At 36.3% G+C, this 108,218-nt stretch overlaps 7 protein-coding genes across 7 annotated transcripts; 1 reads left to right on the plus strand and 6 right to left on the minus strand.

Moving 5' to 3' along the window:
• Positions 1-4,528: 4,528 nt before the first annotated feature.
• Positions 4,529-5,563, minus strand: LOC129921948 (uncharacterized protein K02A2.6-like). The gene is made up of 2 exons (XM_056005328.1): positions 4,998-5,563; positions 4,529-4,871 (listed from the first exon to the last, which is right to left on the minus strand). The coding sequence occupies exons 1-2, from the start codon at positions 5,561-5,563 to the stop codon at positions 4,529-4,531; spliced, it is 909 nt and encodes a 302-aa protein (XP_055861303.1).
• A 29,991-nt stretch (positions 5,564-35,554) lies between these two features.
• On the minus strand, positions 35,555-47,922 carry LOC106069036 (serpin B4-like). Its single transcript, XM_056005329.1, has 8 exons — positions 47,764-47,922; positions 46,850-46,979; positions 44,198-44,414; positions 43,004-43,089; positions 40,048-40,119; positions 39,565-39,712; positions 37,484-37,672; positions 35,555-36,021 (listed from the first exon to the last, which is right to left on the minus strand). The coding sequence occupies exons 1-8, from the start codon at positions 47,916-47,918 to the stop codon at positions 35,801-35,803; spliced, it is 1,218 nt and encodes a 405-aa protein (XP_055861304.1). The 5' UTR covers positions 47,919-47,922; the 3' UTR covers positions 35,555-35,800.
• Positions 47,923-51,452: 3,530 nt separating this feature from the next.
• On the minus strand, positions 51,453-67,008 carry LOC106070111 (leukocyte elastase inhibitor-like). Its single transcript, XM_056007207.1, has 8 exons — positions 66,881-67,008; positions 62,575-62,748; positions 61,136-61,265; positions 58,043-58,259; positions 54,759-54,889; positions 53,104-53,248; positions 52,108-52,296; positions 51,453-51,664 (listed from the first exon to the last, which is right to left on the minus strand). Exons 1-8 carry the CDS (start codon positions 66,991-66,993, stop codon positions 51,453-51,455), a joined length of 1,311 nt encoding a protein of 436 aa, XP_055863182.1. The 5' UTR covers positions 66,994-67,008.
• A 317-nt stretch (positions 67,009-67,325) lies between these two features.
• Positions 67,326-69,378, minus strand: LOC129922088 (serpin B10-like). Its single transcript, XM_056006620.1, has 2 exons — positions 69,154-69,378; positions 67,326-68,722 (listed from the first exon to the last, which is right to left on the minus strand). The coding sequence occupies exons 1-2, from the start codon at positions 69,317-69,319 to the stop codon at positions 68,514-68,516; spliced, it is 375 nt and encodes a 124-aa protein (XP_055862595.1). The 5' UTR covers positions 69,320-69,378; the 3' UTR covers positions 67,326-68,513.
• A 2,912-nt stretch (positions 69,379-72,290) lies between these two features.
• Positions 72,291-78,817, minus strand: LOC106075109 (ovalbumin-related protein Y-like). The gene is made up of 5 exons (XM_013236024.2): positions 78,589-78,817; positions 76,824-76,953; positions 75,611-75,827; positions 73,433-73,563; positions 72,291-72,473 (listed from the first exon to the last, which is right to left on the minus strand). Exons 1-5 carry the CDS (start codon positions 78,798-78,800, stop codon positions 72,291-72,293), a joined length of 873 nt encoding a protein of 290 aa, XP_013091478.2. The 5' UTR covers positions 78,801-78,817.
• Positions 78,818-83,808: 4,991 nt separating this feature from the next.
• On the plus strand, positions 83,809-102,006 carry LOC106075108 (leukocyte elastase inhibitor-like). The gene is made up of 8 exons (XM_056006919.1): positions 83,809-83,957; positions 89,359-89,568; positions 90,937-91,063; positions 91,781-91,988; positions 94,313-94,443; positions 95,273-95,420; positions 99,854-100,039; positions 101,513-102,006. Exons 2-8 carry the CDS (start codon positions 89,399-89,401, stop codon positions 101,719-101,721), a joined length of 1,179 nt encoding a protein of 392 aa, XP_055862894.1. The 5' UTR covers positions 83,809-83,957; positions 89,359-89,398; the 3' UTR covers positions 101,722-102,006.
• Positions 102,007-103,049: 1,043 nt separating this feature from the next.
• LOC106075107 (uncharacterized) lies at positions 103,050-107,932 on the minus strand. The gene is made up of 2 exons (XM_013236022.2): positions 106,941-107,932; positions 103,050-103,463 (listed from the first exon to the last, which is right to left on the minus strand). Exons 1-2 carry the CDS (start codon positions 107,728-107,730, stop codon positions 103,111-103,113), a joined length of 1,143 nt encoding a protein of 380 aa, XP_013091476.2. The 5' UTR covers positions 107,731-107,932; the 3' UTR covers positions 103,050-103,110.
• Positions 107,933-108,218: the final 286 nt, after the last annotated feature.

Below are 108,218 nucleotides of genomic sequence, written 5' to 3' on the forward strand. Positions count from 1 at the left end.
AAAACCCTTACTCTGGGAAACCATATCAGTTCTGCTCTTTGGCAGAAGGCCTTTGAAAAAGACAGTTGTGAGAGTTTTCACAAAGGCTGCGGGGCAAGCCATTATTGAAGACAGGCTTAGAAGACAGAAAGAAGTCTTAAATATACTGACAGCAGACATCAGCTTTGTCTGCATAAGATGTGAGAAAATATGCAGGTCACATCTGGGTCTAGATAATCATGTGAAACACTGCAATCATCCTTAATCTTTGGAATCGAAAACATTGCCATTACCTCTCTCTCTCTATATATATTACACTTGACTAAATAGTTGATAGCGCAAGAGTTAATATACTGGTGCCAAAATACACATTTTGACCATAAGTGATACACATTTGGACTTTGTTAGTGTTAAGACACAAGACTCTTCAAAATAATAATACACTCTCAGGTTTTATTCTAGCAATACTTTAATATTATAACAATTTATGTTAATTTCAGCATTTCATCTCTCTCCCTGTCACTTTCTCCCGGCTTCCTCTTTTTTATATCCCTTCCATTCATTACACCAATTAGCACCTTTATTCATGCACACCATGCTGCGCTACGACCGTAACAGGTAGGCAGGCCTGCAATAAGATATTAGTTTTGGATATATAATTTTATAGTTTACATCTTCTATTGAAGAAAACAAATAGTAAAAAAATAAGTTTAAAAACTGTTGAAATTGGTTTTATTCTCTATAGATCAAACAAATATTGATCCCTCGAGTCTCAACTTAGTGAACAGAGACAAGATCTGTAAAAGGCAAACCAGAAATGTCTTTATTTAGAGAAAGAACTTGAAAGAAAAGTAAGTTATTTTATGTGATAATGTTAGATTTCATTCATTGATGATCAAGTGGTGATCTTGGATCAAGTTGAAATTTTTCCCAATTATTTTTTGTAACCTGACAAAACAAGAATCACTAAAAAAAAATTAACCAATTAGTTAATTAACTTGTGGTAATTAGTTTTTTTGTTTGGTATCAAGCAAGGGAAAGAAATTGCACTTGAATTGAATTAGTTCCATTTATACTTTTTGTAGAGAAAAAGGTGGTGCTTAAAAGTTTGAAACTAACATGACACCTTCTATTTTGAACCACTTCATTGGGACAGTGGTTAGTGAAAAGGCTTGAGGCCTTGAGTTCAAATTCAAGTCATACAACTTCTAAAAAAAATATATTTAAAAGCTATCACAATAACCGTCACCCACATACCCCTTCTCCCCACCCCCATTCCCAACTGGTCGAGACAAATGATGGATAGTTGCTTTGAGAAAGCTAAAAGTGTGAAATAGTGCTAAACAAAAAACAATTGGTAAATTTACTTCTAATTGTACGGACTTATCATTGTTAGTCTAGATAAATTATAAATTTAATTAAATGACTGATCCAAACTGATACAATTACTCTTAATACAGAGTTGCCTACATCTTGTGTATTTTATACCCAAATGGACAAGAAATTCAAAGAATAATATCAGTGGCATTCAAGTCTGAGTGTGTTTGCATAAGAATAGCTTTAATTATGCTGACAAAAAATACCAAAGTCTTGATTCCTTGCATCCTCCATCAACACATCTGTTTGTTTAAAAAAAACAGCTTCAAAAACAGAAAACAGAATAAATGGCTTTATCTAATTACAGCTATTCATCAGACTCAATAGCCCAGATTTTATATAATAAACAACTACAATGAGGATTATCTGCCTGAAAAAAAAAAATCTTTAAAATCTTTTTCTGTTGTCGCTATTATGGAATAAAAGCATTGCCAAGTGACAAGAACTACATCATTCTAACATTTTCTATAAAGTCTCTGACAATAATTAAAGGTGTAATGGCAAATATTTTGACAAATGTACAAAATAAATAAGCTTATGCTTTGTTTACTTTAGGTTTGCTGCATTTCATGTATGTTACATACTTGAATTATGTTTTAGTATTTTTTGAGTTTATTTCTTTATATTTAGGAAAATACACATTTGTCCCTCAATGTACACATTTCAAGGTCTGGGAATACACATTTCAATTTCGGCATGTAGGCACCTCTGTTAGTTTTTTTTTTTTAATTTTTGTTTTACAATTTTTCTTTTTAGTAACTGAGTTGCTTTTTTTTTTTTTTCAAAAAATTTAAGTTTTATGTATGAATACTTAACTCTTCATTGGTATGTTTTCGTTGACAGAATTACAAGTTATCCCAAATAAAAAAAAAGAACAAAGAGATACACTTCAGACTCTAGATAAAAAAAAACAGAAATTAAGAAAGAAAGAGCAAGAGTTAAAAGATGTAAGAATCATTTTTTTTATATCCTGTTTAAACAAATTGCTGACATTTTAAAAAATAACTTTTATGAAAACAAAAAAAATGTATGTGTTGTTTTTTATATCCAAATTTTCATTTTTAAACTGCCAATAAAAATGTTTCTTTTGTTAGAAGTATCAGCCATCCGCCGAGATCCTCTGTGGTAGAGATCAGTGTACTCAGGCTATGACATCGAGAATACCTCAATGCAAACCAGACTTCCAAGTAAGCATTTGTAATTTAATGTAGTCTTAAACTATTAGTTTAAAGTTAAGCTAAGCTATAAAGTAATTGATGGTATAAGAGTGTAAAATGTTACTTAACATGAGTACTCAATTTTTTTTTAAGGCCCCTATGACTGTTGACAACAAATTCAAAGCTGCCCAGAAGAGTCATCAATGAAGCTAAAATGATTGACAATAACTAAAGGGAGGCAACTCTCATCATCCTTCCTAGTCTGGTCTCTGCACAGTTTTCTACGGCCGCCAGTGTCTCTTCCTTCATTTGGCCAATCTGCTCTTGAGACGATATCGTGGTCTCTATGGAAATCAGGGCTGCCAGCAAGTTAACACAGTCAAAGACAATGCTCCAATCCCCCAGCGTCTCCGTCACCACTGTTTCTTCAGCTGGAATACCACCAGGTCCAGAAGCTTTATTTGGTTTAGTGTTCGCTAATAGTTTTTGGATCCCCTGTACTTCTATATCTCCTATGTTGTCTACTTGGTTCAAATTAATTAATATGCCTTTGTCTCCTGGGGCTGAGAATGCTGATGCAAAGTATTTAATTAGGATGTTAGCTTTATTTTCATAATCATTATGTGTTATCTTCTCCTTTTAATTATGCTATGCCTGTTGTTTCCATTTCATTAGACTATCTAGTCATGCATCTTATATAATACAGACGTTACTTCAAAAAAGAAGATGATTACGTCCTAGGCGCCATGCATCTAGTCATGCATATTAACCAATGACTTAAATTCAGCCAAGTCACTGGTTTTCCTGGCTAGCTCAGGCAACCCATTCCATACTCTAATAGCACTAGGGAAGAAGGAGCATTTGTACAAATTTGTCCTAGCATATGGGACAAGGAATGTGCCTTTATCTTTGTGTCTTTCAGAGTATTTTAAAAAATATTTAATAAAATTTTGTTTTTGTATTTGAAGATTATGGTTCAGTGTTTTATGTATAATTGCTACTTTACTTTTGAGTCTTCTGTCCTGAAGGCTTTCTAAATTTAGTGATTTTACTAAAGGTGTTACTCTAGTCAAATGTGAATATTTGTTTGTTATGAATCTCAATGCTCTATTTTGTGTCTGTTCCAGTTTCTTAATGTTTTCTTGAGTTGAGGGGTCCCAAACAGAGGATGCATATTCTGTTATTGGCCTAACCAAGGTTAAATAACATTTTAGTTTTATTTTCTTGTTAGGATGGACACTCAAATATAAATACACTTGACATAAGAACAATCTCAGGTAAACACAAACAAGTTTAATCAGCCATCTTGATTACTAGAGTAGTTTCCCCTGTGCATGGGCACAACTCTTCATACAATATCACATTCCATCAACATCCCCTCTCCTCCCAAAAAAAATTAAGAAAAGGAAATTGAAAAAAAAAAATATAACGAAAAAAAAATTATACAATCAAATTGACAAAACTATTTACAACCATAAATATGTTTTAAATTAAATAACTACAATCAGATCAACAAAACTATTTCCAACATTTAATATATACAGTTCTTAAACATAGTCTCCATATCTTGACGGTTTCTGGAGAGTGGCCCTAGGTCGCAGAGAGTACTGGTGAGTGTTTTCGGCGTTGGGCGGATTGTTAATACACTCATTCTCTGCGTCTGGGAAAATGTCAGTACAATTACTTTCTCTGTCTGGAGAAAAGTCTATGTTGTTAGTGGTGTCATGTCGTAGGTGTCTTCTGTTTCTTTGATACTTGAAACCATTTTCACCTTCTATAATGTAGGCACGTTCGTTTACTTTCTGACATACTCTGCCTTGTCTCCAGGTAGTATTGTTTGGCGATTGGTAGAAGACTTTCTGTCCGACGTTTATAAGCTTCATGTCACGAGCTGTTTTGTTGAAGTGTTTTCTGACACTTTTTTTTTGAAGATTCTCACTGTTTTAAGCTCATTCTGTACTTGAAAGAGTTCGTTCTGTATTTCCAAGAAGGCATCTTCTTGGAGCTGGCCTTCCCTAAAGTGGCTTCTTGTTGTGACATTCTTGCAGGATGCTCTCTTCTTGGCAATAGCTTCTTGTTGCCCTTCCAAAGAGCATCTGAGCCGGACTTAAGTTGGTATCTTGCCTGGGTGTATTTCTAAACTCTAATAGGGCTTCATAGGCATCTGATTTACTTTCTTTGGATTTTTTCATCAGATTCTTTAATATTTTCACTGCTGCCTCTGCCTTGTCGTTTGACTGATGGTGTCCTGGTGAAGATTTTAAGTGGTGGACACCCCATGCTTTCATAAATGCGGTGAATTCAGCAGATGAAAACTGAGGTCCAAAATCACTGATGCACACTTTGGGGACCCCATATCTGGCAAACAAATTTTTTAGTTTTCTTATAAAAACTTGACTTGTTGTCGTGTGCAAATGTTCTACTTCAATAAAATTTGAATAGTAGTCAACTATGGCAAGGTATTGTTGGTCAAATATTTAGAACAAATCTATTCCAACTTTGTCCCAGGGATTTGAACCCTCATTATGCTGTATTAAGCTTTCTTTCTGGTTTGCAGGTTTACTTTGCTGACAAGGCTGGCATGCATTAGCTATTTCTTTTATTCTTTCTGCTATTCCCGGCCAGAAAACTGCGTCCCTTGCTCTTCTCATCATGGCATCATACCCTAAATGTGCTGCATGTAGTTTGGTTTCAACTTCTTTTCTTAATGCTCTTGGGATAATTATTCTCTCCCCTTTCATTAGAAGACCATCCTCATAGGTCAGTACATCTGCAAGTGACCAATACTGTTTGAGTTCTGGTACAATATGATGCTTGTCTGGCCAACCGTTCAGTATGTACTGTTTCAACATCTGCATCTCATTGTCTACTTTGACTGCATCTTTAACTTTATCTAACATTATATCTGGGAGGGCCAGTCCTACAGTGTTGATAGAAGTGTCAGGAAAATCTTCCTGTTCTGGCAAAGGGTCTCTGCTTAGCATGTCAGCGATCTGTAATCTGTTTCCTTTGGTATACTGGTACTGAACATCGTATCGGTACAAGCGCATCATTAAGCTTTGAAGCCTTTTAGGTGCACAACTGAGGGGTTTATTGAGTATATTTTCCAATGGTTTATGATCATTCTGTATTATTATTGTTATGCCTTACATGTACTGGTCAAATTTTTCTAGAGCTACTACTACAGCCAAGAGTTCCTTTTCGATTTGAGCCCACTTTTTCTGAGGCTCTGTGAGTGATCTTGATGTGTATGCTATGGGTTTGTCATCTTGTAGTAGTACAGCTCCGAGGCCATTTTGACTGCTGTCCGCCTGAATCGTTACTTTCTTCTCCGGGTTGAAATTACTTAGGGTTCCATGATTGGATATCTTCTGTTTGACACTATTAAATGCTTTCTTGCAGTCATTTGACCACAGGAATAGCTTGTGTTTCTTAGTCAGTTCTGTTATTGGTTGTAGGTCTGCTGAAAGACCTGGTATGAATCTTGATAGATATTGTATCATTCCACAAAATCTACGAACCGATGTAATGTCTTCAGGGTTTTTCAGATTTGTTATGGCTCTCACCTTGTTTGGGTCTGGTTTTATTCCTGACTGGGAAATAATGTGTCCCAAAAACACAATTTCTGACTTTCGGAATGCTGATTTCTTTTCATTTAGTCTGATGTTCTTTTCCTTTGGCCTATTGAGTAATTTTGATAGGTTTTTGCGAGCCTTTTCTACTGTGTCCCCCTTTCCAATTACCATTATATCATCCACCACGTTAAAACATCTTGTTAGTCCCTCCAACGCATCATTCAAATGTCTTTGAAAGACTTCCCAGCTTACTTTGAGACCAAAAGGAAGTCTATTCCATTTGTATCTACCGAATGGGGTCGCCACTGCAGTAAGACCTGATGAGTCCGGGTCTAGTTTGATATGCCAAAAAGCTTCCTGAATGTCGACTTTGCTAAATATCTTGGCGTTACCCATTTCAGCCAAAATGTCTTCTAGTGTTGTTAGGTTGTAGTGCTCCCTCAGTGGTGCCTTGTTCAAGGGTTGAGGATCAATGCAGATTCTGATACTGCCATCTGATTTCTCTACCAATGCCATTTGACTAACCCACTCTGTGGGCTCAGTTATTCTTTCCAGAATTCCTCGTTGAACTTATGAGTTTAGTTCGGCTATGACTTTCTCTTTTAATGCTATCGGAATTCTTCTACATGGTAGGACTTTGGGCTTCACTGTTTTGTCTATTTTCAATGTAGCCACGCCCAAGTCACCGAGTGCGTCAATGTTTTGATGTTGGTTCCCTGTGGCTTCCACTTTGGCAATAAATCGGTCTTCATTTATGTGAATGAGTTCCATCTTCCTCAGTGTTGATAATCCTAGCAGGCATGTTAGATCATTTGGTACTACCACATAATCTACATTGAATTTCTCATTGGTCTTTAGATTGGTGGTTACCAACGTAGCTTTTCCTTTTGGCTCCATTACCATCTTATTCCACATTGTTAATCTCTGGGACGTCGGTACTATCTGGTCTGGACACACATATTTTTCGTTTATGGTATTGACGTCGGCGGCACTGTCCACTTGGAATCTGACTCTTTGGTTGTTGATCATCATGACGGCCGTCATCCTATGCTTTTTGGGGCCATTCATTGCCATGACCCATTCAGTTTGGAGTGTAACTTCATCTTCTTCTGTGTCTGAGTCTATGTTGCTCTGGGTCTTTGCTTGAGTAATGCTATATATTTTCTTTTTGCAGACTGAGGCGAAATGATTCCTGCCTCCACAAATGTGACATGATTTTCCCCAGGCCGGACATTTTTCCTTTATGTATTCATGGTCGCCCTTGCAAAATTTACAAGTTTTACTTTGTCTTGGCACCTTGTCACTCTGTTGATATTCCTTTCTGTATTTTGGACCTGACTTAGATGTTGAGATTCTTTCAATTGTTGGTTTGTCCAAAAGTTCGTTTCTTCCTTCTCTGATATCTTTCATTTGCCTTTGTGATCTTTCATAACACACATCTATGCATTTCTGTAGGGTTAGTTTATCATCTTGCAACAGTTTCATTTTTAAGTGTTCACTTCTAACCCCTAAGATAATTCGGTCCCTAATCAGACTCTCTTCTAGTTTATCAAAATTGCAGCTGCTTGCCAGTTTCTTCAGGGCAGTTATGTACGAGTCAATGTTCTCGTCCTCCTCTTGTCTTCTCGTATTGAAGACATATCTCTCATATGGTTCTCCCAACATAGAACTCTTCAAAACTCTTTAAAATTTCATTTATTTTTGTCTCCTGCCCTTTTCCAAATGAATCAAACACGTCTGCTGCCTCACTTCCAATTATGGTCATTAGTGTTGCTACACGTATATCTTCTGCCTCTGTTGTTGAGTTTCGTGGCCTTTTCATAGTTATCCCAGTCTGTTCTGAATCTTTTCCAATTGGCCGCCACATTGCCTGTTTGCAATAGCGGTTGCGGTACTTGGAAATATCTGTTAGCAGTTGCCATTTTAGCTACTGATTTCTTATATTTTCCTCAAGTTATTCTAGGTTATTGTTTACCTTTATTAGATGTGTAAACTGCTGCCACCATGTTACGATGGACACTCAAATATAAATACACTTGACATAAGAACAATCTCAGGTAAACACAAACAAGTTTAATCAGCCATCTTGATTACTAGAGTAGTTTCCCCTGTGCATGGGCACAACTCTTCATACAATATAACATTCCATCAACAGTTCTTATTTGATTTATAGAAATTTCTTTTAATAAACCCTAATGCTTTGTTTGATTTTTTTTATAGTTTCATCAATATGTGGATTCCATGACAGTTTTCATTTATTATAACACCTAGGTTTTTTGCATTTTTAGTCTGTGTTACTGGTTTGCCATGAATAAGATAAGTGGAATTAATTTTAGTTTTTTTGTTACTCTTAACAACTGACATTTTTCTGGGTGGAAAGACATGCACCAATTGGATTCCCATTTCTGTAATTCATCTAATTCTCTTTGTAAAATATCTGTGTCTTGTGTTGTTTTTATTGTTCTATATATTATGCAATCGTCTGCAAATAATCTGACTTTTGTTCCTGAAGTAATACAATTTGGTAAATCATTTATGTAAATTAAAAATAGTAGTGGACCTAAGACTGTTCCTTGAGGTACACCTGAGTTAACTGTTATCTGTGTTGATTTAGAGCCATTTATTATTACAGATTGTTTTCTCCATATCAGAAAATCTTTAATCCACTGATGCAATGGACCATTAATGCCGAAATATTTTAATTTTTTAAGCAAACTATGGTGGTGAACTTTGTCATAAGCCTTGGAAAAATCTATTAAGATAGCATCTATTTGTTCAATATTGTCTAAACCTTTTGTAAAATTATCAATTAGTCCTATTAGTTGTGTTTCACATGATCTATATTTCCTAAAGCCATGTTGGTATGGGGTGAGGACATTATGTTTGTCTAAGTGGTTTATGATGTTGCTACATATTATGTGTTCTAGGATTTTACATGTGATGCTGGTAAGTGATACTGGTCTGTAGTTTCCTGGGTCAGATTTTTCTCCTTTTTTAAATAGGGGGGTGACATTAGCTTCTTTCCAGTCCTTTGGTACTCTGCCCTGGTTAAGCGATGCCTGAAAGAGTATTTTGAACACTGGGGCTAGCTCATTGCTTAGTTCTTTGAGTAATCTAGCTGGAATACCATCAGGTCCAGAAGCTTTATTTGGTTTGGTGTTGGCTAATAGTTTTTGGATTCCATTTTCTTGTACTACTATATCTTCTATGTTGTCTACTTGGTTCAAATTAAGTAATATGTCTTTGTCTCCTGGGGCTGAGAATGCTGATGCAAAGTATTTGTTTAGGATGTTTGCTTAAGTTTCATTATCATTATGTATTATGTTTTGTTCATCTTTTAATGTTGCTATGCCTGTTGTTTCCATTTTCTTAATGTATGACCATAGGTTTTTGTTGTTATCTTTAGATATTACATTGTTTATGTATTCACTCTGCAGCTGTCTGCTTACTTTTTGGGTTAGGTGTTTAATTTTTATATACTTTTTGTAAACTCTTTCTGCCTTAGTTTCTTTAAATTTTCTATATTGGTTTTCCTTCTGTTTACAAAGCATCTTTAGTCTATTATTAAACCAGCATTTATTTATTTTGTTTGATGTGTATTTAGTTGGTATATGATTTTCTATAATGCTGGTTGGTTAATGTCTTTTTCTAATAAGAATGTTTGTTGAAAGTTTAATGCAGCTTGGTGTAGTTGTGTTAGGTTGCATTTATTCCAGAGTAAGATTTTTCTTTTGGGTTTTGTATTGGCTATTGCTTTTATCTGACTGTGTATTTTTATGATCTCATGGTCTGATAGACCAGGGATAATATCATAATCAACTACTAATCCAGGTCTGTTGGTTAAGAAGAGATCTAATGTGTTGTTTAATCTAGTTGGCTTTTTAATGATTTTATCTAAACTTAGGTTGTGTAAAGTCTCTATCAAAAGCTCATTTATGTCCTTAAGGTTTTGGTGTTTATCTATGGTTAGTGTTTTCCAATTTATATCAGGTAGGTTAAAATCGCCCATAATCCAAAAAACTACATTTTTGTCTCTTTAAGTGTAGTAAACTGATTACATAGTTCCTGCATGTATTCTAAACTAGAATTTGGTGGTCTGTAAATACTGCCTATTATTAGGGATGTTGAGGTGGTATTAATTTTACAAAATGTTGATTCTATATTTTTCAGTTAGGTAAGGTAATTTCTTCTGCTATAAGAGTGTTTTTTATTGCTTAAAGAACTCCTCCATGATTATCAGCCCTATCTTTTCTAAAGATTTCATAATTACTATTGAAAATTTCTGCATTATAAATTTCAGGATGTAGCCAAGTTTCTGTTCCTGCAATTATGTCTAGTTTCTCACATTCTAATAAAATTTCTAAGTCTGCTGTTTTCTTCCTAATGCTTTGAAAATTAATTACTAAGGTTTTAAGGTATTTTGGTATTACTTCTTTAGTAGGTTTGTTTAGTGAGGCTGTTGTATTAATTTTAGTAGATTTAGGTTTAACAGGAGTGGATCTGGCTAGTGGTTGGTGAGTTTGGTTTGGGATGGTGTTTAGGATGTTATATGGGTTAGAAGTGTCCGCATCAAAGGAATCAAACAGTCCTGATGTAAACTGAGGTAACCCACATGGTACACAGTGCCATGATGCGTCTTTGTTGCCTAAGGCATAATACACAGGTGTATTTATATGGAGACATGATGCATGGTACCATTCATTGCAGGTGTCACATTGAATGGCTTTCTGTTTCATGGTGCATACTTTTTTTATCTAGGTCCTGGATTTGATTCTACATCTCCTGCTATTAATATTAACAGTGATAGGTATTTATTTCTGCTGTGTCTTAATGTTATGGATGTGTATGTTAGATTATTTTTGAAGTTGCATTGATCTAAAGTGTGATGACTGATTATGACTGTTGTTTCCTTTTTAAGTTTAGTGTTGATTGAGGTAGATCTAGTTCTGTGTTCAGCTAATGTGTATTTAGTAATTATTAAGATAAATAGCCAGAGCAATTTCATGATGACTGTTGTTGATTTTAGTTTGTGGTGATACCACGTCTGTTCCAGACATTTGTAGACAGTCTGCCATAGGATGCACTGGCTTTGGCGATACGCAGGTCGATTTCACTATAGATTTTCCATTTCTGGAGAGTGTGCTGCCAAGATATGTGAATTAGTCCACTGCGTTTATATCCTGTCCATTTATAGTGATGCTTGGATCCGAGTAGGCTTTACCAGGAGCAGGTAGATATAAGACTTCAGTCTTGTTCGTATTGATGGTAAGGCCAAAGTCTGTGCATGCTCTTGAGAAGTCACTGACGATGCTCTCCAGATCGTTTTCAGAGCAGGCATTTAGGGCACAGTCGTCAGCAAATAGCAAGTCTCTGATTACTGCTGCATGTTTTTGATTTAGCTTTAAGCCGCCTCAGGTTGAATAGACCACCATCAAATCTGTATGATATATTTATCCCATTGTTTTCTCTATTTGTGAATGCATCTGTCAGCATAGCGGAGAACATGATACTGAACAGTGTAGGTGCTAAGACACAGCCTTGTTTTACCCCGTTTGATACTTCGAAGGGCTCTGATGGTTCTCCACTTTCTTGGACACGAGCCTTCATGCCATCATGAAATAGTCTCCCCATGGTTATGAATTTTTGTGGACAGCCATACTTTGACATGATCTTCCAGAGTTCTTCTCTGCTAACAGTGTCGAATGCCTTTGTTAAGTCGACATATATTAAGAACAGGTCAGCATTTTGTTCTTGGCATTTTTCCTGTAGCTGCCTTGCTGCAAAGATCATGTCAATGGTTCCACGCTCTTTTCTGAAGCCGCGCTGGCTTTCTGGTAGTAGACCATATTCTATGTGTTGCATGAGCCTATTTAGTAGGATGTTTGCAAGGATTTTCCCAGCAATTGAGAGAAGAGATATTCCTCTGTGGTTGTCGCAGATCTGGCGGTTTCCTTTTCGCTTGTATAAATGAACAATTGTGGCATCTTTAAAGTCTTGTGGTATTGACTCTTTTTCCCACCTAATTAAGAAGAGCTTATGCAGTCTTTCAATCAGGGCTAATCCACCTTTTTTGTAGACCTCTGCGGGAATGGAGCCAGCTCCTGGGGCTTTTCCGCTTGCGAGCTGTTAAGAGATGTTAACTTGTTATGTCAAATTTATCTATCATAATAGTCGATTCTGCCCTGGACTATTTTGTTATTATTTCATTGAAACTTAACATGGCTTAGTGTTACAAGTAAAAATATAAAATATGTTGTCAAAGAAATGTCTTTTGAGGTCTGAATTTTCTTGAGCTGCATAGAGGAGTCTCTTGCATTGCTAATCATTGCTTTGACATCAGCATTTTTTTCATTTATAATACTACTCAGGTTGTTGACAGTCTTTGTAACAGACATCCATCCAAAGTAGTAATTTTTCTGCTAGTCATTTTGTTATTGTAATCTGGTTTAGTAGCCTACTAGACCAATTATTAACTGAAAGAGAAGTTTGAGTCATCAGCAAAATTCAGATCCTCCAAGTTAAATAAATCTATTGAGAGATATTTTTTTTCAGCAGAATGCCCAAAAAAGCTAAATTTGAAGCAATTTTATAACAAAATGATCACTGTGTCCATCTTACATAAGAGGGATGTACAGTGAAATTTCTAATTTTTTTTTAATATTCTAATTAAAAACATGTACAGGGTGTTGGTTATGTTGGGCTGTAGTGGTAGTAGGGTCGCCAGCTTCTGATTTTTCCTCAGGGTTGACTCCTGAAGCTGTGTGGAGAGGGGGGAACTGATGTGTGGGTGACATCATTCTGACCACAGCTAATGCCCAGGCATTCATCTCACCGAGATGATCCATAGTCGCTCCGCAACTGGAGGAGGTCATAGATAGTGGTAGTAGTGTCTGCCTAATGTGGATTAGGAAGGAGAATTAAAAAAGGATATGGTTTACGGTTTCATAAAGGTGGGCACAGTGTCTACAAAGGGGGAGTTGTGTGGGATTTATTTTATTGAGATGGTAATTTAACAGAGGTGGGTGTCCTGTCCTTAGTTTGAAGATTGTAGAATGCTCTTTGCGGAGGAGGAAATTAAAACTGTCCAGTTTGTTAGGCATGTTCATTTCTTTGTACATGGCTCTGCCTGTGTTTCCTGTTGCCCATTGGTTGAGCCACTCCTCTTTGTGGTTGTTGATTAACATTGACCTTAGGCTGAGGTAGTTTACAGGTCTATCTGGTTGTTCCATAGATGAACCTGCCTTTGAAAGCTTATCTGCCCTTTCATTTCCCATGACGCCAATATGTCCAGGGATCGACTGTAATGTGATGTTGATGTTTAATTTTGTTATCATCTGGTGTATTATCACTATTAGTGTTGTCAACTCTCTTGGGCTTTTTGAGGTGCTGCTGTTACATATATAAATATATAATACTTTTTTCCCTTACCTCCTCTTTTTTCAACATCACTATCATTGCAAACTTGTAAATGTATTATAACTTTTAAATTTGTAAATTGCAAACTTGTAAATGTTATTTTTTTTTTTTGGTTGCAGCAATCATATTTATTTTGGTTTCCAAGATTTGAATATAATAAACTGTAAATTTATATATATGCAAAGATTTATTTGAATACATCAGTTAGTCTTTGAAATAGTGTGTACAAAAAATGTACATATTTTTGTGTTGCTTTCGCCTCCAATTACATGAAAAAAAAAATTTTCTTCACAAATTTGTAGGCAAAGCATTTTTTTTCAAACATTTACAGCACTCTAAATCATTTAGAACAGAAAGAATCAGTTTAAATCATGTGATTTAATTTTGAGGTTTCAAGCTGTCCTCAAGTCAAATCAACCATAAATCAAACTTACATGTAGCAATTTAAATTTGTCTTATGGAAAATTGATGCGGAAGTTTCATAATTTCTGACAATAAATTATTTTGGAACGAATTGTCATTTAGTTATGGAATTTAATATACCCAAGCCATGTGTATACTAATATTCAGTATTAATATGGTATAAAAGATTTCTAAGCTGTCATAGGAAATTAGATTGTGCTAATCTTTCCTTTGACGCCACATCCACACTTATATATATATATTTTATATACATATATATATATATATATATATATATATATATATATATATATATATATATATATATATATATATATATATATATATATATACATATATATATATACATAAATATATATACTTCTTGATGAATATGAGATGAGCATAATATCATTTGTTATGTAATCAAAGAGGGCTATGTTATCATATCTAAACTTTGCCGCACAAAAGGTACAGGAAAGGTTGAGTGTTGCAGAGTTGCAACTTTGATTTTCAGCTCTTTATGTCATCTGCTTTCTAAGTTGTTGTGTAATCTTTTTGATGCACTATCATTTTCTTGTTCCAGACAGTTCCTCTTACATTGATCATGTGATAAAGTGAACCCCCATTTTGTTTCCATTGTTCCATACAGTCTGATTCGTTGATCATGTGGCAAATTGAGCCATATTTTGTTTCTTGTTCCAGACAGTTCCTCTTACATTGATCATGTGATAAAATAAGCCCACTTTATATCTTTCTTGTTTCATAAGAGACCCATCCATTAATAAAGTGAGTCTACATTTTGTTTCTCCTATTACAGCCCCAAACATTGATGATGTGATGAAGTGAACCCCCATTTTGTTTGCCCTTTTTTTCATTTCTTTGGTTCGATTTGTAAGTTGTCAAGTTCTTTAAAGTAATTAACATAGTGTTTCCTTTAAGCACAGATCTCTGGGTTGTTGCTATTTTCAAATAGAGTGATCTCTCTTTAAATTTTCTGGCCTTTTTTCCTGGTCAAATCAGCTTTTTAACCCCGGGAAGTGGGGCTATCTATGAAGATCTGATTTATGAACATGCACTATTTACATTAGATTTTTACCAAATATTTAAATATTTACTACCTTTACTATTTTAACTGTGAATAGACCTTGATTTTAATGATATGACTGTATAGAATCTGGCCCTTGTTGTTTAGAGAGAGAGTAGTCCTTAAGGGACTGCAGGCACGATATGGCCTAAATTGTGCCGATGTGTCTCAAATCAAAAAAAAAAAAATCAAATCAAATCAGCTTTTTAACCATGGCCATCAATATCCTCAAATCTAAAATTTAATGTTCTGTCCTGAAATAGTTTTCAAAATTTCAATACCGTACTTAATTCAATGTGCCAGGAAAGATTCTTTTAGTTCAGTATCTGTAGTGTCCAGACCTAGACATGTTTACCACAAGTTATGTCAACTAGCTTCTGAATATTTCAGTTGGTACTCTGTGTGTGATGCTCACAGCCTGAGTAAAAACTGATGACTTTGGTGTTAGTTATTAGGTCAATTGTAAAAAAAAAATGCTAATAAAGTGGAAAAAATCAACAAAACCACACAATTTAGTCATTGTAACATACCATGTTTATAAAATAAAAAAAAAAAGAGTGAAATATTTGTTGTTTTTTTTAATTTGTAAGAGAAACATTTTTTTTAACAGAATAAGTAAATTATTCATGGCCGTCAGTTGGAATACATCAAATCAACCATCCACAAGGTGTTCTGCAAACTGGTGTCAGGATGTGAGGTCAACATCTTTAAATATCTTTGAACAGTGTCCTAAAATAGAATTAAGAACAAGAATACACAAGAAATATAATAAGAGAAAATTATCAGTAAGAATAGACAAGTGTCTGGACTTGTGACAAAGTTTCAGACATGATCCTAATCTAGCCAAAGCCATTTAAATCAAAGTTAGTATTTGAAAAATTTTGAATATAGACATTATTGGCAGAAATTTTTTGGTGACCTTCTTCTAAGGAAATAGGAACAAGCTCCAAACAAATTGCAAAATCCTATTGAGCAGTATGACAAAATAGGAACAAGTTCCAAACAAATTGCAAAATCCTATTGAGCAGTATGACAAAATAGGAACAAGTTCCAAACAAATTGCAAAATCCTATTGAGCAGTATGACAAAATTTGAACAAGTTGCAAACTCCTAATGAGTTCTGAAAGGAAATATCAACCAGTTAAAACGCCTTGTTGTGTACGGTCGTTGACTTTAAGCCCCAAACTGCTGGTAGACAACTAAACCGCTGAAGCTATATCTTAACTTGAAATAACTGAACACCTTTTGTGAATATTACTAAATAGAACTTTAATAGCAATATAAAGAAAATATAAGCATGTTTTTAAATGAACAAATGTAAAAAGAATCTTTAGTAATAATATAAAAAAATTGTATTCTGAAGAAAATCTAACTGACAGCAAAAAATGTAGGTTCAAATTGGCATTTTGGAGTAGTTTCCCCTAAGAACACTAATGACATGACAGCTTATCTTGCACCATTCATACTGCATAGGTAACCCCTAACCCTATCCATAGAAAAGGCAGATGTCATTGTGGAGGTCACATGACACCCTGCTTGTTAAGCAGTGGTCACAAACACAGATGACCTCAATATCATCTGCTTTATATATTTCAAGGTCAGAAAAGGGAACTTTCATTTTTAAGACTTCTATAAGATAAGCCTAGATTGATTAGAATCTTTCACTAGATTTGTATATGCTAAACAAAGTTTGATTAGAATGTTTCACTAGATTTGTATATATGCTAAACAGAGTTTGATCAGAATGTTTCACTTGACTTCTATGCACATTACAAAGTTTAGTCAGAATTTTTCATTAGATTTATATGCACTAAACAAAGTTTGATCAGAATGTTTAACTGGACTTTTATTCAAAAATCTTAGTTTGATTACAATGTTTCACTAGACATTTAAGATCCATTTTGAAGTTTAGTAAAAATGTGACATTATACTCCTATATTCTATCCTATATTTAGATAGTTTGATGGTTACCTGACTTAAGTTGCAAAAAGGAAAGGCAGTTGGTCATTGTGCTGGCCATATGACTCCCTGCTTGTTAACCATAGCGTGCTGCCAGTTCTACAGGTTTTTCAGGACTTGTCCTGCAAAGAAATGAGCTAATGCATCCAGGAACAAACAAGAGGCTGTTATTAAAATATTCACTTTATAAAAAAAAATGATAGACAATAATAATTCAAGATATTTCTTTTTTATAAACCCATACTTAAATCAACAACTATAAATGAAAGGATTGTGATAAGAAAAATAAAAGCTTTATTTTGTGCAGAAAACTCCACCATAAGACGGTCCCAAACCCGGCTGAGAAAGGAGGGGGAAGTTTGGGCGTAAGGAAAAACCACTTAGCTTCCAGAAATAACCAACAAACAGCAAATCAACAGAAGTCACGGACTTGAGAGAAGACCTCCAGCAGGAAGGCTTATGATAGGCAAGACATGGGAACAGTTGGAGAGACTCGTCCAGAACTGAGACTCCTGGGGGAAGATGGTTGGTGGCCTATGCCCAAGACAGGAAAACAGGCAGAGATGAGATGATGAGACCTAGGCATTTATTTCTTTTCATTGCCTATACCTATAAAAATATTTTAGTATACTTACTGGTCTTCAAGAAACACAACTATTGAACTGAAAGCATGTGGGTCAAAGGACAATGGAAGCAGATCTCAAGGAAATGACAAAGTTGAATATTCCTCCCGATGCGTGCTATGCCAAGAGTTTAACTAACTGGTTCTGCCACCTGACCTGGTGGCATTCTTGTAAGGGTTCCCGGTCACTTCATCCCCGGTCACTTCATACCCCGGTCATCTCATCCCCAATTTAATATTTTATATATACATACAAGGAATACATTAAACATTGCTCATTTAATGCTTTTTAAAATTACAAATTGTTAGATAAAATGATCAGATGATGAAAATATCAGGGGATGAAATGACCGGGGATGAACTGACCAGGGGATGAAATGACCGGGGGATGAAGTGACCGTGGGATGAAGTGACCAAGGGATGAAATGACCGGGGATGAAGTGACCGGGGATGAAATGACCGGGGGATGAAGTGACCAGGGGTTTGAAATGACCAGGGGATGAAGTGACCGGGGATGAAATGACCAGGGGATGAAGTGACCGGTCACCCTTGTAAGTACAATGTGAACAGTCCTGACAAATAAAACACAATGATTGGATAACAAAAGTACACCATAACATTGATGGGCAATTGAACTGCATTTTATATAAAGTGTTGATGAAAGTTACTGCCCCTTAGATAAGTTCAATATTTTGTATTCAATCAAGAATTCAAGGTTGTCATCCAAATTTTAACAAATATTTTTGGTAGCATCACAGAGATAAATCAGAATAGCACTAAATGCCTGGTCAACATGACACATTCTTAGCAGGACATTTTTTATTTTATTGTACAGTGTTTATTTTAAAGGGTGATTTTCTACAATTTGTGCCGGCATTTCGGAGGGCGGATGGAACCACGCCGCGTGCCGATCTGTCCCGCTGGCAGTATTTGGGGCATCACTGACGTATTACATTCACCTATCCCGAAGTCTTTTGAACCACTGGGGAACCACATGTGATCTGTTGACCGACCGTCTTTATCAATTCTTTTCTATCTTTTGCCTAGGGTGAAATCACTTGCTGTGATTATTATTACAGTTTCTATCTATGTGTTTATCATTAAGATTTATTTCATAGAGTTTTATTATATTTCTTTTACTGAATTTGAGACGATTACATTTTAATCAACTTAGAATTGTGTATCAGTGTATTTGTTTGTTTGTTTGTTTGTTTTTTATTTTAGGCACATCGGCACAATTTAGGCCATGTCGTGCCTGCAGTCCCTTAAGGACTACTCTCTCTCTCTACATAACAAGGGCTAAATTATATACAGTTAAATCATTAAAATCAAGGTTTATTCACAGTTAAAATAGTAAAGGTAGTATAATTTAATAATTTGGTATCAGTGTATAATCAAACACTCTTTGCAAAGGTGTAAAAGAAACCTTCCATTTTTTTTTTTACATTTATTAATTATTTAAAAAAAACAAGTAACATTAACGAAACTAATTGAAGTAACAACTGTAGTAACAACTGTAGTAACAACTGAAGTAACAACTTATCTTCTTATCTTACACAAGTGAAGTAACAAGTACACCATCTGAATTGTAAAGGAAAAATATGAAATAAATTAAATTTAAATTGTGTAATAACTGAAGGGAGGCAACTCAACGAGAGATGTGTGTTTATTTACAAGAGGACATGACAAACACATAGGACATCTGCCTTGAACACAGCATCTTCATTTCGGCTTTAGACTTGGGGGGAAATCGTTCTCTCCCTTATGTAAACATCCTTCCTAGTCTGGTTTCTAGAAGTGCGCACCTTCTGCACTAGCCTGGATGGCGGTGCGCATGGCAGAGTAATAACAACATTAAATATCAGACTGTTTCAGAAAGAAAAAAAAATGACAATGGAGCGCCAGTAAAAAAAAAAAAAAAAAAAGACATTTGAACGTTGCGCCCTATTCGCTGACACTGAGCATGATTTCTATCGTGCGGTCAACGACTTGCGTACGCTGCTGCCTCTTTTCATTTTATTGTAAACCTCGGAAAAACACAAGTCATGTTTTAGAGGTCATGCAATAAAATCAACTCAGCCCCAAAGATCACTGTGAATGAATAGCCTCTTAACGTGGTAGACCACTTATCTGGGAAGTATCTTTCTGTACTAGACCACTTATCTGGGAAGCATAGTATCAAATGACTTATCGCTTTTATACGTCTCCAAGCGAGAGTGTTTAGAAATAAATCACCCCGCCTGCCTACAAAAATCAGTTTCTACCTAGCATTCGTTCTCTCAACCTTTCTATATGGATCTGAGATGGGTAGGCTATACATCGGTACTAAACAGAGAGGAAATAAGACTTCTTGAACGCTTTCACCAAAGATGTTTGCGGTTCATCATGGAAATATGTTGGCAGGGTCGCACTACAAACAGCGATATTCTTGCGGACGTTGGTATGGACAGCATAGATGGACTTTTTATAGTCCGACAATTATGCTTGGCAGAGTTCGTCTCCCTAATGGGGGACGACAGTATGCCAAAGGCAGTCTTTTTTGTTGAGCTGAAAGTGGTCAGCGTAACAGAGATGTCCCATAGAAACGCTTTAAAAACTTGCTTAGGCACCAAATTACTTTAACTTCGGAACGAGACAGATGGAGATCACTTACAAAGGCCGCGGGATACACATTTGAAACCAAAAGAAAATCCGCTGCCAAGGACAGACGTAGACTGCAAAAGAAAATCTAAATCGACACGCAGTAGACAATTTTTATGCTAGCGCTGGATGTGGCAAAATATGTAAGTCACAGCTGTGACTTCGTATCCACGGAAAATACTGCACTCCTAATTAATATTCAGACTCAAAGACAAGTTTCATATTTAATGTTAAGTAAATGTAATAAAAAGAAGACAAGAAATAAACCCAACATTTTGCAAATGCATTTTTCATTTTATTTACTAGATTTTATAAACTCCAAATTGTTATAAATACTTTTTTTTTAAAATCAAATTTTTTTTTCATATTGTTTTTTTTTTAATAATTTTTTTTAGTGTTTTATTCAACATGGACATTTTTTGCTTTGGCCGCTAAACGAGTGTCATGTCAGACACTGATATTCGTACGATGTCTTGACGGTGATTAAGGCGCGAGCTCCTATATGTCGCGGGGCCTGGTGTGGCTTCCCCAGTCGCCACACCTTAAAGCCGGCTCTGTTCTGCTTTGGGATCATGTTAGAACGGTGCATTTATTTCTTTTGGTGCCGATAAAAATTTATACACAGAAACATGGATTAAAACATTATATACTTTGTATTTCCTGACTTTTCCGTTGAAAGTCTTACATATTTACTATATAGGTCTACCCCTCCCCCCTTACCCTACTAACCCTGTATTATCTTAGAACTTGAATAGATTCTAGTTCTACTTTTTAGCATAGTTTTTTGTTTTAAATGACCTACCATAGCTTGGCTAAATCTGCACCCGTCACCAAATTACAGTGCATTTCGCCCTCCTTCGCCTCCCGTCCCATATACAGCTTACAATTATTCGGTATTCACGATAGGTTTACATTGTTTGAATAATTAGTTTCTTTTCCTCTTCTACTAGTAATGAATCTCCCCCCTCCCCTCCCAATTTCACACGATTCACAAAAGTGAAATTGTCATCTAGAACCAAATTACAATCTAGGCGAGACATAGCAATACACAATAAGAGAATAATGATGTCAAAAATTTAATAGTTATATTAGTTACATATTAATTAAAATAACAATAGGCCCTATAACATTCTATAGTAGGATTTAGCATCTGAAAAAAAAAGACACAAACAACTTTATGAATACCGGTACACCGATTTTTTTTTTTTTTAGTTTTTTTTTACTGATTAAGATTTTTTTTTTTTACAAATCTTAGTCTGTGTAATTTAAAATGCTCACACACCAGCAGATAATGAAAGCATCGCCTATTTTTGGTGTACAAAATGGACACACAACAAATTATATCTTCACAGAGTTGCCCACAAGTAGGCCTATCTTGCGTATTTTGTACACAAGTGGATACGAAAATACGCGAGTACGGTTTATCATCTGAAAATACCTATTCCCCCCGCGAAAGCAAAAAAAAAAATTAATAAAAAAAAAAAATTCATACAAAAACAAAAAATTAATACAAAAACAAAAAGAACAAAAACAAAAAGTTGTTTCAATCATAAATAACTATATAGTTCAGTGCGGCAATGCCTGGGAATGCACTATTTTAATTACACCTACCACGAGAGTTACCTTATATTTTTTTTTTCTTGCGCTGATGCGCGAAGATTTAAACTAATTAGACTAGAGATCGATATCTAGATCGAGGGTATTAGTATACGACACTAGAAACGCTAAATCAGGTTTCTGTTATATTTTCAGAATATGCAGAAAAAAATACAGATTACAAATATGTAATTTGATTTCCTCGGAGATAAATAGTTTTTAAAATATATATTTTTAAGTTTTATTTCTTATTACCATATATTTTCATTGGAAATACGCCATTTTGGTTTTAAGGCTTAGTACTAGACTATCTCCCTTGAATTACTTGCCAATTTTTTTCTGTTGCTGTTTTGTCATTCTTTCTAGCAGCTATTAGATCTAATATTAAAATTCATTTAAACTGCAAACAATCTTTTGTACTTTTGAAAAATAAATAAAAATCGAAATTAAAATCATGTAGTTAAAGTAATACAACAGACAAAAAAATTAATAGAAAAATAAAAAAATAACTCTAAGCCTAACAAAATATCTTTTATTGACAAAATAAAAGTAATTAAATAAATAGATACCGGTACCCTGACTTTAAATACATGAAAATAATAGACATTAAATGTTATTTAAGATATTAAAAGCATGCAAGAAAAAAATCAAATAGCCAAATAGATCTAATCTGAATAGATTGTAAGATGAAATATTAATCAACACTTAAAAATTTAGGCTAAAGCATCATACTCCAAGCAGTGGATTTGGCAAAAAACAGTTACATGTGGCCTCTTGTGGTACAACCACATCAAAGTGATTACCATTTGTATGCAATAGTGTTATGTTGCAGCATATATGGTTGTCTGTGTGAGATAGTATGTATGTGTTTGCATCATGAAATAAAGGTTTTAATAATAGCCATGAGTATTTTGTTTTGTTGTGGTTTGGTGAGAATGTATAGATGTCTCTTTGCAGTAGTGTAGCAGCTGCAAGCATTTCTGCAGTTGTGGCCCATGTTGTATCTTTTTTCATCAGCTCCATATGCTGCTGTTAAAAAAAAAATATGGTAGCTATAAGTACAAGTTCTTTATCCTTCTCTTATTATGTACGGTAACTTATAATCATATTGAATGAAAAACAATGCACAATATAAGAACAAGCAATATCTACAACAAGGTAGAGAAAGTAATGATAGGACTGAAGAGTGGAAGGGAACTCCTTTTATAACAAATTCGGGAAATGTTACAATGGCATCACAGTTAGTAACCTTGTGATGGCTCCAAATAGGGATGGGGCGATGAAAATCAAAGGCTTTATCAAATCTCTTTAATGAGATGAAAGAGCTTCAAGATAAAAATACTATGTCACTACTTCTGTGGACCAAATAGGGGAGGGGGACTAGAATCTATGACAATCAGAGTGTATTTGTCATACGTAACTACTTCTTGATGTAACTACGTATAGACTGCCGGCCAACACGCTATGATCCAACCACGGGAGTTTTAGTCGTACATAACTATCTGTACAAGCTGGCCGACATTATAGGATACAACCAAGAGAGTTTTGATCGTGACATCGTTATGTTGCGTCACGTTTCAGTCTTAGTCTCATCCGACTAGACCTCAGTTGAACTGCATGTCGGTGAAACGAACCGGCAAAGAAAGCGAAGAAGGATACATTTTGACCAAGTAAAACACCGTACCTTGCCCTTCTCCCTTTATGAGCATACCAGCGATCCTAGCAGTAGATGACCTAATATGACCACGGCGCCGGCGAAGCTCTGAGCAGGGGAAGGTGATGTTACATCGCACCTAGTTCTGCCGTAATGACAAATATCGCGTGTGACGGCCGGCGCAGCGAGGGTTTAAAGGTACGTAAGAATAAACGGAGAAAATCGCCACCTGTACGGTACCGCGGGAGAGAAAACTTGCTTTGGACTCCGTAACGGAATGTAATACATGGGCGCTAGTGGATCCATGTGAAGAGAAGGGTTGGTAGGTGGAGTCGCTAACCCCCCCCCCCCCCCCCCCACAACTACACATCTTAAACAAATTTAGTGTAATAGGTGAGGAGTTTTTTTTTTTAATGAACTCCGAAAGTAAAGATGCATAAATTATCTAAATAGTAGTGTATATGCTTCTTATCTGTTTCTTTATACATTGGCTTTTGTTCCCCACTCTACGCAAAGTAAATTTCATATTGTGAAACATGATAGTTTAACAGGTGCTACGTAACGTTTAACAAAGACGTTCGTGATCTAGTTACACTCGACCTATCCTCCCTCCAAGAGAGGTGGAGCCAGAGGTAGTGGTAAGAGTTATAAACACAGACATTAGTCCTATCTGATCATAAAACACACGCCAAACAATCTCTGGTAGACAGTAGACTCCACTCAGAAGACCTCACGGCGAAAGAGAAAGGGACACTGATATGTGTCAGCTTCATAAAATTCTTTCTCTTCGTGGTGTGATTTTACGAAAATAGAGAGCGCTTAAAATTCGTTAGAAATGTATAGATCTAACTGTAGTCTTAATCATCAACAGATAAACATAAAAGTATTATTTCTTATAGTAATAAGTTTCCCGTACTAGATCTATATCATTTATTGTCATTGCTCTCAAAAGATCACTAAGTCATAATGCATAATTTTGTTCAAAAAATAATAATAATTAAACATAACATGTATATCTAGATGCGTGTTTCATTTCATTTAATTCATGCATATTTGTTTTATATTAATTATAGATCTAATTGTTAACATATATTTTTTTATTAATAATTTCATAAGTAGAAAAAAATAAGAAACAACAAGTTCATCAATTGATTAATAACATTTTATTTAGACCTTCATTTCAGTAAATACACTTAAAAAATCATAAGTTGACAGCATAAGAACAAAAGCTCTCTTTAAAAAAAGTTATAGAAAGTTCAATATAGGTAAGGGAGATAAATATGCTTAACAAACAACATGGTGGTCGGCAAAGGTATCTGCGTATCTGAACTATTACGAAGCTATTTCTAGATTCTAGATCTAACACCAACTACTAACTAGATCTAGATCTAGACTAGTCAAATGATCTTTTTGAAAAGAGACGTCTAAAGAATTATTTTGAAAGGGATCCATCATTCAAAAAAATAAAATTGGGAGGTGTAATTGTTTATGATTTAATTGTTCACGTGAATGACTGCTAATTTCACTGTTGTTTTTTTTTCTATTTGTACATATTAAATACTAAAATTAAGATATATAAATTAGATTATAAGTGCTACCTAGGTATAATTAGGATTATGGTCTCATAAAAAAAAAATTTAATACGAAGAAGATAAAAGAACTGTATGCTAATTATAACAAGGACTTGAATAAAATGAAATCTTAAGTTGGTCCTAGATCTAAATATTTAGCTTAGCTTAGATATATTTAATACATTTTTCAATTATTAAAAGAATGTTTTATTTTTTATAGATGCGTACAGTAGTGCCATTAGAAAATGGAATGGGTTGCCTGAATAAGCAAGAAAACCAATGACTTAGCCGAGTTTAAGTCACAGATTAACACAATGATTAGATTTGCACATTAAACGTGTAGGCCTAGGACTTAGATCTAATTATCTTATTTTTTAAAGTAAGGTATGTAATTTATAAAATAATATAAGACACTAGCTAATTATAAAGGTTTATTTTGAAAGAATCGAATATTCACATTTGACTAGTGTAACACCTTTAGTAAAGTCACTAAATTTAGAAAGCCTTCAGGAGAGAAGACTCAAAAGTAAAGTAGCAATTATACATACAACACTGAACCATTATCTTCGAATAAAAAAAATCTAATCAAATACTCAGAAAGCCACAAAGATAAATGTACAAAAAGGACAAATATGTACAATTACTCCTTCTTCCCTAGTGCTATTAGAACATGGAATGGGTTGCCTGAGCTAGCCAGGAAAACCAGTGACTTGGCAGAATTTAAGTCATTGGATAATATGCATGACTAGATGCTTGACGCGTAGGACGTAATCATCTTCTTTTTTTGAAGAAACGTATAGATTAAATAAGAAAAGAAGATAAGGAATCAGTCATTTTATAAAATCAAATGGGAGTTGTAACAATAGCTATGCACATTTCGTAAGATATCTAGATTAATTTTACATATTTAAATGTAATATCAATATATTGCAACCTTTTCAGACCTTGTAACTATAGGACAAATTATCAAAAAGTCATCTGTTTCTGTGACTGATAGTTAATGAACGAGAATGTCATGTGGTCAGCACAACGACCAACTGCCTTTACTTTACCCATCTACTTCAAGTATCCCATACGGTAGTTCTAAATCATTTTTCATTGAGATTCGAACCCGATACCCCTCGGTCAGAAATCAAGCGCTTTACTACTTGGCCACATCAACCCCTAATATAAATTGAAATCTACTTAGTAGGCCTATTTAAGAATAGTTGTGATTAATTTAAGGTCTTATTTTTAAAAAAAAAGCAATAATTAAAAACCTTTATGCCCATTATGGCAATGAGTTTGTCAGGGATTAATCATTTATTTAAAAAAACGAGAGTTAATCTCTTGCCCGGGAAGCGTGCTACGAAACATCCCAAATATATTCCCATGAATGCTTATAGTACAACGGCTACAATGAGCAATACATATATTATCTTGTATATTACAGAAGTTAACTTTAAAAAAAAAATAAGATAATTATATCCTACGCACTTCATGTGTCAAACTAGTCATGCATGTTAATCAATGAATTAAACTCTGCCAAGTCGTTGGTTTTCCTGGCTGATTCAGGCAACCCATTCTATTCTTTAATGTCACAAGGAAACAAGGAGCACTTGTACAAATTTGTTCTAGCGTACGGAATAAGAAATGTGCCTCTATCTTTGTGTCTTTCTGAGTATTTATATCAGGTTTTCTTTTTCTATGTTTAAGTTCTGGTTTGGTGTTTTAAGTATTATAGATACTTTACGCTTTACTCTTCTGTCCTGAAGTGTCCCTAAGTTTAGTGATTTTACTAATGGTGTTACTCTAATTAAACTAGAAGGGACGCAATACCAACTCATTCTCAAGGATGATCATTCTGTGTAATCCGTTTTTGGTGGTCGGTGTTGATAGGTTGTCTGGTGTACAAGAGAAATTCAGAGTAATACTAGAGGTTGATCTCATAAAGCTCCAGTACGATGATTCATTTAGTAACTGAAGCCAGCTAAAAATGATACCCCAGGACGTGACAGCCAAACCCAATAGAGACTGGTTTGATGAGAACAAGGTGGAAATTCAAGAGCTGCTAAAGAAAGAGCACAACTGCTATCGTTCTGTTCTTGCAAACCCTCCAGATCTCCCTAAAGCTTCTTGTAAAACACTGCAGTTAAAGGTCCGGGAACTATAAAGTAAATAGTGGCTTGAAGTTGAACTCTCTTCAAGCGTGCAGGGTTATGCTAACACTGGTGATACATGCTCTTTCTACGAGTCGCTTCTATGTGCCTATAGCTTCAAGACTACGTCTTGGTTAAAATCTTCCTATGATTCCACTCTTATCTTATACAATCCAGACGTTTTGCTTACTACGCCTCTGATTTCCTCCAACATACTCCCATTGATATCTGTGTTTCTCGTGTCATGTTGCAGACATCTCTGTAGGTTAATCTTGGGTGGCCCTTGGGTCTGACTTCCTCCACATATATATCCATATATATCCCTCTTTTAGACAGCTTGCAATATAATATATATATATATATATATATATATGTACACAGGGCCGCCGCTACCTATTTTGCAATGTGTCCATTGCACGCAGGAGGCCGACTTTAGAGGGCGGCCAAATCATTATTCCAAGGTTCCTTTTTTTTAAATTAGTTAAATGAAAAAAATACTGAAATATTTTATATAAATTCTATAAACGATAGTCGTACATAAGAAATTATTTCGAAAACTAGAACCAAAAAATTCCCACGGGTTTTTCCCATAGGCGCCTACTCATTTCTGGCCTTGAATATCTGCGGATTGTTTGTAACATTTGTTTGAGTCGAATAGCCCGCACTGTAAGTAGATCTATTACCGTAATAAAAAAGTCAATTTTAAAATCATTTTCACTGGAGTGGAGGGGGGCGCTAATTCCTCTCATATGGACTTGGGAGAGCGCAACGTTCTGACCAAAAAGGGTGTTACGGAGTGTGTGTTTCCCAGGCGACGGTAAAAATAGGTTAAGCTATTGATTTGTGGTTATGCAGTGACGATGATAAAATTAGCGTACTTAGTGTAAATGTGAGACGATCTTTAAGACATGAAAGAGTAAAGACTTTGTTTTTGTTGTGAGCTAGATTTCGTTAAACATCAGTTTGTTTCATTACTATTAGATCTTTATCTTATCTCAAATTAAATCATAAATAATAGGCCTAACAGTTATATTGAGTTTTAGTTCACAAAGAACTTGTTCAAGTTATTTAAAGTTTAGTTAATAATAAATGTAAAACGCCTACTTATGTTCAGTTGTACTAGCTGTCTTGAGCTACAAGCCAACACCGATCAACAACGGGGGGGGGGGGGGGGGGGGGGGGGGGCGGCGAAAAAAAATGTTCAAACCCCTCGCCGACTTGAGCGGAAACCTCATCTTCAATTCTACCTCTAGGACCCGGGGTCGGCAACCTGCGGCTCGCGAGCCACATGCGGTTCTTTGGATGTGAAGCTGCGGCTCTTTAGTTCCATACACAAATAGTATTTATTGTATCGAAACATTTTTTAAAATAGTTCTGAATCTTGTAACGAAGATTAGGCACCGATTCTATCTCTCGTCACTTACTCGTCGTACTCGCTTTTCACCACACCCCTTCCCCGTTACACACGTCGTCACTGTTGTCTGTCCGTCGGAAGCTCTCGAATGACGCCGTCGTCGGATGTTTCTATGTAGGTTTTAATTCGATTTGACTCAAGAAAAATTGGCATCTTAACCACGTGCTTTGACTGTGCGTATAGTTTGTTTTTGTAGTACCATGTAGTTTGTTTAGTTTGTAAATGAGTTAGAAGCGAATTATCTTCTCAAAGTTAGAAGCAATCTGACTACAAGTAATGCTATTCTGGCAAGCTTTGAAGCACCACTAGAAATCGCACCAAAAAGAAAACCATTTACGATGATGAGTGTGTCAAAGACTGCTTCCTACATGTATCTGAAGAACTGCTTCATGATTTCAATAAACAAAACAGAAATATTAAAAAAAAAAATCAAAGATTTGCCATTATCCGCTGAAACAGTATAAGACAGTATAGCTAAAATGTCTTCAAATGTAACATATTTGCAGATGGAAGATATTCAACTTTTTTTCTGCCTTATCACTTGCTATAGATTAGTATTGACAAGGCACAAAGTTGCCCATTTTTGTCAGGTATATGTCTTCCCAAGGTCTAAAAGGAACTTCTAGGATTGCTACAGCTTTCGTGACAAACTAGAATGGAACATACCTTGAAATACCTTGAAGACAATACGATTGATTTAAATAAAATCATTTAAATATCAACTGACAGAATATGACAGGGAAAAATAAAAGAGCAACAACAATTTGTGGGAGCTAAATAAACCAAGAAATTCTTACGTTTCACTGAATAATGCACCAAGAAATACTTTGTGCCCAAAACGATTCCAACCTAAATAGATGAGGTCATGAATTTGGTAATCAAGACTGTTAACAGCATCTTGTCAAAAGCACTCTACCACTTCAACGAAATGGAGACTCTTCCCAATAAAAATGCTATGACTTTCCAAAGGTAAGGTCTTGAAACGTTTTGTTTTGTGCTTGAACGAAATAAATACATTGCTAAATGAAAAAAGGCATTTATCACACCAAATTAGAAAACGACAAATATTTGCAAAAATTTTGCTTTATGATTGATACAACAGAGAAATTAAATGAGCTGAAACTAAAAACTGCAATGAAAGGAAAACTCATCCTATGTGTTTTGAAGACAAATTTATTCTTTTTGCATAACATATTCAAAGCGGTCAATTACTTCATTTTGAATGTCTAAAGCAGTATCGCGATAAAATAAGAAGAATTTCTTGACAGATTTGAGCTATTCGAAACCAACAATACTATTCTAGCATTCCTAGTACACCATCTCAACAGTTGGAGATCCAGAAATGTATATATGTAACGCAACAATAGTGGACAACTTTAAGGAATGCCGCTAGTTGATTAAGCGCATGGAATAATCTTCAAGATTGCTACAGTGAGTTGAAGAAGTTAGCATTTGGAGTGCTGACTATATATCGATCGACTTATTCGTGCGAGCAAGCGTTCTCTTGTATGAATATAATTAAAAGTAATGTAAGAAGCCAACTAACAATTGAGCATTTAGAGTCGTGTTTGAAACATAAAAAAAACAACAACAAAAAAAAAAAACAACTAGTTACCGTATGAGCCAAATGTATCCAAAATTCTAAAACCATGCAAAGCTAATGCCCTCATTGAATTTGTTTGCTTAATTGAAGTACAAGTTAATGTAAATAATCGTTTAACTTCTTTAGTTGTTACCGAAATAAAAAATAATAAAATAATAATCTAATAATGCCATATATGTATATATTATATAATTTGTTGTGAAAAACACTAGTTATATATTTTAAAAAATCATTGGTGAGAACTAAAGTTGACAAGAAAAAACTTTGCGGCTCTTTAAAAACTTTGAAATTATGTAAATTGTAATTTTTGGCTCTTCCGACTCAAAAGGTTGCCGACCCCTGCTCTAGGAAGAACTTTTAACTATACTTTTGAGACCCCATAAGCAACATAATTTCTGAAAAAACAACTTTTTAGTAAAAATTTCATGATGTTAATTTGGTTTCTATCATTTCTATACACAGTGTTAAATTAAAGACGGTGAAATGAAAAATAAACCTAAAAAGTGTGACTAAGTTTCTTTTCGCTTTTACTACATTCTAAAAAACAACAACAAAAAAAAAAAAAAAAACCTCACGGACCTCACTGTGTGAGCCTACATCGCTACAGCTTCTAAAAGGGGGCTCGAATGAAAATGTTGTTATCTAGGGAGTCGCCACCAGGGAATGTGAGAAACACTGCCTTACTATGTTTTATTTCAAGTCATTGTTTAAGTGACTTGTACTTTGGATTATATACTTTGTATTAAACTCATGAAAAATATTCAGCTCTGAGTTGCTTCATTTGTTGGATAAATTTGTAGGCAACTCTGAATCAGTGTAAGTCAGAGGATTGTGGATACAATGCACATTTCGCCAAAATACAACCGTGATAATTATTATGGAAATTTACAGAACATTGAAAAAGTTCCACTGTCAATGGCTTTTGTATTTCAAGCTTTTTTTATTACTATCATACCGTAATCTACAATAACAAATAAGTGAACATATCCCCGTTCAGACCATGTAACACTGTTGAGCAAAGTTATCGAGAAATAGTATATAGATCATGATCATTTCCGCTGTTCATTGTAATATACCGCCGCAGCTCATCCATTATAATCTTTGCAAATGCAGGAGCATGAGCTAGTAGTCAGAACGAGATAAGTTTTAATTGTTTATCACAAAGACCCAAGATGTCAGATTTCTGTAGGCACGTATATCCAAAATTGTTCCTAGCGCTTGGTTCATAGTTGTACTTGAAGGAATGGTCTACAAATAAAATGGATTTAAATCAAAGGCCACTTTTGGAACACTGTCCAGCTCAGTCTTAATGGAATTATTTCTTAGAGAAAAAAAAAGGGGGGGGGGGCGGAAATTTTTTATTTCGCACGCAGGCGGCCACAACCCTCGCGACGGCCCTGATATATATATATATATATATATATATATATATATATATATATATATATATGCAAATAATAAAAAGGTCATCTGTTTTCCATGTCTGACGATTATCGAGGATAATGTTGCCAGCGCAACGACCAACCGCTTTTACTTTACCAAACTTATGTAACTTATGTCAAGTACCCTTTAGAGTTGAATGGACTTGGAAGTGACCTAACCTAAAAATCTTGATTTTGAAAATTCCAGTCTTCCCCGAGATTCGAACCCAAGACCATTTGGTATAGACGCAAATCATTTTACCACTCAGCCTTCTCACAGAAAAAAAAAACGGATATAAATTTCTACTTTTAAAGTAATCTGAAATAATCATGCTCGAAATAACAGAACTCGTGGTCAAATACAGATTGATATTAAAGCCAAATAGACTGTATTCAAATGTAAGAGCCAACTAGCCTGTGGTCAAATGCAAGAGCCAACTAGCCTGTGGCGCCAACTAGCCTACGTATTTGAGTATTAAATTTATCTTTGTTAGACTTACTTAGACTTAAATCCTCCCGCTTCGTTCTGCGCATTGGGCGGCAAGCTGCCTTCACAAAGATCTGTCACTGGCAATGTCTGAAGTCTCCTCCCACCTGGTGTCCACTGTTCTGAGGTCCTCCATGAAGGTGTGGCGCCAAGTTATACGAGGACGTCCGTGTTTGCGCTTTCCTCGTATTGGCCTCCATTTCATCGCAACTGTTGGTGTGCGTAATTCATTTTGTCGTAGAACATGTCCCGCAAACCTCATGCGACGCTCTGTCACAACCTCACTAAGTGTGCGACTCCCAGTTCGGCATAGGATTTCCTTGTTTGAGATCCGATCTGTGTAACTGATTCCCAAAATCCGTCTCAGCCATTTTTGTTGAGCCACATTTAGTTTTTTTCTCAATTTTGGAAGAGGACTTCCATGTCTCACATGCATATGTTGCTGTTGGGATGACGATTGTGTTAAGAAGGTGTATTTTTGTCTCAAGTCCAATGACTTGACTTCTCCAAATTTTCTTTCCTTTTTTTATTTTAAGAGTAATATAAAACAGATGTTTCTTATATTCAAAAGTCGTATAGATTTTTAAATACGATGATTACATCTAAGTATACATCAACCGAAATAAATGAACACGTTTTTTAACCCTTTCTCTCCTAATTGACGATACCAGAGTTGACTTGACACCCTGAAATTAAATATTAACTCTATCTCTCCGTAATTATTTTCCATGTTCAGATGGAAGTATTCATTTTTCTTATTTGTATTTCACTAGCCTGTTAGGGTTAAACTTCAATAATGGTTCTCTTTTAATCTGAAAATGTTGTAATTGGAATAGATGATTGCATGCCCTTTTTATATAAAACAAATTAAAGTTTACAAACCCCAAAATTAAGTTAATTAATGGGAGAGAAAGAGTTAATTTTTGGTTTTATAATTAAATCTAAATAAATGTGTGTAAAAAGAGAATGCAAGCCTATTTAATTCTATACCAAATATAACATTTTCTAATGACAATCAGCAAAGTTATTATGAGTTTTATCATAACAGGATAGTGAAATACAAATGAGCAAAATGAATAATTTCATTGACACATGGGAAAATAATTGCGGAGAGAAAGAGTTAAGCCTAGCGGTAGTTGTTTTTTTTTTTTTAAAGTCTCTCTTGCCTAATATGCATGGCTCGAGAGTGTCCTTCCGGTTGACTCTGTTTTGTCTGAAATGTCATTTTCTTTTACATTATTGTATCAGGATTCCCTACTAGCTTATTCCTAGGATCTTTGCATACAATCAGAAGGTCATTAATATTTGCACTAATCAAGACCTGATTTTAAGTAGTAGAAACATCTTTCTAAAAATTTTAATTCCTTTTTGTTAAACCCGGACAAAATCTACATATTTCGTTTCTCGTAATGAATATCTCATTTGGTTTTCTTAAAGTGATAGATTGAATTTCAGATCCGTATAGCTGTAGAGAACTGAGTGGCCTAGAGATTGCAGTCTCATTTATCTTTTATGTTTTCGTTAAAGCGCATTCATGTTCAGTTGGACATCCGGGAAGTCGGTACGTTTGTTGCTGGACTCTACGTTAAACTGTAGCCTACTAAGTGGGATGTTTATAGAGTTAAAAGTCATAGTTTAAAAAAAAAAAAAAAAAAAAAAGTGGACACATTTTAATACGTAAACTTATTGGTTTGCATTGAGTTAACATTTTGTTATTATTGTTGTTGTTTTTAGAAACGCGCATTAGACTACTTGTGAAGAAACAAGTCCTTTTAAGTATAAACTGTCTTTTATTGTGAAGCATTCAAACAAAACATATTTACAAGGCTAACATTATCGACAGATAACCAACTCCACTAGATGACTTTCTTCTGCATATTTTCAACACACTCGTCACTTCACACAAGTCCCGTAACTCTCCGATACCCAAAACTTGACCGTGTGTGACGGTTGACCACACATAGTGACTATTAGTGACCGTGTCGCAACACTACTTCAGATGGTTCATTACTTTGCATTAGAAAACGTTTGAATATGACGTAACGCCAAAAAAATCACCTTTCTTAACCCTTATGCCCCCTTTGTAAGAAATCGTAACAAGACTCAATCCCCCAATCCCACCGGTAGAGTAACATAAGAAAATTTTAATTTTACAAAAGGCATATTTATTATCATTTTTCCAATCAAATTTTTCATCATGGTATCGATAGAAATGATGGAAAAAGTATCGACTTTTGGCACTTTGATGACGTTTTCAGTTGTTTTTTTTTTACTGTACATTTACATCAGGCGTCCGACGGAAAACCCCTGAAGTAGTTTGTCATTAATGTTGTTTTTAAACAAGTGATATTGGCTTTCCACGACAGTCGGACGTATGAAAACTAGGACCCGCGAAAGACAAGGGGCCTGTTATTTCATTTAAATATTTTTTTTGTTTTGTTACGTTACAAATCTTCAAACTCCTCCCTCCCTTGTAGCAAATCTTCAAACTCCTCCTCCCTCCCTTGAAACAAATCTTCAAACTCCTCCTCCCTCCCTTGTAACAAATCTTCAAACTCCTCCTCCCTCCCTTGAAACAAATCTTCAAACTCCTCCTCCCTCCCTTGTAACAAATCTTCAAACTCCTCCTCCCTCCCTTGAAACAAATCTTCAAACTCCTCCTCCCTCCCTTGAAACAAGTCTTCAAACTCCTCCTCCCTCCCTTGTAACAAATCTTCAAACTCCTCCTCCCTCCCTTGAAACAAATCTTCAAACTCCTCCTCCCTCCCTTGTAACAAATCTTCAAACTCCTCCTCCCTCCCTTGTAACAAATCTTCAAACTCCTCCTCCCTCCCTTGTAACAAATCTTCAAACTCCTCCTCCCTCCCTTGTAACAAATCTTCAAACTCCTCCTCTCTCCCTTGTAACAAATCTTCAAGCTCAACTTGAATCAGGATTCCAATGCAAGTCCAACGGATACAACATATTTACCGTCATTGAAACATTCTATTCTTTGCATTTCTTTTTTCTATTAACAATTAATGATTCTTGGTATGACAAAGTAGAAAACACCAAACTGTGGGAGATGAGTGGACAGAAAAATATAGAAGTGCAGATCTTAGAGAGGAAGTGGAGAAGGATTGGTCACACCCTTAGAAAAGATACCAGCACCAGAGCTAGGCAGGCCATAGAGTGGAACCCCCAGGGAACAAGACGCAGAGGAAGACCAAAAAGAACATGGCGACGCAGTGTACTTGAAGAAGCAGAGAAGACCGGGAAGAGCTGGGACACCATCAAAAAGCTAGCAAGAGACCGTGGAGAGTGGCGTGTTTATGTCGAGGCCCTATGTTCCATGAGGAACTCAAAGGAATGATGATGATGATGATGAATTAATGATTCTACTAACACAAAAATTGCAATTAAACTATACTAGAATTGTTATAATTTATTTTTTTTTTGTGTGGTTGTGTGTCAGAAAGTGAATGAATACAGAAATATATGTTTCTATCTCTATACATTTTGTTTATTTAGGTCTAAACTTTGACTTAAATTTTAATATAGAAATAATAAAATATAAAACTTTTCTGGTTCTAGTCATTAATATAAAAAATGAAAAAAAAATGTGTAAAAAAAATTTGTTATCGCATAACTTTTACAAAATATATTTTCTAACAGGTTCAGAAGTTAAATAGATTTTAAAACGTAAATTTTCTGGACAATAGTTCAGCCAGAGAATTTCCCTTGGAAGAGAATCTGTCCAGTTACATTATCTCTCAGGAAGTATACAAAGGGATGGTCAGCGATGAAACTTGCTGTCTTTGGCTTGTAGAGTTGATCTTTACCTTCCCCGACAACAGCAACGAAGCTAGTTGTAGAAGCCATGTTCCCCATTTCCTGTAAGTCTATCACAGCCCTGTGGAGAACTTGGCCAATATGGACTTGAGCTGTTATGAAATAGGAATTTCTTACATTTTCTGACAGAGAGAGAACAAACTGTAATAATAAATGGCTCTGAACCAACACCAATAACAGTAACCTCAGGTGTACCTCAAGGAACAGTCTTGGGTCCACTACTATTTTTAATTTACATAAAAGATTGACCAAAGTGCATTAGTTCAGGAACAAAAGTCAGATTATTTTCAGGCGATTGCATAATATATAGAACAATAAAAACAAGACAAGACACAGAAATTTTACAAAGAGAATTAGATGAATTACAGAAATTGGAGCATGTCTTTTCACCCAGAAAAATGTCAGTTATTAAGAGAAACAAAACAAAAAATAAAACAAATTAATTACCCTTATCTTATACATGGTAAACCAGTAATACAGACTACAAATGTAAAATACCTAGGTGTTACAATAAATGAAAAACTGTCATGGAATCCACATATTGATGAAACTATAAAAAAAAAAACGAAGCATTTGGGTTTATTAAAAGAAATTTCTATAAATCAAATAAGAACATAATAATAAAATGTTATTTAACCTTGGTTAGGCCAATAATAGAATATGCATCCTCCGTTAGGGACCCCTCAACTCAAGAAAACATTAAGAAACTGGAACAGACACAAAATAGAGCAGTGAGATTCATAACAAACAAATATTTACATTTGACTAGAGTAACACCTTTAATAAAATCACTAAATTTAGAAAGCCTTCAGGACAGAAGACTCAAAAGTAAAGTAGCAATTATACATAAAACACTGAACCATAATCTTCAAATACAAAAACAAAATTTAATAAAACACTCAGAAAGACACAAAGATATAGGCACATTCCTTGTCCCATATGCTAGGACAAATTTGTACAAATGCTCCTTCTTCCCTAGCGCTATTAGAGCATGGAATGGGTTGCCTGAGCTAGCCAGGAAAACCAGTGACTTGGCAGAATTAAAGTCATGACTAGATGCATGACGGGTAGGACGTAATCGTCTTCTTTTTTGAAATGACATCAGTGTTATAAGTAATTTTTTCATATTATCTAATGAACTGCCGCGCTGTGCCAATGTCATACAACATTTAACTAAAATAATTTTTTTTTAAGGAAATGTTTTCTTTTTCATAGAGGCTTTGAATAAGAGATTGACCCGCTACAAAACAATAAGATCAATTAGACAATCATTATATGTCATCAGTTAGGCCAGGTTCACATCTAACTTCACCTTAACTTATCCCTTGTTCTGCTGGGGCATCACTCAAGATCAGTCAGCCTTCTTTCTCCATTCTTCTCTGTCATTTGCCTTTAATAGAATTTCATTCGGATATTCTTTCTGAAAATATTGAAATCTACCTTTTTACATGCCTTGGTTGACCACTTCGGGGGCTGGTTTTGAGTTTGTGTTTCGACACAAACTGTCTTTGTAACCTTGTTAAATTTATTTATATTACTTTGTTTTGCACTTACCTATGTGTGAAAGTCCTGTAAAATTCGCCTCCATTCGACTGAACGCTTTGACCATCCCCATTTCTTGGAGTGGAGTTTTCAGGGTCAGTGCGGTTTCTGTTCTGAACTTTGGAATGGCTAAGTCTACTAGGTGAAGGCTTAATCCAGAGAATAGACCTTCGACCTTGCTGGGCTGGGCTAAGAGGTATTCTGTCATACAACAGCACAACTTTCAATATATATATATATATATATATATATATATATATAATAAGGCTTGTCTTCGAGTCCGAAGATTAATGAGGAATACAGTATTTCCCGTGGCTGCGCAGCCCCAGTTGTGACCTGCATATTTTGCCACACCCAGGACAAGCATAACCATTGTCCCAGGTGGTCGATATATATATGTATACTGGAATTACATAAATTATGATAGTCGTACTTGTGACAATTTTTAGTGCATGCTTGTGATGACTTTATGATTATGATTGTGTTTACAATACAATGCGTATTATTCCTTTGTAGATATAAAAAAAAAGTAAAGTTCACCATTCAGACATTACAATCTATGGGGCGTATGTTAAGGACATCCATTTCTTCGGCCAACGGTTAACGAGGGTGTCATGTGGCCAGCACAACGACCAATCGCCTTTGCTTTCCTCAACTATAGTCAGAGTTAGAGTTGGGTGGTCTCAAGGGCGCCCAAAAAAACCCTGAAATTCAAAATCCCAAGTCTTCACCGAGATTCGAACCCAGGACTCCAGGTTTGGAAGCCAAGCTCTTAACCACTCAGCCAGCGCGTCCCCATTTTTGGCGGGGAAATTTAATATGACTATATACACTGAAGAAACTTCGAGACTTTTCTGTCTTTTAATAAACTCTTTTAAAACATTGATTCAATAATTCACAATACAGCACGAATTGACATATTTTCAGACAAAACCACTGAAGTATTAACCCCACAACGTAATAGCAATTAAATATACTGATAGAACTGAACAACTTGAGGTTTCCTTCTTCTGAACTGAAACTTCACTTTCATTAATAATCTTTCATTAATAATCTCAGAGATTATAGAATATACAATACCCTCTAGTTATTATGACTTATGGCCCCGCGACAACTGATGTAGAGTGTTAGTATGTATGTTATATATAGGTTATGCTATTAAGTATATAAGAGTAGTGTCCCTTGTTGGCTGTTGTTACCTTGAATGGCGTCCTGATAAGCAGCTAGAACCTAGCACAAGAGTTATGTGTTTAACCGTTTAATGTTACCAACAAAGAGTTCATAGGTTCCGTGAGGAGCTGAGACCAACCAGTGGTAAACTTTGACTCTAGAGTAAATGTCTAATATATAGAATATCTTATATGTAGAGAATATCTGACACAAACAAATTTGGATATTAAGAACTCTTGAGGTTATAAAGTAAAAAAAAGTAAAGTTCCCCATTCAGACCTTGTGGCCTATAGGTCATCTGTTTCTGTGGCCTACGGTTAACGAGGGTGTCATGTGGCCAGCACAACGACCAAACGCCTTTACTTTTCCACAACTAATATCAGGTACCTATTAGAGCTGGGTGGACTCAGATGCGCCAAATGATCCCGAAATTTAAAAAAAATCCCAGTCTTCACTAGGATTCAAAGCAAAGCGCTTTACCACTTAGCCACCGTTGAGGTTACAAAAGAGATCTTAAAACACTTCTACACTGAATTAGCTCACGAAGAAGGATTTTAAAGTAAACCTTTTTACATAGCTTCATAGAATACATGAACTTGACAAACTCATACGGGTAATTGTAAAGTACTGGGCCGAAAAATCTTATCTAGAAGGCTAAATATTATTTCTTCTATGATCCAACATTTTGTTGCTGGTGCTCTTTTGAAGTATGAACAGGTTATTGAGTCAAGAATAAAATATCAGGCCATCTGTTTCTGTGGCCTACGGTTAACGAGGATGTCATATGGCCAGCACAACGACCAAACGCTTTTAGTTTTCCACAACTAATGCTAGGTACCCTTTTAAAAAAATCCCAGGCTTCGAACCCGAGCGGATTATATAATGACTATACAAATATATGAGCAGTATGATGCTAAACTTACCTAGGTCAGTGATGCCGTCCAACTTGTGTGGTAGCACGATGTACAAACAAAACCTTTTTCCCTGAAAAGGGAGCACAACCACATCCACGCCATGGGCGACGTCTCTCTTGAATCGGATATTCTTTTCAGTGTTATGCATCATGTTCACCTGGCGAATTGACGTGTACGTATGATCTCATGGTTAACAGAATAGAAATTAGATTCCTTGGTGCATAGTAAAGCGTTAGTAAAACAATTAAACATTTAGTACAATAATCCGCTAATCAATAATTCCGTATCTTGTACACCGGATACACCAGAAAGCTAGCTATTTATGAATGAAAATCTCCAATACAATATTTTTTACCTTAAGCATCCGACAGGGGCCGCGTCTGAGTTTGTGTAATAACAAAAACTCTCTTTGTAATCTTGTGTTGTTGTTGTTGTTGTTTTTTTGCCACAAACTAACAATAAACTATTTTTGATAAATATCCTTTTACTAACTTGTATTACAGCTCCACTTGCTTGCTTAAAGTCCTGCTTCTTGGTAGATGATCTAGAGCAGTGGTCTTCAACCTATTTTGGCCTACCGCCCCCTTTTCGATTTTTTTCTTTAAAAAAATCCGCCAGCGCCCCCTCTGAGAAAAACACTTATAAAGAAGCGTGAGAAGGCCAATTTGAACAAAATATCATCTATTTATTAATTTTTATGCTGTCAATAACACTTATCCCTCTTATGAGACGACCGCATGCCAAAGGCGATTTTTGTGAACTCCTCGCCTATGACTGACGAGCTTTAAGAAGAACTGAGTTACAGAGGTGCCCCCTCCCCCGTGAGCGCTATAAAGATTTATTCAGGCGCCATTTCGCTCTCACTGGCATAGAGAAAAGTACCTGGCAGCATAACCTCTGAGAGAAACAGTTCGAGAGCTCTTACAAAAACTGCGGGACAAACATTTGATACTCAAAGAAAAGCCATTATTGAAGACGGAAAGAAAACTTAAATAGAACACCAGCATACAACGGCTTTGTCTGCATAAGTTTCGGGAAAATATGTAGGTCGCAGTTGGGTTTGCGTAGTTATGTGAAACACTGGACTCAGCCGTAATCTTCGGAATTAAAGTCAAAAACAGCCAATATAACCATTATACAAAAAATTATGTCAAATAATTTTCAGTGATTACACACAAAAATTAATTGTAAAGACTTTCTTTCAAATCCTAAGAATAGTCTCCGTTTAAATTTTTAAATATTAGGGCCACTGTTTTTTGGTTTAATTGTAAATTTAGTTTTATTTTTTAACATAAATATTATTATTGCTGAATTCACTACAAAATGAAATTAAGCTAATGGGAACCTTGTGCCTCCTGCAGTCTGACAATATTAGAAATTTCAAGCTTTAAATTAGCCAAAACACGGCGAAGGTCTCCTCTAGTGGCTATATCCAGTCTATTTCTTTGCTTATTCATTAAGTTTGTTAAGCACTGAATCTATGCTAACAATGTATGTTTACCGAAAAGCTAAAACAGAAGCCAATTTCGACCAGTTTTGGAATTTTACTGAAACATTTAAATGCAGCCACATCTCTGTTGTGCCTCCAGGGGCGTAGCTAGGAATATCCATCGTTTGGGGGCCAGGGGGCTTGGCATCTTTGGGAGCCGCTGCATTTTGCGTAATATTTAATTTAATTAATTAAAAAAGCACTAATTTGCCCCCCCCCTTGAATGGGGACCCGGGGGATTTTCAAATCCCCCTCCCCCCACCCTAGCTACGCTACTGTGTGCCGCCTATGTTTACATTCTTTTTACTGAAGACATAGTTTTGTAAATCTATTTTTTCATGCAACTCAATTTAAACATCAGTAACAGATGTTTAATAATTGTCATTTAAATATACATATTTTAAATTTTAGAAGCGAATCTTAATTTCTTCATAGAGCATATTATGTGAATTGCATAGATATCGGTGTCCTTGGGCAGTAATTCATTTGTCAACAAACAAGTTATGTGAGATTCTAAAACTCTGTAAAATAGATTTAATATCTCGATAAAAGAGAAAATGATATTATCAATAAAAGTTAATCTCTTTCCTAGCAGTCGGAGGTTCGCTTCATTCATTTGTGTTAGATGCCTTCCATGAAAAACATTTTTTTTAGCCTTCTTTAAGTCATCGCCAACTGTCGAATCTTCCCGTTTCTCAAAAACAAAAATTATTTAAGAGTTAAAAAAAAAAGAGCCATAACAATTAACAAACCCCTTTCGAAATCCAGCGAATTTCAGTTTACAACAAGAGTCTAACACCTTTTTCATCTTTTGTTTCACAAAACTGTTAAAAGATGAGATTTTAGGCATGGGTTTGTATTTTATTTACAGTTTTATAATTAGATTCAAATAAATAGAAATGAAATTGCGGGCTAAACTTTTCTTGTGTATCATAACTCACAAGGTGAATAGTGAATAGATTTGTTCTTTATTCTATATTACTTATAAAGTCATTGTAGCGTCCAACCACTGATGGTTTCCTATATGTCCTCCTAAGCTACATAACTAGACAATTTTGAAATAATATTTCATCTCTAACAGAAAAAAAGTCTTTTTGTGTTACATATGTTTTAAAATAAATTTAGTTTTAATCAATTTTTCAACAATATCAGAAGTATTTTAAAAAAAGCTATTCATTTTTCTAAGAAGCCATTAAAACATAGGCCTATCCTGCTTTGCCGTTTTTTGTTTTTAATATTGTTTTAATTGTAGATTTTTATAATTGTTCATGGATATTCTTAAATTATTTTTGGAAATCGCTATATGTTCGTGGAGCGGACTTGGTTTCATAACCTCATCTTAAAATGCCATCAAATTAGAACTTACTTTTTTTTTAGTGGCAATTCACTAAATCTCAAGAAAATATTACATGACATACCAGTGAGTTTTCGTAACAACATTTTAGCAATGTTTTTTTGTTTTTGAAAAGTTAAAATATTCTTTGAAATGTTACCTTTAATGTTTTTTTGCAATTAACATTTACATATCAATATATTAACATATGTAGATAAAATAAACTATAATCTAAAAGGCGTATTACCTTGTTTGTTTATCAAATCTTAAACGTTTATACGCGCCAGATCCAAGGACATTAATACTCTCGGATTACAGCAAAAGAGTAAGAATTTAAAAATAGAAAATGGGGTTCCGAACTCAATTTCTAACGCTGTTTCTGTTCTTAAATTAGAAGCAAGTTAACTATAATTTGTCTATATTTAGCTTCCCAGCTTTAATGTTGAAGAATTTTTAAATTTGTTTTGTTTCAGAGCACCTTTAGTTTCTTCTTTCCGCCTTTATGCCCAGCGCCCCCTTACCGCCCCATTTTGTGCCCAGCGCCCCCCTACCGCCCCTTTGGCTCTCAGCGCCCCCCAAAATCTCGAAAACGCCCCCTAGGGGGCGATATCGCCCCCGTTGAAGACCACTGATCTAGAGAAAACGTTCTGCCATGCTCCTCTGAACAAGACGGTGTTCACCAACACGAGGATTGTATCCCTTGACTGAGTTTCTACCAAAAAATAAACTCATTTTGTCAGAATTTAACAAAGCTTACAGAAATGCTCCCTACCTTCACTATAAAGGGTTTCAGCATGTTATTTCTCCCATAGCTAATCTCTGAAATTTAGCACAAACATTTCTTTAACTTGACAACATAAGAATTAATTAAAAAAAATGTGTTCATTAACTGTTGGAAATTATTATTTTTTGTTTGGTATCTTGAACAAGGGAAAGAAATCGTACTTGACAGATGTTTGTAAAATGTTTTATAATTTTCGGATGTTCCTTCAGAGTTGAAGATAATTACTTCCTAGTCCAAGCCTCCCGCAGGACGACGGGGGATGGGAGCGGGCAGGGTTTGAACCCGGGTCCATCGATGAATCTGAACGAGAGTCTAGCGTGCAAACCATACGACCAGGCAGCCATCCAGATGTAGTGGTATTAGCTGAATTAGACAGAGTGAGTTGATTTAAGCTTTTAAAAATATTTCCAATCGCACAGTTATGCTATGTTTAGGTCAATTATAGGTATAATTGCATGGCTGAATCAAACTAATTGATGTAAGTACACTTTCTATAAGCTTTGTTATTGTTGTTTTTTTCGAAAGTATTATTCTACGTTTTTCTTGTTAGATTATTCTACTTCAAAAGTTATGACGGTTAAACCAGAGCCTTTGACGGCTTAGCCAATTAGCTAATTCTTATTTTTCCAAAGTTATAAAAAAGTAAAAAAAAAAGTAAAGAAAAGAAAAAGGTAAACTAAAGTATATTAAAGAAAAAAGTAAAGTTATGTAAAGAAAAGAAAAACAAATAAAGTAAAGAAAGAAAAACAAATAAAGTAAAGAATAAATTAGATAAAGTAAAAAAAAAAGAAAAAAAAGTAAAAGTCTAGTACAGAAAAAAAGTATAGCAAAGTATATAGAGAGGATCATCATTGTTATAGGTCTACCTCACTTTAAATATTATTTTTTTAAATAATTTCCCCGCTATTTTAAGTAAGTAAATTTCCATTTTAATATTTTGGAACATAGTATGCACAATGCACAGAAATAAATATTGAAATAAACAAAAAGGAACTCGTTAAATCTTGACAATTTTTTTTGTCCCCTGATTCTTTACCTGGTTGCAGAAAATGTTGAATCCTGTTCTCTGTCTGAGCAGCGATGTAATCGTTGATTAATGTTTCAGCACCTCCGTTGGCAGAGAAATCAATGCTGGATGTTTTGGCGGAATAATCATTGGTGCTGTCTTCGATAAACTTAGGAGAAATCTGGTAGTCAGAACTCACGTACAGGCTGTTCCCAATATGGATCTTAATCCTATTTACATACGTGAGCTAAAACATGAAAAATAAAATAACATTAACTTCACAATATATTATATTAATCTCGTTTATATCGGAATTTATTTTGTTTTTTAAAATCTTATATTAACTCTGTCTGTCTGTATGTCTGTCCAGTCAAAAGTGTGTTCTCGTTATTTTCCCCACGCCCGGATCAAGCTGAAATTTCGCACAATTATTCATTGACATAGACAAGACTTAACTATTAGCACGAAGAAAACAAATGTTATGGGACCACCTGCTACCCTCAATCCTCATAGACGATAACAAGCTTGATGCCTTAGATGAATTCTGCTATCTGGGGTCCACAATTCAAGATGACCTGTCTCTAGAAGAGGAGATAAAAAAAAACGTATAGAGAAGGCTGCCTCGACCTTCGCTAGACTCAGGTCAAGAGCTTGGGAAAACCAGAAGCTCACTACAGTGAACAAAATGGAAGTTTACAAGGCATGCGTTATGAGTACACTGCTGTATGGAAGTGAATCATGGACCACCTACGCAAAGCAAGAGAGAAAACTGAACTCATTCCATTTGCGATGTCCCCGTAGGATCTTGAAAATCACATGGAAAAAAAAGTGTGCAAAACTGAGATCCTTGCGCGATCAGGTATTCCCAGCATCTTTACAGCCCTCAGACAACGCCGCTTGCGCTGGCTTGGATATGTTCGCCAGATGGAGGACAATCGCATCCCGAAAGTCATCCTCTACGGACAACTCGCGACTGGCACAAGAAAAACTGGTCGCCCCCACCTCCGTTACATAGATGTAATAAAACGTGACCTCAAATCAGTGAACATCAATACTGACCATTGGGAAGACTTAGCTCTAGATCGCACCAGATGGAGAGAGACAGTGACCAAGGGAGTTATGGTCAGCGAAAGAACATGGGCCTTGGCTCTGGAAGAGAAAAGTACAACGAGAAAAATGTCCAGCTCTTCTACCACTGAGGCGAAAGCCACCTTAACCTGCGATATTTGTGGACGGGAGTGTCTCTCCAAAATAGGGCTACACAGCCACATGAGGAAGTGTGCGAGATGAACCATAGTCGTTCTACGACTGTAGGAGGCCAACATAGACAAGACATGAATACATAAAAAAAAAAAGTAATAAACTTAACCTCAAATTGGTGTTTCAAAGCATTTTTACATAAATGCGTTCCTTATATATGCGAATTTAGACGTCCTGACGTAGGCCTACTTAATATCCCATTCATCGCGCGATTCTTTCATTTTAATAGCTAAATCTATCTCTATTAAAGAAACTTTTAACAAATCGAGTAAACCCTTTTCCATAGTATTTTATATTTGATATGAATGTATCGGCTTAACGGGTAAACCCATTTTCGCAAAACTACTTTTATTTTCGTGGCGAAAGAGAAACATTTTAAAGGAATATTAGCTAAGTTTGACACAGCACTTGGGACCAGGGCACGAACCAGTGGCCTCCGATACGGCAACACCACCTAGCAGTAACGCAGTACTAAGCAAGCCAACCTCTAGACCAGTTTCCCCCAACGGAACACTTCGCACATTCAGAGTACTTAGCGACACACAGTTCACGTAGTGGCTTATTAGTTCATCATTCCAGTAGTTCGAGGAACACCTGTTCAGGCATAACAGGAAGGTTCCGCGGAACACAGTTTGGGAAACACTGCTCTAAGCCATAGAAATGTCCAGAAAAAAAAATATTTCATCTAGCATTCATGTCATAACCATCCCGGTGATCAATGGTCACATGACCCGCCTAGCCCCACCCCACATCGTCACACCCGACTTCACCAACAATTGTAATCGACACAGAGCCGTTAAGCTTCGGTATTAGACAAACAATGACTGTTTATTAGTGCGTGTCTCTCTCAATGTCTCTCTCAATACAAACAAGTGGACAACATAAATACATTACACATAGAAGCTTGTACCAGGTCCGGTCTTAGATAAGTGGAGGCCCTAGGCGAAGTTAATTTGGTGGCTCCAAAATATATATTTTAAGCGAAAAGAAATTACGTAATTTTATTGTAAGCCTAGTGTACACTATCAATAGCATAGGGCACAGATTTTGATATTTCTTCTATAAAAAAATTGTTATGAATCCTGTGCTAGGCCCCCACCAATCGTAGCTCCTAGTTTGCCTATACCTAAGGCCGGCCCTGCTTGTACACACACACACACACACACACACACCCAGCATGGCTGCCTGGTCGTGCGGTTTGCGCGCTGGACTGTCGTTCAGATTTATCGACGGTCCCGGGTTCAAACCCTGCCCGCTCCCATCCCCCGTCATCCTGCGGGAGGCTAGGACTAGGAAGTAATTATCTTCAACTCTGAAGGAACATCCGAAACATGTAAAACATTTTACATTTTTACAGCAGCAGATATAGAGGCGATTGGAGACAGCTGATAGAGCGCTGTTTGGTAAGGTACGAGCTCAAACCTGCTGGATGAGTTCTCTATAAACTGTGTGCACTGAGTCGCCAAGAGATGAGATACCCAGAGTGGTCTCCATTTCAGTAGCAGTGTCTTCCCTTGCTCCGAGTAACATCATAGTTAGAGCCAAATGAATGCTGGTCACAGAGAAAAAAAAGCATTAATTTAATAACTAAGTTAGCTTTCTATAATTAGATTTGTTTGTAATTAGTTGATGTGTTGTTGTTTATTCTTGCTGGCTCTGAAAGCTTCTAACAAATTTTTAACTTGAATGTAAAACTGTTAGTGACTTTTAAGTTTCTCACATTTTTATTCACTTTTTAATTGTGTGAATTTTAAAATTGTTTCACTTTTAGGTCTCACGTTTTTTTTTTTACAAATCTTAATATCAACTCACTTTGTCTGTCTGTCTGTCTGTCTGGTAAAAAGATTTCTTACGTACGTTATTTCTCTCACACCCAATCTTAGATCAAGTTGAAATTTTGCACAGTTATTTATAGGCACAGGTGAGAGAGCTGGGCTTTTAGTTGGAGACAAACATTAATGAGCTGCTCAGAGAGCCGGACTGCCAAGTTGACAGAGTTGCTACTCCTCCTACAAAACCCCCATACACCCCAAAAGAACCCCATACACAACAACAGAACCCCATACACCCCAACAGAACCCCATACACCAGTTACATTGTCGTTATAACTCAAGAGGCGTAGTGGTGGGGGAACAAAGACACGATGCCCCGGACGCCACACTCAGGGTAGGCGTCACACGCATCCTCTATGTCTATGTCATGTTCATAGAAGATAAGGGGGGCACCATTAAAGTATCTTGCCCCGGGAGCATGTTTTTGCTCACTACGCCTCTGACACGAGTGATTGTAAACAAGACTTTCGGTCTAATTGTAATTTAGTCTAATTTTTACTCTACCTGAAAGGTGAATACACGATGGTTGATTCTTTGGCAGATAATTTCTGGTAAAGATTCTGAGAGAAAGATGAAGATGCCGCTGACAAGGACAACTGCTCTTGGACATCGGTGCTGGCCAGTTGGCCAGTGAGTAAGACCATTGCCCAGTACAACATCTTATAGGCTTAAAAGATTATATATTAAAAACTGTTCTAATTACAACTGTAACTAGTGTAGTAGTGAATTGCTGCTGTCAGAAAACAATGTTAAATATGCTCACCTTGCTGATTGGGTGAACTGGTATACAGCTATATCTGTGATTTATGTAAAGCTTATATTAAATTATTCCGTAGGTCTATCTTCTATACTTTATATTCTTACACTTCTATTTCTGTTCTCAAGTTAAAATTTGACACAATTATTTACTCTCGATGACAACACATATTTCAATTCAAATATTAATAAGTTAGTTCAAATCAATTAGTGATAATTATTTATTTTAATATCAAAAGGGAGATAAACCTTTACAAATGATAAAATGAACGGTACTCTCCCTTCACTCAATATAAGCTATGTTTTAATATTGTTTTTTTAATTGATTTATTTCATTGTTTGGATTACATTGACCTTCCTAACTTAATCAATTTGATCACATGTTGCAATTAGTGTCAATTCAGTTCAGAATTCGCAAGTGTGCCCTTGACATTCAGATGCGAAATTCTTTTTCCCAACAATCTGATGGTCTAGGGCGCGGTGGCTGAGTGGTTAAGCGCTCGGCGTTCCCGACCTGGAGTCCAGGGTTCGAATCTCAGTGTTAAATTTCAAGATTTTTTTGGGCGACCCTGATCGACCAAACTCTAATGGGTACCTGGCTTAAGTTGGGAAAAGTAAAGTCGGTTGTTTGTTGTGTTGGCCACATGAAAACTTTCTCGTTAACCTTTGGTCAAAGAAGCAGATGACCTTAACATAATCTGCCCTATAGATCGCAAGGTATGAAAGGAGAACTTGAATCTGATCGTCTGGTTTGTTTGAAAGCTTTAGATCTTAGCCTAAACCTCTCGCATGACGTCGGTGGATGAAGGTGAGCAGTGTTCAAACCTGGGTTTATCAAGACCTTAAACGACAGTCCAGAGCGTACCAAAAAATATGCAGCCATCCTCATAATAGAAATATTTAAAATAATATGAATGCTTTTACTCCAAACAGGTTCGGCCTAAGGTAATTTGAGGCCCTATGCAAAATGAATTTTTAGTGGCTCAGGCGCCCAAATGAACTAAATATATATATACGGAAAAAAGTTAAGAAATTTCCGCAAGAACACCTGAACAGCCTAGCAATAATCTCCATAAGACAAGATGTCGCCCTGACTCTGGATTATTAACAATTTATTCGAGACTTTGCTACCATAAAAAAAAAGAAAACATTTTAGTTCAATGTTTTTGTTATATCTGCGCGAATATATTTAAAGAACCCTAGCTGAACGCTTTTGAAATTGTGCTATAGACAAAACAAACAATGTTTTAGAAACCTGTGCCTTTGAGGTGGCCCTAGGCGGCTGCCTAGTTTGTCTATGTTGCCAACTAAAAATGCCAAACCTAGTAATTTAATAATCGATCAACTACAAAAAAAGAAACCTTACCTCCGGAACTCATATCTTATCTATAACAGATGTTACTTCAAAAAAAAAAAAGATGAATACCCAAAATGTGAGATGTTACTGTAAGGATTAAACTCACTAAACTTGCCCCTACTTTAACACATACTAGACAGAAAGAGACAGAGAGAGAGAGAGAGAGAGAGAGAGAGAGAAATATAGAGGCAGAGAGAGAGACAGAGAGAAGCATTAGGACCTGGTTATCTGACGACCCAACAACTGTAATTTAGGTCTTCTCTTCTTGAGGCGAACTGGCTGACTAAAAATCACGTAGTTCCGGGAATCAATGTTTTCCGCACCACAGCTTATTCTTGTTTGTTTGTAAAATGTTTTACATGTTTCGGATGTTCCTTCAGAGTTGAAGATAATTACTTCCTAGTCCAAACCTCCCGCAGGACGACGGGGGATGGGAGCGGGCAGGGCTTGAACCCTCGACCGTCGATATATCCGAACAACAGTCCAGCGCGCAAACCACACGACCATGCAGCCATCCTTACAATGATAATATAAATACTTTGCAGTTCCACTTAATTAATTTAATCTACTGGCATGAGCAACAAGGGCACATAAACGTTAGCAAGTTTTTTTGTTGTTTTTTTTTGTTTAGTTTTATTTTTTTAGTTTAAAAAAAAAATAAGAGAGTGGAGAAGAAACAGAATAAAAAAGAGGGAAAAAAAAAGAAAAAGAGAGAGAGAAAAAAAGTGAGATAGAAAGAGAGAAGAATAGAAAAATGGAAAAAGAACAAGATGAGAATGAAATATAATAGAAAAAGCGATAATTAAACGAAAGGAAGAGAGAAAGTGAGAGTAGGCTAAAACAGAGAAAAAAGAAAATACACAACTTTTAAATTACAACAACAAAAAAATTATAAATAAGTAAAAATAGAGAGAGATAGAGAGAATGAAAGGGAAATGCATAAGCATCTAATGAAAGAGAATGAGAATATGAGAGAGAGAGAGAGAGAGAGAGAGAGAGAGAGAAGGGTATAATAAAGTGTTCACATCTTACAATTAGGACAAACAAGCTCAGCCTACAATTAGATCTGTATCCACCCTAAAATCCCCGGATGGTTATTCATTAGGAATGAACACGTCAAGGGAGAGTAACCGCTGTGTACGCTTCACTTTCATTGTTTCCCCACAAGTACTGCATTAGCCTTGGAATTAGATTGTACAACAAAAGGGGGGGGGGGGAGGGGTTAGCAAGAAGGTGGAAAATACTCCAACTGAAGACAATAATTAGGAAAGTCTTACTAAGCTTCTGACAACCATGTCACCCTTTTCTGAAGGTCACATTAGACCAGTGTCACGATCTAGGCTTCATTTATACTTAATTATTGGATAGAGACAGAATTATTATCTCCAACTTTTTCTCTTCCCTCCTCTCTCTCTCTCCCTTCGTCTCTGTCTATCTCTCAGTCTCTCTCTCTGTCTCTTTATCTCTTTGTCTATCACTCTCTGTCTCTCTCTCTCTTCATGTCTCTCTCTGTCTCTCTCTCTCTGACTCCCTCTGTCTCTTTCTCGGTCTCTCTTTGTCTCTTTCTTTCTCTCTCTGTCTGTCAATTTCTGTCACTCTGTGTCTCTCTGTCTCTCTCTTTGTCTCTCTCTCTCTCTCTCTGTCTGTATCTGTCTCTCTGTCTATTTGTCTCTCTCTATCTATTTTTCTCTGTCTTTCACTCTCTGTCTCTCTCTATGTCTCTCTGAGTCTCTCTCTTTCTCTGTCTGTCTCTCTGTTTGTCTCTCTTTCTGTCTCCCTCTCTCTCTCTCCTTCTCTCTCTGTCTCTCTTTGTCTCTCTGTCTCTTTCTCTCTCTGTCTCTCTTTGTCTCTCTGTCTCTTTCTCTCTCTGTCTCTCTTTGTCTCTGTCTCTTTCTCTCTCTGTCTCTCTTTTTCTCTTTCTCTATTTCCCTCTCTCTCTCTCTCTCTCTCTGTCTCTCTCTCATTTTCTTTATCCATTCATTGTGCTGATGACCGAGTGGTACAGCATTTTGTTTTAAATTCACTAACACGAAACTCTCAATGGTCAAATCGAACGCTGTTTTATTACATAATATGATATTCAGCCAGAGAATTTCCCTTGGAAGAGAATCTGTCCAGTTTGATTATCTCTCAGGAAGTACACGAAAGGATGGTCAGCGATGAAGGTATCAGATGGCGGAAGTAGGACTGCTGAGAAGGAGATGCCGATGACTGTGGCAGCTGCAGCCACGGTGCCAGTTTCTTGCACTTCAATCACAGCCTTGTGTAAAACATCGCTGATGTAAAGCTGTGCTGTTGGATAAAGTTTTAAATAAGAAGTCTCTACATCAAACAGTGTGATGATCTATAGTCTAATAAGTATTGGGTTAAAGTTTTAAATAAGAAGTCTCTACATCAAACAGTGTGATGATCTATAGTCTAATAAGTATTGGGTTAAAGTTTTAAATAAGAAGTCTCTACATCAAACAGTGTGATGATCTATAGTCTAATAAGTATTGGGTTAAAGTTTTAAATAAGAAGTCTCTACATCAAACAGTGTGATGATCTATAGTCTAATAAGTATTGGGTTAAAGTTTTAAATAACAAGTCTCTACATTAAACAGTGTGATGATCTATAGCCTAATAAGTATAGTAACTATAACTATACTAATATATACAGCTCACTTTATATATTTAATGTAATTTTTTAAACTCAAAGACATTGGAAACAAAGTGGTATTAATACTTTTACTTACATGACTGAACGATTCCTGTGAAATCTGCAGCCATTGGACTGAAAGCTTTGACCATGCCCATGTCTTTGAGTGGCTTGTTGAGGGTCAGTTTTGTCTCTGTCTTAAACTTGGGGATGGCCAGTTGGACTCGGACGTAGTTCAGTCCAGTGAACAGATCGTTGACTTTGTTGGGCTGTGCCAACAGTTTTTCTGTGAGTTAGATATAAAGTTGTATTCGTTTACATGTTTTTTTTACTTCATTGAGAATTTCAGTCACAACAGTCATTACCTGACAACACAAGAATCAATAAATAACTAAACAACTTGTTAATTAACTATTGGTAATAAGCTATTTTGTTCGATATCTCGAACAGGGGAAAGAAATTGTACTTGACTGATAAGGTGGTATAAGTTGAATTAATCCCCTTTATACATTGTACGAGAAAGAATTGAAACTCCCAATAGATAATTGTAAAACCTTCAGTTTTCATAACCCCTCCCTAGACTAGTGGTTAACGCGTTGGCTTGAGAAGGCTGAGAAAGCTTATGTAATGCACTTGGCTTACGAACTGATAAATTTCGGGTTTAAATTTTGAATTTTGGGATTTTTAGGAAGCCGCCAGTTTATACTATTCTATTGGGCTCCTGACATTAGTTGGGGGAAAGGTGGTTGGTTGTTGTGCTGGTTACATTATACCCTTGTTAACTCTCGGCCCTAGAATTAATCTGCCCCATGGTCTGAAAGAGTTAGTTTACATTTCACATACGATTTGCAACTCTCTAACGCCACGCAGGTCGCACTAACTTGCATGAAGAATTCTGTTTAGAGGCTATGATCGATGCGGTGAGCTACCGAGGAACTTAAATGACGTCATGAACATAAATCGTGTATTGAATCGTATTAAACAAACAATAAAAGCAAACAGAAAACAAAGAATCAATTTTTTTTTAACCGAAAACCGTAAGAAAGGATATCCAAAGATTATTTGTTACCCATGGACCCAGGATAGGACTTACCTAGGTCAGTGATGCCGTCCACTTTCTGTGGCAGTGCAATGTACAGACTGAATCTACCTCCTTTAAAGGGGAGCTCAGCCACATCCACGCCATTGGAATCGTCTCTCTTGATCTTTATAGTTCTGTCGTCGTGCATCATGTCGACCTCAATATACAACAAGATAAACTTTTAAAAAATACTTAGGGGAAAAAAAAAAGCTTATACTAAGTATAATTATATCAATTAGTCATGTAATTAAATTTGTAATGGATCTAGATCAACAACAATAAAGGATACTATTTTTACCAATTGTTTTTGTTTAGGGATATTTCATGCTTTTAACATTCTCAATGCTCTATTATCCTATCATTTGTCGACCAGTTGGGAATTTGGGAGGGGGGGGAATAAAAGAAAACCTGGGTGGATTTTGCCGTAATGGGTTTTTAAAAGCAGTTAAAAAAAAAAATGGGGAACGAACTGAATTCAAACTGGGGCGTCGTACAGACCTTTGACGTGGCAACGAGTTATTGGTCTCTTCTGCCCACAGGTTGCAACCTTGTAGGTCAGCGTTCAGGCCTTGTAGGACGATTGGCCTCGATTAAACATAGTTTGGTATTCGATGCTATTGATGTTTTAAGTCTAAAATTACCCATCAAGTGAACCATTTTTTAAGTATTTCGAATAAACAAGTTTGCTCTTTTTTTATATTAAGTGTCCTGGCTTGGATATTGTGTGTTGTCTAACGCTTATCTTATCTTATATAATACAGACGTTACTTCAAAAAGAAGATGATTACGTCCTACGCGTCATGCATCTAGTCATGCATGGTAACCAGTGACATAAATTCTGCCAAGTCACTGGTTTTCCTGGCTGGCTCAAGCAACCCATTCCATGCTCTAATAGCACTAGGGAAGAAGGAGCATTTGTACAAATTTGTCCTAGTATGTGGAACGAGGAATGTGCCTATATCTCTGTGTCTTTCTGAGTATTTTATTAAATTTTGTTTTTTTATTTGAAGATTATGGTTCAGTGTTTTATGTATAATTGCTACTTTACTTTTGAGTCTTCTCTCCTGAAGGCTTTCTAAATTTAGTGATTTTACTAAAGGTGTTACTCTAGTCAAATGTGAATACTCGTTTGTTATGAATCTCACTACTCTATTTTGTGTCTGTTCCAGTTTCTTAATGTTTTCTTGAGTTGATGAGCTTCTTGAGGGGTCCCAAACAGAGGATGCTTATTCTATTATTGGCTTAACCAAGGTTAACACTACTTAACTTATCGTGAAAAAGTTTGAAAATATCCAAGAGACATTACAATTAACAATAATATACTTGATAAGACTTCTGAAGACTTCTACTGATGTTTATTTACAGATGAGGATGATCGTCTTGTCTCTCTGTCCGTCGTTTAATTAGCAATTTCTATCAATATCTATCTTTCTATAAGCCCTAGCCATATTCTTCTTCTATCATGTACACGTATTCTGTCTACGTCATTCGTCTTGTCTGACTACGTCACTACTTTCACCGTCGCTAAAAACAATACACAATACATTTATTTACAAAACTAACAATCTCTAAACTAAACTAGGTCACTGCATTAGGCTAGCAGAGTCTCTCGTCTGCTGCAGCCACAGGGCCCATGAATCAAGTTTGATTAAGTCACAAGAGTTTACCTGCTTAACAGCGCCACCTAGCTGATTGAAGCTCTGACTTCTTGTCTGGTACGTAGCGAACGTCTCTTCCCAGGTTCCGTTGAAGAAGATTGTGTTGACCAAAATCATCAAAGTGCTACCATCGATGCTACCTAAACACGACATTAGACTATATAGTGTTCTCAGAGATCTTTAAATGTTTCTTACTAACAAGTACATAATATCATTTAAAGCCAGAAGTTTCAGTAGAGTGTGTATTTATTCGTATATAATAATGATAATAATTTTATTTATGAAGCGCTGTTAACAAACAAAATGTAGGCTCAAGGCGCTGTAATAACATTACAAACACAGACACGACAGCTACAATGACAGTTAATCTAAAAAAAGTTTTAAACAGATAGGTCTTAATGTTCTTCTTAAAGCATGTTGTCTGTCTGAGATCAATGGGGAGTGAGTTCCAAACCTTTGGTCCGTGAACTGAAAAAGCCCGAGGACCGTAGCTTTTGAGGGAGAAACGTGGCACCACTAAAAGCGTTCAGTCCATTGAGCGCAGGGCTCTCTGGGGGACATATGGAGTAATCAGTTCGCTAAGGTATAAGGGCATCTCATTGTTATATATAGCCTACACTGATGACAAAGTGTGGCGACCTTGTAATCGATTCTCGCTTTCACGGGAAACCAACGGAGCGTGCGCAAGAGCGTAGTAGCAGAATCTTGTCTAGTTTTTTTAAGGACTATTCGAGCGGCGTTGTTCTGTATACGTTGCAGTTTGGCTATTTTGTCATCAGGTATACCTGCTAGCACGGCGTTGCAGTAGTCAAGGCGGGAGACTATGAATGCCACAGCTAGCGTTTTTGTTGACTTCGTTGTTAAATATGCGCGGATCTGGCCTAATCTGCGCAGCTGCAAATAAAGACCATTGCAGAGCTAACTTATGTGTGGGTCGAAAGGGTAGTAGCGTTGCAACAAAGGCACAAGGGTTCAAAGCTCCTGCGCCCACGACCTATTAGGCCCAACAGCGATACTAGAAAGAATTGCGCGTAGAAAGTATATATCGTATTTTAAGGCACGTCTGGAATTTATAAGATAAGATTTTTAAAAATTTAATTTATTACATTATTTCACTTAACAGCTTTTGTGAGGTAATCATTTTTTTAATTATATTTTTTTTCTGGCATAAATTTAGCGAAAATTTCACGTTATATTTTAACATGATAAATATTTTAAAAATATAATGATTATTAGAGGGACGTAACTCTACAACGCACTTTAACATTTGGCCTAGATATCAACGCTGTATGCTTTGGTATGGTATTAATAGTATGATGGTAATAATAATAATTTAGTTTCTAGAGCGCTTTTAACAAACATAATGTATGCTCAAGGTGCTGTGTTAATATTACTGATACAGATTTATAAATAGAGTAAAAAAAAAATAATTACCTAGCCAACAATATTTTAAAAGTTTGTTATTTCATTTTTTAATATTACTATTTTTACTACCCATCATAGCACATAAATTATTAATTTAAATAAGCATTGATTGCAACGCTTCTAAATTGATAGATAACTTCTAGTTTCCTATTTCATCACTGCACGTTGTGGAGGTGTATGAAGTTGATACTTGTGTGTAAATGGTATTTGAACAATTATTAATGTCCTGTTAACCACCATGAAGTTGAAACAAAGGGAAATATCTTGTTACTTTACAATCATCATATTATGTATTATTAAATATTGTTCCGCAACGTGATGACTGAGTGATGTCCAGGAACATTGGTTTGAATTGACTAGCCCAGTTTTAAGTACATAGTGCTTGAAATAAAAACAAAACATTTGAACAATGAAGATTCACGCTGATCTGTCCACTAGTAATCGAACAAAAACATTTAGCATTGTAATCCCCTGGATTTCTTTGGCTTCCAGGCTTCCATGAAAACTGGAGACGGCTGCCTTCGAAAGAATCCCTGGTTCATCGTTTGTCATGTGAGGACATGTATAATACATGTATTCGTACATGCGTCTACAACAGAGAACAATAGCCATGATGTCTACAGCCGGAAAATAGGACAATGAAATGAACTATGAACAATTTCTGAGGTAGAATATTACTTTTCGTGAAAGACTATGAAATTTGTTTTCTTTGTTTTTGACGATGTGAAACCTTTAAACTACTGAATTTAAAAAAATAGATTTAAAAAAAAAAAGAATGCGTTAACCTGTTTGACTTGTGTGTTATTGTAAGTGAAAGTGTAATCTGAATAAACCACACAAAAAAAAGACAACAAATAAATATTCTAAAAAAATAATCCTAATTCCAGTAACTTGCAACAGTCCAAAAAAATCTGCTATTATAAAAAAAACTTATTAAACACACTATTTTCTATCTGTGTGCCCCAGTCCAGGGGTCGATGCTTACTCTGGAATACACAGGAGAAAGAAAAGATTGAACAACACACAAGAAATGTGTCCCGCAAGGTGGGTGCCAAGTAGTGACACACTAGAAACTTCGCTTCTCATATTCCTTGATGTATCAAAGTTCCTAAGAGGGAAACAAAAGCTCCTGGAGACACTCAGAACTCAGGGAACATCTTGAAACATTCGATACCCTGTTGTGTTTGTTGTCGAGTCCCATAGCGTAAAAGTTGGAATCTTACCAGCAAGATCTCTATAAAATCTTTGAGTAAGACGGAGAAGACCTAATATGAAATAAGTAGTCTGATAACGTAGACATCCAGCCTTTAGAAAAAGCACGATCCAGTGGCTCGCTCCACACGACCACTGCGCCGAAACAGAGTCGTCGAAACTTCCACTGCGCCAAAAAAGCGACGTCCTAACCTTCACTGTGCCATAACAGCGTCGCCAAAACGACCACTGCGCCAAAAGAGCGTCGCCGAAACCTACACTGCGCCAAAACAGCGTCGCCAAAACGACCAATGCGCCAAAAACAGAGTCGTCGAAACTTCTACTGCGCCAAAACAGCTACTTCCTAACCTTCACTGCGCCATAACAGCGTCGTCAAAACGACTACTGCGCCAAAACAGCGTCGCCAAAACCTCCACTGCTTCAAAACAGCGTCGCCATTACGACCTGAGCCATAACAGCGTCGCCAAAACGTCTACAATGCCAAAACAGCATCGCCAAAACGACCACTGCGCCAAATCAGCGTCGTCTAAACGACCACTTCGCCATAACAGCGTCAAAACGTCCACTTCGCCAAATCAGCGTCGCCAAAACGTCGTTATTGAATGAAGTTCCTAGTTTCCTAATAAGATTATTGCCACCACACAATATCTTCTTACCTGGTTGCAAGACGCCCTTAATCATGTCTTCTGTCTGAGCAGCGATGTAATCGTTGATTGGCTTTTCAGGACCTCCGTCTGCGGCTAGATCGATGTTGGCAGTTCTGGCGGAATAATCGTTGGTGGTGTCTTCGATAAACTTTGGGTTGATGTGATAATAAGGGTTGACGAAGATGGCGTTTCCGGTGTGCAGCTGCACCTCTGTCACAGAATTCATCTATATGTATGTATAGAAAATAATTAGTGTTAAAAATTATGCGAAATTAATAAAAAAAAAACTTTTTTAAAAACAAAAAAAAACTTTTTTAAAAACAAAAAAAAAAAACTTTTTTAAAAACAAAAAAAAAACTTTTTTAAAAACAAAAAAAAAAACTTTTTTAAAAACAAAAAAAAAAACTTTTTTAAAAACAAAAAAAAAACTTTTTTAAAAACAAAAAAAAAACTTTTTTAAAAACAAAAAAAAAACTTTTTTAAAAACAAAAAAAAAACTTTTTTAAAAACAAAAAAAACAAACTTTTTTAAAAACAAAAAAAAAACAAACTTTTTAAAAACAAAAAAAAAACTTTTTTTAAAAACAAAAAAAAAACTTTTTTAAAAACAAAAAAAAACAAACTTTTTTAAAAACAAAAAAAACTTTTTTAAAAACAAAAACAATAAAAACAAACTTTTTTAAAAACAAAAAAACAAACTTTTTTAAAAACAAAAAAAAAACTTTTTTAAAAACAAAAAAAAAACTTTTTTAAAAACAAAAAAAAAAAACTTTTTTAAAAACAAAAAAAAACAAACTTTTAAAAAAAAAAAAAAAAAAACTTTTTTAAAAACAAAAAAAAAAACTTTTTTAAAAACAAAAAAAACAAACTTTTTTAAAAACAAAAAAAAAACTTTTTTAAAAACAAAAAAAAAAACTTTTTTAAAAACAAAAAAAAAAACTTTTTTAAAAACAAAAAAAAAACTTTTTTAAAAACAAAAAAAAAACTTTTTTAAAAACAAAAAAAAAACTTTTTTAAAAACAAAAAAAAAACTTTTTTAAAAACAAAAAAAAAACTTTTTTAAAAACAAAAAAAACAAACTTTTTTAAAAACAAAAAAAAAAAAAACTTTTTAAAAACAAAAAAAAAACTTTTTTTAAAAACAAAAAAAAAACTTTTTTAAAAACAAAAAAAACAAACTTTTTTAAAAACAAAAAAAACTTTTTTAAAAACAAAAACAATAAAAACAAACTTTTTTAAAAACAAAAAAACAAACTTTTTTAAAAACAAAAAAAAAACTTTTTTAAAAACAAAAAAAAAACTTTTTTAAAAACAAAAAAAAAAAACTTTTTTAAAAACAAAAAAAACAAACTTTTAAAAAAAAAAAAAAAAACTTTTTTAAAAACAAAAAAAAAAACTTTTTTAAAAACAAAAAAAACAAACTTTTTTAAAAACAAAAAAAACTTTTTTAAAAACAAAAACAAAAAAAAAAACTTTTTTAAAAACAAAAACAAAAACAAAAAACTTTTTTAAAAACAAAAACAAACTTTTTTAAAAAAAAAAAAAAAAACTTTTTTAAAAACAAAAAAAAAAACTTTTTTAAAAACAAAAAAAACTTTTTTAAAAACAAAAAAAAAACTTTTAAAAACAAAAAAAACAAACTTTTTTAAAAACAAAAAAAACTTTTTTAAAAACAAAAACAAAAAAAACAAACTTTTTTAAAAACAAAAAAACAAACTTTTTTAAAAACAAAAAAAAAAACTTTTTTAAAAACAAAAAAAAAAACTTTTTTAAAAACAAAAAAAAAACTTTTTTAAAAACAAAAAAAAAAACTTTTTTAAAAACAAAAAAAAAAACTTTTTTAAAAACAAAAAAAAAACGTTATTTGAGATTTTTGGTCTATCCGGTGTACAGAATATGGAAATATTGATAAGCGAAGATTTTGTAATAAACCATTATTTAATTGTTCGCACCTTTTCAGCTTTGTAGTAGCGAGCACACAGAAGTTCGTTCGCTTATAGAACACTAATTTGCAGATATTTAGTTTACAATGGGTTTTGTTCTTTGTTTAAACCACTAAAAATAAAACTTCATTTATGTAAAAAAAAAAAAAAGTTAAAAGCTGTTTATATAGTATCAACAAAAGTGAAGTTCATTTTTGTTTGAAAGGACGTTTGGTCAAAAGTTGTGTTCATGTTGGGCATTAAGAGATGTTCATTTTTACATGGTTTAGTTGAACTGCTTTATAAAGTGCGATAAAGTTTGTTGATATTTCAGAACAGGAAAAAAATTAAAATTATTAGAATGGTCAATCAACTCATTGTGTGATACAGTTTTTATCTTATCTTATAGATTACACACGTTACTTCAAGACAGTAAGTAATTACATCCTACGCATTACTTATGTATATACAAATATTATTAAACATCAATGAATAGCAGTACCAGGGACCAAGGTTTTAAGAGAGAAAGAAGTGAATTAAATGCTACGAAAATAAGGGACTGCTTCGACCAAGGCTCTAACTAGTGGCCCTGGAAACGACACTACCACCTAGCGACAACACTGCCTAGCGAATTTAACCTCTAGACCATCGGAATGTCAAGAAATAAACAATCATTTCGCCCATATGCCAATTACCCCCCTAGTGGTCAATGGTCACAAGCCCTAGCTAGCCCCTCCCCCACCTCGCAGCATCCGCTCACCCACAACTTCAATAGAGCCGACAGCCGTTAGGCATGTATTAGACAAACGATGGCTCTATCTAATTGTGTATCTCTTATAATGAAAAGTGGACAACATAAACACATTACATATAGAAGCTTCAGTGGGTAGGAGCTATTAAACTGTGTACGTAAACATAGAGTTGAAGGTAGCACCTAGAAATTAATTCACTACTTTCTCTCTTAAAAACGTGGTGCCTGGAGCTGCTATTCATTTATGTCTAATATATGTATGTATCACATTTGTTTCAGCACCTAGCTTCAACTCAATATTTACTTATGTACATCAAAGTAATTTTTAAGAAACATGTGTTTAATTGTTCTGATAAGCTGATGTAAACAAAGTTAAAAATAAAACAGAATTGCATGACGGGAAACTTTGTGAAATTGGGTCAAGCCATTACCTGCTGAATGAGTTCCTTATATGTCAGATGAACTGAGTCGCCAAGGGCGGTAATACCTAGTGTGGTACTCATCTCTGAAGCAGTATCTCCCTTGGCACCAAGGGACGTCATCGTCAAAGCTGAATGAATGCTGAATATTGGGGGAAAATGTTTGAAAATTTTTGTAAACATTTCTGAAATTTCATGCCTACAGCTTAAAGTTCTAAGATATTTTTTGATGATCTGCATAACGTCCTTCACGATAGCATTTTGTAAAGCAAACAGTGTGTGTGCTAATGTTAGGGGTCAAATATTTATGTTCAGGTTATTATATTTTCTATTTTACTATTTCAGTTGTCTGCAGAAGGTGTCACGTGACCTTACAGTAAGAATTGGACAGGAGATTTATTTTTTTTATCACAGGTCAAAAAAGGCCATGTGTTTTGTTGAATATGCTGATACTTGCAGCGTTCTAATCCCAATGTATTTCCTTTTTTGTTATATCTCAATGTATTTCCGTTTTGTTATATCTCAATGTATTTCCGTTTTTGTTATATCTCAATGTATTTCCGTTTTTGTTATATCTCAATGTATTTCCGTTTTGTTATATCCCAATGTATTTCCGTTTTGTTATATCCCAATGTATTTCCGTTTTGTTATATCCCAATGTATTTCCGTTTTGTTATATCCCAATGTATTTCCGTTTTGTTATATCCCAATGTATTTCCGTTTTTGTTATATCCCAATGTATTTCCGTTTTGTTATATCCCAATGTATTTCCGTTTTTGTTATATCCCAATGTATTTCCGTTATGTTATATCCCAATGTATTTCCGTTTTTGTTATATCCCAATGTATTTCCGTTTTTGTTATATCCCAATGTATTTCCGTTTTGTTATATCTCAATGTATTTCCGTTTTGTTATATCTCAATGTATTTCCGTTTTGTTATATCTCAATGTATTTCCGTTTTGTTATATTTCAATGTATTTCCGTTTTTTTATATCCCAATGTATTTCCGTTTTTGTTATATCCCAATGTATTTCCGTTTTTGTTATATCCCAATGTATTTCCGTTTTGTTATATCTCAATGTATTTCCGTTTTGTTATATCTCAATGTATTTCCGTTTTGTTATATCTCAATGTATTTCCGTTTTGTTATATCTCAATGTATTTCCGTTTTTTTATATCTCAATGTATTTCCGTTTTGTTATATTTCAATGTATTTTAGTTTTATCTTGTCGCAATGAATTACCCTTTGAATAATTTAAATAGTTTTCGATTTTATTACAACTCTATTGTCACTAAACTTCATTTCCTGAGTCATCTTTATTTAGATTGTGATATTATTTTTAGAAATTCTTCTTAATTTAAGCCAGAAAAAAAAACTTAATGTTTGTTTGATCTGATGACCTACGGTGGAGATGAAAATAATTGTTGAGTCCTTGACCTTTTGACCTACCTGTAAGGTGAGTAGATGACGTTGGGTTTGTCCAAAGCAACTTGCTGGTAGAGATTCTGGGAGAAGCTTGCAGACGCTGTTGACAGCGCGACTTGTTGCTGTTGGTCAGCATTAGCCAACTGAACAGCAACGGCCAAGAGAACAGTGACCAGTATCATTGTTGTCCTTTCAGAGCTTCAAGCGAAACAAATATTTTTTTTTACAAAGCTCATATCAACTCACTCTGTCTGTCTTGTTAAAAGAGTGTACACGTTTATTTCTCCCACACCCATTCTCGGATCAAGTTGAAACTTTGCACAATTATTCATTTACATAGATAAGACATCTAATATATAAAGCAGAATGTAAGGCGCATGTATGTATTGTTTGTATGTAAGTATGTATGTCCCAAATACAAATCAAAACCGTTTGACCAATCTTGATTAAACTTGGCATAAATGTTCGTGTAGATCGTGGCGAGACCAGTGGCGTAGCATCCATGGCGCGAAGGGGTTCAATGAACCCGGGCCAATGACCATTTAGAGGCCCACACCCAATGGTGTAACAACCATGGGGCCAGGGTCGGATTTACCTCTATGCAACATTAGCTCTATCTTAGGGCCTCCAAGAAAAACTTAGTTACACATAATATCTAGAAATCTAGCTACATATGGGTCAATAATGCAGTCTTAGTCTTAAGTAATAAATTATCTCCATATTACTTACGTTGCCAAGGCAACGATGGTTTTCCAATATGAGTGGACAGTACAATAACCTTCTGGCATTGTTTCAACAAAAGCAGCCGCTTGCTCATTAAGTTCACTTTGGTAAACCAGTACTTAAACATGGTCTTAAATGATTCTGTCAGCTGTGTTCATGGACTTGAATGTCTTTCAGTGAATGTACCGATACATGCAAACTACTCCATTTTTTTGTCATATGGGAGGGGGGGAGGGGCCCATCAACATATTCTTGAACCCGGGCCCACGGGTACCTTGCTACGCCGCTGGGCGAGACTGATGGCGAGACCAGTGGCGTAGGATCCATGGCGCGAAGGGGGTTCAAGTGTATGTTTAATCTCCCTCCCACAAAATATACCTAATGTATCTCCATTAAAGAGAGAAGCTTTTGTACAAATCGGGTAGGCCCCTTTTCACAGTCTACTTTTATTTTCGTGGAAAAATAAAAACAAAATGTGAAGGGGACCTTCTCCATTTTGACATAGATTCAGTATTTTTTTTCTTTTTTTTTTGTGACGGTACGCACCGGTACGGCGTACCGGCACCTTTTTCAATAAGAAAAAAAAATTATTACTTTTCTTGCATTTTAAAGTTTATTATTAATTTATTAGAATTTAAAAGTTAGGCAATCCATTACTGAGTACCGGCACCTATTTTTTTTTTTTACAAAAAAAAAAAAAAAAAGCACTGCATATATAGGAAAGGCCCATCAGCGAAATGGCATATAAAGCGAACACCTCCCCGTAATTTTTATCCATTCTTATTTATTTCAAAAGTAACTGCAGAACTAATAAAATGGTATTACAAAGGCTCCATTTTTCTACATTTCCCACATATTCACTTTCGTTTTCCCTCATGAAATAAAGCATTGCTGAAGGTCAAAGTTGACATGCATGGAAATTTCATTCTCAAAACGTTTCCGGATAAACGAGAAGAGGTCCGAACTTAAGGCGATTTTAAAGCACCAAGGGACATCGGCCGAAAAAAAATCGCCTATTATGCTTCTAAATAGATGAGGAAATAGTTAGCTAGAATAGCTAAAATGTTTGACTCGCACCTCTCTCTCCAACAGTCATATGCTGGCAGTTACTTTCCTCTATGCCAGTGAGGGTGAAATGACGCATCATTTGATCTTAACAGCGCTTAGGCCTATACGGTTTATACGGGGGGGGGGACCTCTGTTTTGCTGTCCTCCTTTTTTTTTTTTAACTGGCTGTTACTAATTAATGATATTAATATGTGTATGGATGTTTAAAAGAAGATCAGAATTCATTTTCACTGGGTTCCCCCACCATTCTGAGATTAGGATTTCAGAAGATTTCCAAGAGTTTTCCAGGAGAAAATATTCGATTTCAGGAGCGGAAAAAACGCTAACTATATATTTAGTAATAAATATAAGAATTACCATATAATATACATGTATAAAATTACAAGATCTCTCCTGAGCCTTTCGTCTCCATGCCCGAAACCCAAGCTGTTGTAGATCTACCTCCCATACATCATCAATCCATCGCATTCGGGATCTGCCTATGGGTCAATCAGCGTGTGTGTGTGTGTGGGGGGGGGGAGATCGAGTTGATGGTGATTAAATTAAGTGCACTGAACATGTGTTCTTAAAAAAATAGTCACAGTAACGAGAGTTTATGAAATGGAGAGTAAAACGACGTTGACTAGCCTATAGGAAGGTGGCGAGATAGAATTTCGTAGTTTCTTTCTTTCTCTAAAAGAAAAATATTTGATCGCAAGTTTCGTAGGCTATATATAGACATCAGTTCCAAGCAGAGGAAGGAGATGTGGAGCATGAGAAAAGTGAAAACAAATTTAGGCCTAATGCCACAAGGAGGACAATAGTTATAATGCTTCATGGAAGAAGTTAGATGATAGAACTAATTGAAGCATAATTTCCTATATTTTAACATGCTGTTTCGCTATTTTTTACGGCCTTTCGCTCATTATGACTCCCGCGAAAATTGCGTTCGCTGATTAGGTCCGACCCCTACCGCAAGTTGACTTGAATTATAAATTTAATAGCTGATATGGAAAAAAGATTCAAATTTAGTTTCATCGCCCAATAGCTGAGGAGTCCGCATATGTTTTCATTTTTTAAATAAGTTTAACCATTGCGAAGTTATAAATTCTAAACTAAAAACTGGCACAAAAGCGTTCCTTTCCCATATATAAATTCAATCAGTAATAAGAAAAACTAAGGCTTACAGGCAGTTGGTCATATCCGGCTAGTGAATCAATAAAACAAATTTTACCAGTTAGACAACTAATTACTGGTAATTCATTATTTGTTTCATAGCAAAGAGGGAAACTAATACTTCAGTATTCACTGATATGGCTAAATTAGTTGGGTTTAGTCCCCCTATATGTTATTGTTGTCGAAGCATTCCCCGATCAAGTTGATACTTTAACCAACTAATTGGTGTACCTAACAAAACATGAATTAATAAACACAAATACTCAATTACTCAATTCATTATTGGTATTTCATTATTTTTGTTTTCATATCGAACAAACGAGACAACTTGTACATTATTAGTAGATCTAGTTTTGTGGACGGAGTTCTTCCCCTTTAGATAAGCTTTGTATTTAAAAAAAAAAGATTTTTAAAATATTTGACTTGTAGTTGTCTGCCTTTAAAGCGATGTAAGACCTCGTCAGGACAAAACCTTGAGACACCTCGAAGACAATGTGTTTTGTTTCTGCATCAACACAGTTTTTTTTCCTCTCTGATTGACACAAATTGGAATGTGAATGACCTCAATCTATTAACACAATATATCATTTCAGCTTTGTAAATGATACGAATATAGTAGATACATTGAATTAAGTCGCTATCTATACACTATAGGCCATATCATTTCAGCTTTGTAAAAGTAGTAGTAGATACATTGAATTAAGTCGCTATCTATACACTATAGGCCATATCATTTCAACTTTGTAAATGATACGAATATAGTAGATACATTGAATTAAGTCGCTATCTATACACTATAGGCCATATCATTTCAACTTTGTAAATGATACGAATATAGTAGATACATTGAATTAAGTCGCTATCTATACACTATAGGCCATATCATTTCAACTTTGTAAATGATACGAATATGGTAGATACATTGAATTAAGTCGCTATCTATACACTATAGGCCATATCATTTCAGCTTTGTAAAAGTAGTAGTAGATACATTGAATTAAGTCGCTATCTATACACTATAGGCCATATCATTTCAGCTTTGTAAAAGTAGTAGTAGATACATTGAATTAAGTCGCTATCTATACACTATAGGCCATATTATTTCAGCTTTGTAAATGATACGAATATAGTAGATACATTGAATTAAGTCGCTAACAGTACACTATAGGCCATATCATTTCAGCTTTGTAAATGATACGAATATAGTAGATACATTGAATTAAGTCGCTAACAGTACACTATAGGCCATATCATTTCAACTTTGTAAATGATACGAATATAGATGGCACATTGAACAAAGCAGCTACTTGTACACTATAGGCTTACGTTGAGTATAAATTTGTGATCATTGTCTTAATCTAAGAAGATTACTTTCTCACCTTACCTTGAAACAGCAGACACGAAAGATAAGATCTGGACAGATTTACAGACGGTGTTGCAGTTTAAATAGTGATTCTTTTTTTTTTTCTTTTTTTTATAAACGCCATCAGACGTCATCAAATCAAAATCAATCCAAAGTTTTATTAACAAGCAAAATATTTTGAAAAAATACTTTTAGAAAAGCAATGGTTGTATAAAGGAAGTAACTGCACATTTACTGACAAAAGAAGTTGGAAAGAGAAAAGATCGTCTCTCGAGACGTAAAATGCCACAGACATATGTATCTATATAAATCTGTTGAATCGAATTTATTGCAAATAAAACTGCGACTCGCCATTCCTTTTTAAAGGACAGTTTGGGTCACATTTGTTTTAACACAACTTAGATCTATAGCAAAATATAGCAAAAGAAATAATTTGATGATAATGACACATTAGGTTTCAATATAACAATTTATTTAAGAAATATTCCCTGCAAACCATCTTCGTTACAGTAACTAATAATATAAATTATAACAGTTAATGCTTTAAAGCACACAGAAGTATCCAATAGATAAGAAGCTAATTTAATAAGATAATAATTAAATAATAAAAAGAAAAGAAAACAAGGTAATCTAAAAACTTATGGAAACATAATTGTCAATTAATATCAAATAAAGAAGGCGTGAAGATTGGTTACATAATCTAACCGGGGTTACAATATATGTATGCGTTACATTATGGAGCTGGTCTACATCATATAGCTGAGATATACTAAGACGTTGGATAACATTAGGTAGCTTTGTTACAATATATAGCTGTGTTACACTATGTAGCTGTGTTACACTGTAGCTGTGATACAATATGTAGCTGTGTTACAATATATAGCTGTGTTACACTATGTAGCTGTGTTACAATATATAGCTGTGTTACACTATGTAGCTGTGTTACACTATGTAGCTGTGTTACAATATGTAGCTGTGTTACACTATATAGCTGTGTTACACTATGTAGCTGTGTTACAATATATAGCTGTGTTACAATATGTAGCTGTGTTACACTATGTAGCTGTGTTACACTATGTAGCTATGTTACAATATGTAGCTGTGTTACACTATGTAGCTGTGTTACACTATGTAGCTGTGTTACAATATGTAGCTGTGTTACACTATGTAGCTGTGTTACACTATGTAGCTGTGTTACACTATGTAGCTGTGTTACACTATATAGCTGTGTTACACTATGTAGCTGTGTTACAATATATAGCTGTGTTACACTATATAGCTGTGTTACAATATGTAGCTGTGTTACACTATGTTGCTGTGTTACAATATATAGCTGTGTTACACTATGTAGCTGTGTTACACTATGTTGCTGTGTTACAATATATAGCTGTGTTACAATATGTAGCTGTGTTACACTATGTTGCTGTGTTACAATATATAGCTGTGTTACACTATGTAGCTGTGTTACACTATGTAGCTGTGTTACAATATGTAGCTGTGTTACACTATGTAGCTGTGTTACAATATGTAGCTGTGTTACACTATGTAGCTGTGTTACAATATGTAGCTGTGTTACACTATGTAGCTGTGTTACAATATGTAGCTGTGTTACACTATGTAGCTGTGTTACATGACGTAGTCATCCAACGCTCAGTTAATCAAAGTTCCCTTGAAGGATGATCTGTCCACTTTGCTTGTCCAGAAGGAAGTACAGGAATGTATTTTCAACAATGAACTTATGCTTTGGGGCAGCAGATGCGAATGCCATGCAGGAGTTGACCTCAACGGGATCACCATCCCCTAAGCCAGTCTCTTGAACATTGATTGAAGCCCTGTAAAACATCTCCTCCAGGAAGACATTCTCTACCAGTGACAGCAATGGTGAAGTAGAAAAGGAATACAAACAAAAATATGGTTTACAAATTTGCAAAAGCTGGGTCTCAGTGTTTTTAATGAGATTTATGAGTAAATAGCAAATTGTTTTATACAAAATTAGTATTCATAGTTCGTTTGAATGGATGGATGGATGGATAGATAGATAGATAGATAGATAGATAGATAGATAGATAGATAGATAGATAGATAGACAGACAGACAGATACATACATACATAAATACATACATACATACATACATACATACTTACATACATACATACATACATACATACATACATACATACATACATACATACATACATACATACATACATATATGATAGATAGATAGATAGATAGATAGATAGATAGATAGATAGATAGATAGATAGATGAGTTTACAATAGCCGTTCTCACCCTCTTCATTAATTCCAGTAAAGTTAGCCACAGTTGGACTCGTGGTCATGACCAGGCCTAGCTTGACCAAAACATCTCGGACGTATATTGTCGACTCGTATCTAAACTTTGGAATAGCTAGTCGAACTCTCGCAGGCGTTAGGCCAGATAGCAGTGTGTCCACCATGCCAGGAATGATCAGCAAACGTGCTTTAAAGAAAAGAAAAGATTACAAAAACTGTTTAAAGTTGTCAATCTTTCTTGTTTGTCAAATCTAATTGATGGCAGCGTTTAGTGCAGTGACGGAAAAACTACGGTACGCGGGTGAGATCCGGCATCTGGAAAAGTTTAATTCGGCCCGCCATATTTTTTGTATTAATAATATTTAAAAGTGCATTCATAATGTTAGAATTTAAGTTTTCAAGTCCCGATGAACCATTGGAATAATATCAAGAATTTTAATTTGCTTCACTCAAAGTAGTTGTTTATTAGTATACTTTCGTCTCCCCCAAAATTGGCCTCCGCATAAACTTGGATAAGACTAAAATTTTGGGAGTGGGATATAAGGCAAAAGGTGCCCCCGTCAGACTTGGCGAGTCAAAGCTTGAAGAGCTGGACAAGTTCACTTACCTTGGCAGCATCGTAACAAATGATGGGGATGCCTACCATGATGTAGTGTGCCGAATAGGAAAGGCAGGGAGCATTTTCCATAGGCTGCAGCCTATTCGGACAAGCCAAGTCATTGGACTCGAGACAAAAATACACCTTCTCAACACAATCGTCATTCCAACTGCAACATATGCATGTGAGACATGGAAGTCATCTGTCAAAATTGAGAAGAGACTAAATGTGGCTCAACAAAAATGGCTGAGACGGATTTTGGGAGTCAGTTAAACAGATCGAGTCTAAAACAAGGAAATCGTATGCCGAACTGGGAGTCGAACACATAGTGAGGTTGTGACAGAGCGTCGCATGAGGTTTGCGGGACATGTCCTACGACAAAACGAACTACGCATACCAAGAGTTGCGATGACATGGAGGCCAATAAGAGGAAAGCGCAAACAGGGACGTCCTCGTATTACTTGGCGGACCTCAGAACTGCGGACACCAGGTGGGAGGAGGCTTCGGACATTGCCAGTGACAGATCTCTATGGAGACAGCTTGCCGCCCAATGCGCCGAACGGCGTGGGAGGACTGAAGTCTAAGTAAGTTCGTCTCATCTCATCTTGACTTTCAGTGTGGAAGATCGCGTAACCAAGTCCCTCCTCTTTTCCCGTTCAGCAGCTTGTTCTTAACAGGATATCAAGAGAGAGACCGGTCCATTCTTTTACGTTGTCCAGCCAGCTTTCCATTGGGCGACTTTTTATTCGTGCTCCATCCATTGTACCTTGAAGAATGACTTTTGAGAGTGAGTCATGTCTTAAAATATGACAAAACCATGAGTAGCATAAAATACATTTTGGAGTACAATTTAGGACGCACCTGAGTCCACCCAATTCTAATAGATAACTAACATTAGTTGGGAAAAAGTAAGGTCGGTTTGTTATAGTGCTGGCCACGTGGCACCCTGGTTAACCGTGGGCCACAGAAGCAGATTGCCTATAAATCATCTGCATTATTCTGCCCCATACAGAGGCGGTCGTAGGGGGTGGCGAGTTGGAGAAACTGCCCCATACAGAGGCGGTCGTAGGGGGTGGCGAGTTGGAGAAACTGCCCCATACAGAGGCGGTCGTAGGGGGTGGCGAGTTGGAGAAACTGCCCCATACAGAGGCGGTCGTAGGGGGTGGCGAGTTGGAGAAACTGCCCCATACTCTGCTCCATCATTTTACATTGCAAGGTCTAAGAGGGACGCTTCGTTTTTTTTGTTTTTTTTAATTTTATTTTCGTAAAACATTTTAACTCTTAGTTGTCAAAAAGGAAAAAAAAAACAGTATTGATTCTAAATATGTTTCTTAAGATGACTCGATGTGGAAGTAGGTCTACTTCTTTCTAAATGCTAAAGACAAACCTCGGTTTGTCATTTACAATGATACCGTGGTGTAAGTAAGGATTATAATATATTAGGACATTTCATCATCAAACGTAATACTCTGTATACGATCGATATCGATGTTGAAAGAAAACAACAAAAAGAAGCCAAAAGTTTCTGAAAAGATTCAGTGGACCAGCCATTTTGTTCATTTGATAGTCCTCGTTTAGGTGCTAATATGTGGATGGGTGTTACATGGCTACGTTGCTAAAAGAATGATACACTTTCAGGTGGAAACGTGATTAAACATGATTCTAGTTTTCTACGCTTTATTTCAGATTTAAAAAAAAATAATTTAAAACTAAGTTTATCTAAAATTATAGGAGACTCAATACGTACAAATACAATTTACATCACAGTTAGCCTGAAAAATTAGTAACTTAACTCTTTCTCTCCGTAATTATATTCGATGATCTGGCGAAATTATTCATATTGTTAATTTAAAGTTCACTCCCCTGTTATGCTAAAACTTCTAGAACTTATTATTTTATTTGGTATAGAATTGAAGGGGAATGCATGCTCTTTTTAGGTGACACAAATTAATGTTTATAAAAAGACAAAAATTAATTTAATGGGGCCTAATCAACCATGGTATTGTGAAATAGGAGAGAAAGAGTTAATAAAGTTCTTATCCAGTTCTATTGACGAAAAAAAAATAAACAACAATGATAATTTTACGTCGCAATCGGTATTAATTATAAAAGACATGGAGAAAACGTGTTCTTCTGCTGGGGGAGTGTGCATTGATGGAATTCTTAAAGGGAGCGACAAAAAGACAAAAGCATTTTTTGATGCATTTGTAGAAAGTCTAAGAATTTCTAAAGAAGGCTTGCCTGCATCAAGAACATCTGCTGGCTCGACCGATGGAGTTTGACTCCAAATATGATAGGGGAAACATTTGGATTGTGGGGTTTTCAACCAAAACTACCCGCGAACAGTGAAGATAGCTTCAAGCAAGTTGATGGTGAATTAGAAAAGAGGATTTTATAAAGGAAATTAATAGATAGGATAATTTTTTCCTTAAACAGTTAAAGAAAGACAATGACTGTGTAAAATTCAATCAAGGGCAGGCAATTTAAAAGAGTAAATTGTCTACATATTTAAATTCAATTATGCGTAATCCTTTGGACTATTCTGTTATTGAGTTTGAATGAAACAAATACATGCCTAATTTTTTAAGACCACCAACACTCATCGGCAAAACAATGAAGAACGTGAATCTGTCCCCAACAAATGGAAGCTCTGCTATATCGACACGGTTCAGTGTATCTCTTTTGTAGTTGATAGTCATGTCACCATGCATCATTTCCACCTGTGAGATAAGCGTATGTATTTATAAATCAAGACCGTCTCATTCACTGTCTCTCTCATTCCCTCTCTTTCTCTCTTTGCCTCATTCTCTTTCTCTCTATCTATCTATCTATCTATCTATCTGTCTGTCTGTCTGTCTATCTATCTATCTATCTATCTATCTATCTATCTATCTATCTATCTATCTATCTATCTATCTATCTATCTATCTATCTATCTATCTGTCTGTCTGTCTGTCTATCTATCTATATATCTATCTATCTATCTATCTATCTATCTATCTATCTATCTATCTATTTGTCTGTCTGTCTGTCTGACTATCTATCTATCTATCTATCTATCTATCTATCTATCTATCTATCTATCTATCTATCTATCTGTCTGTCTGTCTATCTATCTATCTATCTATCTATCTATCTATCTATCTATCCATCCACATATCTATCTATCTATCTATCTATTTCATGCTTATAATATAATACTTCGGACAGGACTGGCCTTAGGCATAAGCAAACTAGAGAGCCACCTAGGGTCTCCGATTGGTGGGAATCACACAGGACTCAACGAATTTTTTTAGAGAAAAAAATGGCGAAACATGGTTCAAATCTCAAGCATAGCAGCAGAACCTTAAGGCTCTGTGTCTATTAGCCTAGCTCTAAGTTTCTGCTATGATTCAAAGTTTATTCGCGAATGTTTGTTTATCATGATGTTGCAGTTCCTTGCTGGAAACCTTCCGGCGAGGTCGGATGTCGAGCCCCTTTAAGTAATCCGAATTACTTCCCTCTTCCCTCCGAGAGCTTATGAGAGGGGGAAAGTCTAAGTCCCTGCACCATTAAACTAAACTATCTCTCCCAAAGTAAACTCGGGCTTGTGTGGTGTGACATAGAAGCCCCTGTCCTATTTAACTCAATTTTACTCTCTCCTATACTATGTGTAGGCTGGGAGAATTGTGGGAGTCACCTCTTTCCCCGAATGAGACGACAGCATCAGCGGTTCTGTTCTTGTCAAGCGTGAATCAAACGCTGTCCTCCAGGCGCCGTTAAAGGCGACCGTGTTGACTAAAATCATGGATGTGTCGGGCTCAATGGAATCTAAATGAAACGAATCAAAACATTTATTAAATTGATAATTGACATCGCACACAAAAAAATTTACAGATTTTAAAACTCAAAAAAAAAATTCTTTAAAATATGAAGAAAAATTGAATTTGTGTGTGTGTGTGTGTATTTTAAACTATTCAACAGCTCGAGTTCTTTTCTAAAGGGACTTAACAAAGTCTTTACTTTTTTAACAACACTAGATTAGTAATCGTTCCTTGTTTGTAAAATGTTTTACATGTTTCGGATGTTCCTTCAGAGTTGAAGATAGTTTACTTCCTAGTCCAAACCTCCCGCAGGACGACGGGGGATGGGAGCGGGCAGGGTTTGAACCCTCGACCGTCGATAAATCCGAACGACAGTCCAGCGCACAAACCGCACGACCAGGCAGCCATCCTTAAAATAATGGCATTTATTAGTATTGAACACTGAGATTAGCAAGATAATGAAGATACCTGTTACTGACTAGTGAGATGTGCTGTTAGCTTTGCTATTGTAACAATTGGAATGAGTTCAAAGCTGAGCCACTGGTAGAGACATTAACTAATTAAGAGATTTTCATAAATGTCGGAAAAGCTATAAATAGATTTTTGGTGTATTCGGTGTACAAAATGAAAGGAAAGTGCTGATAGGTTATGTTGGTTTTTTTTCAAATTAAAGCTGTTAATTACTGGCTTTTTTTTTAGTATTGCAGAATCAATTAATATAATTTTTTTCAGCAGACGACATTTTTGTATTAGATCTGTCTTGTTGGTAAAATAATGATAATAATAATTTAAATTTATAGAGTGCTGTTAACAAATATAATGAAGGCTCAAGGCGCTGAGATAACATGCTCGCCAAGGTGTCGACCACTTTCTAACAAGCTGCTTATATGGGAAACCTTATAAAAGGGTTAGTTCGTGTTCTGTAAACTACTGTTCATTATATCATTATATTCAATTAACTATTTCTATCATTAAAAATATGATGGCTTATGCTCCCGTTACATAAAAATATTTAAATATTCACGGATCGTTCATTGTTTCATTACTTCATATTTGCAATAGTAGGCTAGCGTCTTCGTTTATGATCGTACCATGAGTAGACGTGCAAAATTAAACAGTGGCAATGAGACAATAATGGACCTCATTCACCAATCGTAAACAAACAACATTTAACCACGTGGTGCTCTATATCTTCTATATAATTTAAGATCTCATGTTTGATTCATGATGGTTGTCACGTGACAGCTTTTCCGTTGTTTTATCAATAAGATCACATGACTTAATGTTGTTTGTTTACGATTGGTGAATGAGGTCCATTCTTAACATAAAGATGGTAGGCCTAATACCCATAAAGAAATATTAAGAAATAAAAGAATGCTAATTCCGATTCCATCAGTTTCCTATTTCTCATAAATAATTAAGATGTCCAGGGACAAGGTTACTGCAGCGATTGGACCTCATGATGACCTGCTAACTTAAAAAAAAACGCAAGCTAAAAACCTACAGCCACATTACAAGGTCTTCGGGACTTGCAAAGACCTTCCTTCGGGAAACAGTGCCAGGGTAAAGAAGAATCGGCAGACAGAGAAAGCGATGGGAGGACAACATAAAAGAATGAACAGGCCTTCCACTGAAAGAAGTTTTAACTACGGCAAAAGATGGAAAGGAATGGAGAAAGACGGTCGACAGATTTTACATGGTGCCCTAACGCTCGAGATGTACTGTGGATAAGTAAAATACTCAATTTACCTTTTTCTATTTTCTATCATTAAAAAAAGAATAGGTAATGCTCCCGTTGCATAAAAATATTTCAATATTCATGGATCGTTCATTACTTCAGCACTTTATATTTGCACTAGTAGGTTAGTGTCTATATTGTGTGAGATTTATTGTGGTATAGACGTACAACATAGAAGACTGAAGATGAGACAATAATTCTTAATATAAAGATGGTAGGCCTAATATCCATAAAGAAATATTAAAAGAATGCTAATTCCGTTCCCATCAGTTTCCTATTCCCCATAAATAATTAAGATGTGAATGCAACTTATCACCATCTATAAGCGGTCTCCAAGTCAAGCTGGGTGTCTTGGATAACAAATAGTCGTTAATTGGTCTCTCTGCACCTCCGTCAGCTGTCAGGTTGAAATGGGCGACTTCCGAAAAATAATTCCTGGCGACGCTCTCAGAAAAATCTGGCCGAATCGAGTAGAAAGGGTTAATATAGAGACCGAGTCCAATCTGGATCGTAACGTCAGTCCGCGAAGAAAGCTGAGATAAAACAAAATGTGATTAAAGTGGTTGCAAAGTAATGACAAAGTGGTTGAGAAGTGATGGGAGAGGGGTTGAAAAAATGACAGAAGGGGTTGGAAAGTGATGACAGAGAAGTTGAGAACTTAAGACGAAGTGGTCGAAAAGTGATGAAAAGGGTTTGAGATGATAAGGTGGTTGCAAAGGGTTTGAGATGATAAGGTGGTTGAGAAGGGTTTGAGATGATATTGGTTGAGAAGGGTTTGAGATGATAGTGTGGTTGACAAGGGTTTGAGATGGTCGGGTGGTTGAAAAGGGTTTGAGATGATAAGTTGGTTGAAAAGGGTTTGAGATGATAAGTTGATTGAAAAGGGTTTGAGATGATAAGTTGGTTGAAAATGGGTTTGAGATGATAAGTTGGTTGAAAATGGGTTTGAGATGATAAGTTGGCTGAAAAGGGTTTGAGATGATAGCGTGGTTCAAAAAGGGATGACAGAAATGTGTCAAAATGGAAAAGATCAAGTCATTTTAAGGGACTGGGCCCCGCCATGTTGAGCTGCTAACTATTGTCAAAGAAAGGCAAACTAAAATTCTAAGCACTCAGTTACAATGTCCTCAGGGCTCGCAAAGACCTTCCTTCAGGGGATAGTATCAGGGAAAAAAAGAATAGAAAGACAGAGAAAGCGATTGGAAGATGACATAATAGGAATGGACGGGCCTGCCATTGAGGTAGATTCTGTCCGAGGCAAAAGACTGAATTTAATGGAGAAGGACATTCAACAGATCCTATGTAGTGCCCCAACGGTCCAACAGACTAAGGTCCACCCATGAAGAGTTTGCAAGCTGGTAAGAGGAATATGAAAAGTGAAAAGACACCCTGGTAGTATACTATCCACTCAATGAGGTAGCCTACTTGATTTAACAAAATGTTTTTGCATGGGAAGGATTAGTACATGTATATAAATGTAAGGTGGTGCGAACTAAAGGTTTCTATTTCATGCCTAATGGTAATAATACCTCTTGGGTAAGCTCCCTGTAAAGAGAATGCACCGAATCACCAAGGGACGTAATGCAGAGTACTTCTTTCATTTCTTCAGCGTTAAGTCCCCTTGCACCGAGTGACGTCATAGTCAAAGCCCTGTGTATGCTAATGGATAAAACAATATAATATAACTAAGACCACATTACGAAAGTAGATTTATATAAATAACAGTATTACCTCTTCAGTATATTCTAATGGTATTTGATAAATAAATCATATTATAATAAAAGAAAAGAAAAAATCATAAAGGTAAGCTAGAAAAAGATCAGTACTTTTGATACAGTACTTTACATTTGTGTATTTTACAACAAGAGAGAACAGAAAGAAAAATATCTAGCGTGACAAGAAGTTTAACTGTAGATCTTTTGGAGATGCCTATCTATTGAGATAACTTTAAAGAGATATCAATTTATTTGCAAAGCTTATTGTATCCACTCACTTTGTCTGCCTGGTTCAAATTTTGTTCACGTTATTTCTCCCACTTCACATTCTCGAATCAAGTTGAAACTTTGCACAATTATTTAATGTCCAAGGCAATAAATGAATCAATTAAACATATTAACCAACAAGTTAATTAACTACTGGCAATTAATTAATCGTGCTTTGCATAGAAAAGGGAAATAAATCTTGCATTATTTAAAAAAAATGTCAGTCTTTTTTTTTATTTTTTTATAGGAAACTTCAGAATTAGCGCTATCCAATTTTAGCTTTATCATCAATGGAATCCTTGGGCCTTTGGCCTCTTTCCTTTGCCTTTTTTGGGGGCTTTATGTGCCTCTTTTATGGGCCCTCTTTTTTTTTTCTGTAATTGTTTCTAAATGTCACAGATGCCATTATAGATTTATTTGTATATTTCACATTTAAAAGCTTATGTGTAAATAGAAATATAAACCCTTGACTGAGCCTCAGGAATTACCCCACAAATCTAGATCCTTGACAGCGCCTCAGGTTTTACCCGAGACGTAATTACGATGTTGCAAATCTATTGGTTGATTTGAAAATAAATAAAGACATTTTAGCGCCAGAGAATTGACGAGAGTAGAAAGAACGCCAGTCGATGAAAGAATTTCCTAGTAGACAGTCACGTTTTCTAAGAGCTCTGATTTAAAGCCTTTGTAATATTTTTGTGCTTGTTGATCTGTAACTTGTACATAAGCTGTACTTACGTTTTATATTTAAATAAAGTTCCAGAGTTGTGTTTTAACAAAGAATCTTTTATTGTGAATCCTAGATCGTCATTTATTCAACTATTTTAATTCAATTGAAATCCCCGGCACCACAACATACGTTGTGACACTAAAGTATTTTGTGTATATATTTGTTTTGTTTCCTAAGTACATGATCTTAAAAAGGTTGATAAGCCATGCATTTTAAAATGTATATGATATGAGCAACTTTCAGCAGTATAAAATCTAATTTCTAAACTCATTCCATTGGAGAACGACATTTGTATCATATGTTTGTCAAATGTTCTACATGTTTGGAATGACTCTCTAAGCCTAAAGTCTCCGCATATTGATCTATGGCTCTATGGAGCGATAGATAGATAGATAGATAGATAGATAGATTTACAGATAGATAGATAGATTTACAGATAGATAGATAGATAGATAGATAGATAGATAGATAGATAGATAGATAGATAGATAGATAGATAGATAGATAGATAGATAGATAGATAGATAGATAGATAGATAGATAGATAGATAGACAAACAGACAGACAGACAGAAAGACTCACCTGTAAGGAGAGTAAACTATTTTAGGTCTTAAAGAGTCATACTCATACAACTTTTCTACGAATTCCTTCGCTGCTGAAGACAATAGTAATTGCTGCTGCTGTTTCTGTTGTTGCTGCTGTTGATGCTGTTGCTGCTGTTGATGCTGATCACAGACCAGTTGACCGACAAAGCTAAGCAGTCCAATACAAGCCAACAACAGCGATGTCCCCATATTAGTGTTGTCAAATCTTCAGTACTCTACAGGGGAAAAAAAGTTAGTCTTAATAAACATACAAACATGAAATAAAACATATTGATCTAAAACGAATCCAATATATATGAAGGCTGTCTTCCTATTCACCTTTCATATTCAAAGACCGCATCACAAACCAAGAGATTAGAGGCAGGGTTACGGCAGTGATTGGACCCCACGATGACCTGCTAACTTAAAAAAAAACGCAAGCTGAAAACCTATGGCCACATTACAAGATCTTCGGGGCTCGCAAAGACCTTCCTCCAGGGAACAGTACCAGGGAAAAGAAGAAGAGGAAGACAGAGAAAGCGATGGGAGGACAACATAAAAGAATGGACGGGCCTGCCATTGAAAGAGGCTCTAATTAAGGCAAAGGACAGAGAGGAATGGACAAAGACGGTCGACGAATCTTGCGTGGTTCCCCAACGCTCCAACAATGCAATTGCTAGCAATGGTATCATGTTCAACAAAAAAGTGAAGATCCGTTCACTTTTCCTAGTAGATTCTATAGTCTTATTTCATGAAAATACAAATGTTAAATGTCTTGGTAGTAATCCATTAGAAAAAGGTGAGGGCCCTAACGTAGGTAAATATTTTTTGGGGGGTGGGAGGGGGGAATTACCTATCTTTTGTGTCGACGTTTCGGCGGGCCGGATCTGGCCCGCGGTCCGTATTTTGGGCATCACTGGACTAAGGGATAGGTAGAGGTAAAAGGGTAAAGGTAAGGTCTTTCTTTTCATAGTAAAAGTTCTACCAGCCCAACACACTTCACAGCAACCAAAATTGTCAAAAAAAATTAAATTAATAAATTATGGCTTTAAATAACGCTACTTTCATGCTTTTAGTATGCTCAGAGCGCTTTGGTCCAATCTCAGTTGTGGACCAGTTTGGGGGGGGGGGGGAGGGAGTACCTAGGAGAAGGTTTTTCCGGGCTGCCTTCAGGAGCTCAGTAAACACAACTCTGCCCGAGTTGGGTGTCGAACCTCGAGCCCCCTTCATAGGTAGCCAACCCAAGCCCAGTTCAAGCGTACTTAGACTCTCGACCACGCTTCCCACTGAAACTTTATTTTGGCTTCGTTATGCGCTGTGGACAGACGGAGAGAGATGGTGGCCAAGAAATCTATGGACAGTAAAAAAAAAACATGGGCTTCAGAAAAGCGTGCTATACGAAAAACGGCCAGCTCCTCCACCAAAGCGAAAACCACCTTGACCTGCAATATATGTGGACGGGAGTGTCTCTCCAAAAATAGGGCTTCACAGTCACATTCTTCTTCTTCTTCTCCGTTCTCATTGTTATGTTGGAGTGTTCAGATGACTAGGCCAATACATGAGATGAACCGCGCAGTGGTTTCCAAATCAGGGAGCTCTCCATATAGTTTTCTTTCTATCGGGGTGGTTTGGGGCCAGTGTCTTATACGGGCCTCTTGGTAAAGACATATGAAAAAAGTGTTTTACAAGATGAACCATGGTCATTCTACGCCTGAAGGAGGCCAACAATGCGCTGTGGGTGCTGGTTTCAAAGGGCGGGACAAGACCACGCCACAAGTCGGATAAGGCCACTCTAAAGGAGGTAATCGGTCTCCACTGACCACAGGTTGACACATCGCAGGTCTGTGTTTAGGCCTACTATAACTATTGGTCTTGGCCAGACTCCCCGTGAGTTGGGCTTCACTGCTCATGCAGTTCTACCGTCTCAATACAAAAATGATGTTAATTAACAGTAAAGGAATTAGCTTACCTGTTGATTGGAATTCAGTGATAATCAGGAGTCTCTGTCATATGCATAGTATATTAAATATGTAATTAGACAGTAAGTAACGCCTACCTACACTCTTCTAAACTATACAATGTATATAAAATTCGTCTAGAGATGGATATTTTTAAAGCTAGAAAATAACTTGGTAGACCTCTGGTGAATAAATATTGGGAAGTAGGTCTCTACAATGTTCGACAATACTTATCTCCATGTAGGATATATTGGTCTATGATTATGCTAAAGATGACAGGCTAAAGAACTCCTGGGCTATGAATTTAAGACATACTTGGAGCAGACAAAGTGTAATTAGAAATAACGTGATTTTTCATAACAGGTAATTTAGCCGCACCAGGGAAGCGAAAACAAATTATATACAGATGATAAGTTAGGATGATAAGTTAGGATGATAAGTTAGGATGATAAGTTAGGATGATAGGTTAGGATGATAAGTAAGGATGATAAGTTAGGATGATAAGTTAGATGACAAGTTAGGATGATAAGTTAGGATGATAAGTTAGGTTGATAAGTTAGAATGATAAGTTAGGATAAGTTGGGATGATAAGTTAGGATAAGTTAGGATGATAAGTTAGGATGATAAGTTAGGTTGATAAATTAGGATGATAAGTTAGGATAAGTTAGAATAAGTTAGGATGATAAGTTAGGATGATACGCGTTATATTTGAGTCCAAAAATTAAGGATGTGTACATTATTTCACGTAATTTTGCAGACCCATTTTCGACCAGCATATTTTGCCACACCTGAAGCTGACAAAGGTGTTAACGTAAGATATAATAAGTAAAAGGAACGATTTCATTGTCACACTGAGAAGTTGACAAGGAAGTAAGTTTTTTTTTCCTGTGATTTATAGATAACGAGGATGTTATGTCGACAAGACACCGACAAACTAGAGTTCGTTTGACTGGGAGATATGAAAAATCAAGAGTTCTATTTCCTAGTCTTCAGCTGAGCGCTAGTCTATCACCACCTAACTTTATATGTACTATGTACTTCTGTACTATAATATTAAGCGTTGACTTACAATCGACCTCATACACCAATCGTAAACAAACAACATTTAGCCACGTGATAATATTATATAAAACAATGGGGAAAAAACGTATCACGTGACATCCTTTATGGATTACGTAATTTGTATAGAAGAGATAGAGAATCACGTGGCTAAATGTTGTTTGTTTACAACTGGTGAATGAGGTCCATTAAACGAATATGAACACGTTAGACAGGAAATGTAATTTTGTATTTAAACTTAGATATATAAAATATTGTCGTAGTTTTTATGGTATCAAATAAATTGGGAAGCAGTTGGGTTTTTCTTTTTACCTTCGTATTGGTCTTCTCAACAAGTATTACTGATTTAAGACTAAGACTAAGACTAAGACTGCTTTATTGATCCTTACGGAAATTTGTTGTGATTACAAGAACTCTTTTCTCATATTTAATGTACAGCTTAATTTGATCAACCAATCGGAACATAGACATTTTAAAGCAGAGACACAACTTCTGCACTTTTTGTGTTTTTTTTTAGATCTGTTTTGTAAAAGAGATGACCTTTACATCATCTGATAGATCGCTGGGTCTGAAAGGGGGACTTTTACTTTTTTTTACTTTATTTTAATGAGATGGCGGGGTAAGGAGGGGGGGGGTTAGCGACGTACTTTCTATCATCGCTAAGCCATTCAAATCATAAAACTAATTTTAAGAGTAAATACCTGGTATTAAGACCTAGTGGGAAAGTGTTGCCAGCGAACCAAGCTAAACTCAATAATAATGTTCTAGCCCTGATGACGTCAATAATTCGTTCACGTATCTCTTTCTTAAAAGATGTCTTGCTTGCAAATCTTCCAATCCAAGTATTTTTAAAGAAGCCAATTATCCTTTGCACTTTGTTTGGCTTCCGTTTTTATTTAAACTTTGTTTGTTTGTTTTTTACCCAGCGTGCACTGTGATTTTAAAAGTCTCTTATAATAAGTAACAAAATGGTGGGCCCTTGGCTGCAACGAGCTGAGGACCGCAATACTCGTTTTGAAATCCAGTATGCAAAAATATTGAGAATGTTCACACTAAAAGTAAATCACAATAATCTGTTGTTGTTGTTTTTTTACACTTTGAATATTACAAAGTTTATATAAACTCTGTCTGTCTGTCTGTCTCGTACAAGCTTTGAATACGTTACTTCTCCCACTTCCTATTCTGGGATCAAGTTGAAACTTTGCACGATTATTCACTGTTCCTAACAAGACAGGACTCAATCAAAAAATTTAACTAATCAGTTAATTAAATAATTGAAAATATCGAAAAGGGTAAATGAATCTTACAGTATTGAGATATATGACTGTAAATGTGGAGTTTTCCCCATCAGAACACTTTTTTTTAAAGAAATGTATTTGTTATAGTTTGCTTGTTAAGATCCCATGTTTCTTCACGAAATAAAATACAGTAACGCTACGGCATTACTACTGGCTACTGGGGTTCAAAGATTCGGGTCCACGACTTCGCCTTCACACAGTTCAGATTGCGCCCTCAACTGGAGAATGTAGATGTCCATATGCTTTGTGATGGCACAATAGCTCGTGGCCACATCCCATGTCTGTGCGGCCTGTTCAATATCATGTTCAATGGGTTGAATAATGAGCTAAATGCTGAGCTTTTCCAAACTTTTAAACTCTTTAAAATGTAGATCTATTTGTATATCTGTCGAAGGAAGGTGGAGACTGGCAGGCTGTAGTTAACTGAGTTGATTTTCTGCGTGCGTCTAGCGTGTCAGAAGGTCATGTCTAGTGTGTGTGTTTCATGTCCAGTTTGTGTTTTTCATGTCCAGTGTGTGTGTGTGTGTATAGACTGCATCAGTGTTATGCGAGACGTGCTGGTTTCATTCACTGTTAACTGTAGTCTAATTGTGTCGAATAAAGCCATGGTATTGGTAGACTAGATCTAGTATTTGTTGTCTCATTACACAGGGTTCCATCCTGGGGACAATCCAGACGACAGTCCAGAGCGCATACCACATTAACGGACAGCCATCTTTGTTTGAACACATTTTGGCCTCGATTATGGCTTTTTTTTTTCCCCTCATAAACTTTTGCAACTGTTACATACAATCCAGGGAAAACTACGGAGATAAGACTGAAAGATAATTAATCTCAATTTAAAACTGATTAGGTTTTGCATTATCGGCCTTTGACAAGTAAGTATGGTCAAGAGTTTTTGTTCTTGTGGCAGTATTATTTACCTTTGTTATGTGTATGAAAATGTATTTGGTGATATATGTTGTCAAATATGATTGGAGTCAAACGTTCACTGTTCATGGCTAGGACTGTGAGGGAGGACATCTGAGTGATAGTGCATAATGAAAGGATAAGTACGTCCTGTAACCAACTTTTTTAATCATGAACTCACGAAATATTTCTGTGCTATTTGTGCTATGAACTATGTTTGTGCTCTCATTCTGAAAGGGGCGAGGTGACTGAGTGGTGAAGACTGGGATTTTGAATTTTGGATTTTTAGGGCGCCCTTGAGTCTACACAACTCTAATGGGTATCTTACTTTAATGGGAACAAATAAAGGCGGTTGGTCGTTGTGGTACTGGTACCATACTAAAAAAAATAATAAAAAAAACACTGAACTAAAGGAAAAGCTTCTTAATTGAGACTTTGAATGAGAGATTGGCCCCTTAAAACAATTAAATCATTTAGATAATCATTCAATAACATCAATAACATCAACTAGGCCAGGTACACATTTAACTATACCTTCATAGCTATTGAATACATATCAATATCAACAATGTAATAATAATAACATAAATAAACCGCCGTATCCTGTGATATCAAGTCGTTAGTCGAGCTAACAATACAACAGTATCGACAGGCGCACGTCTTTTCTTTTTGTATCGACGGAGTTAGAGTTGTAGTTGTTGATAGCTTGTACTTCTGATATTCTTCTATGTAAATATTAAAACCTGTCTTTTACCTGCCTGAGCGGACCACTTCAGGGGCCAATTTTGAGTTTGTATTCCACACAAACTGTCTTTGTAAACTTTTTAGCGGCCCCTGAAAGGGGAATAGACGCTTTTAGTTTTGTGTGGTCTGTCCGTCCGTCCGTCCGTCCGTCCCATTTAGATCTCGTAAACTATAAAAGATATTGAAAATCCGACATCATGATATTTTAGACCACTCAAAGTTCTGATGCAACGGCTACATTTGTTTTCTGAAAGCGAAAAATTTAATTTTTAAAATCAACTATGCAAGCAGTATATTCATAAAAATACACCACTTTTACAACTATTCACTATTAATAGTAACAAACTCGGACGGCTATTTAGTAAGGGAGATGTCCATTTACCAAATTTTCAACACATTTATGCAAACAGTTTTAGATTTTTTGTCGAACAAATTTTTTTTTTACTTTTGTATTGCTAAGTTAAGTAGTTCTGCCATACTAACTACTACATTTGCACACAAAAAATGTTTACTTTTTTTAAAAAAAGAGAAAGAATCTATTTAGTATGCATATAAGTGGAACCTAATTTAAAACATTAGTTAATAAGTAGTTTTTCATATTATCGAGTGAACTGCAGAGTGTTACTGATACCACTGAACACTGAACTAAAGGAAGGGGAGATATTTTTTTTTCTTTTAAGAAAATGTTTTTTTTTTCTTGAGGCTTTGAATAAGAGATTGAAACTTTACAGAACAATTAGACGATTAGATAATCATTATATGACATCAGTTAGGCCAGGTTCACATTGAATTTCTTCTTCACTTTCACCTATCCATTGGTCTGCTGGACCGTTGGGGCACCACACAAAATCTGTCAACATTCTTTCTCCATTCTTTTCTGTCTTTTGCCTTTGATAGAATTTCATTCTGCCTTTTTACCTGCCTGGGTGGACCACTTCGGGGGCCGATTTTGAGTTTGTGTTCCACACAAACTGTCTTTGTAACCTTGTTTATGTTTGTGTAGTGTGCAAGGTCTCGACCCAACGCAGTCTCCGACCTAAATTTCACTGTTGAGTATATCTCACTATAGTGGACGTTCTAGTGGACTATGACCTCGCTAACTTCCCCTTAAGCCTAGACCAATCTGACCTCGCTTACTTCCCCTTGTGCACACTTAGGTTATCCCCCTTTCATTACATCCCACTATCAATCTCTCCCTCTTACATTGACGCATAGATTCATCTTTTTTAAAGTACACATCTATCTATATGATTCTCTTCGTGGCCCAACCATGCGGGACACTACAATGAAAAAGTCATGGAAAGATAACTCTTTTATTTCTGCAAGTCGGACTGGAGTTACCCCACATATTTTTCACCATGACAGAGAGCGAGGCTCAGAAAAAAAAGGGGGGGGGGGGCGTATGCTACGCCGCGGGTCAGCTCGTTGTGAACAATAACCCACCTTTCAAGCCGTTTCATTCATACCAGTTTTTCCCAAACCACGGCTCGAAGGTCATATCCGGTCCGTGGATCCAGCTCTCTAAACTACTACCCCCAGTGTCTAATAAGGCCGTAGCGTTTCGTAGAGGCTGGGTTTATGGACTCCACATTTTGTTTTCTGTTAGAAACGAGGTGGCTGAGCTGTTCAACGCTTAGCGTCCGAACCGAGGAGTCTTAGGTTCCATTATCGGTGAAGACTGTGATTTTGAACTTCGTTTGTTGTTTTGTTATATAGACCCCCCCCCCCCCCAATGTCCACCCAACTCTAATGGGTGCATAACATTAGTAAGGGAAAGTAAAGGCGGTTGGTTGTTGTTCTGGGCACATCCTTGTCAGCCATAGAAACACATCCTTCTTAGGGCCTGTGTGAAGGAAATCTAAATGTCCCCTAAACCAAATAGGTGGGGGACCACTGATTCATGCTATCAAATGAAGTCACGATGATCTTTGTTAAACTTTCTTTCTATTATTTCCCCCCAACTCTCATGTATTTACACACATAGCTCATTTCTTCCAGCCACCTCGTAATGATACATCTAACTACAAACCCCTGGGTCAACACATGCTAGATCGAGAACCCTTTATGAAGAAAATACGTAGAAACAATACACGTTTCTGCTGGCTTATTTTTGCACTATTGTAATAATTACATATGCAGAGGATTCATCGTTATTACTTAGCAAATGCTGTAAGATTACTGCGTCACGATTGCCAACAAATATAGAGTAAATCGTACTTAAATAGTTGCATCAATTTTCAGATTGTCATCCCATGTGACATGTGTTTTTGACGTTCACATTTTTAGCTGTATTGTTGAATAGCCAGTTGTGACATGAAATAGATTTTCAGTCAGTGTAGACTATGTAAGCTCTTGAAAATCTTTCAGAGATATTATTTTTTTCCTTTTTAGCTGTCTATGTGTAAGAGGAAACTTCAATGTATTAATTGTACAGAAAACATGAGATCTAACCATTTATTTAATAGTTGGGACTATCATCTCCCTTAAGTTGTCTTAGAAACTTTTATCTATATATCTATAGAAATGATATATAGCATGGAATTTCTAAGTTAAAACTTTTTGAGATGATTCACGTGGCGTTATTGTGTATAGATCAGTGCAAGCACATCATTTGTTTGTGTGTTTTTCTACAACTACAAGTCATACATTTTTTCATTGGAGAGGGGGGGGGCTGTAGAAATAAGGTACTCAAGTTTGATTGCCGGAGAGGGCTTAGAGATTAAACCTGGACATATCAAAACTGTGTGCTGGAATCCTATTAGATTAGGTGGCGACTTGGCAGTTATCTATCTAGGGGAAGATGGGGTGAAATGTCACAAGGGTAAGTTGTCACAAACACTATATCGGTATAATTTTGATGCGCTATCAAAAATGCGAAACTACATTTGAGATGTTTACGGAAAAATATACAAATAGTGATAAGTTTGGTGAGAATCAATTAATCGCAAATATGTTTAAAACATCAAAATTTGAAAATTATGACAACTAGCCCCACCTTCCCCTACTCACTAGCCTGGCTGTTAAGATCTATATAACACTGGCCATCTAAGATACATTCGAAAATCTGGTCACTGGCCATCCTAGATATATTCGAAAATCTCGTCACTGGCCAGCTAAGATATATTTAAAAAATCTGGTCACTGGCCAGCTAAGATATATTCAAAAAATCTGGTCACTGGCCAGCTAAGATATATTCAAAAAATCTGGTCACTGGCCATCTAAGATATATTCGAAAATCTGATCACTGGCCAGCTAAGATATATTCGAAAATCTGGTCACTGGCCAGCTAAGATATATTCAAAAAATCTGGTCACTAGCCAGCTAAGATATATTCAAAAAATCTGATCACTGGCCAGCTAAGATATATTCAAAAAATCTGGTCACTGGCCATCTAAGATATATTCGAAAATCTGATCACTGGCCAGCTAAGATATATTCGAAAATCTGATCACTGGCCAGCTAAGATATATTCAAAAAATCTGGTCACTGGCCATTTAAGATATATTCGAAAATCTGATCACTGGCCAGCTAAGATATATTCGAAAATCTGATCACTGGCCAGCTAAGATATATTCGAAAATCTGATCACTGGCCAGCTAAGATATATTCAAAAAATCTGATCACTGGCCAGCTAAGATATATTCGAAAATCTGATCACTGGCCAGCTAAGATATATTCGAAAATCTGATCACTGGCCAGCTAAGATATATTCGAAAATCTGATCACTGGCCAGCTAAGATATATTCGAAAATCTGGTCACTGGCCAGCTAAGATATATTCGAAAATCTGATCACTGGCCAGCTAAGATATATTCGAAAATCTGATCACTGGCCAGCTAAGATATATTCGAAAATCTGATCACTGGCCAGCTAAGATATATTTGAAAATCTGATCACTGGCCAGCTAAGATATATTCAAAAAATCTGGTCACTGGCCATCTAAGATATATTCGAAAATCTGATCACTGGCCAGCTAAGATATATTCGAAAATCTGATCACTGGCCAGCTAAGATATATTCGAAAATCTGATCACTGGCCAGCTAAGATATATTCAAAAAATCTGATCACTGGCCAGCTAAGATATATTCGAAAATCTGATCACTGGCCAGCTAAGATATATTCGAAAATCTGATCACTGGCCAGCTAAGATATATTCGAAAATCTGATCACTGGCCAGCTAAGATATATTCAAAAAATCTGGTCACTGGCCAGCTAAGATATATTCGAAAATCTGATCACTTGCCAGCTAAGATATATTCGAAAATCTGATCACTGGCCAGCTAAGATATATTCATCAATTTGACTGAGATCAATCGTTATGATAGCCCTGACTGCAGATCTGTGACGTGGCAACGAGACCAATAGCTACTTGCTACGTCATAACAACGATTGGTCTCGATCTGACCACCTAAGTTTTATTCGACCCGAACCAATCTTTATAGAAGTCCTCAACACTGACCTGCGACGTCTCAAGCTGTGGGCAGTGGAGGCCAATACAGACAGTACAGACCTGTGATGTGGCAACGAGCTATTGGTCTAAATTACCCTCAGGTTGTGACGTTGCAGGTCAGTGTTCAGGCCTTCTATAACTATTGGTCTCGATTAAACTCACTGGCTACCCAGAATCCTTTGGATTCTTGGCTGACTCCATAAACGTTCTTCATTGTTTGAATGCAAGCAGAGAATACATGTTCCAGACACCACAAATACCATTATACACTTCCAAACGATTATCGCCCCTTGCTACACTTAGCCGTTATGTTTCCCTCCATAAGTCAATATAAGATATGTTGCCTATAGTTTTTCAGGAATACACTTCGCCAGATAGCTTGACGACAAAATGGGCTTGTTGTTGATGTGCGTTGTCATAGTGATAGCCGCATCGGAACGATTGGTCAGTGCTGATGACCAGCAGCAACTGGGACTGTCAAGGGCGTCTTCCACTTTCTCCCAGAATCTCTACCAGAAGGTGGCTGTCAAAGAAACTAATGTCGTTTATTCACCTTACAGGTAAGCTAATTTGCATACATATATACCAATTTACATTATATAAAAAGTATACATTTACATGCTAAATTATAATAAATATAAGATAAATTATGATTCTGTCTATAAATATAAGCTACTTAGAGCAAAAATATGTTAATTTGCATTCTTCTTACAAGACATTTTGCCTAAATATTTGCTACTTTACATATATATATATATATAGGGAGGCGCGGTGGCTGAGCGGTAAAGCGCTTGATTTCCGAACCGGGGACCGGGGTTCGAATCGTGGTGAAGACTGGGATTTTTTATTTCTGGATCTTCGGGCGCCTCTGAGTCCACCCAGCTCTAATGGGTACCTGACATTAGTTGGGGAAAAGTAAAGGCGGTTGGTCGTTGTGCTGGCCCTCGTTAACCGTAGGCCACAGAAACAGGTGACCTTTACATCATCTGCCCTATAAACCACAAGGTCTGAAAGGGGAACTTTACTTTTTTTTTAGATAGATCGATAGATATGGCTCATTCTGTCTCGGAAGACAACGGATGGGCCCAGATGAGTTTATCACAGTTCGGTCACATATGGCTAGCTGACAGGGCAGCTTTCTGTTTATTTCTTTCGACTGCTGCAGCTTCGTTTCTTTTGCTCTCTTTGCATACATTTAGTTTAATCCATATTAAGTAATCTATGATTTGGATATAGCACATTGTCTTAAAAAGATAGGCAGAAAAATAAGTAAGAGTGTCACTTACGTATTCTCCGATTAAGACTATCTCTCTATGGTTTCCTACTGTCGTGTAGCTGCTATGGATCAGCTCGTAGAGAAATGAGATTAAATTTTAACCCTGTCGTAACGAAGTCGCCCACAGCAGTTTCCCTTCTCCACGCAGCTGATGTATCCAAAGGAGCAGCAAGTGTCGCTAAAGTTTGGGATCAGACACGTCACAGGCGCTGCCAGGGTATAGCTGCTGTAGCTAACTCAGCTTAAACCACTACTTCACTTAAGTTTCTTTCCCTTGTTCAGCTTGATCCGAGCTAGGGTGTCGGAGAAATAAGGTGTACAAACTTTTTATCAGACAGAGTGAAGATATAAGCTTTGTAAAAAAAACAACAACTTCAGAATTGTCCTGAAAAGATCGGCTGAGATTTTCATTCAAGAAGTCTCTAAATAATTGTTGATTATGTCATTCCCAAAATTATTTTTGCTGACGTGTCTCAACATTTGTTCGTGTTGATGTTCAAATGTCTTTAAAAAAATCATATAGTATGGAGTTTGAACGTCATTCCCAGATGTCCTGCGGGTGGTTTTGTCTCCAGCTTTTCATTTCTGAAGGACCTCCGAAACTTGTTAAACAAGCAATCATGCATATATATTTTTTTTTCCTATTGTGTAGCATTCACTCGGCCTTGACCATGACCTACCTAGGTGCCAAAGGGACGACGGCCACTGAGATGACCCAGGTGCTGGGTTTTAAATCTGTCAGCAGCCCTCATCAGACTTACCATGACCTCATTGCAGACGTAGGTATTTTGAGTCTTAGTTAATGGCTAGAATTTTGAATGTTCATTCAGAAATGAAAACTGTTACGTTCTAGGCCAGAGGTTCTCAAAATTTTGATCCTTTGTCCGAAAACCTCTAATTGAAAAAGCTAAAATCTAAATTACAAATGTAAAATTACGATTACAATTTACAAATGTAAAAAAAAAAAAAAAAAAAAAAAAACATTTTGTTGAAGGAGTATTTACTGAATTCATAACTTTTGTTTAAAATAAAATTTAAAAAAAATAATAATGACCTTAGACAAAGGTGAAAGGTATTTAGATTATGTCCGGCTCAGTGTTTGTAAATAACAACCGCTAATCTAGTCTGATGCTTTTATTTGTGATGGGGGCTCAATACGTATAAGCTGAATTAGTCCCCTTTATAGATCGTCGTCGGGGCTTATTACGGTAATTAATAGGCTCAATATAAGCTTTGTTTTTTTGTTTGTTTGTTTGTTTGTTTTTTAATCTTGCTAGTTCATAGTTTTTATACCATAGTTAAAAATGTTTAATAGTGTCATCATTACTCTCCATTTTCCAGCATTAACTCTTTATCTCCGTAATTATTTACCACATTCTGGTGGAATCAACGCTGGTATCGTCAGTTAGGAGAGAAAGAGTTAACTTTTCTGTCATCACTATCTTTGAAGGTTTGCGGTGTTCAATGGTTAAAATATGTCTTGTACTATCTTTCAGTGGAACTCCCAACATTCCGTCGAAGTCCACACTTGTAACGCCATATTCATTAACCCTTATGAGATGGTCCTACCCACCTTCATAGACCAGACCCGCGACTACTACCTGGCCACTGCCGACAGCCTTGACCTTCAGGAGCCAGAGAAGGCCATCAACGTCCTGGTAGCCAACAAGACCAATAATGTCATTCCCCAGATGTTGAAACCAGGTAGGTCTGAGTCCAGTCGTTAGAGAAGGCCTAAACACTGACCAGCAACGTCACAACCTGAGGATAATTTAGACCAATAGCTTGTTGCCACATCACAGGTCTGTACTGTCTGTATTGCATAGCTTGTTGCCACGTCGTACAGACCTGTGATGTGACAACGAGCTATTGGTCTAAACTGTCCACTGATTGTGACGTTTGCAGGTCGATGTTCAGGCCTTTTATAACGACTGGTCTCGGTTGGTCATTTGGTCATGTGGTCCAGTGGTGACGTAAAGAAACACGTGAAGTCACGTGTTTTCCCATCTTTTTTTATACAACAAACGACCTAATTCGAATCACACAGGGATATCACGTGACAGTATGATCTTGGTGTTTCATCCATTGACGTCATGTGACCGTTAGTTTTGGCGAACGATATCCATCGTTAGCGTTAATTATTGTCCTAAAAAACAACTACGGAAGACCAATTGATGTTGTGTAGAGAAAGTCAATACCTTCACCTGTCCCTTGGTCTTTTGGTCCGTCGGTGCACCACACACGATCTTTTCACCATCTCGCTCCATTCCTCTCTACCTTTTTTTCAGGATGACAATCTCATTCATTGACAGGGCTGTCCATGTGATAATAAGTGTCTTTCTCTAGAGTGACTACCAGTGCCATTGTGTATGGACAAACTAGTTGAGCTTAAATGTTAGTCTTGGAGTGAACTGTTAAGAAAGTCTTTTGGTGTACGACTCAGTAGAAACGGTTCAGTGAACAGTTGAGTGCTGAAACTTTCATCGGTGCGATTGGGGATCGATATCTTCGTGTTAAGTAAACGTCTGGTAGCGAACCATTTTTAGTCACTTCACAACAAATATGCCAAAAACAAGAAAGATAATTCAACTCATGAAATAAATTTAATTGACCTCAATTAAGATGAATAGAATTTTGATAAAATGTCTTACTGAAACATTTTTTTTGGGGGAAACTCAGATACTGCTTTCCTTTTAGAAAAAAAAAATAAAAAAAGAAGATCCAAAGTAAATAGATATTTATTCGTTGCTTAGATCATTATTTTTAAGCATGTTAAAAAAATGTTGTTGAATATTACTTTTAAATATCAACCTATAAATAGAAGGCAAATAAGAAAATGTGTCGTTTGAGAAAAAAACAACAACGTGTGACGTCACAGTCCCTCAGAAATCATGTTGCTCCCCACCCCTCCTTTTTTTCGACCCATTAAGCTCGCCCCACAGGTTAAGGAAAGCTAGGTTTTTCTGAAAGGCTGCGCTAGAAAAAGAACCGCAACCCCGTGTTTCTGTAAGATATTAGATGTTGGAAAGAATTAGAATCGATGACTAAATAAGCTAACATGACTAGATAAGATGAAATTAATAAATAAGTTAACATTACTAAATAAGATAACATGACTAAATAAGATGACCAAATATGATAGCATGACTAAATAAGATAGCATGACTAAATTAGATAACATGACCAAATAAGATAACATGACCAAATAAGATAGTATGACGTAATAAGATAGCATGACTAAATTGGATAGCATGACAAAAAAGCATGACTAAATAAGATAACATGACTAAATAAGATAACATGACTAAATAAGACAACATGACTAAATAAGATAACATGACTAAATAAGATAACATGACTTAATAACATAACATGACTAAATAAGATAGCATGACGTAATAAGATGAATAAATAAGATAACATGACTCAATAAGATAACATGACTAAATACGATAACATGACTAAATAAGATAGCATGACAATAAGATAAAATGACTAAAAAAGATAACATGTTTAAAAAAGATAAGATGACTAAATAAGATAACATGACTAAATAAGATGACTAAATAAGATAACATGACTAAATAAGATAACATGACTAAATAAGATAAAATGACTAAATATGATAACATGTTTAAAAAAGATAACATGACTAAATAAGATAACATGACTAAATAAAATGACTAAATAAGATAACATGACTAAATAAGATAGCATGACTAAATAAGATTACATGACTAAATAAGATAACATGACTAAATAAGATAACATGACTAAATAACATGACTAAATAAGATAACATAACTAAATAAGATAACATGACTAAATAAGATGACTAATTAAGATAACATGACTAAATAAGATGACTAATTAAGATAACATGACTAAATAAGATGACTAATTAAGATAACATGACTAAATAAGATGACTAATTAAGATAACATGACAATATATGATTGCATGACAAATAACGAAAAGTATGGCTTTGAACACTATCCACTTCTGATTTCATGACCACTCCCAAACAGGCACGCTCGATGCCAGCACAGTTCTAGTCTTGGTCAATGTGCTCTTCTTTAACGGGACATGGGCCAGACAATTCAGAAGAGCGTCCACTACGCAAGCAGACTTTCACCAGATTGGCGGAACAACTTCAAAGGTACAAAGTCGACGATATTTTAGTACAAAGTCGACAATATTATTAGTCGACTACTTTTATTCAGGTTATATGTTTTTCTGATTTAAAAAAAAGTCGGTTGGGTTTAAACGGATTAAATTTATATCATATAACTAATCTAGGGGACTATTGTGTCATTTCAAGACTAACGACTATCGGGAAATCTCGGGTAAAACAGACAAGTTATAGACCCTGGCATTCCATGCAACTGTTAATGATTAAATGATTAGATTAAAGAAGCTTTGTCAACAGATGGAAAACCTATATAGAAAATGTAAAGAAACTAAGGCAGAAAGAGTTTATAAAAAGTATATAAAAATTAAACACCTAACCCAAAAAGTAAGCAGAAGTAACGTCTGCATCTTATAAGATAAGATAATTAGCATCGTTGTTGTCCAATTGAAAAGGAATTCACAGATAAAAGATCAATGTTGGTAGAGCTCTTTTTATATTCCTTCACAGAGTCCTAGAAACAGATGACCTTTACATCATCTTCCATAGAAACCACAAGGTCTGAAAGGGGAACTTTACTTAGTTTTGACTATATTCCTTTAATGAAAAACTTTGTACCGCGATATATATATATATATATATATATATATATATATATATATAAATGGGGGGGGGGGAATTATGGTTGTAAAAACTGAGAAGTTCCTGTAATACAGAACAAATCATTAAGCTATGATCTATGTATGCTCCCTAGATGGTTACGTTTATTCTGAGCTTCGTTGATTTAAAGAAAGCAACAGTGTGGTATAGGTTATGTTTTGCTTGGCTGTATTTGAAGTCCTAACATTGTTCCCACCAGGTGGACATGATGCATGATTTCGAGAGCCATAAGCGAGTGAAGAGAGACAACACGAATGATTTGGACGTAGTTGCATTATCTTTCCTTGGGGATAGATTTTCTTTATATGTCGCTGTGCCTCGTAAAGGTGATGGAATTACTTCACTGGGTAAGCAAAACTAAGCAACTCAAAACTAAACAAATATGGCTAGAAAAAAAATGTATACAATCGGATATTAGCCCCAGCAAGATTTGCTATAAGTCAAGACTAATTTTGTCCACATTAAAAAATGTATAACACCATAGCACTGATTTTTTAAGAGTGCAACATATATAATGTATATAAGTATACTCCGTTGTATGTGTCTTTAAATGGAGTTTATTGAACTTAATTACATTTTTATCTTACAACATGAAGAAGGTTTAAACATTTAAAATATATTTCTGGTGTCAGATGTGAAATCTTTCCAAAGGCATGATTTTCTATTTTGCTATGATTATCACACTTATGTTAGACTTGACTTTGGTTCTTATGTTTCCACTAAATCATGCTACTTCTTGACCATTTCCAAAAAAAAAATAGTCCAAATTATATTTTCTTTGGTATTGAACAAGGGAAAGAAATTGTACTTGACTGACATGGTAATATACGTTGAATTAATCCCCTATATACTTGGAAAGAGAAAAGTTTGAAACTAATTTCCTACCTTAAAATTCCAACTCTTGAATCAATAAAGTCCTTTCCAAATCGATGTTGGATCTAGACCTAGACCTAAATCTCTAGCTAAATTTAAATTTCTTTTTGAAACTTTTTACTTTGAAAAAATATAATTAGATTTTTTCCTGTGTGGCCAAAGAGCTAATAATTCTTTTCTCTTCGATATGCATAAACTGTTAAATTTCTAGGAAAATAGAGCCGTTTTTGAGATCCGTGTCTAGGTTCCAAGTTCCACCCACCTCAGGTTCCTCATGAAGTTCTGATAGTGGTATTGTAAAAAGTGGAAGTAACTAAGCTGTCTTTACCAAAGACAAAAATATATAGGTCTGTAGTCTTTACTTTAAATATGGAGATGAATTTACTTTAGAAAAAGCTTATCGCTATATGCGCTGTACGGCACGGAATAACCAAAGTCTAAATCTAGGTAAGTAGGTCGTCTTTAATAACATTTCCTTTTACGAAGGAAACACTAAACAAAAAACGACATTGGTAGAACAATTCAATTTCGACGCTCCAGAAATATTAAATAATATACATTGATTTTATGTAGACCTTTAAATGAGTCGGATGCATATTTTCACCTCGCCTTCTTAGACTTAGAACCTTCCGCGTCGCTTGATGCGTTGGGTGGCAAGCTGTCTTCATTAACAACTGTCTTCATAAACAGCTGTCTTAATAAACAACTGTCTTCATAAACAACTGTCTTCATATCAGCTGTCTTCATAAACAGCTGTCTTCATAAACAGATTTCTTCATAAACAGCTGTCTTCATAAACAGATGTCTTCATAAACAGCTGTCTTCATAAACAGCTGTCTTCATAAACAGCTGTCTTCATAAACAGATGTCTTCATAAACAACTGTCTTCATAAACAGCTGTCTTCATAATCAATTGTCTTCAGCAATGTTTTTAGCCTCTTTCCAGCTTAGCGGACGTACAATCCTGAGAGCTTCCATGATTTTCTCTTGCCAACCTACATCCAATATCACAAGACAAGCCTTCAACTGGAACCCACAAGGAAAGATGAAGAGGGTTACGGTCCATTGCTAAATGGGGCAGCGATTTAAAAGCAGATGAGATGCAAATGGGCAAGACCTGGGGACAGTTGGATAGACACGCCCAAAACTGAGACGCCTGGAGGTGTGACAAGTCAAAAAATCGCTGTCAGAGTCACTCAAATTTATCACAGCATTAATTATTATTTTTCATCATTTATTTATTTTATTTTAATTATTTCCCCATCCTACCCCTAAATCATTCACCCGCCACACCTTTTCCTCTCCAGGCTAGACTTAGTTGACCACCTTGGAGATAGCTAAGGCGCGTCCTTTCATTTATCTGCCCTTGATCGGGGAAGGGTAGACACACAATCTCTTTTGTCTTCCCGCCGGATGTCTGAAGGACGATCGCGGTTGACACCACCTTGGTTTGAATGCAAGCTAATCCTTCTCCCCCCCCCCTTTCTCTCACGTCTCTCTTTGATCTAAGAGATTACCCTGGTCAACACACCGCGTGATACTCCAAGGTGCGGCTCAAGTCTACTTCACCCACGTGTAAGATAATGCTAAGCCTAGGACATTTCCGGTGTCCGCCCACACTTTTCAGGCATATATATATAGTAAACCAACTCAAATCACCCTCTCTTTCGCATTCGAGCTGAGCTATCGAGTCTGGACTATATCACTTATTCTCCCTCCTAGAGGAATACCTGGTGGTAAGCCGAACTTAATCACAAGTTCCATCTTAATTACTCTGTGTATATTTCCATTGGATTTTATCATGTGTATTTTGCTAGTTCATTTATATTTAATTAGTGCATTGTGTATTTCTCACTGGCGTAAGTAGAAAACATAAACATGTCCTATGTATTTATTTATGTATTGCATTAATCTATTAATGCTACGTTGCTCAATTGATCGTTGATGCAACCATGTATATACTTGTACATCTTATTTTATTTTCTTTATCTCGGCTGACAACCGTGATAATCTTACTAGCGCACTGATACTGCGTCTAGAAAAGAGATACGAGTTATCTCCCCTGTAACGAATTATCTCCCCTTTACTCATTTTACTCTAATGAGAGTTGCGACGCTTGAAGGGACCTTCAAGCACGCTCCATTGTTCTCAACCCACGGTCATATGTAAACAAACCATCTGGATCGCTGACCACCGCCCAACTCACCCCCCCCCCCCTTTTCTTTCTCTATCCACCTGTGTTGTTTATTTGAGACTATTACTTCCCCTTCTATGTACATTCGTATATTATTATTTCCCCTTTTATGTGCATTTCTATATTGCCACTATCTGCCCTCTATTTTCCAAATCCCATTTATCATCATCTCCCCTTTATGCTCTAAAGCAATTTTACCAATCTGACGAATGCACCTCAGTCGAGGGCATCGATAAGATGCATGAGAGACATGTCCTAACTTGTCTTTGTTTATCCGCAGCCTCCCTCAGGTGTCTGCCTATTTATGTGCTGAGTGCTATCCAGCACTGCACTGTCCTACTGAGACCTGCCTATTTGCCTATCACTTATTGCCCAGTTATTGGATCAACGATCTATTTACCTGCAGTTGTGCTTAGTGCTATTCAGCACTGCACTTGCCTACTGAGATCTACTCAACGCTACCACTTGGCGCTATCGGCATTGCCCGCCTATTCGACAGCCCACCTGCCAAGCTATTAGGCGCGACGTCCCTATAGAGTCAGATCTGTGCGAGACGTCATAGCTACGCCAACCCTCTGCAACTCACTGGACATATCCTGTTACCCACACTGCCCATGGCAGATCAGCTCTGCCCGCAGTAACCTTGTGCTCACGGTATCCGGCCACCCGCCATACTGTGCCCACTACAGATACTAGAACTTGGGACTGAGACTCCACAAGAACTATATCGCCGGCGTCCCTCTATCCGCTAGAGCGCCACCTCCAGCTGCAGAACCTCAAGCCAGGACACAGCCAGCTGCGACATCAACAGGAAAAACCAGCTAAGTCAGAGGACAAAGTGACATACTCTCTTATTATGTGCAAGAGTGATGATTAAACATAGAATATACTAGAGATAGATGCAAACCCTCCCCCTTTTTATTATTATATGTATATTTATGTAAATAAATATCCTTTATTTTAACTTTTGTATCAATCTCTCATTGCTTGTCTCGTTGCGTGTCTGCTCCCGATTCATATGCTGATAAGTGGGGGTGTGATAGCATTAAAAATAATCATCCCCTAGACATAAAACGTGCCAAACACACGTCACATTTCCCCACCTGTCACAGGAGGAAGCGGGCTTCTGGTCTGTGCCCCCAGACGGGACCACATGCAAAGAGGATGTTAATGGGCACTACCACAATGTCTTAATTAAATCAGGGCCGACTTAATGCATAGACAAACTAGGCAGCCACTTAGGACCTCCGATTGGTGACGGCCTCGAACAGCACTCAAAACAATTTTTAGAGAAGAAATAGTGAAACTTGTGCCCCAATGTTATTGCTGGAGTAGGCCTATACTAGGATTTAAATAAATTGCGTAACTGTATGTTTGTTTATTTATTTATTTTTCTATTTCATTCGGGGCCACCAAAGCCACTTCGCCTAGGGCCTCCAATTATCTAAGTCCGGCCCTGATTAAATAATATATCGTTAACGTTCATCGTGCATAAGATGTTGTAAAATGTTTTACATGTTTCGGATGTTCCTTCAGAGTTGAAGATAATTTACTTCCTAGTCCAAACCTCCCGCAGGACGACGGGGGGATGGGAACGGGCAGGATTTGAACCCTCGACCATCGATAAACCCAAACGACAGTCCAGCGCGCAAACCGCACGACCAGGCAGATTTTCGTTTTCTACCGAGATGTTCTTCTTTTTCCACCCCCCAGAGACTCTACTGTCCAGTCCACAGAATGCTGAGCAACTCTTTGAAGGGCTGGACTTTGATTATTTCCATCTGAGTATCCCGAAGTTTAAGATTGAGACCTCACTGGAACTAGACAGCGTCCTCTCAGCCATGGGCATGGCAACAGCCTTCACCGCGGCCGCTGATTTCAGTGGTATCAATGGCTCAGGTTAGTATTGACAATTTTAAGTGTAGCGTTTATGCTAAATTTTCATGCTTGGAGGAAAAAAAAAGCAATAAATAGCTAGCTTTTTTTTTTTGGGCTTATCCGATGTACACAATATAGAAATCGTTGATAAGATTTGTTTACTAATAGGTGTACGATAATGTTTGCTTTGTTTTAAGTACTGCAGAGTCAAATTCTCTACGTTTTTCAGTTTGTGGCTATGACATAATGGGGAACTAACTATTTTTGATTACTTGTAAAGTTAGGAGTGATTCCCCTTATGTAGTTTATAAAAGGCCTTGCAAACTGTGCTTAGTTGCCACTTGCTCCTGAGTTACCAGCTTGACCACTTGACCTGTGTTGTGAATAGTATTTTTTTTCTGTTAGTGGTCGTGTGGCATGGGGTAACTCAGGAGCAAGTGGCAACTAAGCACAGTTTGCAAGGCCTTTTATAAACTACATAAGGGGAATCACTCCTAACTTTACAAGTAATCAAAAATAGTTGGTTCCCCATTATGTCACACACAAAATAGTTTTTTATATAAAGGAAGCATTAGATTAGAAGTACTCTTTATTATGACTTCAAACCGAAGACTATTTTAACAATTTATGTGTCACTAACTTGCTGCATTAATGGACGTTTTGTTCGAAGAAAAAAAAAATAGACAAGAACCGACTAGTTAATTAACTGTTGGTAATTAAATATTTTCTTTGGTTACGAACGAGGGAAAGAAATTGTACTTGACTGACATGGTAATATAAGTTGAATTAATCCCCTTTATATACTTGGAAAGAGAGAAGTTTGAAACTAGCAATAGATAACTATAAAACAGACGCTCTTCTCGGGTACATTGGTTGGTCTGTCGGCTTGAGGAGGCTTGAGCCCTTGAGTTCGAATCCATGTCGTTCAATTTTTTAAATATTTTTTTTACATTAATAGTAATAGTCACCCCCTTCTTTCTTCCCCTACCCCTTTCCAACTGGCCCAGGCAAGTGATAGGATCATAGCGTATTGAAAAAGCTAAAATCATGAAATAGCGCTAAATAAAAACATCGGTTAAAATGTATCTAATCGCATAGATTTTTTTAATGTTAGTCTAGATCTATAACAAATGGATAAGCTTTATTTTTTTTAAGTAAAAAAAATAAATATAAAGTCCCGCTATCTGACCTTGCGATCTAAAGGGCAGAGGATGTCATGGTCATCCGTTCTTTGGCCAACGGTTAACGTGGAGGGTAAATAAACAATTTAAAAATATATTTTCTTGATTATCTGTATGCTATATGTTTTAACGATACGGTCAGCTGTGAGTTATTACTTTATTTAAAAGTTTCATTCGATTAATCTTTTGTTTTGTTATGTTGTTGTTTTTTTTATGAAGACGGAACTGGGTGCAACATTTTAACTTCTTACTCAACATTGTTCCTCTCCAACCTTGACATCTATCTCAGTATTGACCATTTTCTCTTTTCCAGGCGGTCTATATATCGACAAGGTCATTCACAAGGCGGTCATTGATGTCCAGGAAACAGGAACCGTGGCCGCTGCGGCGACAGTCGTATCAATCAGCAAGGGATTATTTATGTCCCCTGGGGCCCCAGTTGTTGCTGACCGCCCTTTTGTGTTCTTTCTGAGGGATGACGTCACGGGACAGATTCTGTTCCAGGGGAAATTCTCCGGCTAGTTCGGTCACAGTGTTTAAGCTGCAGTATTTTTTTTTTTCTCTTTCAAATGCAACAAGGCTAAAAATAGTTTGCCAGTAGGTTATATTTAGATTTAGGTTATATTTAGATGTGACGACGTTCTTGTTCTATATATAGCTTACTCATCCAGGGGAAATAATCCTTGTAATAAGGTATACAACTAATTTATTCACCACAGAATTTGTACTTGAATTGCCCGAGATGTTTGCTTCTAAATTTACCCTGCTAGTTTTACCTTCTCAATAAACAATTATTCTTAAAATGAACTAGGGATGCTACTTTATTCTGTTTGTTTGTGAATTTACCCATTGAAAAAGTTTGGCATGTTTCGGATGTTCCTTCAGAGTTGATTAATTACTTCGTAGTCCTACTCTACCACGGGACGACACGAATTGGGAGCAGGCAGGGTTTGAACCCGGGACCATCGGTAAGTCCTAACGACAGTCCAGCGCTCAAACCGCACGACTAGAATATGAAATTAATTGACAGTACAAGAAATAATGAAAACCTTAATTTTAAAATAAAGCAGCTTACATAGCAACATATATTTCACCTTTAACAAATTTAAAGTAGACCAGCGTTTCCCAAATAGGCAAAGTGTTCAGTCGAGGAAAAAGTTTGAGAAACACTGGTTACATTCTCCTTATTTACAGTCATAGCTAATCGATATCCGGCCCTTATTCTTCCCTAAAATAATATTCAGCAAGAGAGAAAATGAAGAGACAAACATATGGAGAAATGTGGAAGCAATATAATGGAATCTAAAGAAAAAACATCAGAAAATGCTTTTTTTATATAGTTCTTTAATACATTCGTATTCTGTACATTGGATTAGGGTCGGCCTTAGGCTGATTTCTCCAAATTGCGGCCCCGCAATTTACATTTAGCATATGGCTCTTTTCAAAGGGTTTTAAAGATGTAGGACTTGAAGGGTTAACATGTTTAGTGTACCGTACTATTAGCGTGACTTCAATTATCCGACTGGCGCCTACTGACTGTGACTTGCTTCCTATGCATGTTGTATAAAAAAATATTGATATAATGATCTAATTAGTGATAGTCGTTATTGAAACAGAAACATTAGAAGAGGGATCTCGCATGCATCTATTAAATTTGGCCCCGCAATTAACAAGGCCGGCCCTACATCAGATATACCAGAAAGCTTGTTAAATTATGATTTTCCTCCAAAAATGAAAATTTCCCATTGGAGACACTATTGTTGGTATCGAAGCTATGAAACAAAACCATAAGAAATATCGAAAGCAAGCTGTTAAGCTGTAGTATTTCACCTTTTAAAAAAAAAACTCTTTTGAAATTATATTGGTTCGTCTGTCTTAGTTCTTAGAGGAAAACTGTCTTGACCTATACGCTCAGTTGGGTTCGGCCTTGTTCGTAACGCAGACACATCTGAAAATGTCGTTGAAGGTTGTTCTGAAGGAGGTGCTCATGGGATAGAAAATAAACAAAGGAATGGCGGCATCGATGAGGTCAAAGGCCGCCAAGAAGTAGGTCATACAAATGAATATATTGTGATACGTCCTTAGGAAGTAGAACTCGTAGATGAAATATTTGACCGTGTAGTGGACGATGCGAGGGGTCAGCATGACCAAGTTGACGCACATGACCACCAGAAGCATCTTGACCACCTGCCTGTCTCGTGTGGACATTTGATTCTGCTGGCCAGTTGATTTGCTAAATTTGGCTTTCGTTTCTTTGGAACACTCTGAAAGCAAAGAAAACAGGATTTGAGAGGGGAAAATGGTGTCCCATAGAATCAAAGCAAAACTGGAGTCTAGCCTTGACCTTGTATACATTATGAATCAATACATTAACAAAGGCGTAGATGAATTTTTGTTACATAAAGAAAGGAGGAAGAAAGGTGACCCCATTAAGTAGACACGCCTTCTAATACTCACTTCTATAACATGTTCAGCTAATGTTTTGTCTGTTTTGTGTTTTTGTTTGTTCTAAAACATATTCAGCGGGTGTGGATTAATTAACTAAACTTCAACCCTTGCAACCTAATGAACACATGATATGTATTAAGCGGTAAGTATTGTTTTGAACACATGTAATGCAGTAAACACATGAATTGAGCACAAGCAATGTATTAAACACAGTAAAATGAACACATGTAATGTATTAAACACATGAAATGAACACAAGGAATGTATTAAACACATGAAATGAACACATGGAATGTATTAAACACAAGTAGTGTTTTTGAGCACATGCAATGTATTAAAACATAGAATGAGCACATGGAATGTATTAAACACATGGAATGTATTGAAACATAGAATGAGCACATGGAATGTATTAAACACATGGAATGTATTAAACACATGGAATGTATTAAAACATAGAATGAGCACATGGAATGTATTAAACACATGGAATGTATTAAACACATGGAATGTATTAAACGCATGGAATGTATTAAACGCATGCAGTGAACACAAGCAATGCATTACAATTCACTTTTAAAACACATTCAACGGATGTGGGTTACTGAAAAAAAGCTTAGACTAATGCTATCTAATAAGAGCATGCAATGTGTTAAACACAAAATATTTTCAACACATGCAATGTATTAAACACATAGAATGAGCACAAGAAATGTATTAAACACAAGGAATGTATTAAACACATTGCCTGCGTATCAAAAGCTAGATGTCTACTGGTCTCTAGTATTTCTTGAAACACTCGCAGAAGTTTTCATTTACCAAATCTTTTGTTCCGTTACTGCAACAATTTCGTCTCTTTCTTTTTATCAAACCTTTCAATGAGCCTCGCCGAGCATAACAACCCAGAAAACACCAAACAGTGCAAGAAATTAAAAGACGCAAATGGATATGGATTGGAATGCGAAGAACGATGGTAAATATCGCCAGCAAGCTCTGGACTGGAAGAGAAAGGCTGGGTGGCCAATACAGAGATGGAGTTGATTAGAAGGATTAATTAAAGCAATTGGAAGAGAAAGGCTGGGTGACCAATACAGAGATGGAGGTGATTAGAAGGATTAATTAAAGCAATTGGAAAAGAAAGGCTGGGTGACCAATACAGAGATGGAGGTGATTAGAAGGATTAATTAAAGCAATTGGAAGAGAAAGGCTGGGTGACCAATACAGACATGGAGGTGATTAGAAGGATTAATTAAAGCAATTGGAAGAGAAAGGATGGGTGACCAATACAGAATGGAGGTGGTCAGTAGACCGAGAAGCACAAGATGGACATGGACTCGATTGAGGGGAACTACCTAAAACAGAGTCTGATGGCCAAACCCTTTGCTCCACTGGCTGTCAGAAGGATGAATTAAAGTAAGTCAACCGTGTAAAGCATAACACTAGCTGCTAGATAGAGTGTATTATATATATAGGCCTATTAGCCATTTAAGTATCTGAAAATTCATACGTTAGTCTATGTATAAATCTGTCTAGAATTTATAGACCTTCAACCAATTTATTGTGTATAAAGTTTAAAAGAGGCCATTTGAAAATTCAACAACAACAACAAAAATAGGATGAACAAAAATGTATAATTCAAGCAGCAAGTTTTTACTTTCTAGACAACAGAGCTATAATAGTCAGTGTTGGTTGGGGGGGGGGGAGACAAGGAGGGGGGAAGGGGACAAGGGGAGGCTAGCACTTTATTTTTTATTTTGACTTTTCGAAATGAAACTGATTCGTCACATTTAACACAGGCATGGACCCACAGAAACACACACACATACACACACAATTTATGTACGAACACAACGCTAAGATAGTGTAGCTAGGACATCATTACACCTCTGTACTGACAACCCGAAACGGAGTCTAAGCGAATAAACTTTTAAAACAGTAATGGCAATGTATTCGGTTCCGGAGATCAAGGATGGGTGCAGTGTTTCACATGATTATGCCGACCCAGTTGCGACCTGCATATTTTACCGATTATCATGCAGACAAACATTAAATATTACAAGAAACATATTTGTGATCTACAGCATTTGAATGAAATGTCACGATTACACAACTTTTACGGTGTTATAACAGAAAGGCGGTGAGGGAGTTTTATTGTTATTATTTGTAGAATACTCTAATTGAAGATACTTGAAGTTACAAAAGATTTCAGGTAGTCTGAGATCAACTCCAATTGGTAGCAAGGCTGGAGGGTCTAGTCCTCCCATAGAGCCTTGGCGAGAAGCTCTGCTGTTAGGCGTAGTGCCTTAAAGCTTCCATACAGGTCAAGTGACTCTGCAGACACACTTCCCAGCAGGTGCGGGCACTCTTGCAAGATATGCGCCACTGTTTCCACCGATTCTCCACAGTGTCGGCATCGGGCATCAAAATTTTGCCGGAACCGGGCCAAGTAAGCACCAACAGGGCAGTGCCCCGCTCTACACTGCGCAATAATGGATTGTTCAGGTAATCACAGTGTTAATGAATGCCAGTTATCTGATATGAGATTAACAGAAGCAGAGAATGAGAGCCAAACAGGCAGAAAGAGAGAGAGAGAGAAAGACAGAGAGATAGAGATATTAGAAAAGCGAAAGAGAGAGAGAGAGAGAGAAGACAGAAAGAAAAAGCGATAAAAAAAGAGAAAGAGACAAAAAAGAGAAAAAAGAGAACAAAGAGGAGCGGATGTTTGGAAATCAAAGCTAAATGTTGCTGGAAATGTTCAAACAGCTGTTTTCAACAAAAGCAATTTCTGTGTGAGAGCCAGAGGCGTCATGGGGGTCGGTGTCAGCCGGTGCTGCCCGCACCCCTGCACATTCCCGGGGGAAGGGGGGGCGCCTCTGGTGAGAGCCAAGTTTACATTACTATTTTATCACACTTGGCCTTGCTTTACGCTATTAATAGATCTAGTGTTTCAAATTTACGTGCATTGATAAGATAGATAACTTGGACATATGTAAATTAATAAATAATATATTCAAGTGATAGATGAGAAGCACCAATCACGGATTCTCAAGAAATTAAAACATTTTTACAACAAATTGGTAGATCTAGGCTTAAATAAGGGGGGCTAAGGGGAGGGTTTGGTGTATAGGGGAAATTTAACAGGTTAGCAATTATCATGATTTCCATGTCTTTTGTGTCTCCTGCCCGATGAAGCCTGCTAAAAATAAAAGAATATAAAAAGGTCATTAAACACGAATGTGGTTTCCAAAGATTTACATAGATGACGATATAACAAGAATAAGTTGATCTCTGACCTATATTGGAGTCCCACGTCTGCCCTGCCGAGGCCGACTTCAATCGGAACTGCGACGACTTCCGGAGGTGATAAGCAATGATGGCGGTGGATCCGGCGATGATCCCCAGGCTCGAGGTAGGCCAGACGATCCCTGACAGATTGTAGTACTGAAACAGAGGTCCGGGGTTCCGGCTGAAGAAGACGTTGTTCACGTAGACGGCGATGGTGGCGTTGTAGTGGTCGCTGAAGATCCAGACAATGTCGTAGACGAAGAACATGACCATAAAGCAGCCAAAAACCACGGCGGAAATGAGGAGCCCGAAGAAGAGCGCCACCTTGGGCGTGATGAGTTCCTTCACCTTGAAAGGCATGCTGACGCAAAGGCAGCGCTCGACGGAGACGTACGCTGCCAGGACGCTCGCCACGTAGGTGGAGAAGGACAAGAAATAGTTGAACTCGATGGCGGAGATGTTCGACCAGCTCTTGGCGAGAGCGGCCGAGGCCAGGCTCATTGGTCCCGGCAAGCGCTGCAGCACGCCCGCGACGCACTTGAAGAAATCCCAGCAGGCGATGATCGTCATGGAGACGGACACGCTGTCCTTGAAACCCTGCTTGGAAAACACGATCACCACGAGGATGTTGGTGACTATGCCAACGCAGGCAACTATGAAACTGAAGCTCAGGTCAATAATGATCTCTGCTATTCTTCTCTGGTCGTTGGTGACAAATATCTCGAGCGGGACAAACTCCCCTGATTGGCTGTCAGTGTGAACGGTGGGCAAAGAGTTATGTGAAGTATTAGAAGCCATTTAAATTCCGCTTCTTAAGTGTTGATTTATACTACGATATAGAAAAAACTCTCCAACCGTTGATTACAAGATGTTTAAAAAATACGCTGGAATATACGAGCAAGATAACCCGCCTGCGACCTATATATTTTGTCGGATTTAGCGCAAACAAAGCCGTTGTCTGTATTTTTCAAACTTGAATAAAAATGCCTTATTAATGAGCTGAGTAAACCTAATTAATATCATAACATATGCCTATGATATGTCTGATAACTATAGACTGTTAATCTATTTTTGCAAACGAAAAATTTATAGAATTAGATCTTATTATACATGCGTTGTATAATGTAAAGTTTAAAATGTAATTACAATTTAGGAAAGAGATTTTTAGAAAATCAGTTTTTGGAAACAAAAATTATTGATTCACTTGAGTCGTGAGTTATCGATTAGTCTGTCAGGATTAGGGAAGCAAAGGGGAATATGAGAATTCTTTTTTAGACTGATTAAAA

Source organism: Biomphalaria glabrata, chromosome 12 (assembly GCF_947242115.1).
Source record: "Biomphalaria glabrata chromosome 12, xgBioGlab47.1, whole genome shotgun sequence".
NCBI classification, from domain to species: domain Eukaryota; kingdom Metazoa; phylum Mollusca; class Gastropoda; family Planorbidae; genus Biomphalaria; species Biomphalaria glabrata.

Bases quoted from the DNA above. Each gene is read 5' to 3' on its own strand.
- LOC129921948 (XM_056005328.1), bottom strand. From the start codon at position 5,563: ATGCGCTTGTACCGATACGATGTTCAGTACCAGTATACCAAAGGAAAC. The intron at 4,872-4,997 runs GTTCTAAATATT...TTTGTTTGCCAG, and splicing joins GACAAAGTTGGAATAGATTT to ATATGGGGTCCCCAAAGTGT.
- LOC106069036 (XM_056005329.1), bottom strand. From the start codon at position 47,918: ATGTTGTACTGGGCAATGGTCTTACTCACTGGCCAACTGGCCAGCACC. The intron at 46,980-47,763 runs GTAGAGTAAAAA...CTCTGTGACCAG, and splicing joins ATCGTGTATTCACCTTTCAG to CATTCATTTGGCTCTAACTA. The intron at 36,022-37,483 runs GTAAGTGCAAAA...ATTTCATAACAG, and splicing joins TACAGGACTTTCACACATAG to CTCAAGTCCATATTGGCCAA.
- LOC106070111 (XM_056007207.1), bottom strand. From the start codon at position 66,993: ATGACGTCTGATGGCGTTTATAAAAAAAAGAAAAAAAAAAAGAATCAC. The intron at 61,266-62,574 runs GTAGGTCAAAAG...CCCAATATTCAG, and splicing joins GTCATCTACTCACCTTACAG to CATTCATTCAGCTTTGACGA. The intron at 54,890-58,042 runs GTAAGAAGATAT...TGTCGTGTTTAG, and splicing joins TAAGGGCGTCTTGCAACCAG to GTAGCATCGATGGTAGCACT.
- LOC129922088 (XM_056006620.1), bottom strand. From the start codon at position 69,319: ATGGTGGACACACTGCTATCTGGCCTAACGCCTGCGAGAGTTCGACTA. The intron at 68,723-69,153 runs GTGAGAACGGCT...TGTCACTGGTAG, and splicing joins TACTGGAATTAATGAAGAGG to AGAATGTCTTCCTGGAGGAG.
- LOC106075109 (XM_013236024.2), bottom strand. From the start codon at position 78,800: ATGGGGACATCGCTGTTGTTGGCTTGTATTGGACTGCTTAGCTTTGTC. The intron at 76,954-78,588 runs GTGAGTCTTTCT...TTTATCCATTAG, and splicing joins ATAGTTTACTCTCCTTACAG to CATACACAGGGCTTTGACTA. The intron at 73,564-75,610 runs GTGATAAGTTGC...CGTTTCATTTAG, and splicing joins TTGGAGACCGCTTATAGATG to ATTCCATTGAGCCCGACACA.
- LOC106075108 (XM_056006919.1), top strand. From the start codon at position 89,399: ATGGGCTTGTTGTTGATGTGCGTTGTCATAGTGATAGCCGCATCGGAA. The intron at 89,569-90,936 runs GTAAGCTAATTT...CCTATTGTGTAG, and splicing joins GTCGTTTATTCACCTTACAG to CATTCACTCGGCCTTGACCA. The intron at 91,064-91,780 runs GTAGGTATTTTG...ACTATCTTTCAG, and splicing joins ACCATGACCTCATTGCAGAC to TGGAACTCCCAACATTCCGT.
- LOC106075107 (XM_013236022.2), bottom strand. From the start codon at position 107,730: ATGGCTTCTAATACTTCACATAACTCTTTGCCCACCGTTCACACTGAC. The intron at 103,464-106,940 runs GTCAGAGATCAA...CTTTGCTTTCAG, and splicing joins GACGTGGGACTCCAATATAG to AGTGTTCCAAAGAAACGAAA.